The 118,815-nt window shown below is 48.0% G+C and overlaps 1 protein-coding gene across 1 annotated transcript; it reads right to left on the bottom strand.

Moving 5' to 3' along the window:
• Positions 1 to 13,237: 13,237 nt before the first annotated feature.
• Positions 13,238 to 118,212, bottom strand: LOC144146574 (phospholipid-transporting ATPase ABCA3-like). The gene is made up of 26 exons (XM_077678516.1): positions 117,906 to 118,212; positions 102,955 to 103,329; positions 98,777 to 98,862; positions 96,637 to 96,792; positions 91,677 to 91,926; positions 89,369 to 89,569; positions 87,355 to 87,533; positions 84,502 to 84,630; positions 83,565 to 83,682; positions 74,139 to 74,293; positions 69,952 to 70,107; positions 68,662 to 68,872; positions 65,905 to 66,160; positions 62,526 to 62,578; positions 60,456 to 60,721; positions 57,216 to 57,403; positions 54,690 to 54,844; positions 50,375 to 50,671; positions 39,876 to 40,001; positions 38,221 to 38,499; positions 33,260 to 33,557; positions 30,328 to 30,511; positions 26,441 to 26,631; positions 20,378 to 20,551; positions 16,684 to 16,897; positions 13,238 to 14,630 (listed from the first exon to the last, which is right to left on the bottom strand). Exons 1-26 carry the CDS (start codon positions 118,210 to 118,212, stop codon positions 14,427 to 14,429), a joined length of 5,208 nt encoding a protein of 1,735 aa, XP_077534642.1. The 3' UTR covers positions 13,238 to 14,426.
• Between the last annotated feature and the right edge of the window lie 603 nt (positions 118,213 to 118,815).

Below are 118,815 nucleotides of genomic sequence, written 5' to 3'. Positions count from 1 at the left end.
GAGACAACCTTTGAACGGTCCCGTGCCGCCGCAATTGGGCCAACGGGTTCAACGCGTTATTCTTTTCGTTTCCCACGAGACCTAGCAACGCGAAACAGACAATATCATTCAAACGTCTTCAGTAAATCGCGTTGCGGCGATAATTTTAGCGCGGTTTTGACACAATGACTTGCTTCGGCGGCGAGCGAGCAACCGAAAATGGCGGCGCCAGCGTATACGTGTCTCTACCCTGTACGGCGGATGCGTGAATGAAGGTATTCTAAGCTGCAGAGCGGTCGGTTCCTGTGATGTCATTTGGACCACGAAAACGCACGATTGAGCGGGAAAATCAAAATTTTAACCTAAATTGTTTACTTTCTCAGTGAATAAAGCACCGTTTGTATCCGGACAAGCGCTGGGGGCACTATAAAACACGAAATCTTTTGAATAAAACCAACTTGCATTTTCTCTTCATGGCTCCTTTAAGAACGTAAGACGAATATAATTACTCACATCACGCATACAGATTTCTAGTGGGATAACACAGGGATTACTATAACAAAATTAGGATGAGAATGCCAAACAGATAGTGACCGGATACCATGCTCAAATAAACCAGTGAAGAAAGCTCACACTAACACGTAAGAACTTGAAAGTAGCGAAGCTGTACTCAACCTTCACGACGATCAAGGAGGTAAAAAAAAATTTTTAACCTCCTTGACGACGATCCCGAAGGTTTAATTCCAAGATTGCAGCCGCTCTGGTTCCTCTTCTCTGCTGCAACGACTTTTACTCCATCATTGTTGCTATGAGTGTGCGCTTCTTTAATTTTTTCGAAAGTAATAATCATTGTACATAACCTTGGAGGGGCGTACGCTGCGGCGTGTCTTTTTGTGACGTGTCTTTCTCGCACCGCAACATACCATTGCCACGATTACGCCGAACGCTGGCGTTTTTTTTTTTTAATCTTGTCCAATCTCCCTAAGTGGGTATGCTTGGCTTGACGAACGCGCGCTAAGAATGATGGGCGGTCTTCGCGATACACGCACACACGAGCGCTAGGCTGTTTCTTGGTTTTGGTAACTGCCGGAAAGTCGCGCATTCTTGGCCAATCTCCCTAAGTGGATATGCTTGGGTATAGGTGGGTACAAGTGGGTACGACAAACGTGTGACGGGGAGCGTATTTCAAAGCGCCTCGAAGCACAGAGCACCCACGGGAAATGTCCATTGGCACGGTGCAGAACAGTAATTAAATGACCTCATTGGCTGCGCCCCAAATCTTAAGCGACATAAAACATGCCGAATCACTATTAACAAAAACAACAATTATATTTGTGTTTAGAAAAAAAAATAAATTTGGAAAAAAGGTAAGCAATGAAAAAACGAAAGCTAAGAGATAGACCTGCTGCAGTCACCGCCAGTACCCAGTACGCTACATCCCGGCCACAGAGCCCAAACAGTGTCTTCTTTTCAACAGGCGTTGAAAATAATAGCGCACGCAGTGACATCAAACATGTCACGTGGATGCTCTGTGCAGCGAAGCGCTTGGCAACACGCCGCCGGGGACGCTGGGTGGTCGCTGTCAAGCACGCACACTCGAGCACTCGGCATTTTCTTGATTTTTTAAACTGCCCGGTGGTCACCGCAAACTTGTTTAATCTCCCGAAGTGGGTATGCTTGGCTTGACGAGCGTGCGCAGGGGACGATGGGCCAACATCGCTAAACCCGCCTGCGTGAGTGCTAGGCATTTTCTTGGCTTTGTTACCGCCAAGTGGTCGGCGCAAGTTTAGCCAAAAGAAACATCCCCCTCGCGAGGGGCACGATCGAATGCAAAGCATTTCCGCGGGAGGCGCGCCTGCAAGTCGTATGGATTACGTATTGGTTGTTGTTGTAATTGTTGTCTTCCAGCGTAGACATTGTCGATGAAGTCGATGGTGAAACGTGCCCTGAACCCCCTGCCGCGGCTATGACGCAACGTGGAGCGGCTATGACGCAACGTGGTGCGGCTATGGCGCAACACAATCCAACACAATCCACTTTAATCCAATCCAATCCAAATCCAAAACAATCCAATCCAATCCAAGCCAAGCCAAGCCAATCCAAGCCAATCCAATCGAAACCAATCCAATGCCCCTCGCGAGAGAGTGTTATAGCGCCGAAATCGCACCACCACACGAACGCGTGATGTTGACGTCACGATCACGCCACAGATGTTAGCGACCGGAGCGCGCGCGAACGACATATGTGGTTTAAGCGCGAACCGACCGCGGCGAGAGAGCGCGATGCGAGAGCCCCCACCTGTTCTTGCGCGCGAACCGACTGTTGCTCAGCGCGAACCCAAAGCGGCGAGAGAAGGTGTTGCGCACGTCCCCACCTGTTGTGCGCCCGAACCGAACGCGGCGAGAGAGGGTGTTGCGAGCGGAGAGAAGGCGAGGAGGACGCGGGGGAGAGGGCGCACCTGTGGCCGACGGTTGAATGAGTCAAGGATATAAGGCGCGTTCGTAACCTACCGTTCAATGTCGGCATTGTGGCCCAGTGGGTGGAGCACCATGTACCTTGCCTTCCGCCCGCACAGTCATGGGATCTAAACCTGGCGCCGGTAAGTATTATTTTTTTATATAGTGTAGGGGGAGCGATGCGGACTACGGACGTCAACGCGGGTGACATCGTGAGTTACTGAAATGCTCTGCATTTATTATCCTTAAGTGGTTATGCCTGGCTCCAGAAACCTGCGCCAGGGACGCTGGGCAGTCTCTTCGAGGCTCGCATACACACGAGCGCTCGGCATTTGCTTGGGTTTTTTTAACTGCCCAGGGTACGCTTATCGGTCGTCGCGAGGCAGGCGCACACGAGCGCTCGGCATTTTCTTGGGCTTTTTTTAACCGCCGGGCAGCCGCAGCTACCTCGGCCAATCTCCCTAGGTGGGTACGCTTGACTTGACGAACGTGGGCAGGGGACGCTTGGCGGTCACCGCGAGGTTCACGCTCACATGCAAGCGCTCGGCAATTTCTTGGTGTTTTGACTGCGAACACGAGAATTTACGATTTTCTAAACAGCTTCGCTGTTAATATAGGTGCGTAAAAAATACTATGCAAAAGAATACACATAAACAACTAAGTCGGGACCCAAGTGTTTAAAAACAAGAAGCTGAGAAGAACGGGAGAACAAACGAGAAACACAGAAGAGTACGGAACTTTTCAGTGTATGTAAGGGAAAGAACACGTACACGTAAGTGGCATAACCCAGGATGCTAATGAGAATAGTGCGCGAAAATAAACTATAGATAAAAGAAAGCACTGTTTATCTCTGCACAAAACTGGGAGAGCGAAGTATTATCAACATCCAACTTGGCACAAAATATATTATACGCGTTTTGAATAAAAATAATAACATTCCATCAATCATTCAATCAATCAGTCAAAAAACTATTCAATCAATCAATTGTTCATTTATCTGCGTGCCCAGGAACAGCATGGGGCGTTTGTTCTGGAGCACGGAAAAAACACACACAAAACATGACGTATACCGATCTCGTAAACTAAAAATACATAGGTAATACTGAAGGTTGCTCATAAAGAAAACTGCAAATTGTGACATAAACACACACTAACACACACATTTACAAGCGCCCATTCATACAAGGAAGTAATGCCTAACTGTGAGGCATATATCACTGAAGTGAACAAGACAATTAAAGAACGAATAAAAAGAAAAGAACGAAAGGATAGCTTTTTATGAGGTCACAGAATGAAAGTCCGTCACGCTCATGAATACAAAGGTAATAGGCAAATAGAGAATATGTAAAGTTCGCAGTTACGCCAATACAAACTCACAGACATGTTTGCGAAACAGAGTAGGGCAATCACTAAATATATCAAGGTAATCCGAATACCGATTGTGTGTACATTGCAGTCGAAGCATAGGGCACAAGACACGCAGACATTTCGGATTGTAAAAGGTATCATGTTTCCTGGTCAGATTTTGTGGCACGTAAAGCGGAACATGTTGTAGCGGCTCACCACAAGACACTATGCAGAGGAAAAGAATATAAGTCCTATTCCGCCTTGAGGTTATGCATGATAGTGTCAATGAAGAGGGTGATCAAGGGCTATAATTACTACTGTCGCCGAAGCAGTGGTTGAACATAGATTACAACGTATTTTGGACACTTTCAATTTTGGACGTTGTATTCCTGACTACAGGTGCATACTCAAGCTGAGGACGACGAAGAGTTGTGTAGAGCTAAAAGTCGGCTCCTCTAAACTCCTTCGACACGCGACACGCAACGCGAAGCGATCGAAGAGCTCTATGAGTAATTGCCTGGATATGTGGAGAGAAGCTCAGTTTACTGCCGAAAATGACGCCTATGTCATTATTCTCTACCACCATCGTCATCGTCGCCACCAGCTTATCTATTCAAACTGCAGGGCAAAGGCCTCTTCCATTAATCTCCAATGACCCTCTACCACACGTTAACCTCTGCCACACCTCCAACCTGCAGCCTTAACCTCCAAATACCCTTTAACACACCTGGTAGTAATTCACCGTTGATATTATAGGAGAACAAAGTGTCAGTTTTTCTTGTGTACGTCATTACCTCAGTTTTGGGTATGTTGAGGAAGAGTTTGTTGCATGAGCACCAATGCGAAAAGGACGGGATTGCTCTCTGGAGAGCGAAAAAGCTGGCAGCGTTCGAAGCAGATTTAAGTATTTTTACATCATCGGCATATGTGTGAGAAGAGAATTTATTATAAAACCACATATAAAAGAAAATTACAACAATTCCATACTGGTGGCGGATAATTGATAAATATTGAAAAGAGAAGTAGCCCGAAAACTGAGCCTTGTGGGGCACCACTGGTGGCCTGATAGGAAAGAGAAAACTGCTCCTTTACACGCACGAAACATTACCTATCACATAAATAAATGCATAAAAGGAATATGAGGGATGGTTATATATCAAGCTGAGACAGTGTTTTGAATAAGAGGTCCTGGCAGACATCAAAAGCCTTGCTCACATTAAAGTAGACATCAGGTTGACCTCGCCGTTGCACAGCTGCCGAAGCATGCAGCATAAAGTTGACGAAATTGGCAGTGGTCGATTGCGCCGAGAAAAAGCTATGCTGTTCAGGTATTATAATATGGTGTTTATAGTTAACGTTAGTAGTTTATGCCGTATGAACTCAAACAGTTTAGAAGCTCCACATAGAATAGATATCCATCGGTAGTTCATGGGGTCTAATTTTGAGCCTGACTTCAATACAAAATCAACCCTTGCATTCTTCGAACGTGCGGGGAACATGCTAGTCTTCACAGAAGTTTCAAATATCCAAGTCAAAACTCGAACAAGGGTACCCCCAAACGATTTTTGTACTGCAGAATAATTGACGCCAGGGCCACACAAAAATGGCGAATTCTATTGTTTTAGAGCTTTCGATACCAGACTTTCGAAAACCAACACTTCTGAGCCTTCATAGTAACCTAGAGACAGTTGAAAGGGATAGGCTGAACTTTTTCGCCGTGTGCGGAACGGAATTCTTGAGCAAAGACATTGGCAACGTCCGATGTGCTCTCTCCTTGTTTATGTATGAGGTTAACATTTCCACGTAAATTTTTAGAGGCTTGTGAACGGACTGGGCCAGAGAAAGCTTTGGCATTGTGGGTTGTATCCATCGATCAGCGCCAATCCGCACACGGCGTGTGGGCGGGGCTTGACCTTTGCTCCAATATGGAAGAACGCTTTCATTCCGCCAGCCTCGAAGTGCTCGGATCAGCCAGCTCCGTCCGTAGCCGGTACCCGTAGGGAAATTTAGGCTTTTAACATTGCGGCAGAATATTGATCGCAGCTTCTGCTTCTCTCACGCATGACTATCTATTGCGTGAATTTTTAACCCAGTTTCATCCCCGTTCTCGTATGCGCAACTTGGTTTGCCCGATTGGTTCCCTTCGGGCAAGCGGCGACGAACTGTAGCTGCACCTGCCGGCGTCGCTCTACGCGCGGAGGCAGCGCCATGGTGCCGGCGCTGGCCGCATCGCGCGCCGGCCAGGCCGGTAGGCCAGTATGCGGGTGTGCGCACGGCCGCATCATGCGGCAGGCGTGTGCGCGGATTGTTTTTGATCGCAGAGAGAGCGCTTGATTGTTTACAGCCCTATATATTTCTCGCGAATGACGCGCTAAATCGAACACCTCAGCCAAGCTATCGTAGTAGCAGAGTCCTTCACTGCTTTGAAGGAATCTGGTAGTAGTCTTTAATGCTGGTCGGAAAAAAGTGCACCTAAGATAGGTGGGGAGCTACCTTACATAGCGCTTACTTTGCGGTCCGATAAGCCCACAAAAAGGCGCCCTTTGAGCGCAAGTTTGGTTCTTGAAACGCGTTAATGCGTCGAAACGTGTCCGGAGGGGAAAGTTCCAGTTAGGTAAGGTTTGTGAATAAGACAGTCAGAATCTCTCGTTCCACTTTTTGTAAAGGCACGTGTGTGAATTCAAGTGACGTCACTTGGGCAATTGTTGTGGGTGTCGTTTAAACCTTTGCTTTCCAACCACCTTCACAGCATGGATTGGAGCCAATTTTTTCGGCGGTCGTTCATAAATGGTCACGGTGAAAAGGGAAAAAAAGGAGCGGTGACGGCCGGGCGGGCTACGCGACCGCAGTTGCTCTGCTCCTACGGCACGTTTTGATTGTCGCAGTTATTTTTGTTTACGCGGCCTGGGAACGCGTGGCGCCTTCGTTGCGCTTGCTCCGTTCAAGTTGTTTTAAAGGAGAGGCGGTAGAGGCTGCGAACAAGGCATGCACCAGGCGTAGTTAAGTGTATTTGCCGGTCTTCAGCAGTTTTCCTTAACTAACGTCGCGCTGTGTAGTCGTTTCGTGAGCCGAACCGCTCATTAAACAGCCGCGATTAATTACCATTATTCACGTCAAACCGACAGCGTCGTTTTTGCCACCAAAATTTTCAGCACGATTCTGCTGTGCGCCTCGAAGGATAATTTGTGCTGATGTACGTGCTCCAATCTGGTTTTATCAGGCTCCGTAATAAAATATCTTGCTCAGATTCGCTAAGACTATTGTTTCGTGAGGTACAAGTGAACATATAGCGCCCCCGTTCAGGCGCGCCGGTGGGATTTTCCGCACCAATAAAAATAAAACATCCGAGTACACCTAAGGCTATTTGTGGGTGGTGAATTGGACAATATAAAGCCAGCTGAATGCGTACGTTTTTCCTCGCATTGCCGAAAAGCTCTGGAATCTTGTCGCTAGAGGAGCGTTTTGCTTTCGAATGACTTTGCTTTCGAATGGCAACCGGATTCGCCGCTTCTCGTTTATGCCACCATGTAATGAATAATCTGACGACGTCGGTTAATTTCCGTGATTGTTATTCCCCTACCTTCATCTGCTGTTTACTGGCGGGACGACCACCCCTCGCTAGCAACAACTGCACAGTTTAAGCTCGTACTGTGGGAGGCCTCGTTAAGGGGCCGTTTTTATATGAAGGCTAACGTCAGACGTTGGGTTTTTCGCTTAAGCTCGCGTCTTGGAACATCTCGTAAAATATGTGACTTGTACATAAATGACGCCACAGCACTCTTTGAATGATCGCTGTGAGCTTCTTCAGCGCTCCTAGAGATAAGAGCTGCAGATATCCCCTTTACAACCAACGCACCAAAACGACAACTACAGAGATGTTAGTGCAAGCTTATCACGGCTCCTAAAAACGCTTGTGTGAACTTAGTTTTCGAGTACACAAAAGACGTCAGAGCAGTTCGACACAGCTGTAACGGTTGCCAAGCTCCGGCAGCCACTAGGTGCACTACGGCTTTCGACTGCGAGCGATACCCGCTCCACGCCTCCCCCCCACACACTGTTGGGACTGGGCCATCTCAGCTCACTATCGACGCGGCGCAGAGCAGAGGGACGACATAGTCAAGCCCACGGTGATTTGAAGCTGCAATCATATACAATATTTAAAGGTATCAAGAACGTTACATGGCTCGAACAAAGGCAATAGCACTTTTCAACTCGGTGCTTCGGATGAGATGCCGGAGCCCCGCCGCTGCTTCCAAGCAGGTTTTATACCGCCGGCGTTCCGTTGCAGCCGCGAGCGTATACAATCACTCCAATCAAGACTATCACTGGCCACAGTTTTAATCACTCCAAGAGAGGCGAAGCGATTGCGCCAGCCTAGCCGCAACGACAGGGAAAATGAAGGAGAATCAGCGGCGCCATCTCCAGGTGGGACTTGCTGCGTGTCTGCCGCGCGCTTATGGCCTGAATGAGATTAAATGTCCACCGAGACGGAATATCCCCTTTTGGATCTTTCATCTGGTTGGATCTTTAGTCTCGTTGCACCTTTAGACGCTGGATCTCCACCGTGGGCCGTTTGTCCCATACATTAATCGGCCCAGCCCTTCCGAATGGAAAAGAACAGCAGACTCGGCGGCGCCGTTTGCTGCGAAGTTGCGGCACGTCCGCCGCGGGCGATTTGACTCAGGCGCGAATCGGCCCCGCCATCGGCGCGTTGCTAGGTGCAACGAATTTGTGTTGGTCGATCTGGCACACCACACACGCATACAAAAATGAGTGGTTAGGGTCAGACACGTGTGGGTTTTGCAAAAGGTTGCGTTTCTCTAGCAGCCAGGCGACTTTATTTGGTCTCTACATTTTCTTTTCCCGCTTTGCAAACAAATCCTTAACGTATATTTGCTGTACGCCTACTCAGTTCCGTTGAGTCCGGGTTACTGAGCAAGTGCTGTCGAAAACTTTAATCAAGCCGTGCGAACAAAGCGCGCAATGGCTGCGAAGCATCGTCAAAACAGGCCTAAAACAACTGTCGCTAAAGCAGGCGACGCGTTTTGCCGCTTTGTTGTCCCTGTCTCGCGGCAGGACCTTCCTATTTGACTTTTCGCGCGCTCGCCAGTTTTCGTCTTCGTGTTTTTCTCTTATTTTGGCGTCCGGCGGCGGTGGCGATGGGTGAGTGGAGGGGGGATGTTACACTGGTGTCTCAGCGGCGTGCCTACACCTTAGAATCCGCTACGAGCACCTGGTAATCGGACCACTACCCAATCCTGGTCACCCCTAGGCGTGGCCGCAGGCGGGCTTACACCAGGGTCTACGCCATCACCAACTGGAACAACTACCGCAAGGAGATGGCACAGTGTCTGGAGGATGCCGAGGCTGATTTCCTGGCAGCTGTCGTTGGAGCGCCAACAAAGCCACTGTACGGGGGGAGGTACCCCTCTGCGCGGCACTGCCGGACCTGAAGCTCCACAGACTTGGACCCAGGCGCAACCAGCTGCAACGACCGGCCATCCGGAGCAGGTGTCCGTAAGACTGGACGGTGTACCGGCAGGTGGATGCGCAGTGCAGGAGGAGAGCCAAGCAGCGGGGGACGCAGAGCTGGGAGGCGCTCTGCTCCTCCATGGACTCGAGTAGGGATCCAGCCGAAGCCCGTAGAGTCTTCCGCGCCTTGCTCTAGGCTGCCGTCACTAACCGGCACCCTCTGCTGGCCTCCGCCATTTTCTTGGGCATCACCGAGGAGGTTTTGGCAGAGCGGCTAGCCTACCAGTTCCCCCGGCTTCACCTGCCACTGCGGCCCATGCACCTGCTGCCGGCGTCCCCCCAGGACCCACAAGTTGGGGCCATTGGCGGTGGCGACATCACACTCCAGGAGCTGCGGGCCGCCCTGTATCGATGCCCCAAGTGGCGGAGCGCCTCTGGCATTGATGGGGTGACGTACCAGATGCTCTGGAAACTGGACGTCACCCCTCTGGAGCCTCTTCTGCAGCTCTTCAACCGGGTGTGGAAGGGGGCAGCCTTCCACCTTCTTGGCGGGTGGCACTTGTCAGGCCGATGTTGAAGGTCGGTAAGCCACCAACTGAGCCGGCATCGTACCGGCCGGTTTCCCTGACGTCCGCAGGGAGAGCACATAGAGAGCAGGTGGTGGAGAGCACGGTCCTCGCCCGCCTCCAGTGATTGATGATCCTCGGGGCGTCTTCCAGGAACAGCAAAGCGGCTTCAGGCGCCACCGCTGCGCAGCGAAATCCCTGGGGGATGTGGTGTGTATGTTGGAGCAGGCCCGCCATTACAAAGAGGTGGCCTTTTTGCTCCTGGCGGACGTGAAGTCGGCCTTCGCGTCCGTCCCACACATGGCCACACTGGATTCCCTGGACCTCATGGGCGTTGTGGGGCACCTCCGGAGTTACGTGAGGGCGTTCCTGCCAGTCGGGCCCTTCGAGTCAAGGTGGGCTGCGCAACCAGCAGCCCGTGATCCGTCAGCTCTGGGGTTTTCGGGGGTAGTGTGCTCAGCCCATTCCTCTTCAACCTCGCCTTGGCTCCACTGCCAGACTGCATCCCGGCTGGGCTTTCGTTTCCAGTGAGGGTGACAGTCTATGCCGATGACATCGCCATCTGGGCACACGGACCAACTCTCCAGGGTGAAGGCGTGCCTCCAGGGGATGATGTGGGCAGTCGCGGTGTTCATGACAAGCTGTGGCCTTCAGTTTTCCGAGTCGAAAATGCCTGCTTTGGTCTTCAACCCGAGGGGCTGCAGGCCACGCAAGGCGGCACCACCGCTCACCTTGAATGGCCAGTCCCTTCCGTGGTGCACCAGTTCCAAGCATCTGGTATCCTGGTCGACTGCCAGTTGTCCTGGCTACCTGCCGAGAAGGAGCTCCGGCAACGCACAACGAGGACCCACCAGGGCGTTTGTAGGTTGTTGGCGCGTGGTCAGGCCTGCACACGTATCGTGGCCCGGCGGGTGTTCCACGGGACGGCGCTGTCCGTCGTCTTATATGCTCTACCTCTGGTGCAACTTAAGCCGCGCCGGTGGGAGGAGCTAGAGGTGCATCAGCGCCGGCCTATCCGCGTTTGCCTGGCCTTACGAGCACATCTCAGGTGACGGCGACGTACACGGAGGCATGCTCCTGGACTATCCAGATGCGGGCCCTGTGGGTGGAGCTCCACCACATGTTCCGGCGTCAGGGCACACCAGATGGCACACACTCCTCCAGCGCTACCGCATCCGGCCCAAATCTTGAATGGGCATGCTGCTCAGTATCTACGAGAGCCATATCGCGTTGCTGCAGCGGCCCCGCATGGAGACACTACCACCAGGCACGGGGCAGGCTCTACACATCGCCACCGCATTGCCGGGGGTCCTTAGCAAGAGGTCCACTCCACCCCAGGCCATCTAACAAAAGGTGGCCGCCCTGCTGCAGGACGACGCTGCCGGATTTCTGCAGGTGTACACGGGTGGTTTCGTGCAACAGTCTACGAGCAGAGCCGGAGCAACCTGCACGGCCCTGGAACTTAGCACCAGCCAGGCGTGCAGCCTGCCCTTTCCGGCCTCAGCCACCTACGCAGAGCTGGCTCGAATTCACTTGGCTGCGGATCTTATTCTAGAGCAGGGGACCCAGGTCCAGGGGGCCATCATTCTGATAGTCTGCCCTCCTCTGTCTAAGAGCTGCAGACCAGCCAGCCAGTGGCACCGGCTACGTAGAGCGGTCGCTGGCGGCCTAGCTTCATGCGGTGGAGGCACAGGGGTGTCCACTGCGAGTTCACTGGCAGCCATCGCACATGGACATCATGGGCCACGAGGTTGCAGATGCCCTTCCAAGGGTACTGCTCACAAGGCAGCTGTACCAGGCTACATGGACGTGGTGTCATTCGACGCTGCAAAGAATATCCTGGCCCGAGTGTTAGAGGCCCTTCATCTAGATGCCCGAGTGGTCAGTGTTGAGGCTCCACGGGTCCTGTCCCGATGTATCAGCAGATACGCCCGGTCACTCCTGCTTCGCCTGTGGCTTAATTATTGCAACGTGGGAGCCCGCCTTCACCACCAGGGCCTCTAGGCGTCCCCCATCTGCACCGACTGCCCAGTGCCTGAGACGCTCGATCCGACTGTGCTCTTGCCGACAGCATGATACCGCGAGGAAGGAACTCCGGGCCGCATTCCAGCGACTCGGTGCACCAAGCCACAAGCTGGAAGACTTCTTCACGCGATCGGACGCCTGCCGGCGGGAGGTCTTCCAGCACCTTCTCAACTTTCTGGTTATAACTAGACTAGTGCATCATTTGCAGCCGTCGATCGCGACATAGACTGTACCCCGCTCACCGCCTTTTCTCTCTATTTCTCTCTTAATTATTCAATTTTATCTGGGTAACAGGCAACTCCTTCCATGGTAGCATTGGCTGTATGGTCATATCAATATGCATAAGCGGAAAACCTTCACCATAATACGAGTCACTGCGGGCACCGTGCGAAGCATTGAATCACGTAAAGGTCTCTGTGGCATGTATAAAACATTTACTCTCTATTCGACGCTAAGCGTACGTACATTTAAGTAGCAGCCCAGTAATTTCAACTGAGCTAAGTATACAGGCGCAAATAAAATACCACCATTCATCTTAATCCCCCCCCCCCCCGCTTTTTTTGCGAGTCGGACGTAATGGCATAACTCACGGACGTAGCAGAGATGGCAGGGACTTGCAACTTTAGACTTGAGGTGGTGCGATATGCACATTTCGAAAAGACGGTGTGGATCAGAGTAATATCGCTAAGAAAGTCTTCTGGGTGCTTGATGAAAATACTCAATAAAATATTTGCGGTACGTAGCAATACACGCCCGAACTCCAGGAATGTTGGTCTCTCTGTTCCGCATGCAAGCTGTATTACTCATGCAAATTTGCTGCTCCGCCCACTCCATCGGTGAAAAGCGGGTGTAGCAGTGACACGTAGGTGAAGTTTCTGCTGCCTAAACGACAGCATCTCACAGGAGAATAGCTTGCGTGCAGCATGGGGCGGTTAACTGGCTTCCACTACATATCAGTGTAATGTGATACCGGTAATAGTCATCCCCAAGCGCGTAGCATATGCGCACTTAAGGCAGCGGGAAACTCAATTTTAATGTTTTAATTTTTGTCCCACAGGCTTTTGTGGCCGATACAGTAAATTTAAGCACGTAATCAAAACATGCGAGATGAAGTTTTTGACAAAAGCTGACTTCAGCTTGGCTCGATATTTCACATTCTAATCAAACTAGATAATAATAAAGCATGGAAGAAACATTGCGGAATGATGCGCGTAGCTTGAAGGGGGGATTCTTTTTAAAGCGAAGATTTTGGCTGGGCCTTCATTATTGTTTCACATGTGTTAACTAAAGGTACCGAGGCGGCACGTTTACTTCAAACGCGAGGTATTCCATAACGGGAATAAAGTCACACGCCGTTTAAACCATGATTTGGATAGCACCGTCCCATTGAATACGCATATTGGGTGCATTGGTTAATATTAAATACAGCTTTTTATATCAGAAAAGGGCAAGTAAAAGTGTTCTTGATGGGATCGGTATATTTTCCTCAAGATAACTTTAGACGCTCAATAGAAGTCTAATTAATAGCCCAATTTATTCGTAGAAAAACACACAGGAGTTACAAGGCAATGCAACAACAAACAACAACAAATTCTTGCAGCTCGCGGGGGCGTTATCGGTAGCAATTAGATACCCGTGACATTTTCTGTACATTAGCTCGGTCAGAGCTCTTTGCATTTTTGAAATTACTTCATCCTACTGTGTACTCATTCTTACAACCCGTGTTTCTGAGACCTACCCTTAAAATACCACAGCATCCCTACCTGCCGAAACTATAAAACCACACAGAATCGTACAAAGAAGGACATACACCATAAAGTATCGGGAGTAAATACGGGCTTTTGGTGTAATTTAGTAATTCCAACCTGCCAAAATGTCCCTCCCAAAATAGTTAAATGGCATTACAAAATAGCGCCAGAAATATTGCTCAGAATCCACGGCAAAGGATCGTAGACGAGAAAATATTTCGCAAGGTGGGAGGGACATTGCGAGACACAAATGCCATTGCAGGCTGTGAGTTGTTGCGGTAGCAGTCACATGGTACTTTTACAAGTACATGTCAGGAGACATACAGAGAAACAAACATTCCTAATAATGTGGTCTGGGAGGATTGCCGCGGATAGCCACTATAGTGCCGTCTAACTCATGCAACGCTAAGATGTAAATTGCATTATCTACAATTTTTAATTGGTTGAGGATTTTAACTCAAATATCTTATAATAGCACATGGGTCGATTGCCTACAAGGCAGTGCGCTCTGACCCGCTAAACACATTGTTTGCGTTAAAGTACGCGTAAAACAATGAAATAAAACCAAATTCGACAACTTGGAACCAACTGTGGATGGCGTTTTTTTTAAGTAAACTGCTGTATTCTTGTGCTATTCTCTCAACATATGTCAGTGCATACGTCTACATTGCGTTGTAGTTAATATGGCGGTCTCTGTACATGCCCATTTACATATTATTTACAATATAAATACATACACGATGATATACACTTGCAGTTAAACCCTCGAAAGTCGCGGTTACTATCGCCGCTCCGCAGAAAAACTGCGCAGGCTACGCAGGGTCCTTGGGTGCCTAGGGGCCAGAGGCCGACACAGCAGCGGCTGCCTTGGCTGCATAGCGGTGCGCGGCGTCCTTAACGACGTCCATGAAGACGTCCTCGAGTCCCGCGTTGGAGACGTTCACGTACTCGAGGCTGAACTCCCGCTGGAGCTTGTTGACGCGTGTGAAGAGCACGCTCCAGGGCAGCATATTACTCATCGAGAACCGCAAAAGGCCCTGCAGATGGTTAGTCAGTATGTCATAACTTCAGATTATATGCTTATTTTTAAAACTGATCGACTTCAAATTGACCACAAGGGGATTGTCATATAATACGTAGTGCTCTTTGAACAATCATGCCGAGCTGCTTTTAATGAAGAATATTTTACCAGAGAGTTCTACCCTGCGGTCCAAAGCAACGCCTTCAGTATTGTCGCGTCACCTGGGGCAGAATGCCTAGCTGTGTCAGTCTGAAAAATGTCCATTCTGCTTCTTTTCAGTAGTGGCGTAACTACTTTACTAGGCCTCTGAACCATGGATGCGCTGGGTCATATCCAGTCGCTTTCTATAAGCGAAGCAGAACTCGCTCGAAACGGACACTTTCAAACGAACAGGAAATTGACCAAACTGAGACGTTCGCCAATTGTGTATACTTGAATTCTACATAGTACAGACCGCGAATGCAAGCGTGGGCCGAAGACGGAAGCACAAGCAACAGTACCTGGCAGCTATGAAGGATGACGAGCGTCGTGAGAAGCGCGGCAAGAAGCTACACAGGGATCACAACCCGTGGCGGTCTATAGAAGACTTGAAATGTGATCCCAAAACTTTGCATTAGGTCCATTTCCACTCCAGTGTGGGTCGCCCCGTTGCTGCTCGCTACGAATGGGTGGCAGGGGATTCCCGCTATTGGTATGCGTTTAACATATGCGCTAGAAATGGTTACCGTACTCTGGTACAGCCGTACCCCACGTAGCATAGCACTCGGCTTAAGCGACAGACTCGGGACATCAGTGCGTGCACGCGTTTTGAAAGGAGGTAGCGCTTAAGGAGCGACGCCATCTGCTTATCTCACCCAGTGTGTTTGTAAACACTGTAGTAGTTTATTAGCAGATTAGGTGGGAGAAATCACGGAAACGACTGATGCCACGTAAATATACTCAGAGTAAGGCGTCTTGCAGGCTGCGGCGATACTGAGCAGGGGCTCCTTACGATGAAGTGTTTAAGTTGTGTTGTGTATAGCGACATTGAGAAATACATGCTAGTTAAGCGAGTTTATCACGCTGGGTACCAAACTGCAAGGTCGCGATAAAATATTTTGCTGCAGTGTTTCGCCTCGATATAAATGGCCTCTCGTTTTCAATTTCTAAGGTCCTCACACTCATTCAGTGCGCTACAGCTTGTAAACTCCACTCAATATTATCTCACATGTTGAGGATAAGGTCTATTTGAGGTTTAGGTGGACATCGCGCGATCGCAATCTCCTGTGATTTCCACCCGTCTTGGCGACACTCTTCCCCTATGGTGGACGCGGGATGTCGCTTTGACTAGCCAATCCCGTTGGGTCCCCACTTTCATGATTCCAACATGTTTCCTGTCCTGACTTTGGTATGGCAACAGCACAAACATGAAGACGAAGGACAGGGTTGGGAGCAGTCGGGATAAACGTAAGCACTCTGTTTGGCCATCACGATAAATGAAATGAATTATTTGTGTTTTCTCTGACGTCGTCTTGTAGTGAATGTATTGTTCTATGTAACAAGATATTTAACCTGAAGCATTCATTCTGTCTGCTCCCCTCGTCCCTCGTCTTTCTTTTCGCGCAGGTGCCATTCCAGAGTTCGGGAAACACGAACTTGCCCAACTCTTTTCCTTGCGCCTAGCTTGGTGTTAAGAATTTTTCTGGTTATCGTACCTCGTTCTCACATTTTTGCGGCAATTTCCAGCTCGTTCACGAAAACGTCTAATAAGGGCACTTATAATCTTTGAAACGGTATTCACCCAAGCGGGGATTGCAAGAGGTCATGTTAGCCCACATTTGCTGCTAAGCCTAACGACAGGGCTTCCATTCCCTGCGCGGTGCCTGCTCTACCCGCCGAGTAGGCTCAGTGGGTAACACATGTATTCTGAGTCCCTCGTCCACACGAGCGTCCAGTGGAGGAGGTCCTTGAAAGCAATTTGCCCATGTATAAACATTGCGGAACACTCCCCTCAGCCAATTGTAGTAAGCAAATGTAGCAGAGGAGGGACTCGAAATACGGCCCACAGACTCTCGTACCCCCAAACGTACCGGGTGCACGTCGGTGAGGTCGATTCCCGGGAAGAGCGTCCGCACGGCCTCCTCCACGTCTTTGGATTTGGAGGCCTCCTTGGCGGTGCACTTGACCTGGAGCGTGAAGCCTTGCCCGAACTTGGCCAGCAGCTGCGGCACGCTGCCGAGGCACTCCAGCTTTCCCGCGCTCAGGATGCCCACGCGTTCACAGATGCCCTGGCACACGTCCGGGCTGGCAAGGGACGAACGAACACAAAAAGGGCGAAGCATGGAATGGAATCAACATGAGGCCTAAGTATGTGCCTTCGTGCTGCACCGTTGTTTAGAAGCAGTAATGCCTGTCAAGTGATCCTAAGAAGGCAGAGGGCCGTTTCACAGGAGGAATTCTAAATTCTCGTAACAGCGTGGTGGCGTGCCCTAACGATTTTTATTTCTAGTTTAGCCGTATTTTATTGGCGCAACAGCTCTGAATTCACGCATATAAGAATTACCCAAACCGTTCGCGCAGCAGACAAATTATTGCATGTACCCACGGCTATATTAGCGCACACTTTTTTATGATTAGACTATTATGAGAACACCTAAACCATGCTAACGGCACGTACGAGTGGTACAGTTTGTGGTACAAGAACGGGACTCTAAGGTAAGCTTAGTCGACGCTAGTAGTTCCTATCTATTACTGGAGTACTGGATTATTACCGGTTTCACCGCCCGATGAACTGAAGCCCTGCTTCATCGATGCCAAAGCAAACACCACGGCACACATGCATTACACATAAAGCAACACTACGACTGCTTTTCAAACAGAAAGCTAAATAGGCCGGTTTGACAGAGCACGCTAAAGATTCTCTCCCGGTAGAATTTAATCAGGAGGCCTTCACTATGCCACATCTCGTAGGGTAGGTGTAGCTGCGGCGTAAGGGGCACAAGATCAATCAGATACAACAACGAGCAGAAACCGCGAATAAGACGGCGCAGCGCGGCACCCGGAACGTTTCTGCCGGCCCCAAAAATTACGCTAATACCATTCGTTGTGTCGATGCCCATTCACTGAGCAGGGAACACACTCTGCATGCGCAGCTGTTACCAAGCAGCGTAGATGCGCTCCTCCCTTCTGGTTTGGAATCCTTTCGCACAGCCTGGCTCCCCACGCAGGGCCCCTTCTGTTATCGAATTTGGGTATAGAAGTGTGTTTAGAGAAGTTATAGAATTCCTTTTTGTGCATAAACCCTCCTCTACGCAGCTTTGAAAACGTTGAACGAATTTTGTGAACACATCACGCGTAACAAGGTTTATAAAACATATCCTAGTGTAGGAATTAGCTCTGGAAGTCCGTCCTACATTTTGAGCGTTAAAAGGTATAGGTCTTTGTTTGGTCAAGAAAAAATGTTTTCAGCGTTTTTGAATATAACGCTTCTGACGCGATTAAACATTTCCCTGGTTTGGTAGGGTTTCTTCAAATGTCAGATTACCTCATAGACCCGTACAATTATACGTAATTTTTCCCTGCAGTCTGACGCTGCTCCACTTTAGCGCTACAGCCATTGCCGTCTGAGTGTCTTCGTACTTACAACGCTCAGTTGGGATGTTCCCATACGTGGCACAACAGTGTAGTACCGATGTCTTAGCTCAGTAGAACGAAGGGCGGAAGTTCGGGCCAGGCCTCCACCCATTTTGATTCAGTTTTGTTCTCCTACTGTTACTTTGATGTCCCTTGTTTCATATGTTTCATTGGGCGAGGGTAAGATAAGCTGTCATCGATTGGATTAAAATAGGGAGACATGGTGGGGAAATGGGCGCCGTGCAAAGAAATGCACCCAGGCGGGCAGTCTAGACAGTGCGAAGTATATTACTTAGGTGTTATATGTCAGTATTAGTCGTCTAGGCATTGTTAGGAATCTAAAATTTGATGAGAATATAAAAGGCTACGCGGAATGATTTATTATAGTTCGTCATACTGCCACGTATCATGCCAACGGCAAAGATGGAGTTGATTATAGAGTTGATTTTCTTGAATTCGATCTTTGTTTAGCTGATGAAAACACACCGTGCCGTTACATCTGGTGAGCATTACTTTAAACAACTCATATGCAAGCTGGAACACACCGATTGGAGTGTAGGTCTTGAGGTTGATTGAGTGTAGGTGATGAGGTTCTATTACAAAGTAGCAGTGGTAAGCATTTTTGCTTCGCATTCACGACAAATTTTATTGCCCGATGCTTTCTGAAAACAATTGTCCCAGCCTTTCAGGCACATTTCCTACACTGCATTTATGCTTACAGTTTTTTTGTTCTTTCGTACAGGTTTTCAACAGGCCCATCAGTTCAAATTTCCCTTCGTAATTAGCCACTGCTAGACCTTCACCTATCAGGTGTCTTGCAGGGGAAGCTTATACGTAAATGCTTTTATAAAAACACTTCCATACAATTTTTTGTTGCTTTATGCATAAATTGATCAGCCAGTCACGTAACTTCTCTCAATACGTTGCTCCTCCTCCATTGCTACTAACTTTCTTCTTGACCTCAAACGTTTCCCCAATTGACGCGAGAGCACACGCGGGAATGCCACAAAGCTTCCTTACATTAATTTACTTCGTTGGCTACTCAGATTATTCTGCCCTGTTCTTCTGTGCACGTTAAATTACAGCTGTACTAATAAGAAGCTTAGGGTACTGAAAGAGTAGTTAGATGCCTAATATATGGTTATTTTTAAGTAGTATCTCTGTGGCCATGGCTGACATTTTTTATCCTTTAAATATTTTTTTTATCCTTTCAGTAGAGCGCTAATGCTTCTTCATTTTTCTGGAATCTTTCATGGTAACACAGCATGTAAATTTGGAATCCCTGCTAGTGCAGCCATAGCACACGCACGCTGCACGCAGTCACTGAAATACAAGAAAGCAGCCCTCAAACGATTCCATTTTGGAAGTTACAAGCTAATTAGGCAGCTTCCTTTACGATTCTTTATTATTAAATCGACGCTTTATTGTCAGCATTGATGCCGTTGTACGGTTATATGCCATGCATGATAGCCAACTTTCTCTGACGACGCTGATGAATGATCGTGGGTTAAGTAAAAAACAAACGCTTCCCGTGGTAGGATTCAAACCCTTAAGTTATGAAGGCGCCGTATATCGGATTGCTCCATTTCGATAAGGTCGAAGCAAAGGCCAAGCAGCAGGCACCGATTCTCGCCGTACACTCCAAACCCAAATGTTAGGCCTACGGAGTGCACGCACGAAAGTTGCTGTGGGTATTCTAGAAAAGTGGCGCGTGCCTTCACAGTAGCACATACTCCCGCTCCGGATTGGCCAATCAGAGAATCCATCACGAGAAAGCTTCGTGTTGAACCATCGTCGTCGTTAGACGGGGCATGTGCATAGTTTTGTCCATATTCTTTACATCGGGGAGATTCAGTCACTGATGTATAAATGCTTGTTTAGTTTTAGTACAATTGCATCGCAACAGTGAGCTCACTTTATGTGTCGTCTGCGTACATTCAAGGGCTAAGAGTAAGATCCTACACGAGTGCTCGAAGGGTTTTAAAATAAAACAGAGTATATGTCGAGATACTGCAGGGTACCAATTTATTGTCGAGGCCCTCAATCTTCAGCGTCAATTACAGTCGCTACCGGACACTTTAATGACTTTTCCAAACTCCGCGATAAAGTTGTTTTGCCAAAACTAATTCAAATATTGCACGCGCGTCTAACCTGTGGGACGACAGCAAGATGGTGGAGTATCCCTTGAAGGTGAGTTGTTGAAATAAACGGAAGATCTTTTGCTTGGACATCACGTCCACTCCGACGAGAGGCTCGTCCAGGAGCAAGATCCGCGGCAGGCCCAGAATCGCGACGCCCAGAGACAGCTTGCGCTTGTCGCCTTTGCTGCGATCGAGACATCAACGATGGTTGTTAAATAGAAACCACGCGCAAGTTGAAGCAAACTTCAAGGCACAGGCGCAAACATGACTGATTCTTCGCTGTCCGCTGTAAATTTTATCACATGTACAGTAAATGCTTATCGCGTCTGTGCAGTCTACAAAGTGCCGCTTTTTACATCACTTCTATTTGTGTATTCAACCTACTGTCTGTGCTATGGCTTGTCTCGCATACAATACTCCTTCAAGAACTATTCAATTCTGGACTATGTGAAAATTTGGTGATGATGATATATAGACCTCTGAAAGCATAACGGTGACCCGGCGCTACCGCCACTCGTTCAGCGCATAGCGTGCCCGTTATTGATTAAAAGTGATGCATTTGAAGATGCGCAGCTGTAGACGAAGGAACATCCACTTACTTCTGGGAAAAAGGATCTGCCGGAACAGCGTTTCTACAGATAAAACGCGAATATACGCCTGTCTACTCGCTAGATTTCCAACCAGCACCGGCACCTTACTGAAGATATCGCTGACGTGAGCGCTCTAGAAACGATGCCATATGAATCACCGGCAGTGATCCTAAGCGTACCCGTTGTGATCAACCAGGAACTCTAAGCCACTCAGAAATAGGTTTCGAAGTCACAGGAAGGGCTGAACTGAAACATTCTCAGGGTGTGCCATGGTATCATCACCACATATAAAGAAATAACTATGCCGGAGCAGTGGGAGACAGTACTGCTCAGCACGGACGCAAGGTGCTGAGGCCGGATAGCCGAGGGCACTGCCAAAGAGCAGAGGCTCCTGGAAGATGGCTGAAGAAGGAGGGAAGGGGCTTTTTGTCTACTCCACTTTTAACCCATTCTGGGCAAACAGTAAATATATTTACATCTTTCTCTCTCGGATCGACGACGTGTTGTATCCCCCTGAGACGCCCAATTCTCCTCGTCAATAGATATAAAATGTTTATTCGCAAAAAGACGTTGATGAGCGAGATCACGAAGAAAAAAGAGTTCGTAACACCCCTCGGCCTCAAGTCTTCCTGCACGGTTAGTTTTCCGCCCCTGCTATCTTTTAAAAGATGATGGGCAACGTACTTTCAGTCACAAAATAAATAGAACCAAGGGAGTGGTGTGCGATGACGATTGGCGCGACACCGTCCGGCCGAGCGCCTGCTGTCGAGATAGCTGAAGGCGCACGCGTGTTCCATTTCACTCAATTTATGTCAGTTTTCTCGATCTCGGCCGCAGCTGCGATCTCGGCTGTAGCTTTCCGGTACGATTTGTGGCAGCGACCGATAGCGTGTGGCATGCGCTTACTCGCGCAACGGCGCCGCTCATCTTTGCGATATGTTGTTGGGCGCCCCTTTTATTTCCATCTTAATAGCTGTACAGAAAACTCGCATTCAAGCAAGTCTGCGATAAAGATTTAACGCTCCCAAGTACTGCGACGTCATAACTACGACACTTTTGCTCTACGTCCTGGATGGCCCATTCGTGGACGGGTGCTTCCTTCTTCAACAAGGCCGAAGCCCTCTCCACACAGCAGAAGCAGTGAGCGCTCTCCTGGAGGACCACGCCTGGCTTCAGCTGCGGTGGCCTCCGTGCGGGGCAGACCTGAACCCCATTGAGAATGTCTAGGGAATATTGAAAATGCACCTCGTCAAAAGAAATCACTGTGGCAGCACGGCTGATGAGCAGTTGAATGCAATTGCTTAGGAATAGGAAAGCCTTCGCTCCCGTCCAGAAATTGTAAAGTATTTTTACGAATCGCTTCCCCCAAGCATTGCGAGCTAATAGAAAATGACGGCTGGTTTACCATCACCTAATCGTCGTGTAGTAACCCACTCGCTGTATCGCATATATATGGAGCGAATAATCCATCCCAGTTTTCAGTGCTTGATAGAAACTACAAGTTCGTCCCTTAACAACCAGCACTGGTTCTTTATCACAGACTTGCTTGAACGCCAATTTTTTTGTAGTCAGTGAGGTGACAATAAAAGGAGCGCCCGACAACATATATCAAAGATGAACAGCGCCGTTGCGCACGTAAACGCGTACTACACGCTATCGGCCACCGCCAAAAATCGTGCTGCTCACTCGGAGCACCGCGCACCGCGCCGCCGGGTGCCACATTCAGGAGAAACGAAGCTCTGCCACCGAGATCGAGAAAACTGACATGAATTGACTGGACTGGCACAGGCACGTGCCCTCAGCTATCTCGACAGCAGGCGCTCGGCCCGAAGGCGTCGAACCAATAGTTATCGCGCACCGCTCCCTTGGTCCGGTTTATTTTGTGACCGACAGTATTAGAAGAGCTGATGTTCCAGGCGTGTTTCGTTTACACAGACGACGTGGTCAGCTTTTCTAGCTTATTTGAAAACTTCTTTTGCGACTGAGATGCTTTCTGTTTTCTATTCGCTCTGCAGATTTATTATGAAGACTAAAATTTGCCACCTAGTGTTTGTGAAACAGGAGTTTCTTGGAGTCTGTGAAACAGGAGTTTTTTGGAGTCTGTGAAACAGGAGTCTGTGAAACCGGAGGAGGAGCTGAAGGCTTTAGGGCAGATATAGTGGCTGATGTGCACTTTTCCAGCGCCCGACGACAGGAATGCTATACGGCGCTTCTCGATACTTTGGCCGTATTACAGACGTCTCGTAGAAGTGAATGTTAAGTTAGGGAACCATTATCGCGCGTTACGAAAAATGATGTGCAGTCAGTCTGGAATGAGGAGCAGCAAGCGGAATCTTATAAGGTGTAAAGCACCCTGCAGACATAACTAATTCTGTCCCACTTAGACGACTCTAGCGACACAGACATCTGAATTAATACCAGTAATGTAGGAATTGATCCTATCTTGGTGCAGTGGCATCAGAACGCAAAAACCATTATTGCATACGCCAATCCCAAATATTAAAATGCCAAAACTGAATATTCTTCCTCCGACAAACAATGCCTAGCGCTAATTTGCGGCGTAACTACAACCTGCCTTTATCTGTACAACCACCATTTGGAGCGGGAAGCTATCATCACTTCTTGTGCTAACTAGCCAACATTTAAGACTTGTCTGCGACAATCAGTAGGTGGTGCCTACCCTCCAAAAATGCAATGTAGCGAGTGTGTGGAAGTCGGGAAGAAAGCATAGTTACATAGAATGCCGCGGGCGCCGATTACATGAGATTTACCTGAAGCGGAAAAGAATTTCACGTTCGTGTGAGCTGTTCACACGGTGGCCATAGTTCGCAACCACCACCAGGACGCGCAGCTACGGCCGTTCACCGAGCGAATTCGTAGCTGGAAAGCCACAGGACCCAATCCCTTCCTTTGAAATTTCACTCCGCCCTGCCTGCTCAACTGCGTACTTTATAAAAGGAGCTATGGCAGCAACGATACTTTTTTCCTGGTCATGCCAACTGTGCTACGCGCAGAAATCTTGCAAGCCTTTCATGATGAGCCTCTACTAGGTCAGATCTGTGTGAGCAGCACATTTGCGCGGATCCACCATACGTACGGTTGGCCCAACGTTCTTCAGTCGGTACGGCAGTACGTCAGGATCTGCCGCGATAGCAGCAAGACACCTCCCTCAAAACCAGCCTGAATGCTTCGTCAAGTTCACCCTCCGGCGTGTCGTGAAGGCAGGTTGTAATAGACCCCTTGGGGCATCCCCAACATTGCGTCTAGAAAGCGGAACATACACTCAAAACTCGATATACAAAAACCCGATATTGCGAATTTCCCGATCTAATGAACAAATTCATATTTCCTCCGAGGTGCCTATACGGTTCAATGTTTTTTTGAACTCGAACTAACGAAATAGGTTCAGCGCCATTCCCGATTTAAGGAAGTGTTTCGAAAAACCTATATATTTCAAAAGGAGCACTTTTGGAACATCTGAGCATGCAAAACTATCTCCGCGCCGACGCAGACACTGAAATGACGGGGGTTTTGAACGATTAAGAAATTGTGCAGTGAGTTTTGGGCTAGAGAGTGCTCACAACCAGAAACTTCTGGAGCTCGCGTGCCCGCTCTAGGCCAGCTGATGGACACTATTGACTTACCCAGGCGCTTTGCTGTGGCTTTTAATGAAGGAACAGAGGACTCGTTGAACACGCTTGCCTGCTACGAAGTCTGTCCCCAAAATGTTAAGAAATTGCGTAGAGGCGGAAACCAAGGCTTTTAAGTTCGTTTTCTCACGAACAAATTCGTTTGCTCACGAACGCCTAGCATGTTGTTATTTTCCCATCAAATTTTTAGCGCATTGCGAAATTTTTGGCAGGGGAGCGCTGCCACCGCCGCTATTACGAGACCATCGTCGCTGCGTGCATGCGCCTCCCTTGGCACCCCAAATTTAAGGAATTACCCGCTTGTAAAATTTCACTCTCGATTTTAGGAAGTTCTCAATTTTACGTAATAAATGAAGGTTCCCGATGATATATTTAGATCGGATTTGAACTGTAGTAGATACTGGCCACCCACCGCGATTTGTCGAAACGAAGCACCCCAAACACCACTGCTGAAATATCCAATTTGTTTTCTAGAAAAGATTATTCGGCGACATGACGTGCCCCTATTGTGATTACTAATCAAAGCACCACTTTCAATGCAAGCGTTCATGCAAAATGTCCCAATTATACTGCACATATCGCATGAGCACTGCCCATAACCCCCAAACTAACGGTCTTACAGAACGTCTCAACCGAGCCCTCGCCGACATGTCCACGCACGTAGATTTAGATCGCAGTAACTGGGAGAAAATTCGGCGTTCCCAACATTTTGTGTAATACGGCCACGCAAGAAACAACTCATTTACAATGTTTGAGCTCCTTGATGGATGCCCGGTGGGAACTAAACTGGACGATATGCTCCATGCATATCGATCATGCCGGCGATCATGCCGACTGTCGCCATACTGGACAGTCGCCATACTGTCGTCGGCATGATCGTCATACTGGACGATCATGCCGACGATAGCAACAATGACGTGGAGCGCTTTACGTAGCAGACTCAGGAAGCTCGGTACGTTCTCCGACTTTGCATTCCAAGGCAACAAATGAACCACGCCACAAAAAACAAGGAATGACGTAAAGTGTAATACCTAAATGGCTACCTTGTTTGGGTGTGTACATGCCTACGTCGCCGTGGGTAAGAACTCTTTCACCCATACCTTGGCCTACATCAAGTAATTCGCAGTGTCTCAGATGTAAACTACCAAGTAGAACGAAATAACAGAGCACAATCCTAACTGCAACGAAGGTCTGCATCTCACATTATACATGTACCGCGAATGAAGCCGTATGACCCTCGATCTGTCACGGCCAGCCTGCCTTCACATACATTCTTAACTTTAGTTGTACGCGGAGACGGTGCTTTTCACCTACTACGGTTCCTTCTCTATAACGGACCAACCAATTTTCCTGGCGGCATCGTGTTGATGCCGATCCCGAGGGGGTGGGTTGTGCCACGGTGTGAATATTAGTATTACCACCACCCGCAGTCTACACCAAGTATTGAGAGTGAACAAGTTGGAGTGAGCAGATGGGCGCAAGAAGAAGGCGACTAGGTGGTTTCGGGACGCAAGTGATTGTTGAATGAATTAACTTATTTGGATGAATAATCAAATTAAGCAAAAGTAGATAGTATTCTTCCAGTTGCTAGGAGCCTCAGCACTTATTTCCACCGTACTACAATATTGTCGTGCGTGCATGTGTGCGTGTGCGGGCGTGTGCTTGTGCATGTCTGCGTATGCGTGAGCAAGGCAAGGCAAGGCAAGGCAAGGCAAGGCAGGTAGGTAGGTAGGTAGGTAGAGAGAGAGAGAGAGAGAGAGAGAGAGAGAGAGAGAGAGAGAGAGAGAGAGAGAGAGAGAGAGAGAGAGAGAGAGAGAGAGAGACGCAGCCCACCTGTAATTTTCGGCCAGGCGATGTGCCTCCTCCGCGGAAATGCCCACTGCACGGAGCACGCTTATGGTTACGAGATCCACGGTGTCCTTGGGGAGGCCGCGAAGGCTCGCCATCAGCCGCAAGTTCTCGAGGCCCGTCAGTCGGTCCAGCACACCGTCTGACTGAGGGCAGTAGCCCAGGTTGGACTGCCACTGCGGGTTCCCACGAACAAGAAAACAGCGTTATTGATACGGGGCCGTCGACGCAGATGTCTCGTAAGAAATTCGTTCAACGAAACGTTACAAAAGTTGCTACAGATCCCTCGCAGATCTGTTTAGGTTCATCAAAGCGAACCACCAGTCAACAAACGCCAGGTCTCGGCTCATTGAACGAATATTCATAGTTATTTTAATGAACTTCAACTTCGCGGAATACTTGAACCAGGCGAATGAGTTCTCGCAGCCGAGCATAATACCGTACAACGGGAAAACCCTTAGCTACCAAAACGCCGAACTTTGTGAAGAAGGCACTTTTTGCTTCGCTTGGACCACCTAGCGCGGGCAAGGTCAGCAACGGGGTTATGCACGAAGCGGCAGCGTGCAGCTGTACCGTTACCTCACCTGTTATTTTGGTGAACTGTAGTTCCTAAATATTTGCAATGTCTGCCGTCGGGGTCAGTTTTGCATTACCCTGCTGTGTCGTCGCAGTGAGGAAACAGCGCAAAACAGAACACCAGTCGACTGCCGCGCACTCCCAACCCACCACGGTTGTCGCTAAGGCATTTTGACGCCGTTCTTCTAACATTTTTATTGTAAAGTTTTTTATTCGCTTAGTTTTTCTTGCCTGAAATATTTTTCTAGGCATTAAATGTGAAAATGTAGCGTCTTCTGCTTCCACGCCGATTTCAGCTGCAGTTATGACCACTCTGTGGTAAGCAGGCAAACAGAAAAGTGAACAAAACGTAACTGTTAGTAACTTGCTAAAAATTTATTTCGACATGTAAATGTATTTTAAGGAAATGTTAATGCAAGAAAAAGCCATACCAAACATTGAGTTTTCTTTTGTTTATTTATTTATTTAAGAACACACCGGAGGTCATGGAGGCCCAAGCAGGAGGGACATAAGGTGGTAACAATATCAACCGTATAATAATACCAACAGTAAACAGCAAAACGCATAAACACGAAAAGCAGGTAGAAAGCCGTGTACGCTAGGCACAACTTAACAGGCACAACAGAACATTTGCTTGTAATTAACGAAGAGAGTTTAGACAATTTTCGGTTGTATTGTTCCAATAAATAAGTGTGCAGGGGAAAGAAGAATATTTAAACAGATTGGTAGAAGCGAACATTGGGGTTCAGGATAGAGAACGGGAATGACGAGTACGGGGAGTAGCAACGGGCTTCAAGAAGGAACTCCAGTTCAAAGCAGGTTTGCGGTGATGACGTAAATACAACGATTTAAGCCGGAGAAACCGTCTTCTGGACTGCAAGGTTCGAATTCCGTTGTTACGAATCTCTGCGATGAAATTTTGTATGAAGAAACCGAATAGCTCTCCTTTGGATCTTCTCTAACAAATCAGTATTCGTTGTTGTGTGAGGGTCCCAAATAGCACAAGCATACTCCAGTTTATGTCTAAGTGACGTTCTGTATGCAAGTAATTTAACATTAGTTGGAGCGTCTCGAAGCGTATGCCGAAGTAAACATAATTTACAATATAAAGAGGATTAAACACTAGTAACACGTGAATTCCAGCTTAGATTATTTTTTAAAGGTATGCCCAAATTTGTATATTCCTGAACTTAGTTTAAGCGATTTCATGCTATAGAGTACGAAAATGGGTAAGGATTGCATTTATTGGTGATGCAAAGGGGAACTGTTTTTTTGGGGTTAAGTACCATGCCCTATTCAAAGCTGCAGGAGAGGATTGCAGTACGTGAGGAGTTTAGAGCTTCCTGGTCACTAATGAATTATTATTATTAAAATTAATGCAGTCGTAGGCGAAAAGTCGAATTTCGACGGGTTCTTTGACAATGGAGACAATATCATTAGAATAAAGTAGGAAAAGTAAGGGGCCAAGAACGCTACACTGAGGAACTCCGCAGGTGACTGGACTTGTACTAGAAATAGAACCGTCAATGTCTACACACTGGCTTCGATTCGCAAATAATCCGAAAGCCATGCTACAAGAAAGGAAGGAAGCCCGATGAGATGCAGTTGGTGAATTAGTTTATTATGCGGGACTAAATCAAACGCTTTGGTGAATTCTAAAAAATTACATCTACCTGCCCACCATCACCGAGTATCGAAGCAAGAGAATGAACAATTGAACAAAATTGAGTGGTGGTTGAAAACCCCTTCCTAAAACCATGTTGCAATGAAGATCGAATCTATTGTTCGTCAAGAAAATGTAAGATAAGAGTTCCTACTATATTTATTATTTATTCATTACAATACCCCTAAAGGCCCCAGTGAGGAGGTGTTAAAAAGGGGATTTACATTTGCACATATATTGCATAAGAGTAACAAAGAAATCAGAGAAAGAAACAAACAAAAAGGAAATATTCAAATTCAGAACGGAAATATATACACACATTGTCACAATGAAAATAATGACAATAAAAACTTCCGTACAGAACAAAAATGAAAGAAGACATTAATACATAAATGGTTCACATTCTAATCAAAAACAATGTACAACCGATCAGCACAACAAAAAGAAAAAGGAAAATGGAAAATACAGGGTGAAAAAGAAATTAGCACATGTCTCGAAAGAAGGAAAACAAATGCACAGAATTGTTGCAAAGCGTTAGATTTGCTCTTAGATTAGTTCCTGAAATTTTGCGCTGTCTTTGAGACAGGAGATATGTTCTAGAAGTTCCCATGAGGACAACACAATTGAAAGTGGACGGCACTTAGCAAAAGAAAAAGGGTCACCTTTTTAAAGATAGGAACACCAAAATCCTGAGGTATAACAACAGACGTTATAGATAGATTGTAGGGTTTAACGCGCCGACGCGATCTAGGCGATGAGGCGCGCTGTAGTGGAGGGCTACGGATTAATTTTGACCACCTGGCAATAATTATTTTCTGGTGAATATATCGAGCCATATGCGACTGTAAAGTGAACAAGAAGTCAGGCCCTGATTTCGGAGGTCTGTAAGCGGCATATAATACAAAAACATCGTCAAAAGGTTTATCCTCAGGCATCACTATCCTGAGCTTGATGAAGTGAAGTAGGCATAACTCAGGATTCAACAATAACTGCAGCTCTGCCACGACGGGTCAGCCAATCTCTGAGGAAAATATTGTAAGTCGGAGGCACTAACTCGTCATCGCGAATGCCGTCGTGAAGCCGGGTTTCCGTTAAAACTACAGTGGGCGGGTAACGAAATAACAGGAGGGATTCCAGCTGTTCAGTCTTACTTACAACGCTGCGCGTGTTGATAATAAGCACTCTGATACATTTGGAACGTTCGGTCAGTAGTTAAAAAAGTACAGTAAACTGGGAGGACTCTGAATTTCACGGGTGTTCTTCCTGGCCGAGGCTTTTATCACCGAACGGACCCTGCTGAAAGCCTCGGACGGCAGGCTAGCCAAATTTCCAAGGACTGTAGCTCAACTAAACGTCGAACGGGCGCAGTGAAGGCACCTGTGCGATTCAATTCGCAATGGCGTAATTACTTGCACCACTCGGACCAAAAGCACATGACAGTCTTTCCTATTTCTTTTGTTGTCACTGTACCTTTTTAAATGTTTTAACCAATCTTATTGCTATTTATTATAAAGGAATGGTGCTACTGACAGTTATGTTTCAACGTTTTCCCGCAGGTACACTATGCAAGCTCACTGCCGAGACGTCCGTATGGCGACGCAGGGCGTTAGCGCTGCCGAGAGCGCCGCCTCACCTTCCGGGGATTGCGAGACATGCACAAGCCGTAGGTGTAGGCGTCGCCGCATTTCGCAGCGAGCAGGGCGGCGAGCATCTCAAATGCGGTCGTCTTGCCAGCTCCGTTCGGGCCGAGCAGTCCCAAGCACTCGTTGGAGCGCAGTGCCAGGGATAGACCGTGCACCGCCTGCACACTGCCGAACCTGCGTGCGCGAGGACGTGGGGTGCGCATGCGGAAAGTGTTCCTACTCAACACGTCGTCTGCGGTCGGAGTTGTCCAAGTAAGCAGTTATGTTTAAAACTGAGACGGGCGTCATCGCCCTCGTTGGCATTAACCGAAAACATCCGCTATGATGATCACTAGAGATCGAATTTTAAGCAAATGCCTATTTTGTTCCTCGAGCTCCTATCGCCTCATTTTGATGTAGCAGCACACATAATGCATTAAATAGGTCTTTTGCGGTGTTTTTATATAGTGTCTATAAATGCTTATTTTGACGACTGTGCCTAAAAGCCTTTAAATGCCTATAAATGCGTCTTTTCCAAATCGACGTCTACATAAACTCTCTTTTAGCCTTAAGTTTCGCTTTCGAGGGCAGTGCTCATGGGATCGTGATTGATGTTACCGGGAAAAATTCACTGCTCTATACACTATGAGGTTAAATCTAAACAACCAACTTCAAAACAACAGCAGGTAGCAGCCATGAATTGAGGTTAAATCTAAACAACCAACTTCAAAACAACAGCAGGTAGCAGCCATGAAATGGGACGCTCATTCTCAGTGACAAGAGGCCCAAACCTAAAGTGTGGAGATGATGGTAGATTTCTACTTATTCCAGAATTTTCACAGTAATTCTGAAACTCCGCTCCGCATGCTTTCCGAACACATTTCTTGAAGTATGTTTACTCGCGTCGTCGTTTCTAAGCCATAGCCTAATTCACCTCTATTTTAACGAAACAGTAGAGCATCGACCTATCCCTCGTTAGCACATCAATCTTGTATTTAAGAGCCAACGGCGAAATATCCCTGCGCAGCTGCATATCCTACGCCTTAAAACTCACACAACCGACGGGTTCTAAAATATGCTTTTCCATCAGAAATCTACACACCTTCTACACATCTTATTGAAAAAATGCTCTTGAAATGTGTAAAAGTCCATTTCGATGTGTTGAACCGTCTTGCCTGGACAATTCGGATAGCATTAAATATGAGAACATCGCACATGAGTTTTACTTAACGGTCCTCATGTAAAATGTCAATTTTAATACGTCATCGTCCTTCAATCTTTTGGTATTTGTGTTTGTTTTTGTTGTGTCGTAGTTGCATTGTCACAGGCAGGCATAAAGTGATAATTTTTAATCAGTATTCTAAGCTTTGAAGTATTCTTTTTTGTGCCTGTTTCACTGTATATGGTGCTCGAGCGAGCTACAGTAGCCATTAAACATGAATTTGAGCAGCGCTTGTAGGGTAGAGAAATGGACGCCATCAGTCCAACAGTTTTAGTTGGACTATGTATAACAATTCGGCCTTTGTGCCACCATAAGCAATAACTTGTGTGGTTTTTCAATCGCAGATTCATATTTCGAGGTCTTCGTTTGACTTTATTTGCATGAAATAAAAATTCGTGGCGCCTTTATGTATGACTTTGGAATACTATACCTCGGGTTTCCTTGCATATTTTGGCTCCTAAAACGCGCTTCTTGAATGCCTAAAAGTGCGGCCTCTCATGATCACCATGCCGGATGGCCGAAAGTTGTGAGCAAGACTCGAGTAGAGATTACTCGCTAGACCGATGGTATCGCGCCAGCCGACGAACAACACATTTGATACGCACTTTCACAGTCACTTCGTCACTTGTGGTTTCAATTAGCTTAACTACTTGCCACGAAATAGCGGATTGTCTCTCTTAAGCATTACGACTATTTCGCATTCGCCAGTGCCCATGGTAAAATTCAGGGTTGCCTTTGCGTCAGAGTGACCCGTTTCTAGTTTATTTTAGTGGTGATGTTGCACTTGCGAGGCCTGTAACTACAAACATGCACACAAGCCGACACGCCGACTTGCTGGTGCTTTAGAAGGACGTATTTTGGAGACCCTTTAACTGTTTTATAGAACGAGAATAGCTTCTTTTTGCGCCTTTGTGAACCCGCGATATGAAGCATGGTATTGCTTTCGCTCATTCGCATGCTAAAAGGTCATGGCTTCGAAAAGCAAGGTTCTGATGTAGTAGCCTTGCATCGCTTTTTCGTATGGCCAACTGCGGCAGCGAGGAGCCAGGCGTTCTAAATTTGCGGCCGTCATTCGTGTGATCGTGCAGTAGTAAGCACGCCGGAAAAATCGGAAGGAATTTCTCGTGCTACTGTCTTTCAAAGAGCAATTCCAGTTGCGCCAAGTCACGCCAAGGCTTTCTTGGTGATCCCGCCAATTATTCCGTCTTACTCTTGTTTCAGTGTGGCGTGCTTTGCTATATCCTTTTTCAATGAAACAAGCCGAGGACGCTTAGTCGTGTGTATTAAACGAATTGCGCAATGCTTTGAGCCTTTCCACCTGTCTGTCCACTGCCCCGTCAAGGGTCATCCCGCCAACGTATATTTAGAAAATTAGACGTGCAGGTTCGTAACTTTCAAGCTGAAGCGCAGAAGAGCGAGGACAAAGAGCGAGTAGATACACACAGACCGTGCTGTGTATGCCTACATGTTACTTCTCTCTGGTCCTCGGCGCTACAGCATATTCACCAACACTGCGAAGCCGTCCCGTAGGCAGTTCGCGGAGAACAACCCGCCCTCCGAGAAGAACCGCAGAAGAGCCCTCCGAGGAGAACCCCAACTCGCAAAGTATGAAGGGCGCTGTTATTAACGTAGGATATGCCTCAGAATGTCCCCCGTGCGACAATCACCGTACAAAGACGAACCAAATTAAAGAGAAAGCTGGGCTCGTGCCACTTTCGTACGTCTTTCCCAGGCCTCTGACTGCCATGGCGAAGGAGATGAACTTTCCCTCGGCGCACACGTCGTCCACCAGCTGGCGTTCCTTGCGCACCTCGTCGTCCAGGGCGTCTTTCTCTGGTCCCTCTCCCGCCTTGGCTGGGGCAGCCGGTGCCGAGAAAAAGTAACCGGTGTCTGCCAAGTCCAGGAGGTAGAGGAAGATGAATCCCTCGGCGAGCATGGCCAGAAGCTCCACCAAGATGCCCGAGCTGTGCAGACCGAATGGGCTCAGCGGCTCCCAGTCGGTATCGTTCGACAACTCCGCTGCGAGTGGATGGGAACACGGGGGCCGATGAGAGAGGCCAGAGCAATGCATGAAGCCTATTAGTGAGCCAATACCATTTAAAGGCGAGCCAGTTCGATGCGCTTCACATCGGAAAATATTGTGCCCAGTTAAAAGGGGACAAAAGGAGCAGGCGATATGAAGAGAAGCTAAAATAAAAGTTGTTGAACAGTAGGTGATGAATGTTTGGTTGCCGTGGCTTTCTAGGGGGATCGTGGATGACCACGCCTCCGCTGTTGGTCGCGTTTTAAGCTGTTGTTCTTGAGGGTGTGTACGTGGTGTGGAGATAAAAACCAGCTTTGACTGCGGTAGTATTAGTGTCGCATGTTTGTTGTCCCTTTTTAAGTGTGTACAAAAGTTTCAGGTATGAAAAGTTAAGCGTTCAGCGATGATGAACTCTAGCAGGCGCACCGAGCTCAATGTAGCAGAAGGTTATAGTGCTTGACTTCTTGGTGTCTGAAATTTGCTTGTCAAGGAAATTAAAAAATGGAAAGTAGTATGATGCACACAAACAGACCATCGCCTCTCGAAGTCGTTATGTCACAGCTCAACTTTCAACTATTCCAGATGCCATGAAAAGGAAAATATTGTACAGAGGAACCCCGTTCATACGTTTTCACCGGACCCAGCAAACAAATAGTAACCACCAGGAAAACGCAGCAGTGAAGAAACTTTCACAAATAAACGAAAACAGTAGCTTCAACTTGCAACCATGTATTTCTGCAACTTACACCTTAAAAAATTCGAAAATGTAGAATTGCGACTTTTTGGGATCGCTCGAAAACACCCCGCGTGGCTGTGCCAAGGTCCGTAGCGAGGTCGGCGAACTTCCGCTCTGGCTGCTTGTGTACTGCGTTTAGTAGGTCAAGCTTTACGCGTCGCCATCAAGGCACAACGAAGTTCGCGGTTCCAAGTTCAACGGTGTTCTCAAAGCTTGAAGCGCATGATGGCGACGAGAGCGGGTGCTATTCTCGCGGTGGCGCTTTTATGGCAAACATGCACTTCCGGCGTTCCCAAGCGAAACTTCCGTTGTAAGCGCAGTGATAATGGTGATACCATAGTGAAACAAAGGGTTATCTAGTGGTTGCGAATAGCTCCCGAGTGCAGCCAGACGCAGTCAGGTGCGTAGCCAAGCCTGGCCAACGCTCGTCAAACGTCATAATGGCGGTCCACGCATGTTGCCCGGGCGGATTCGGCGTGTCCAATTGCGACTAATGATCGGGGAACGTACTCTCAGCCACGACGTAACAGTAAGGATTCTAATGCATAGGTCTTTACGTGAGCGGCGCCGGGACTAGACAAAAACGACGTAACAGCCGGGCAAACGCAACAGTGAGGGACGTAAGAGCGGCGTTCCTATACTGTAGTTAGCGCCACTGCGTCCTTAACGGCGCGTTTGCACCCTCTCTAATACCAGAGTGAATGCAGAGTTTTTGTTAGTCCTTTGCACTGTATTCGTGGTCATTATTTGCGTTTCTAAACACTGTTGATATTGCGTTAGGTTAACTTAAGCTAAAGTGTGTCCCACGCCCTATAACTACTATTGTAACAGAAGCGGCAAAGGCATGTCATTTTAGACAGATGCTTATTCTGTTCCTGGCCCTCCTATCACGCCATTTTGATATATTTGAATGAATGAGAGGTTACGAAGGGCTTTTATGGCGTTTTTATGGTGTCCATAAATGCCTGTTCTGGCGTTTGTGCCTACCTATAAACCCATACAAATGCCTATTTTCAGTGCCTATTTTCAATGTCGGTGCTACATGAACACAATGTCGCCTCACGTTTCGCTCACAGGTGCAGTTTTAGATCGTTATTCATGTTACGGGGCAGCATTGACAGTTCAGAACTCTATGGGGTTGAACCTAGTCCTCTAATTCAATCAATTCCCGAAAAACAACCGCTAGCACCGTAGAATGGAGGGCTCAGTCTCAGTGACAACTTACAAGAGGCAGAATGGTGAATAAAAAATTCTTGCAATGGTGGGGGTGTGCCAGTTTTTCACTATTTTCTCGGTTATTCTTAGACTACGCCCCGCGTGTTCGCCAAACATTTTAAATGCAGAGCATTTCAGTAACTCACGATGTCACCCACGTTGACGTCCGTCGTAGTCCGCACCGTCGTTGTCCGCACCCCTCCCCCTACACTATATAAAAAAAAATACTATCCGGCGCCTGGTTTCGATCCCTCGACCCTGCGGGCGGAACGCAATGTCCACAATGCTCTACCCACTGCGCCACAAAGCCGACACAGAATGGAAGGCTACGAACGCGCCTTATATCCTTGACTCATTAAAACTACGTCAACAAGCTGCTGATACAACGCATTCACTACCACCAACTCCCCAAACACTAAACGTTAACGCAATCCACCCACCCCCCTTGCGACGCATTTACTCGAGTCCCCCTCGCGGCGAGATGGGACCGCCAAAAACAACACGTTGTGGACTGCGCAGTAAGGTGCCAGCTCGTGCGAGAACCACTCGCGCTGTTCGGTCCAGGCCGGGGGCGCGCGAGCACTGCGAAGGCGGGAAATTTGAACTGCTTTGGACACACCTCCGTTCAATTTATCAAAAGAGAAGTGAGACAGGGAGGCGAAGAGCGTGATGGGTAGTAGCAATAAGCGGATAACGGTGCCACAGGCCGTTATGGCGAATCACTGCTCTGCATTTACGACAGCTTTCACGTTGAGTGGAACGGCTTTAATTTTTTTTCAAGGCACACTCTTACGACATTCTTGAGGGACACTTCGCTTTTTATTTAAACATGTGCAGTCGAATGAGCATTTCTAAAAGCATACTCAAATGCAACTCTATTTTCAACGCAATGGTTCAGCATTGAACCCGCAATTGTTAGCCGATCACTGCCCTACTGAAGTGCCAATGGCGCAGCATCAGTGCGCAGCCGCATTTTCTTACGCCTTAAAAGTGACACCACCGATTGGCTGTCAAAGGAGCTTATCTCTAAAATCTGTTTGGAAGCTAAACACCTTTTGAAAAAGACTCTTCAAGTGCGTGGAAGTATATTTGGCAGTGTTTAGACGTCCTCATTGTTATTATCGGATAACATTTTGTATTAGAAATTAGCTAGTGTTCTACATCAGAGTCCTCATAATAGGACGCACTAATTTCTTGATAAATCGAAGTCTTTCTTGCGTTTATTATTTGCACCTGTTCCTGCTGCGTCGTAATTTCATTGCCTCAGGCAATCATCAACTATACTCGAGTACAACGTAAGAACAGCAGTGGAAGTTGCCGCTCGGCCACAGTGTTCCTCACCGTACAAACGCCGCCGTATGAATCGAAAACCGTCATGATGTTGTGAAGTCGACAAATAATAGCATGGTGCTGAAAAACACCTTACTCACATGTGAAAGGGAAAATCTGCGCCACCTCCAGGGCAGACTTCTTCGTGGCGTTTGCTCCATTAGTGGGTTAAAGACTTCGGCAGTGCATAAACTGGCGACAAAAACTTAAGACGGAAAAGCTGTAATAGTAAACGCGTTACGCGTGCGTGCTGGCGCACCTCGGATAAATATTAAATGTGGTGAGCAACCGATTTTTGTAATTGTGATGAAAAAGAGAGCTGGGAAGTAAAGACGTTTGCTGAAATAGTTACCCTTCGCCACTCATACTCCCGGAAATTAGACTTATATGCAATGCAGCATTCTTGGCCGACGTTTTTTGTGTGGGTGTGTGTGTGAGCCATACGCCGAAGTGTTTGCAATATAAACTGGGCACTGCTCTTTGAAACTGAGCAGACCCGTTTAGTCATAACAATATTTCGTCCAGAACTAGATTTCCATTACAATACTACCAACAGGCATATAAAGTAGTTCCTATAAATTTTCTATCAAACTAGCTGAGAACAAGATCATCAATGGAACTGTGCTCAAACATCGGCCATCGAAAGGTAACATCTAAATCGTGATACTAAACACGCAGCAAGGTTTCATGTTGAATACAAACAGCGTGGTGGAAGTTCTGAGAAATATTCACAATTTCTGCAAAAAGTGATCGTGAGAGAATTTCTATGGTCATGAAATGGTAAACATGAACAAACAGTTCCAATCTGATATCGAAACTAGAGGGCGAGTAACCCAATGTACTGAAGTTGTGTTCGGTTACCGGTGCATATTACACGCCGTTTCAGCCACCGCCCCGTCTCCCCCCCCCCCCCCCCCCATGTTGACCATGACTGCGACAACTGAGAAAGGCTTATGCTATGAGCCCTGCTACCCGTAGTCATTGGCTGAGTTCAACGTACCTACAGAAACGTGTTTATTATAACACGACTTCGCTAGGGAAAAAACTCAGCTGAACCTACAAACTACACGCAAGAGCTTGAAAAAAAGCGAAGTGCCCCTCAAGAATGTCGTAAGAGTGTGCCTTGAAGAAGTGGCCAATGAGTATCGCTAGGGTAACTTGTACCGTGCGTTCATTCTCCTAATTGTTTGGTGGTGCAGCATCCCATTTCCCTAACAGTTGATCCAGTCTGAAGGATTATTTGGCGCCGCACTTAGCCCCTAAAAGCAAATACATCCCCCTTCCGCGGCATCTTCCGCAAAAGAAGACCGTAAAAAAGCTGCATATGCAGTGCGTGCTCTATGAGGACTAGACGTTTGCACAATGAGTTCACATCTCACCCCTGCAGCAATGGTATATTCCCGGTCCCAGGTAGCGGTAGTCCGGTTCCCGCTCGCACACGTGTGCCAGCAGATTCCTGCCTGCCAGCAGCACGCTGCGGCGCTCCGTGCAGTCCTGGTTCTCGCTCTCCAGCTGCAGTGCCTTCATCAGGCAGCGCGGGAATGCGAAGGCCGGAATCAGGGCCAGCACGTGCTCGTACAGCTCGGGAACCGTCAGGACATCGGCCCGCTCCCTCCGCGCGGACTCAAGGCTTAGCATGGTCCACAACAGGCCCGTGCCTGTCAGGACGTGGTCCACAGTGAGCACGAAGGATTCGGGATTAGGCCCGACAAAACTAAGTTCCATCAACCCCACCGCCTTCTCTGCACGGTAAAGTGCAAGCGGCGTCATCCGATTATGCCTTTCATGAATAGAAGACATCTATGCACAGACTGAATTCAGCAGTCTTGCAGTGTGCCCAACTAGCACTCCAATACCGCTGCCGATGCACAGACGACAGCCCGCTCAGCAAAGGAGCTGGCGTGCAAGCCAGTCCACTCAAAAGTTGGTACCAGGTGAACCATGGAGGAAAGAGATTTATTCTTTGGAGTGCCAGCGTGCTGGCACGCCGACAATGTGCAACGCCCCCCTCCCCGCCTTGTGTTCCGCCTCATGCTTTTTCACTACTGTGGATCCCTGCTTGTCCGTCAAGCACGGAGCTCATGCGTGAAAACATGTGGCCGAAATTTGCCGTGAGAAGGAGAGGGAACGCGGTTTAGTTTATCGAAAAGCTTAGTTCACAGATTAGGTTGCAAACCTCGCGTAGTTGTGGCCAAATGCGACACGCAAAATCGCCTACCTCCCACTAAATGTCCGACGACTCAAAGGGCAATAAATAGGTAAAAGAGTGCTACGATTTCCCCACGTATCCAAGGGGAGCTACTAGCAACGAAGTGAAGTGATTTAGCTGAGGCGAAATGCTACGAAGTTTTGGTAGAGGTTCAATTGAACCAGCTGGCTCCGGGACGCAAAACAAGTAAGCATTTCCAATAGCACTACAGCTTGCCAAATTTAGCTCCTTGTTTAAAGGTGGATCTTGTGAATGCGTTGTGGCCTTCGACTACGAAACGTATGCGTAATTGTCTACTGGACCCGAGTAATTTCAACACGTTACGTGTGAAGTGAACACGATTTGTAGAAGTTTGCATATAGCATTGCTTGCATTTTACTTTTGTCCAAACACAGTATATCACATCACCAGAAAAACAGCCATTCAAACCGAAAATTTAAAGCATGGCGGCTTAAGTAACGGCGTGAACTGGACATTTTGAAGAGCTAAAAGATGGTAAAATCAAAAGTTGTTCCGTCAGAATATTCAAGGAATGGCGCCCACATACGGAATCAAAACGGCAACAATCAGGGGCAGCCCTATTTTTCCAAAATGGCAACAGCAATGCTTTCTTCAGTACACCTCTGTTTGATCAGCGATTCTGTATTGGCCAGTGTTTAGCCATGCTAGTTGTTAAGGCCTGTCGGGTCACAAACTGTCATGCCAAGCGAATACAAGTAGTGAACCTACGTTGCGTTCAGACTGGCGGTGATCGTCATAAGTAAATTGTGCTGTGTGGCATATTGTTACGCGGAGTACGGAAAAGGAAAGAAACGTGTTGATTACCGATAAAGCTGAAGCTGAGTACCATCCCTGAAAACGCCCCAGCCTGCGTGCTCGCGAAGAGGGACACCACGTAGGCGCTGGGGATGGCCACCACCGAGTACACCAGAGTGGAGAGTATCAGCGCCACTGAAAAGAAGGCGGTAAAAGCGTAGGTGTGTAAGGTGCCCATTACAAGGAATGTCGTCCTATTAATGTAAGCCTTTCTCCATTCGCACAAGAAGAAATTTACCCACACTAACACAAACAGATTTAGAAGAAAAGGTGGAGAAGAATAGAGGGGGTTGCAATGCGCAGTCGGGGCTTGCGCCTATGCCACACCATTGTGGAAGCTTTTGCTGCGTGCCCACAGCACCATTAACTTTGCGGACATGAAAATAAAAACAGAAAATGAAGGAACGAGGTATGTTCGTTTTGCTTTTAAATGCTTCATGGGTCCTTTGGGTGCACGTGCGGGTTACAATTTTACAGCCGTTACTAGGCGTCTCTCGATAAAGCCTCGGCAGGCTTCGGCTTATACAGCATACCTGAAACCAACGTAAAGTTTCTCTTTTAAGTTGTTGATAGCTTGATAGGTGTTTCACGCGTTACATGCGTCAACCTGGAGTACTTCATAGCGAGAGTAGAAAACCTCTTTCTGAGAAATGATTCGCTGCTGATACGGGCTTGGTAACATTTATGTGTTCATGACGCATAACGAACTTTGGCCAACCGCAATGTCCACAAGTAGAGAATGTACTCTGCGTGACAATTGGACTTGTGGTAGGGTCCGATGGGTATTTCGGCTGTCGGTCACCTCGAAAATCATGAACTCTAGCGAAATCACAGTAACAGGAACACGTATACGTAAAAATATTGGTCCACGTAATCGTAAATAAAACGCAACAATACGCGGAAACACAAAATACAAAAGACCAAAACAAAATACACCACACAGCGCACACCCACTTGCATTGCTCATACGGTGCCTCCCTGTGTCTTTTATTACCCCGTGGTGTTTGTTTTACCCTCCCACCTATTGATATTACTTTCGCTTTATTTAGAGTGAATTTTCCCAGGATCACCCATATTTGTCTAGGAACTAGCGAGGCAGCCGTAGACCACCCGGACATCAAATTGTGAGTATTACGTAGCGCGATGTCATATGGCCATGCAGCCTATAAAACCTGTTCTACATAATCCAGCATCTAACTACAAAAAACCTTGCATCAATGCTTTATTTCACTCGCTGGGAGGGGCTCTGAACCCCGCATTACGCTCAAAAGACGCCTTTTAAATGTGAACGAAGGGAATAAGACGGCGACGGCGTGTACGTCAAAATTTGCGTGACAGCAGCGCTACCGTATTCTAGCCTATCAGTCACTTACTGCATATACCCAGTTTGTGATCGCGTGGTAGTGAGACGTCAGAGCTCCTACCTGTGCTTGAGTTTGCTAGGCAGATTTTACATCACCATCACCACCATAACCATCATCATCAGCAGCAGCAGCAGCAGCGGCAGCCTATCTACTACCACTGCAGGGCAACGGCCCCTCCTATAGGTCTCCAATTATCCCGCTTCTGTTCTACATGCCCCCAATTTATCCCCACAAACGTCTTGATGTCATCTGTGCACGGCATCTACGAGGACACGAGACCCAACCACAGCGGAAGAAGTGGCCATGGCACTAGCGCTGCTTCAACCCGGCGTCGAAGTCGTTGTCACTGACAGCAAGAAGGCCTACAGCAGCTACCGGAAGGGCACGATCTCCTCCTTGGCAGTACACATTATGAATAAGAGAGAGCCACCAGAAAGGGTAGTCGAGATCGTATGGACACCCGCTCACTCCTCATTAATCGGCAACACAATTGCCGACTACTACGCCCGAGAGATGGCACGCCGGGCACAAGAGGAGGCGAGTGGAGGAGAAGACGACCCGACTCCCGTCACTAGCTTCAAAGCGATAACAGAGATGTACAGGGAGGACAGGCGCACACTGCCGGCCCCCCATTGTACACTTACACGGAAAGAACAGACAATATTAAGAAGAATTCAAGCGGAGTCGCTGGCCCACCCAAAATTACTACACACCATGTTCCCACAACAATATGAAGACGCATGCCCCTTCTGTCGCCAAGAAAAAGGCACCTTGCGACACATCATCGCAGAGTGTACGTCACTCAAAGCCCCCATCCCACAAATCCCATTCCCAACCACCACCCCCCTACCCCCTTCCCCCAAAGAGCGATGGGAGATCCTACGGTCCAGCCCCACCGCAACGACCCACGCGGCCCTAGTGGCCCGGGGCCTGGAGGTGTTGGCCGTTTATGGGCCCTGTGAATAAGGGACCACCCCGTCGGAGGCCGCCTCAACGGTGACCTCAAGGGCTCGAATAAAGTTCTATCTATCTATCTGTCATCTAACGTTCTGGTGACCCCTGCCGCACCTGACTTTTACAGAGTCCACTATGTTGCCTTTATGACCAACGCTTATCTCGCCTTCGCATTACATGCACTGCCCACACCCATTTCTTCTTAATTTCTACTGACATGTCCATTACACGCGTTCGTTCCCTGGCCGACTCCGCTGTCTTTTTGTCCCTTTATGTTACACCTATCCTCTTCCGTTCCCATTGCTCGCTTAGTCGTCCTCAATATAAGTTGAACCAATTATCTGAGAATGCCCACCAAATGCACTCCACCCAACTCTAGTCTTTTTAATCATCTGTTCCTCATGGTTGCGATCCGGAGACACAACTTGGCCTAACTTGAGTTATTCGCTTACAAATTCCACTGCCTCGCCACCTATCTCAAGCCGCCGTGCTATACTGAACTAATTGAGCATTACATTAGTTTTCTGTATATTAATTTTCAGGCGCAGGGTTCTACTCTCCTTGTCCAGTGTGGTAAGCATGCTTTGCAAGTCGTCCCCTGAGTTACTTAGCAAGGCAACGTAATTTGCGCATGTTAGGCTTTTAGCACACTCTGAAAATGCAGCTCAATAATACGGTTGTGGTCACGGCAGAGGAAAACTGTTTCTAGAATTATCCCACATGGAGCTTTGAGGAAGCTCGTATCATGAATTTATTGCGACACGGCGACCTCAGCATTTAGTCCGTTTTTTTAAGTGAATCTTTGGTGTCCTCACTCATGCCATTGTGCGCCCATGCGCCCTGCAGGAAACCCATGTTTTTTGACGATGATGATGAATGATCGTGGGTGAAGTGAAACAAAGAAAAAAGCTTCCAGTGCCCGGATTCAAACCTGCGTTCCTCACGTTATGAAGCTGGCGTCTATGCCTCTGCTCCATTTCAGCATGGTCGAAGTGAATGCAAATGAGCAGGTACCGATTCATGCCATACACCCAAAACCCAAACATTAGGCCTACGGAGTGCATACCCGAGAGTTGCTTTGGGTATTTTGAAAAAGGGATGCGCGCCACCAGAGACACATAAACTCGCAGTGTGGGATTGGCCAACAATAAAATCCACCACGGGAAAGCTTCCCGTTGAACCATCGTGGTCGTTAGATGCAGGGGTGCATATTTTGTTGTCTGTCTTTCCTGTATTCTTCGTCACGAAAACAGTAATAATGGGAAGTTTTTAAAACGCATTTTTAGAACACACCACTCCTCTGCGCCGAGACCTTTACAGTGAGTAGTGTTCTTTTTTTGTTTTCTGTGGAAAGGCGGGCGCAGATATGAGCTCCATCTTGAGTTCGGATCCTATCTTAAGAAGGGACGGCACGAAGTAGTTCTTAAGGCTAAATATTGTCACGTGCCAGTCTGTGGGATGAGAGCATTAAGTAGGACAGACATGCTAATCCCCCGCGTGGGTACGTGCCGTGTGATGGGCACAGCAGAGGACGACGAAGGAGCGCGTAAGCTAGCGGCTCGTGTGCTCGGTTCTTGGTCGCCATTTTGCTAGCCACCAACCGTTGCTCTTTGTGTGTTTCCTCTGGCAAGTTAGGCACCTCGCCTAATAAATACTTTGCCCCTGCGTCTTCGCCAAGACAACTTCTCTGCGCCCCTGTTTGACAGGACGCAACACTGGTGGAGGGTGCTTCCGATGCCCCGTACGCCCCCGGACGTTAGCCCCGAGAGACCTTCGCCCGTCCACACTCCGGTTCATCGGTGTAGCCGCCGGAAACTCGGCCTTCCTCCAGAACAGGGCCCTCTCTTGGAGTCTACATCAAGAAGGCACGCTTCTCAGCCAGAGGTAATGGCGCAGGCAATGCCTACTACGGTGACTTTTCAGCAGCCGCGCGAACCCGCCCACTTCCACGGAGAGGATTACGAAGACGTTGAGGACTGGCTTGAACAGTTCGAGCGTGTGGCTGCATTCAACCAGTGGAGTGCCACCCAAAAGCTCCAACAAGCCTATTTTGCTCTTGAGGACGGTGCAAGGACGTGGTTGGAGAATTGGGAAGCGAGCCTGCGCACTTGGGAGGACTTTCGTCGCGAGGTTCAAGCGAAATTCGCCAATGCCGACCGCCGCGAACAAGCACAGCGTCTCCTGGAAGCACGGACTCAGAAACCTAACGAGAGTGTGGCTATGTTCGCGGAGGACATGGCCCGACTGTTCAAGCGAGCCGACCCAGACATGGCAGAATGTAAAAAATTACGCCATCTTATGCATGGCGTAAAAGAACAGCTTTTCGCCGGCCTCGTCCGAAATCCGCCACGAACGGTCTAAGAATTCATCCGCGAGGCTACTGCCATTGAGAGGGCACTACAACAGCGCTCCCGACAATACGACCGCATGGGCGCCAAAACATCGTCGAGCATCTCTGCTGTCATAGCCACGGATGACGACAACCGCCTTCGGGATCTCATCCGCGCGGTGTTGAGAGAAGAGCTCGCTAAGTGTGGCATCATCCCATCGGGACCCATACAGGCCTCTGTCACCGATATAGTGCGCGATGAAATTCGCAACGCGATTTCCCTACGAGCAGCGCAGCCAGCGTCACCATGCCCAGTTTCCTACGCCACGGCTCTCACTGTCCAGGCTCCCGCCGCAACCACTAGACCTGCCGCGCCGCTTCTCCCATACCACCCGCCGCACCCAGCCGAATGCTGGCCACAACAAGCAGTCCCCCTTACTGCCCAACAGCAGTTTCGTAATAACTCTTCGGTACGTCCGCAACAATACTATCGTCCCCAAGTACGCAAGACCGACCTCTTGCGAACTCCCGACAACCAGCCGCTCTGCTATCACTGTGGCGAACCAGGGCACATTTATCGCCGGTGCCCCTACCGTGAAATTGGACTGCCTGGATTCCCACCCAACGCTGTTCGGCCCCAATTCGGAGAAAGACCGGTCGCCATTTCTGACTACCTCGCCGAGCGTCGAGCTACCGCACCACTCCGCCGATCGCGTTCGCCGTCTCCCGCTCCCCAAGGTTCGCCCGGCCGCCGCACTCCTGGAGGGCCACCTACCCCGCGGTCTGCAACGCCACCGCGGGGCAACTAGATGACGCAACCTTGGGAGGCAAGGTTGCCAGTAGTCGAAGCTCCGAAGGCCTCCCTCTACCGCCGGCAGTTGGGGAACCGGCAGCCCAAAACTTCGACGTCGACGTGAACGCGCGGCCCGAACTTACAGTTTTTCTCGACGGACACGAAATGACCGCATCAGTGGACACCAGGGCGGACTACTCGATAATTAGTCGGGAACTCTCTGACAGGCTCAGAAAGGTCAAGACCCCATGGGATGGACCTCAGATTCGGACTGCCGGGGGTCACCTAATGACGCCGGTCGGAAAATGTACCGCGAGGGTACGCATTGGTGACTCTGACTTCGTCGGTACGTTCGTCGTCCTTCCGGAGTGCTGCAGAGAGCTTATTATAGGAATGGACTTCTTGCGCGATCATGATGCGGTAATCGACGTCGGCGAAGGCTTTGTGAGTTTTTCTATGAAAAATAACACACCAGAACGTACCGGCAACCGACCCATACACCTGCGAAATGTCGGTGACGAAGTTAGCCTACCACCAAGGTCCTGCACGCTTGTTTCCGTTAGGTGTGATAACCTATTAAGCGGCCCTGGTATTGCCGAGGTCTTGAGTCCCCTTCTTCTGGAAAGTGGGATCGCCATTGCTAGGGGCCTGTTGACGCTAGCGTGCGGTGAAGCGGAGGTACTGCTGACAAACTTCACCAATGAACGTCGACAAGTCACCAAGGGAACGGCGGTTGCCGTCTTCGAAGACATCGACAACGCAATGGACTGCTTCGTTCTACAGAGTAAAGCGTCATCCGTGGTGCCAAATAAGCTCGAAATCGACGTTAACCGCAACCTCCTGCCGACAGAGCAACGCCAGCTTTCTGAGCTCTTAAACAGTTTCCGGGACTGCTTTTCGTCGACGTCGGGCGTCCGCCAAACCCAGTTGGTTAAACACCGAATAATTACTGCCGCAAATGAAAGACCGGTTCGGCAGAACCCCTACCGAGTGTCCGCGAAAGAACGCGATGCGATAAGGTAGCAGGTTGACCAGATGCTAGACGACGACGTCATTCAGCCATCGACAAGCCCCTGGGCGTCACCCGTCGTCATGGTCAAAAAGAAGGATGGTAGCTTGAGATTCTGCGTCGATTATCGCAAACTGAACCAAGTCACCAAAAAAGACGTATATCCTCTGCCGAGAATAGACGATTCACTCGATCGATTACGACATGCCCGCTACTTTTCGTCAATGGACTTAAAGAGCGGATACTGGCAAATCGAAGTCGATGAGCGTGACCGTGAAAAGACCGCATTTGTTACTCCCGACGGGCTTTATGAGTTCAAAGTTCTTCTTTTGGTTTGTGCTCAGCGCCTGCAACATTTCAAAGAATGATGGACACGGTTCTGTCTGGATTGAAGTGGCAAACGTGTTTGGTATACCTAGACGGCGTCGTCGTGTTTTCCAGGACCTTTCAAGAGCACTTGGAGCGACTGACGTCCGTTCTTCAGGCTATCCAATCTGCCGCACTGACACTGAAACCAGAAAAATGCCACTTTGGGTATGAAGAACTACTATTTCTCGGTCACGTTGTCAGTCGAGCTGGCGTACGCCCGGATCCTGATAAACTTAATGCCGTGTCGAAGTTCTGCACGCCTACCGACAAAAAGAGCATTCGGCGTTTTCTGGGGCTGTGCTCTTATTACCGGAGATTCATGGCGAACTTCTCCCACATTGAGGCCCCACTCACTCGCCTCACACGTGACGACGTAGCTTTCATCTGGAGTGATGAACAGCAAGAGGCGTTTGACGAGCTCCGGCGGCGCTTACAGACACCACCTGTGCTGGCTCATTTCGATGAGGATGCCGCAACTATGGTTCACACGGATGCCAGCAATGTGGGGCTCGGCGCTGTTCTCGTCCAGTGGCAAGACGGCCCCGAAAAAGTCATCGCTTACGCCAGCCGTACACTATCACGGGCCGAAAGTAACTACTCGGCCACCGAGAAAGAGTGCCTTGCTGTTGTTTGGGCCCTCCTCAAATTCCGACCATACCTTTATGGGCGTCATTTTACCGTCGTCAGCGACCACCATTCCCTCTGCTGGCTCACGAATCTTAAGAATCCTACTGGCCGTCTTGCGCGATGGAGCTTAAGACTCCAGGAATTCGACATGACCATCATACATAAATCCGGCAAGCGGCATTCAGACGCAGACTGCCTTTCAAGAGCTCCTGTTGGCCTTGCCCCCGCCGATGACGACGACAGCGACGATGCCGCGCTAATCGGAGTTCTGGACGCACCCACCATTTCGGAACAGCAGCGCGCAGATCCGAAACTACGATCGCTGTTTGATTTTTTACAAGGCCACACTACCGTCGTGCCGAAGGCATTTGCCAGAGGACTGTCCTCATTCTGTCTGCGGAGCAACGTTCTCTATAAGAGAAATTTCGCGTCGAGTGGGAGTAACTACCTGCTTGTCGTACCCAACCTTCTCAGGAATGAAATCTTGCAGGCCTGTCACGACGAGCCTAGCGCCGGTCACTTCGGTTACACACGTACGCTGGCACGGATCAAGCAGAAGTACTACTGACCGAAGCTATCGGCCACCGTACGGCAGTATGTACGAACTTGCCGGGACTGCCAGCGACGGAAAGCACCACCCGGCCGGCCAGCCGGACTTCTGCAGCCCGTTCAGGTTCCTAGAACGCCTTTTGAACAAGTTGGCATGGACTTGCTCGGCCCCTTTCCAACTTCCACAACTGGGAACAAATGGATAGTAGTCGCCACGGATTACCTAACCAGGTATGCCGAAACGAAGGCGCTACCACGGGCTACAGCGCTTGAGGTTGCGCAGTTTTTTCTAACAAGAATTGTGCTGCGGCATGGCGCACCGGCAGTGCTGATTACAGACCGTGGAACGGCCTTCACGGCGCAACTGCTGCAAGAAGTGTTGAGATTGAGCGGCACGTCCCACCGAAAGGCCAGCGCGTACCACCCCGAAACCAACGGCTTAACAGAACGCCTGAACCGAACAATAGCCGACATGCTCAGTATGTACGCCGATGCGGAACACAAGACGTGGGATGCAGTTTTGCCTTACGTAACGTTCGCGTATAATACGGCCCAACAAGAGACGACGCAAATGACGCCATTTGCACTTGTCTACGGTAGGGAACCTTCCACAATGCTTGACGCCATGCTGCTACCCGATACCCACGACGGCCAAGCCGGCTCCCTTCACGAGTTCGTGCGTAGCGCCGAAGAAGCACGCGCGCTGGCACGCCAGCAAATACAACAGCACCAGCGTTGTGACGCCGCTCGCTACAATCTTCGCCACACGACATGCAACCTTCTCCCCTTGGGACCAGGTCTGGGTGTGGACTCCAGTTAGGCGCCGGGGACTCTCGGAAAAGCTTATGCGGCGTTACTTTGGCCCGTACACGGTGTTACGACAGCTCAGCGATGTCACCTACGAAGTCGCTCCAGCCAGCCCAAGCGCCGCAGGACGTTCCCGATCTCGCCCAGAAATTGTGCATGTGGTCCGCATGAAACAATACTTCTCGCGGTGATCACGCAACGCATCTAGCAGCGGACTGCATTTTCCGCGCATAACCGTAGCATCGAGTCGATGCTTCTGAGGAGAGGGGGTAATGTCACGTGCCAGTCTGTGGGATGAGAGCATTAATCAGGACAGACATGCTAATCCCCCGCTTGGGCACGTGCCGTGTGATGGGCACAGCAGAGGACGACGAAGGAGCGCGTTAGCTAGCGGCTCGTGTGCTCGGTTCTTGGTCGCCATTTTGCTAGCCACCAACCGGTGCTCTTTGTGTGTTTCCTCTGGCAAGTAAGGCACCTCGCCTAATAAATACTTTGCCCCTGCGTCTTCGCCAAGACAACTTCTCTGCGCCCCTGTTTGACAGGACGCAACAATATTGAGAGGGAGAGACACGTGCTCGTTACAAGTTGAGGAATATGAAATCTGGCTTGCGGGAAATCAACCAGCTATGCGCTAACAAGATGATACTGAATGGTCCAAAGTCCGTGGACTCTTCTTGGCTGGGAGAGGCAGCCCTATATTTGCGAAGTCACAAAACTTACGCTTAATTCTTGTGTATTTTCAAATCCTCCCAGCTTGCCCCAAGGAAGAATTTTAGTAATAATTCGGTCCGCTAATACACAGGAAATATGCATGCAGACATCTCTTGTCTGAATTAGGACGTCACTGCTGCAAGAACGTGATTTCCTATCGAGGGACATCGGCCACAGTGCCGTCTGAGTGCATGGTTAACTATTCGTTCCCAGGTTCTCCGAAGCTGCATATCCCCGTCAGTCATGACGACAGCGGAAATAATACCGTTTCAAAAAATGGAGGAGGCCATGCTTCCCTACTCTAGTGTATACATAAGTAGGTTCCTTTCAGGGCGATTGGTATTGCCCTGCAGCTCTTGCTACTGCCCATTCCTCGCTGGAAAAGCAGGGCGACGAGAGAGGTCGCTTGTGCAGCATCGTGAGCATCTGAACGAACCGCTCACGTGAATTCATTGCTGTGCTGCGCTGTGCTGTGTTCGCTCCGGTGAGTACAAATCTCGCCCTTGTTTTGTGGTCGGAAAATTACGATGTTTTCCCTGGGCCGTGACGTATGCATGAGCATACGCACAAACTGATGGTGTCATTTGAGGCCAAGCATGCATTATATTCTTTAAATAAAAGTTCGGATTGCACGTGGTCTGGCTTTATGCTGCTTTCTGTAAGAATTTACAATTTCACACCCTGCTTTTAGATGCGCAATGGCTTATCACAGGTCCTATATGCAGCCCGTTTACACCTTTTCCTCAATAAAAACCTCTGTATCTTGTTAATGTTGTTATTAAGAAGTGGTACCATTTCACCTGACAGCCTTCCTTAAACTTTTCTTACCACAAAAAAGAAATAACAGGCCAGCACCGTTTCGTGCTTATGGCCATAGAAAATTTGTTCCCATTGGGTAATTTATATGTAAGGAGTCAAACACAAATTCCGCATATTTTTGGCACGCTAGGCGATGGGCACACCAAAAATCAGTGGCATCCTGTGAGTCTCACTCACTGGTCGTCGTGAAGGAGTACGCCGTGTAGAAGGCGGCGAGGATTCCTAGTTCCGCACCGCATATGACGTACGTCTGGATGTCGAAGAACAAGTTAGCCAACCAGTAGACGCGGCCCGACATGCCAGTCATGAGCTGCAGGTCCTTTGATCTGCAGGCCCTCTCTTGTGTTGGGAAGAGAGCGTAGGCACCCGCCAGCACCCCCGCCAGGAGCGGAAGGAATAGGGAACGCAAGGCCGTCGCCGAAAGGGAAGCAAAAGACAGGGCAGTGACTGCCCGGTGCAGGCCAGACAGCGTCCCTGCGAGCATCATGCGACAATCGTTTCGGTGAGCGCTCAAGAGCATTACTTCCCTACTTCTCAGATATTTGCAGTTGTGTGGCGCGTTGTATCTGTGTGTTAACAAAAGGTCACGGTTCTCTGTTAGCTCTTTACTAGAATAAGGGATATCACCGTAGCCAACGACAAACATTTTGGGCATGCCACTTTTTTTCAAGCATGATCAATTCAAAAGCTTATTTGCGATGCCTTCGTATTTTTACTACTGTAGGCTCAGACGGACACAACGACCTGGATAGTTTTCTGGTGTTCGCAATCACTTCATTTCAAATGAATAGGGCGGGCATAAAAATTGCTCAGGTGCTTATTTCCTAAATTTTTGACATCAACTGTTTTACCGGCAGCAAGCATTACGGGAAACGAAAGTTTTAGTGTGAACGTGAAAGTGATGACCCTCGCACAGTCCCTCCACGTGATCATTTCCAGTTGTACGTCTGTTCGTTTCGTCATTTTTGGCCATTCAGTTGCAGTGCTCCCTGGACAACATGCTGTAGCTCTGTATCATGCACTGCGCCACGTGTGCGGTAATATTTTGAGCATAAATTGGCCAGAGGAGTACGGGAGGACATGATATACACGACCCACAAAGTAAAGACTACCACGCAAGTGCCTAGCGTCGATCCAAAGCTGCTTCACATATGGGAGGCTAGAAGAGGGCTAATCCATGGGTGGAAAAAGCAACGCCCCAAATGGAAAATGAAAAAGCGCATAACGGCACTCACAGGAGGCAACGAGATACACAGCGCTAGTCAGTCGAGAGAATTGGCTCTCGCTTTACGACAGACCAGACAGGGCTTTCGGTAGGTCAAGGACATGGAGGCGGTTAGGCACCTTATAGATCCGGCCAAAAGCAAAGAAAACTTCTGCTGCACAAGGGCGATGGTCCTCCACTCATTTTCCGGGATGCTATCATACCTATTACAGAAATTGCAAGCCGAATACTTGCCACCATCCTACATTTAGCCTATCTCACACTACTTAAAAAGGCCACATCTGGGCAGCGAATTTCCGCTATGCGAAATGGAAGCGGCGATGGCAAAGCTCAGACGTAACAGCACTTGGGAACGAGATAAGATAAGTAAAAAACCGCTAACGAGCCTCGTCTTCCTCCGTAACTGCTCTCCCTGCGTACATGAACACTCGCTCGAAGAGCGGAACCCTCCCACTGGATTTGAAGGCCCCTAAAGTGCTGTTTATTTGCAAGTCTTGCCAGGAACAAGACACTAAAAACCTCCCCTATCTCTTTGGCTTCATTGCGCGGAGAAGCTTATAAAACATTATTTTCTTACCATGGTGCAGAAATAACTAGAGAGCACGCAATGTGCTATCCGTCATGTTTCGCTTTAGGCGGCATCTTTAAACTCACGATAAACGGTTACAACTGAAAGAAGATATCATGATGCCCGCCAAGAACCACAGGCCATATGGCGTAGGGGCCGTCGACCTGAAAGGGTCGTTTTACGCTTCTTACTTAACCTCAACGTTCTAGCTGGTGGCACCCGAATGTACAACTATGTCCGGGTCATTCTGTCAGGACGGAAACCCATTCAATATCGGAGACACAGCTTCGGACCCCATCTACCTCTGGGAGCCGGGTACGCGATAAGGATCGCTCCTCTACCACTTATTCTTCTATACCACCTTCATACTACTCCGCTTAACTAGGGGTAATACCAGATCTGTACCATGGCTTGTAAGCCAAAGATATAACGGTGTGGACATGAAAGTGCTTGGTGGGAGAGATTCAGTACCGCCTCCGACTGGAAGCCAATGTAGTTAATGAATACGCCAAGAACTGTGGCCTTTCTTTCCCACCGCAAACATCACTGCTCCCCATGGTGCAGAAGGAAACGAGGCAAGTCCCAAGCATTGAGAGCGTCACGGCCGGTCATACAATCAGGCCGACCCCTCACATCAAGATCTTAGGAATGTTCTTCCAGGTGGGGTGCAGAAACACTCCTTATCAGCAGGCTCAAATGCACTACCGGACAAGTCAAACATATGCTACAAAGAATCATGACGTCTACGGGCATGACAGAGGCGGACACTCTGTCTTCTCGAGGCCTTTGTAATATCCCGACTGGCTTACACCATTCCATATGCCATACTCAATAAGACGAAATTTAATTGGACGCATTATTCATAAAGGCAAACGAGGATTACGTGGGGTGCCCCTAAGCACGTTGAAAGAACTTGTAAAACTGGGTACTCACAACACAGTGGTCAAGATAATTGGGGTTCATCGATCAAACGAGGGACAAAGATTTTGCCCACTCTGCGTGTAAGAACCCTCCCAGACAGAGTAGGAATGTCGTCCCTGTAGAGAGTCAGTACCGGTGTGTTCCAATCTAACTTCGAGAGAAGATTGCAGTAGCGCACAAACCGAGAAACATGCATCCAGTTCACCATGCAGGCAAAGAGAGGCAAGAGCGCTTGCATCAGAAAGGGCGACGCAGGATCGTACGGTCTATGGGGATGTGGCAGACTACGCCAGAAGGGTATCAATGACTTTTGTTGTGACAGACGGAACCTCGCACATTGCCAGCATCACCCTACCCTCCCCGACCACTGAGCCAGCAGAGGAGGCTGGGCTTGCCCTGAAGATCTCTTAGACGCACGCAGATACAATTATAACATATTCGCAACAGACCCTCCGCGGAAGGATGTCCAAACCTGCTTCAAACCTTCCCCTTCAGCGTCCGCTTCACCGTGCGGTCAAAATACACTGAACTCCACCCCATTCAATTCTCTAGGGCCATAACACCGCCATAATAATGCCCAAGAGCTAACCCACCGAGCCCCACGAGGGACAGAGGCTGCGAGCCCACTACTCACCTCCAAGGGGATCATTTATCATTACAGGCTCGAGTGCAGGGTTAACCTGCTCCCTTCCGCCATCGAATCCTTAACGAAAGCCCAAGAGAGATCAAAAGGGAACAAACAAATACGTTTCCCTGCTCCACGAAAGCGCACCTAATATATCCTACCCACACTCGATTGTGTCTGTTTTGCAGCGAACCTGGCACGCTCAACCATATATGGTGTGGGGTGTCAAAAATCCCAAGTTAGGCAGAAATCGTCATCTGTCTCATACGCAGTGGGAGAACGGGCTGTCAGGTTCTAGCCCGAACGACCAGCTTCGGTTGGTAGAAAGGGCTGTCCTAGTTGGCACCACGAATGGTGTCTTGAAATGAGGACACCGCTCCGCACATTTTGCTAATAAAGAAATTCTTCCTCTATCTCACAAGCGGACGCCTTTCGTGCGCAGCACTTCAGCGCCCTATCATTTGGATCCATGGCGCAGTCTTCCGTAGGTTCTAACCGAGCGAATGAAGGGGACACCGAAGGCAAAAGAGATAAAACCTCACAGAACGAGCAGGAATGCGGAGAAGGTTAGTATGGCGAAACTGTGAGGGGAGGGTGGTGTGCCTGAACTCCGGGAGACATTATCTACGCCGGCGAAACGCTACGAGATAACAGGGAAGAGGCCACCGAAGGTGGAGCGAGCGGAACATGAGTGAGGCGAAAGGCGGGAGACGAGATTCCCCGCGGTGACGGGACAAGGGACAATGCCGGAGTACGTCGCGTGCCTTTCTGCGTTCACTGATGCGGCGATCTCTTCTTGGGACGCAGCAGGTATGCGCCGCACCCACAGATTTGGCCTTAGGGATTATCGTAATCATCAGCTAAATGTTTTGCTTTGAAATCACCCATTGCGTTTGAGCACCTACTCCTTAGTTCATTTCTGATTGAACATCCCATAGAGTCTACTACTTCACCTTTGTAGGTGGACGTCTCAGCATAGACTTGTGTCGCAGTTAGCCTCTACTCCTTAGCTGTATGGCAATGCTGTTGCACCTTATTAGTGTTTTAAAACTAATCTAAACTCCATGGTGCATATTTCTGGATAAAACATTTTATGCATTCAGCTACAGGCCCACGTGAGCGGTTTGGTCCCTCCACCTCGCAGAAACCGCACCTTCAATGAGCGAGCCCGTTGTGGTAATCACAGCAACGGCCTGAATTGCCGCTTCTTCGCCGGCGTTGATCAGGTGGCGCAGCACAGCGTTGTGCAGGAGGCTCATGGAGATAGCCTTGCCTCCGCGCAGGTATTGGCTGTACCAGGCCTCCACGCTGCAACGGAGAATTATTATTGTACGCGACAAGCATTTACAAGCACGGCGGTGTCAGCAGGTGGGCACCAGCTCAATCGTTCTACATGTGGCTTAAGCGAGCTGCTCTGGCAAAAAATCCTCCAAACAGAGTGCAGTGACTGCTGCTGGGAGACATCATAACTATCAAAATGGCGTGAAGATGAACCGGGGCAAATAGGTATTTATCTTTACTCCGCGCAATTCTTCTTCCAATGGCAAAATAAGATTGAAGGCTTTAGTTTTTTGCGCAGACCGAAGCTTGTGTAGGTCGAACATGACACGTCCCTGTCTTTTCCCTGTGCTTACAGAGCGTCCCTAGGAGAGCAGTAAGAACGTACAGTATCTCTTAAATCAAACAGCCACCATAAGGTACACTCACTAATTTCTGGAACTAGGGATATATAATACTCTTGAAGAACGCATTGCGTGCCATCGCCAGGCCCAACTCGAACGCCTGCAGACTTCTGCCCAAGGTCGTGCCATTCTCAATACACTTAACTACCCCACTTCGCAACTACCCCCCATACCACCGGAACACCCTCCTTGGGCGACTTTCACTAATTTACGGGTTGAGCCTTTGCCCCGCAACATGAACCCTGATTGACACCCTGCTCGTCGTGCACTGCGCGTTCAGGCCCTCTCCAGACGAATTAATTTTCTACTCTCCCATGGTTCCATCGTTTACTTTACTGACGCCAGGGACATCCCCTCAAACTCAACGGGCACGGCTTCATTTCTCCAACTCTCTTCTTTAGACACTGCCACGCTTTCCTTTCTTTCCCCACCGGGTTCGACCTCTCTCGAAGAATACGCCATTGCCCTTGCAATAGAGCACGCTACTCTTACTGTTCCTACCAGCGCGCCAATATATATCTTCTCCGACTGTCAGTGAGCCCTTCGTAATTTCGCTCACCATGAGACTCACCCACACACTACTGAATTCGTCACTCCGATACTTGCATCGAATCCTCGGCCCCACTTCACACTGGTTTGGGTTCCTGGCCACGCTGGCATGTGCGGAAACGCCTTAGCAAACGCGCTCACCCGAGTACCTTTCCCGGGTCCGCCCATGTCCTGGCCAACCTTGTACCACCCGCCGACGGTTCGGACTCAACACCGCGCTTCCCGCCGTTACCAATTACACGCCCAACGCCTATCACGTACCCTGTACCCACCCCCCAGTTCCCGTCTAACTCGTGAGGCTGCGTGCCTCATTCGGGAGGCCCAAACCTGTTCACTCCCCTCCCATCACATTCTTCACCGCATCTATCGGCGCCCTGGTCATCCTTCCTGTCCCACCTGTTCTTCCTACCCATTCATCCCTCATTCTTATTGGGACTGCACCCCGCCATCACATCACTTGACCCATCCCTCGCCTCCATCACCTCCTGGGAGCTCTGGTTGTCTCCCCCGCCGACAGTAAACATCCAGGCTGCCCAGGAAGCTCTCTACAAACACGTGCACCGGATCCGCACGGACATTCTAGAGTACTACGTGGATCCGGTGAATTGAACTTTGAAATTAGGACCTCGACTTAGGTCCTGCGGAAAATAAAGTTTGTTCTCTCTCTCTCACTAATTACTCATAAGTATAGCCCTTACATTTCACCTCCCATCAGCTACCCGTCGTTCCCAGAACCTGGGCAACGCAACAGATTGCTCCAGTAGAGTAAAAAGAAAGAAATAAAGAAAGAAAGAAAGAAAGAAAGAAAGAAAGAAAGAAAGAAAGAGTAGAAGGCGAGAGAGCACGTGCGGCACCATTGGTGCTACTTTTTCTGCGGGTGATTCTCGGATGGATGCATGAATGGATGGATGGATGGATGATGCATCGTCTTTATCGTTTTAATACCTTACCCGCCAGCTATTAGGCAATCGGCACCAATAAAGAACACATGCAGGCCTTTGTATCGACGTTAGTAACACTTTTTGCGGTTTTCTTCAGTTTACGCCATTAAAAATAATGATGCCTGTATGAGGGAAGCAGTCATCTGAGGTGTGTAACGACATACCCCTTGTTAGGGCTGCGCAAGCGTAAGAGACTTAGAGCTAAGTAAAAACATCGCAACAACATTTTTTTTGCACATTGTTCACTTCCATCGGCAGCCTTTTCTAGAGTGGTTTTAACCACCATGCAGCATTATAACCACCATGCAGCGAGTCATATGGTATCCCCCTCAGCACTCACACCTTATCCTGCACCACAAGAGAACGAGCCCAGAAAATTTGTTGTGCACCACGATAGAAATGGCCGCCGGCCTAAATAACCGCCTTTTTGGCATCCTCGAGAGATGGAACCTGTAAGGAAACGAGACCAACGGCTCGAAAACACGTCCTGGTCCCATGGGTACGCACGTGTCATTCTCCGTGAAGATGGCGCCGACGAGCTGGAGCTGTGTGAAGGCCACGAAGTCCTCCTGCGCTAGTTTGAGGAGCTGCTCCTCGGCGTTCAAGAATCTGGTGACCACAGCCCCTTGTTGCTCGAGTACAGCACGGTAGACCACGGCCTGAAGATCATCTTGACGCTCCCACTGCACGAATGCCTGCGTGGCAAGGACCCCGTGGTAAGTCTGTTCATTCCCGCACCGTCCTTGTGAGTCCCGGTACTCCTGATTGCTGGCAGAAGTTATTAGAAAAGGGATGGGAAAAGGGTCGCTTGATGTTACCAATAACATCAGGCAACCCAATAACAGTGTTACCAATAAGTAGTGAAGCACGCCAATTGAGGAGTACACATGCGCACTTTGACGTAGCCTTGCATAAGGATTACAACGAACGATTTATGCGCACAGTCTTACTACTATTTTCCAACCTGGCAGCCAGCCAAGAAAGGCACACTTTTCTAGAATTCCGTTTTCCACTCGTTTTCATGTTGATGAGGGTTTGAATGAAATTTTTGTTCCGTTTTGGGGAAGAATACTTTTGCGCAGCTGAAGGGGTTATTAGAGAAAACTTGTAGTCACCAAACGCGGTCAGCTGAATATATCTTATTCAGAAATATCTAGCTAGCGGCACGAGACAATGCAGAGTCCTGGCCTTTTAATGAGGATACCAGTGGAATAACTTGCTTCATTCTATTATATTTTTAATCCCTAATATAGCCACACTAAACCACAACAAAAATTCACGATGGACGAACAGCTCGGGTTAACCCCCAGTGTATTGCACAAGCTTCTTGATCATTTTTTCCGTGTAAAGACGTAACTTGTCGCGTGAGGACCTCCCTCCAGATCTGAGTCGTTCCCTTCATTGTGTTGTCAATATTCGCCTCTTGATTTTATTGGACATTGAAAGTCTGAACTGGGGCTGTCTAAAAGCGACAAAAAGAAAAAAGGTTATTGTGCTAATTTACAGTTATAGCAGGCATAAAATAATAATACGAAGTACTGAAGCGCTTATTTAAGTAAGGCGAAATAACAGTGTAATTTTAGCACATATCACATATTCAGTGTTTACTCTAATGAATTATTAATGCAATTTTTGCATGTGCAGTATGTCATGGTCTACTACCGCTGTGTACGCAGCAAATATATTGGCTCCGGCCCGGCCCCGGCTCTCTGCTTACCAAACTATACCCGGCCCTGCCCAACAAAAATTTCAATGAGGCAGCCCGTCCCGGCCGCAGTACACAGCCACATGGCCCAGGCTCGGCCCCACCCGGCCCGCCGCGTACTCACAATCCCTATGCCGTTGGGCCCGTGTCTGTTTGGGGCACGTTTGGCAGCAGAAACCTAACTAAAGAAGATATAAAGCATTCTAAGTGAAATAATATAACTGGCACAACCAACCTAATATGGGTAGAACTATACCCCAAAAGGGCAACACAACAGAACAAAAGCTGAAAGAAAACCACCCAAAACTTCGTGAATAATTCACAAGCTGCCATAAATGTATATCAAGCTTCGTAAAAATAAAAGGGATTCGAAACGGCTCCCTGCAAGTGCTATCCATAAAAAAAACCTCTATATAACGAGACCACCCAATCCATGTTTGTTTAACGCGACAGCGCTGAGCAGCAAGCCTTCTGAAATGTAAAAAAACCTGGTCTGGGTTCAGAGCTCGTCGCCAACGTGCACGTTCTGGGCTATTATAGGAAACCGAAGGGTCGCTTCACTGTACCGGTCTGAGCCCGGGCCGTCAAGACGTCCCGCCTAAAGCGTAGCTTTAATAATTCGGCCTACGCCCGATTGAAAAATTAGTCGGGAGGCCCAAATCTGGCCCTTGGGCTGTGCCGGGGCCGGGCTTGCTAGTAGGCCGCTCCACATGCACACCTCAATCCTGGCCTACACTGGCTGGGTTTCAGGTGCCTATTCTTTGAGACTTTTTTCCAAGCCACTTTTTTGTTCATGAAAAGCGCATGTTTGCAAAAAAACCTCAAAGCAGTTACGCTTTGGAACAAGATGCCCATGGGTACCGTCTCTTACAGATATCGAAACCATAGCTTGTCAAGCCCATAAGAACCTCGTATCATTTCTCACGATATAATGAGTACATAATAGTTGTATCTTACTTGCGTCTTCCGTTATTGCTTTGTACCTTTTTAAGGAGAGAAACAACCATATCAACGTTGAGCAAAGTGCGCCAAGAATACGAGTCTGCATCGTAAAGAGCTTTCAATATATTTTAGCGCCACATTGTCTTCGAAATGTCTGCGGTACGGGCAGAACAGGGTTTAGAACATCCTGGACAGTCAGAACGGTGCTCAAATTGCAGCAGCTGCAGGCGATAACATAGAAGTATTGGCACGTACGGCTCTGAAACTGCGTTTTATATCTGCTTCTCCTGATTTCTGACACTCTACAATTCCGCGAGATAAAAAATATCTATAAACTTAGCATGCTGAAAGCTTTCGTTGGTAGTTTCAAAATTCTCTAATGGCGAAGGCTGGTGCTCATTGAACTGTTTCATAGAGCACAGCGCTGTATATAATTGTTAGCGTTCGTCGTCTCTTCAGTTATATATCGTTCCCGTCAACCAGGCTCATCCCATTTTACATCGCGCTAGTGCTACAAAGAGTGCCTATTCTTCATGTTCAGCAACTTCTTCAATATCCTTCTGTGTCCATTATGGCCACAGCTTACTGAAGAGATTACCCTTTAACGTACAATCGCCATTGCCAACTTAACTGACTTCAGAGCTGCCATGGTATCATTCTTTTATTTACCCACTTTTTGTCCACGCCAAACGTAAACCCCCGAACGTGCACTCTTTGGTTACTGTAAACAAATCGATACTTTATATTGAATGATACCAGCTGTATAAGGTTTTTCTGTGCACCAGGTATGACGATTTAGTTTCTCTTGGGCGGCAGTGTATAAGGGGCGCACCTCGTCGGTCTAACGTAACATAACTAAACATCTTTTAGATTATCTGCCTTACGGCATCCACGCATGAAGCCTCAAAGAACCACTTCTTACAAATTATTTTACAGACAACGCAGTGTTACACGTTCAATGATACGTAAAGGACGTATCCATTTTCAAAGAAAATTCACATGCTTAAGTTATTGGTTCCTGACCTGAGCAAATGTCCGACATTCTTTACGTGGTAGATTTCACACGCGTGATTTTGTGAGGATGGATGATGAGTTCTTACTTTGGGTGCTTGTTCATCTGTCCAGGCAGCATCGATCGTCATATTGAAGACCGACTTCCCGTCGAGGCCAGGGGTGCCCTCCCGGCGCAACCTCTGCTCGCAGAAAAGCAAGCACCCGAGGACAGCCACAGGAACGACCCAAAGCAGCACCAGGGTACTTAAGCTTCGCGTCAGGTACCGCGTCCGCTTGGAAAGCAGCGCAATCACCGTTCGCTTCACCGTGGGACAGTTGCGCACCAACGAGCTCGCTGCCGTCACATCGCCTCCTGCATGCCATTCAAAACGGTCGATTACGGCGACCATGCCTCTAGAAACAAAAACAATGCCTCAGGACACACAAGTCCGCTTACGTGCTTAGCAGCAAAATCCTGGATAAAGTTATTACAAGTTATGCACCCACATCATCATTCTTCACTTTCTTCTTATTGTTTTTGGGGACGAATAAATGCAGCCGGATTTTTTGCGTTGACAAGCAGACTAGTACATGTCACAACATCCCTAAAATCGGTATTTTACACGGATGCTTTGTAGACCTTTACTCGCCTGCCATTACGTTCAGGTGCCCCGCGGCACGCACTATTCTACATCTTTTACGTCTCCAATTCCCAGTAAGTGAATTTTGTCAAGCGGCCATACTACTCCTCAAATCACCTGATTCATGGCCAACCACTAGCTGTGTATGTGCAACGAATAAAGGAAAAACTTTTGTTTCCTGTTGGCAATGTGCGGGCATAGCACAAAAGTTATGGCAATGGACTGCTACTGTGCAGGCCCGTGTTCAAGTTCCTTCAAAACACGCATGTTTTTTTTTTTTGTTACTCTTTACTGTGCCGGCTATTTTCTTGACTTCATACCTACAGCAACAACAACGGCGCTTTTGCGCAGAATGGGCCATCTTAGGCCTTCACCCTAAAAATAAAGATGTTCAAATTTTTATCAACTTGGTTCCACATTTTTGGAGCAGTTGTGCGCAATACGTCGTCAAACCCCGACTATGTTGGGGTTTGTCAGTGAGCTAGATGTGCTAGATGTGCAGCCCTGTTACGATGTTTGACCCGTCTTCTTTTGTATATACCAACGCCTAGGCACTAAATCTTCTCTGGTAAAGATCCTACCCCGAACTTTTCACCACCAGTTTTTGTACCGTCGCCAAATTGAATAGACCGCCCTCTGGCGGCTTTATGGCTTGCGGGAACCACTGGTAATATTGTGACGTAATTATTAGGAGTGGCATCCCTTCAGTTCAAGAGCAACCTTCATGTTGGTTTTAAGTTCGGAATGAATATTTTAGTGAGGATGTACGTAAGCGCCTTCAGCGCCCTAAGAACGTTTTACCCAGTGAATTTACAGTGGCTTTGTGGTGTCCTTGCAAGTTCTTACATTGCGCTTATAAACTCATACTTGACTAAACTAAGCTCCAAAAGACGGGAAGAGCATGTTGACTTAACAGTTATATGTGGCATTCAATATCATTGAGAGACATCCCGGAGATGTAACGTCCAAGAAACATTAGTGCACGGTCACACATACAAATTTCTATAGTGTTTTCTTAGGCAGCAGTAGGACCTAAATATCGAAGGCTAATAAATAGGATAATCCACTGACTGAAACTACTTTTCATGAAAGGAAGCAAAAGTGTGGACGCTACAAATGTGGCAAAAGGTGTACTCTCTAGGTTTTGCGGAGATACAGGAGATTCTTCCAAGAGAGGGATCACAGCGTTGATAACGTTTTGCGAGTGATCTTAAAGTAAATAACATCTGTCATGTTGTCCCTTGCACAACTGAGAATGAAAGACTCAATACCGATCAAATTTAAGGTCCGCCAATTCTCAACCTTCACCCCACGAATGTCGTAGCGACTGTGTGCACATAAACGCCGATAAAGCTTGCTGAATGTTAATGCGGTTCCTTGTCCTTAACGTTATGACGAAGCTCCAATAGGTTTATATACTTTACCTCTCACGAAAACGTGTTCCCGATCCTTTTTGTGGTACTTGTAATCGATGTAGGGGTTTCTGCGGCATTTTGTAGCATGTCGTCTACAAGCGCTCTATTAACAGCTGCTTACCTTCGTCCGACCAGGCATCCCTCTCGTCGTAGGCCAGTTCGTCCTCGTTTACCCTAAAGGCAAAAATAAAATGGACACGTTTGGAGAGGTTTATGCGCCGTAGTGCACCTTGGAGAGAAGGCGCGCTGTAGTGGAACTCAGTGGATTCATTTGTACAACCTAGGGATCTTGAGGATGCTCCCGTGTCTATACACAAGCACATTTTCATTTTCGGCCTCTATCAGGAAAACTGCCCCCTAGTCGGTATTGATGCCGTGTCGTTAGGAGCACCAGCACGCCGCCATTGCAGATGATCCACTGAAGCCGGTTTCATACGGAAATAACTCTGCAGATTTCCTTTACCCTAAAATATGAGAGGCAATTTTATAGAAGTAAGGGTAAAACTTGCAGAGAATAAGTTTACAACAAAAGGAATTTTTATTTTGAAGTTTTTTTGTAAATGCATCTGGTATAACGAACAGATTTGTACATGCCTAGGCATATTTCGTGCGTATTTGGGGCAGGAATTGACAGCTAAGAGGGCAGAAACACTGTAGTAGCGATGCTTCCAATTTACTCCCTTCTCAAGCTCGCACTCTATCAGTGTTGAATTGAACAATATTACCAGTTTAGTTTCTGCTCTCTATTTTATCCTGAGGTGCACAGGTATGCTAAAACAAATTCAATGTCTTGGAGACCGTCGGGTTCAGTTGGACAAAAGCATCGCAGTTTTATGTTTTTTAAAAACAAAAAAACATTTGCAATACTTTTTAGAGCCAACAGGACTTTTAAAGCCATAAACACGCACAGAACTTTCTCTGATTCAAAATGACATCAAGGCGAAATAACAAATAGCCCACTTCTAACACAAGATTCACCTATTTAATGCGGATTGTAGCTCAAACGTTACACATGGGCTATATGCATGGAAAGCCCGCTGATGCTGTGGAAGCTCTTGACAACAGCGTTACACCAACTCCAGCTTGTTTGCTAGAAATGACTGAAACAAGCCGCCACTTCTAAGAGAGGCCTAGGTATTGCAGGTCGGAAAAAAATCGGTGTGGGAGCACTACAGAGAACGCTAGTTGACGTAATTTTCTGTTTCTGTACCTGCCAACAATTTCAGCGTAGAAGCAGACATCTATGCGGCGCTAAATTTGACTCATCAGACGAACGATATCTGTGACGCCGAACACAGTTCGTTACAGGCTATCCGGGATATCTGCTGGAGATAAAATTGACATGCTGCTGAATATCCATGTGCTAAGTGTGTCTGTTGATTACTATGGGCTAAGTGCGTTTGTTGGTTACTACCCAGCGTAGAATATATCCCCGAATGTGCATTCGTAATTTCCCCTGTGTTACCGCTATTGTTAGCAGTCAGCTTTTGACACTTTATATTGAATAATATGAAATATTTCTAAGATATTGCTACGCGTATAAACATTGCGAACGTGACCCTACCCTGGCATTTTAATGCAATCATGAAGACCACATGCCAGTTTGGTTCATGGGAAAGAATGCATCGGTAAAATACGAATGATACCTCTCCCGGCATCAACTTTGTTTAAATAAGCTATATAGAGAGGAAAAGAGACATTAGGGATACGACTGACCGGCTACTTTTCCGCAGTGAACTTATGACGTATTATGACCCGCATCTGTAATTGTCCTCTGCGGAAAAACTACAACCCAATTTAAATAGTCACCATAAGCTTGGAGAAGGAACATTTTTGGTTTTATTTATTGAATAATGTATTCCAGCAGAAAAATTCTGGGATAAACATTAGACCTTACGGACAAACACGCAAACATAGAAGAACCGCGTTCGGCACTACGCCGGCCAACTAAACAGCCGTCGGCCGTGAGGTTGTCTGACACGGCATTCGCCATTTGGGGTAAACTACACTATTTGTCAAGTCACACCGAATGTTTGACAACAAAAGTACTATCAACCGTTACGGAACTACGCCAGGTACAAGTTCCATAAGAAGCAAAGCGAGTGCGAACCATGGTCCTTGAGTTTATCGCTGCGCCATCTGGAAGGTGGATGGTAACCAAGCTAACCAAACGTGCGTTATCACATAGCAGCAGCCTCAGTTACCTTATTACTAACTTTTTAGCTCTCTGCTCATATTACGTGTTTTCTCAAGTAACAAATCATAATATACGACGAAAGAATTATTATTTTGGCTTCACTGCTCTATTTCTAAGTTATTTAAGCATCGCGTGCCGCTACTAAAAGCCATAAGGGTACAACCCAACGCCACATCTTTTATTAAACAAATCTGTATATTGTATTTTGGTCCCGCTGGCTTAGAAACTGATAATTGAACCGAAATTTGTTTCTCCGAAGCATGCTGTTTTCAAGTTGCGCAGCCAATACGGCTATGAAACAACATGACTGCGTTTCGATGTGCGCGTTTTATCTCCCCGTGTGGTGATACGCGCATCTTGCATAAACTTCTGAGGGGCGTATCTTCCAAAAACATCGATTTAAGGTGCTACACAGCCCGAATGAAACAGGCAGCGAAAATAGAGGCTGCCGGAAGCAGAATAGAGTATTAAGAAACAAAGCTTTTTTTAGACCAATGGGCATGAGTTCTCCATTGCTTCCCGGAAGGAAGCCAAAAGGGCAACATGAGGTGCCAGGTGCAAGCAACAAAGGGCCAAGGTGCAGGCGCTTACGGGCGAGCAGATCAAAGTAACAAACATTACAGCATAATTTATTGCACGTGACATTGTTGAGATCGCCTTAAAGCTACAATAAGCTACAAAGTTGTTTTTTATGCAACGTTTATTTATTCACAAAGTTTATTTATCCAAGAGATACAATATCAGCGCCTGTACAAAGAGTCACTAAGTTATGCGGTTATGCCCTCTGCACAGATAATTACCCAGCAAATCTGGAACGTTCGGCCCTTGTTTACCCTTGCCTTATTTTTTATGGTTCGTTAAATAATTTTATATTTTACGTCGATGGTTTATTTTATTCTCTTTGGTTCCCGTACCTCCTCACGGTGTCGCTGATCCTAAGCTCCCTGCTCCTCCGAAGCGCGTGTGACGCGCGGCCTTCCTATTACGGAGTAACGTGTGACCGGTGTCTGGCATTGCCACCTTCATGCTGTTTTGCCCACACTGTCTACCGCCCCTGCCCGCCGTTCTCGCTTATCTTTGCTTCGTGCGGAAACTAACCGCGCCCGCGCTGCTGCGAGAGAGATGAGCCCAGCCAATATCTCCCCACTAACTACTCAGACCTCTCCAACCTGTTTTATTTTGTCAAGCATGGTTAATGCGGTTAGGTGGATAAGTTTTCTCTGTGCAAAGGACCACTGGGGTTTTCTTTCGCCTGGCCGTACAAAGCTCCGCTTCAAAAATAGTCTCAGCGCATTGGTCGCACCTGAGAAAGACCTCCTCAATGGTGGTCGCGGAGACGGTGATATTGCCGATCCCCAGCGCCTCGGTGGATGCCTCAAGTTTGGCGAACATTGTTTCGAACCCAAGCGTGCCCACATAGTTTAGATCTATGAGCACGTCATCGGGGCCTTCCATGATGACTTCGGCGGCTGGCGCTGTGTCCTTGATTATCTTCATCGTCCTAGCGACGTCGAAGGACGATTTCTGGCTCTTGGTGATCGCCAGTTGGTAGCCCGGACCTGCCAACAAGATCCAGCAGAGGCATCATCAATTTCAACGACCCGCTGTCCCCCGATTATGAGCAGCGGGAAAGTCACGTGTCTATCTACTATTTGAGTGAGTGTGATTTCGAACCTCATTACGCAACTTTACATTTGCCCGGCGCGGGATGTTGAGCGGTTAGTAAAGAGGTGGTCACTATTTTATGTCAATATGCGTATGTCATGGCGTAGACTCGAATGGACACATTTACTCCTCAGTGTACACACGCTTACCCTTGAACATTCACGTCAAGTTTGTCATCGGGGGCGTCTCCCACCGAGACGTTGTAGAAACATTGTACTCGCCTAAATTATGTGCATAAAATCACCCCGATCTCTCATATAGCGTATAAAAAGTTTGGGATATTGTTTTGTGGGTAGAAAGCCCCAATTCTTTCCCTCATTTTTTCGTCTGCTGGAGCCATAAACTGCCCTGCAGCTGGATACATGAGCTCGTATCCCATACCTGCGCTCCGCAGTTTGACTACGAAAGCGAAATAATCCAAGGTGAGGAGGCGCTTTTAAGAGCCAGCAGCCGAATGAAGCGAAAGTAAGACGACAAAGCGCTCTTGCTGGGGTCACAGAAAAAAGAGCACGCGGAGAAGAAATTGGGGAAGGAAGAGGAAGCAAAAAAGTGAAAGCGGCGTTCGCCGAGTTCATGTTTTGCCAGAACGACCAGAAGAACTTTGGACCGAGCCACATCTTCCCTTTGGACTTAAAGTTTATCAACCACAATCCAAGAGCTTCAGCAACGCGACTAGCGAGCGCACCAGTGTCAACTCCCTTCAATCACTTCGCAACGGCCAGCGCGAACGGCAAGGTGACAGCTCCAGCGGCCAGCACCTCAAGCCAGCCATCGACTCCCACACGTGAGCGCGAAATACTTTGATTGAAGCACTTTTTTGTACGACATTTGCTCTTTTGACTAGATCAGGGTTATGTTCATTTATGTATATACTTTTTTCTCGAGCTTGGCACACGCCCCCTTCAGTGGTATCAAACCTCATTTTGTAGGCTTCCGCTTAACCGCATTCACACCCTCATCGTCTTGCGCTTCACCCCCAGCTACTCACTACTACGAGTAAAATGTATGAGCACCCTCGTGATTCTAATCTTGACAGGCACGGTGGCAGCCCCCCATATTCTACACGTGAGCTACAGATAGCAGTGGTACCCCCATTCGTCTGGAAAGACAGAGTGGTGAATGAACGTACAGTAATCCCTCGTTATAACGAAGTCAGCTGGACGGCCAGAAAATGTTATAAGCGGTATTTTGGTATAAGCGACCACTCGAGAAAAGCTAAAGCGTTTGAGCTTTAATTGCACTGCAACCGCGAGGAACCTAAGTGCAATGTAATCAGTGAAACAAAACTTTATTCAGGTGCAAAAAAAGCCGGGAGCTTTGGCTGTTTCAAGTTCTTGCCCGGCGAAAGCAACCCTTACTCCAATTTGGCCAAGCATTGCATAACGCTGTGGTCGCCGCACGTAAAAGTGGAAGTGGCAGTGGCCACTTTTATAGGGGGCGTGCGGGCGTAGTGGAAGTGGCAGTGGCCACTTTTATAGGGGGCGTGCGGGCGTCGACGGATTCCACGAGAGTTTCGCTCTGGAAAGCGCCGCATACGCCGTGGCTCGAGTCTGAGATCGTGTTTGTTGAGATAAAAAAACGATTTACCGCCCATTGTGGGTACACAGCGCAATCGTGAACACTGACCGGTTTTACACACGGGGCTTTATGACCACTGGGGAATTTTTTTTTCCTGAGTTGTGCAGCCGTGAAGTTTGTAACACAACAGTTTTTTGGCGCCCCGTTGTCGACGACACTTCTAATTCGTGTTCAGATTGTCGGTGTTCACGCACCCTGACGTCCACACCATTGACCAATGTCTAGGAACAAAATTTGAGCACCCCACCATGCATGTGCACTGTTTGTTTAATGTCGGAATGGTCAAATTGAGCATGACCGGCTCGAGAAAATCGCCAGGGGAGCTCCAGCTTGCGTTGGCCCGCCATGTTGACAGCCTGACTCGCCGCTGCGTCGCCGCCGCTCGGCGAGGCCTCCGCTCCACACTTCGCTCTAAGCGGGTCAACTCTTCATGCGCTTCGAGTAATGCAGCCTAAAATGCATGTGTTTGTGTTGGGACCAGAAGATATTTCGAATAAAGCGATATTTCCAGTAAAGCGATTTAGTTATAAGGAGGGATTACTGCACAACTAAGTATAGTGATATGACCTTGTCGCTTTTGCAGAGGTGTATGCTGACCACAGCTCAAAAGGAACAAGTATGTTCCGTCCTGTACAAAGTAAAGTGAATCCCGACCGTACTTCTCAAAACGTGGTGCGTGTGTATTGTCACATTAAGCCAGAAGCCGTTTCAGGATATGCGACTGTTAACAAGTTCGTGCATAGACCCGTCTTGACTGATTGTGTGGAGCGGGCAATTAACGAGGGTGCTTTCGTGCGTAAACAACCCCTCATCTCACCGAAATTTCTGCCAAGGAAGGTAGGCGACCCGGAGCAGAGCACACGTCCACGGGCCAGAACGACTAGACGGTCTGCCAGCACGTCGGCCTCCTGCATGTCGTTCGTCGTAACGACGACAGCGCACGTGCGACGGAGGTCCAAGAGCAGGTCCCAAATCTCGGCCTTATTTTCGGCGTCGATTCCCGCTGTAGGTTCATCCAGAAGGATCATCTGCGAGTTGTTCGTTCGCCGGCGAGTATCGAATTACCGTGAAAGTAACAAGTGGGCATGTCCCACGATAAAATTGCAGAGACGATGTATGCCTACATAAATGCGGAGCTCAGAAGCTTTGGAAAACTCCTAAACTGACTCGTATGATTGTCATGTGTTCCCATCCTATGGTGGAAAGACCACGACATGGTTGAAGGCGTGCTGACCTCCAAATCAATTCACCTACTAATGATGGAAGGATAGAGAACAGTGGCACAATGCGACGTAGCACAACGCGAGCAAAATTCTTTATGGCGGGATCGCTTACGACGGCTATAAACCTTTAGAAAATGACTAGCCGATAGCTGCCTATTTCATACTCCTAATCTCTTATAGCACAAAATATTGCCATTTAGCTTTCCACTTTATTAGCTATACTTTTCCACAGAACAAATTTGCTACACTCAAAACTTAAGACGGAAAATAATTTTGTCCACCCTTTCGAAAACATTTGTACGTGAAAGATGTACAGAAATATTTAGGACAGCTTTTGGACTTACAAGGAAAGCAAATGTTTAAGGATTAAAGCCGTCCCTCTTAGCCCTCGAATTGCAAGATAAAAACGTTCATGTTTACATGCAACTGTTATTTTGCGTTGTTAAATTTAGTGCAGCTAATTAGGAGTGTATTGTGAAGTCTTCCTTTCTTATCACGTTTAAATCCCAAAACGTTTGCCCCTAAACTACGTTACTAAACATACAATCTACCCAGCTTGATGTATACGATGGCCCGTCACACTTTGTGGACATTTTAGGCATCGGTACTGCAAAAAAGACTGCGCCTTTCTAGGGTAAAATTCACCGACTCGCTCATACCATCATCGTAAGCTCGACATAGAGGTGCCACCCTAGTAAAGAACTGCAAGATGTACCCGAATGACCGTAACTCAGGACCCTAGAAGGGGATCCGTGCTTAACCATGAGTTCAGTGGATGGCACTGTTGGAAAGCTTTGGCAAATGATCCATTCCTCTTTGTTTTGTAGGGCACTTCATGTATGAAATATGAGCCCCGAGAAAGGAATAAGGCTAGGTTGGCTCACATTGGGTTTGGAGACGACTGCGATGGCGACGCTGAGCCTTTTTATCGTGTTTACTCGAAGGTAACCTGGCAGGATACCAGCGACCGACACCAGGTTCAAGTCATCCAACACTTCTGCCACGCGGGCCCGGATGATCCCGAAAGGTACTCCCTTGAGCTGCGGTTGGTGGAAAAACAAAAGCTTGTGTGGTTTAGCCATGTTTAAGGCAAGTTGAACACGACACAGAACTTATTAGGTGATGCCTGAAAACATAGAAGTGTAAGGAACGGATGGGCATACACACGTACAAGCATTCATCCATGCGTACATGCTTGGATGAAACCATTCACGCATCAGTACATACATACGTATGTACGTGCGTACATACCTAAATGCATGCATACATGCATGGTGTATACATACATACATACATGCATACATACATACATACATACATACATACATACATACATACATACATACATACATACATACATACATACATACATACATACATACATACATACATACATACATACATACATACATACATACATACATACATACATACATACATACATACATACAAACATACATACATACATACATACATACATACATACGTACGTACGTACGTACATACATACATACATACATACATACATACATACATACATACATACCACTCTTCGAATCTTCCTGTATTTTTATAAAGCCATGGATCCGCGACTGACTCTCCAGTCATTCCGACGTTACAAAGCAGTGCGATGACACCAACGAGGACGCGCGCATTCGCGTAATGGCCACGTTGATGAAATGAGCGGTGATAGCGAATACAAAAGTCTATCGTAACGCTGGCATTGTAGTGTCTCTTGCACGACTGTGCACTACGGAATGCCCATTTCTTTTTTCTGGTTTTGCGTTTTAAACATCGGGAGGAGTTAAAGCTAACACTATAAGTTAAAGATCAATCTAACCATACATGCTACAATCTATAGCTAAGGACCGGTTAGATGCTTCGATCTGCATAGTGAGTGATACCAGGATTTATGGCCTCACTTAAACTCGTGGCGAGGTTGGTGGCAAATGAGGATGAAGTGAGGTCTATGATCATCGTGGCTTCCTTTCCGTATGGACACATTTCAACATAGGGCAGTTTCTACTGCACCGGACAAAAGATGACATTTTACAAATACTCCCTAAATCTTTCTTAGGACCTGAGCACTTTAGGTACAAATATTTCATTAAAAAAAGTGTTGGAATCTTCCAGGCAAATTATGCTTCATCTAAACTCCCGGAAACCTGAAAGCCTGTCATTGCTCCCCATCACGTGGAACGGAGTAAAAAACGAGTGTGGCGAAGTTGCAGAACTGAATTCCTCGCAGCCAATTTGTGCGGCATACTCGCGGCCTGTCATGGGAACCCTTAAGACACATCGAGATGCACGGACAGGTAACCTAATGTTTCTCCATGAAGGGTGCACGGGAGAACTCCGATGTGGCTTTTTAAGGCGTTAAAATAGGTACACACCGACAGCATGTTTCTGAAGGGCTAAAAGGTTTTGAAAAGCGCCTCGAATGAACTGAATATTACAAAGAGAAAGTGATTTGTGTTTAAAGTGCTGCCAGTGGGGTGTGTTGCTATACGTTCGTGATTGGAAAAGCGTTAATAAACAACCAAGACGAAGCAGCTGTTGCCACTGAGTTAGATCGTGTTGCCGCTCGTATAGGCCCCTTTAGGGCAGCTTCATATCCAGACGTGTGTGTTCATTTGGCGTGTGATACGAATATGCGTCCTCGGGATTAAGAAGCTAAGACGGATCCTCTACACTGCAACGACCGACGCTTTGGCAGGTGCTAGCCCAGTCTTAACTATTCCAATGTCGTCGGACACTGTGATAACAAAAACAGGAAGCAAGACGCAGGATTCGGAACATAGGGGGCCGTCAAGGTGGCTGACATACCGAACTTGCATATCACTTCACACCGATTATAGGAAGTAGCATCACGATGTTGTGTGTGTGGTGATGTTAGCCCAAAACAAGCAGCAAAAATTTGCTCAGCAGTGCAAAAGAATATAGAAAACAACGGCGCAAGAAGAGGGATGTGGCATTAAACATAGCACAATGATCTAGGGTTGCGTTCACATGCGGAGCCGAGTGTTTTGGCCAAACTGGTCGATGCCTTAATTTTTGCCTTCGCCAACATTGCATTTCTTCGAAGCAGGCAACATACTTAATGCCCTGCAAAATGTGCACGTATACTCGTCTGGGTATCAGTCCAAACTAGCTGACAAGGCCATGACTGATAGCAACGCACAACGATCCACAAGAGCCAACATGGGAGCTTTTCGCGATAGAAAGGAAACGACTAGTGTCAACCAGACATCTTTACAGTTGTCGAGTTATCTAATATCGAGTGTCCGTTTTTGGAACGGCTTTTATTGCGCTTCCCTCGGTTCTTTCTTAGTTTTCACTACGTGTGCCTTGTGATTATTTGCTGCTGCCTGTTATCCGTATTTCATTCGTTCGAATGTAGCGATGTTTCTATTGCATCAATGCAATCAATGTTTTTGGTAATGACACTTGTTACTTTCTCATATTGTAGCGATGAACTTCAGTAAGGAGAATAAAAGTGTGATGAACTCCAGTAAAGAGAACAAAAGTGCTTACTTACAGGGCAAACTTGTGCCGTATATCACTGGCGATGCCACAGCTAGAACAAGTGTGCTTGGGCTTCTTTTTCGTGTGTTCACCAGTCAGCACATCATCCATAACAAGAAACAGCCCCGTCAGCCAGTCGGGAAATTTTGCCATCAATAATAGTGCGCAGCATTATATGCTCGTTTTTAAAGTAACTTCCAGTGGCTAGTAGTGCTTCGTATTATGATTATTTATTCTTGGTTTTTGATTAGCGCTTTTCCAATAATGATTTGCGCTGTTGCTTGACGTGGAGGTGGGCGTTGAGTTCACTTTGCACGAACCATAACCTCTTTGAGATTGGCACTGATGCGATTTTTTTCAAAAAATTCATGCGATTTTGATATGAGCTTAAGGCATGAATTCATACTGGCCGATGTCGCGTTTCTACCTTGCTAAATTTGTCATGAAAATATTTTAATGAGAATTATTTTTTGTGCAGTCCAATTCCCCCAATAATGTTTTATCAGAGCACAGAGGTCATTCTCCAGGAGCTGAAAATGATTCTGCTTCTAGTATAACGTCACGTAATACCACTCGAAAACGTCAGCTTTTCAGCCTCCTGTCACTCCTCACTTCGGCTTCTTTGAAACCGGGCGTGTCAATGTGGTGGGGACAAAACTGCACACGAGCGAGATCCAATCGCATAATCTTTTCGAAATATGGAACTGCTTATTAATATTTGAGCAATGACCCGGGTATAGCTGTCATACTTCGATCGAAGGTAATTTCGACTTGATTTGCAATTTAAACAGTTTTAGCTTTTATACGCCTACTTTCCTCCATCTTTATGAGCCTAGCAAACTTGACCAAACGGCTTCGTTCTATATTCGTTGATAGCGACTTAAGAACGAAGGCTAACGAGTGTCTCGTGCAATTTGTGTGTGCACCCTAGTGTACCTCTTCCCGTCAAAGTACCAAGAATCGCAGAAACAGCGGGTGCTAAAATGACCGCTATGCCACATCAGACGTCGCAGAATCAGTTATGTGATGAATGCGGTAAAGTTTCGATGATAACATCTCTACATACAAATGGCGACCAGTAGAGGACAGAGCAGGAGAAGGGGATGACTGGATTTCAGCGGCGCACGGCACATTGCCGATTTTCCAGGCAATGAGCCCATTTAGTACACACAACCCATTCCTTCGCGTCCTTTTTGAAGCAAAAAACTACGCGGAAGCAGAGATATAAAGTTTTTTATGAAAGTTAGTTAGCAAGAAATAATAATCAAAAGCAAAATTATACATATCGCAAGTAAAAATTCCCAAGCTGTCTCCATTAATAGGACCGAGGTAGAAATGTTTAGCTGGCACATATCAAGCACAAAGCTAAAGCCTTCACTGCATGAGCTGGCGGTAATTTTAGAGGTAATTATTGGCAAATTGTGTCAAAGCGCATTGGATATGTCCTACACTAGGCGACTAGATTAGATGCTCGTTTAGGTGATGTGCGAGTTTCCAACAGGCTGAAGCAGACATCGTGTGACGCAACTGCACAACAACTGCATACCAGGCCGAAATACGCGACGTGCTCCCAGACGGTGAGGTCGGCGAAGAACACGTCGTCTTGTTGGCAGAAGCTTAGATGGCGACGCGCATGCCAAGAATGGCGCGCCATGTCGTAACCGCAGACATGTATGGTGCCCTTGGTAGGAGGGAGAACACCTGCGCGACACCGGCGTCGGTATACTATTTAACGCAAGAGCGACGGAAACACGGCTCGGCTGATGTAAAATAATCTATTGTGCTGACTAATATTTATTGAACTTCCGAGGATATCGATACAGTGAGACATGGGTCGCGCTAAAAGTTATGCCGTCTGGCTTGTAGGGCAGTAGGGAGACCTCGATGTCGGCAATATAAGGATATTTTTTTAATGTGCCATTACCTTGAAAAAAAACCCTAGCTCGAAAGCTTGACGCCCTGTAGCCATAGCTTCTCCGCTTTTGTTGGCCTCAAAGTGACGCCCCTGCCCGAGAACACATGCATTTGCATGTCGCTACCCCGTCACTTTGAAGCGGCGCCCCTTTTTAGCAAAAGTCGGCCCCGGCTAACACATTAAGCCTAATATTTCGCCTTGAGGAGCTGCCACGTCAACTAATAGCGACAGCTTGACGTCGCGATGAGTTGTATTTCACCGAGTTCCAGCCGGCGTTATACCTCAAACATTTAACTTTGGCCTAATATCCTATCCTTCGGTTTCAGGTTACGAAACCTTCACGTTCAGACCAGCGACGCGCCCAGAGACGCCGTATCGATTCTGCATCGTCGTGCGAGCAACGGTTTACATTTAGCTTAAAGCGTAACGTTAGCAGTACCGTGGGGCATGCCTTCTCCCCTGTCTGCTGCACGTAAAAGCAAGCGAGTTATAAAAATACAGACTGCGGGATGATTCACGAATGAGGCTTCACAAAAGGCTGCACAGAAGAAGCTTCACAAATTGTGACAGCGCAACCGCGAGACCTAGGCTTTAGTAATAAACACTAGCGATGCAATGCGCTCGCTAACCATTTGAATTCGGTAGTCAAGCTGGCTGTAAAAAACGCGGCTTATGGAGCGGCGTAAGGCTACACGGAGCCTTTGGACGAATTGAATGGAGGACCATATATGGCCTTTGCGGTTCGAGATACGACCACTCACATAACCTATAAAAATGTTATCACAAAATTGCATTAGTATAGTCAAGCCAATGAATTCATCACGTAGGTGTTTGTCTTGCAGTGATTTATACTTATAGTAAAATATTGCAAAACAGAAAGAGAAAGAATAACGAGTGTATGTTAACCAAGAAAGCGCCGAGGTCAGTCTGATCTAGCTCTTCGCACGGACAAACGACAAGGAAACACCAAAAACACTGATGTGGGACAGGTGTCCCCATCGGTTAAATTAAGAGCCAGACATGCCTTCCCATGTTGTGCGTACTGTCTATCGTCGTTCCCTCTGTAATCCTTAGCCGCCGAATCCCAGCATAACCCACCACATTATCACGCGTGGTCCAACAGTCGCAGCACTACCGCGTACCCTCTTGGGTGAGCATCTGATGGCTTATAAAGGCTTATTGCAGCAAGTGCTTGAACTGTGCATTACCCACCCACCATCTAAACAGAACGCGGTTTCAGTGAATATGGTGCCCTAGACATTAAACTCTTTCACGCCTCTTTTGCTCGCAAGGGGTGTAAATAAAAAAAAATATGGTTGATCCTTCTTTCATAGGATCGGTAAAATACAAAAGTGAGATGTGCCTTCAGAGGAGCATTTTAATGTTTATTGTGCAGCGATATTAACTTGTGCATTGCTATTTATATTTTGTCGGTATGGCATCGTTAAACGCATCAAGATTAGACACTGAATTACACGTGCCGGAGCATTGCGTAAATCCGACTGAAACCCAGGGCGCTACCCAACCCTGCGGACTAAACCGAACTGGTTGTCAGCGAATCGTTTGGTGAAGTCACGGTCTGCTACAGTGAAAGGAGCATGATTTGCGGGTCGGAAGCTGTCTTGTAGGTATGCTTGGCGCGCGATGTCTTGCCGGCAAAGGTGCGAACACATTGGTCCTGCTCCGCGGCGTGTACGCCAGACGCTTGTGGAACGCGGCGGTAGCGTTCGACAAGCTGAACTGCGTTTAACATTAGTGGCGGAAGGATAAAAACAGCAGCTTCAGCTGCTATACGCTGCCCTAATCAGGCGCCAACTGTCGGCGCACATCAGCGCCATGACGCCCTACTTCGCTTCCTGTCTCCTAGACGGCAGCATCATCTGAATGGAAATGTACAAGGGAAAAACATAAGGAACGTTCGTACAGCTATCCGGGCATGACTTTATGGCTCAGTTTGCAGAGAGAGCATTTCACACCTCCCGTTGCGGCCAGACTGATCATCGGCTCAAAACCCAGCGCCGCCCGGTCCATGGAACTTTTCTGGTAATGTCATTTCCGTGGCGGATATGACGTCGGGGAGGTCCGGGTCCCCATAAATAAAACACTTTCTCGTTCAAATCTTGTCCCTTGGCACACACGCTTGAACGGTGTTTCAGCTACAAAACGGGTGTAAGTATGAAAGCAGGGTGTGCTTGTGAACACCCTAAAATAAGGGTGTAAGGTTTCTCAACAGCCCAAAATAAAGGTGAGAGCAGCGCAGCTACGGGTCACAATGTGGATCAGCCGAGCGCGGAGCATTACATACAGACGAATTCAACACGCACCCCTGAAGCTTGGACCACTAATGAATTGAGCAAGAAAACCAACGGGATGCATTTGGAGATCGAGTGCATACTTAGTTACGTTAGAAGTATATCTGCCGTTGCTTTTAGAACTAGCAGAGGAATGTCCTCTGATGCAGTTGCTGGGCTTGCCGCAAAAATGAGATATTTTAGTGCTAACATCGGCATTACGCACTTTAACTTCAGAATATACAAGTCAACACGGGTATTTGCGAAAAATGTTTAATCGAGAGGTGGTTATGTTGAACAAGTCATGAAATTTTATTAAACGCCGATCCCTTACTCCACACTTTTTCAACACCCACCAAGAATGGTGTTCAATAATTCAACGCCCTTTTTGCCACATGGGGGTCAAGCTACAAAGTAAGGTGTTAGAATCTAAACACAGAATTTAGAAGAACACCAAGAACTCATAAAAAGGGTGTAAAAGACCACCAACTAAGAAAAAGGGTGAGAAGTACCTCCATATTTAGAGGTAATATCTGCCTGGTGGTATTTTGGAGGCATTTTCTACATTTTCTATTAGCGGGCGGTATTTTGTATTTCACGGTGTTTTAAAAATATGAATTTGCATAATTTATTACCAGCCGAGCGGTTTCAGCTTGATATTGGTTCAGTGGCGTTAGCAAAAAAATATCAAGAAAATTGACCGTGCCCCCTGTAAAGGGTGAACCACCACAGGTAGGATAATATAACACTGAAGCTGGTTTTCGCGCCGGCTTTAGTGTGCCCAGAAGGAGCGCATACGTATGCGCACCTCTTACTATTCCCTTTTAAAGACTGTAGTCTTGTTGAGCTACCAAAGCAAAAAGAAATTGGCCCAGCTTGCACTAGTTGTGCAAGGCTGTAGAAAAATCAGAACGTGGGTCAACCAAGCTGGTTTCCCCTTGGATCCGCTGTCAGTGTGGGGGACACACTGAACCATTCTTGTAAAATCCGGCTAAACATGGCCTCTACCATCCTCATTAGGCCTACCCTAGCAAGGACATTAGAAAACCTAACGAAACCTAGCAAAGTCCAGCAAAACCAATCAAAACATAGAAACACCGGAAGAAGCTAGGTCGACCACCAGCTCTGGTGTTTTCTTTTTTGCAGCTGAACATTTATTTCGCACCCTTTCAACACCTTACAGAAGAAGGAGGGGGTAACAGCTGGTCAATACCCTTTGTGCCACACAAATAGACTGTAAAGCTACAAATTATTGTGTTGGAACCTAAGAAAAAGGGTGTAATGGCCTCCCAATAACCTTTTCTCACTTACAGTACACTTTTTGTAGGTGATAAGAGCGGAAAAACGTTTAGTGTGTTAACAAAAGTAGAGACTTGCAACCGTGCGGCTTCTACTAGGTTTACAAAAGTCAGGTAGTCTACGACAGTTTCCACCCCCCTTTATCCTTTACATCCACTTTGACGGTGCTACATCTTTAGCAACATTAAACTTGCCAAACTCTATTTTAGCCCTCCTATATACCGAATACGCAGGTCACTACCCCCTGCGGCTCATTTTAGTACATGCTCACGCACTTTGGGCTGCGCAATGCAGCCCAAGCTTTTAAAACACTCATTCCCGAGCACACGCCCAGACTCCCGCTTACATGCGAACAAGTTAACTACATCTTCATCGCGAGTCCTACCCCGCAAGGTGATGAGCGTCACCTCCGAGCAATCTTGAAACACTTTCGACAGTTTTGCATGGTTGTCAACGCCCATAAATTTGTCTTCGGGTCCTTCGACCTCGGGCACCCGAGCCCCCACATTTCTGTGCAAGGAATGCGCACTTTACCCTAGCACGTTCAGGCTGTGAATGGGTTTTGAGCGCCCACTACCCTACACCAGCCGCATAAGTTCCTTCACTCTTAACGTAAGGGCTGGTAAAAAGGTAGTAATGGGGTGCACAAACGTAGGATTAAGGATGAACGGAGAATATTTGAGTGATCTGAGGCTTGCGGGTGGTGTAGTATTACTGAGTGAGACTGCAGAACACCTGCAAACAATGTGTCAGGAACTGCGATCATAAAGTAGAGCCGTGGGGCTAAAAATAACTATGAATAAATCTAAGGTAATGCGGAATAAGCATGCCAAAACGTATTCTTCAGATTAGGAAACGAAACGCTGGAAGTGAAAGCATACAGCTACCACAGATAGGTTGTTAGGGTTGACCACAACCATGAGAGAAAAATCAGGCGCACAATAGGTATGGGTGGGGCAGAACTCGGCAAGCACTTCAAAATAATAAAAAGTAAGCTACCTCTGTCACTTAAAAGAAAAATCTACAACCAGTACATACTGTCTGTGATGACATACGGAGCTGGAACTTGAGGCCTTACTAAGCAAGTAGGAAATAGACAGGTCAGCTCAACGGCCCATGGAACGAATATTGTTAGGTATAGCAGTCAGGGACAAGAAACGTTCTACCTGGATCAGAGAACTAACAACAATTGCCGATATCATAGTTCAAATAAAAAAAAAGAATTGGACTTGGGCTGACCATGTGGTTAGACGAACAGACAACCAGTGGACTATTTAGGTAACAGGTGAGGATACCAAGCACAGTGTCGAACCGGAACCGAACCGCACAGAAAACTTACCAAACCGGTATTATTGCCGGACCTGAACCAGAACCCGAACTGTTATTTTTTCAGCAGGCTGAACACGAATCGGAACTGAACCGAAAAAAAAATGAAACGGTGATCGGTTCGCGACAAAACGGTTCGACCATCCATTGCTGATATTGCGGCGTCAATGCCTTTCAGGCGTTTTTTTTACGTGCCATTAACTTCGTACCCTCTCATGCACTTTTCCCTCCAGGCCAAGCAAAATACCATAAACGCTCTCTTTGTAGTCGCAATTGCGACAAGGAATGAGCACCAAGGTAGCACTGGTAAGTTGTTGCTTGTAGCGCGAGCAGTGTGCAAGGCTGACCAAAGAAAATATCATTACCTGAAGCTTTCACGCGACATGAAACAACTTCGCCCTTCCCTCGCCGAGGCGTTTCAGGAGCAATCAGGCTGCAAACACTAGTCCGTGCTTTACTGCGCAACGGCCAAGGCCCACACCTGACGTGTGCGACCGTTTTTCATTTAATATTTTTGTTGGAACGTTTGCGCACCTGGAAAGTGTAAATGCGACTCCAAGGAGTTGTTCAGTGGCAAAGCCGTTTGCTGCTGACCAGAAGTATGCGGCTTCGATCACCATTCCCCCGACCGTATTTCTTGTGTTGACGTTAAACGAGCACGTCCGTGTGTAGAGATTTCTATGCGCCTTAGATATCCCCAAGTGGTTTAAATTACTCTACCGCCCTGCAATTTCACATAAGCTGCGCCTGAGAGCACAGGTGCAGCAACGTGCAGTCGAATAAGAAACCAGAAGGTGGATTACCTGAAGCTGTAGACCTTTCACAACCAAACGTGTCATCAACGCAAAGGAAGCGATTGCCATGGTACTGGGTGTAATCGTCAGTTTTTCAATACGGTAGAGTGCACAAGCTCGCGTTTTTGACAAATACAAATAATGATAGTTATAGCAGGCAAAAGTATTTAGGTACAGAAAGCAAAACGATCACATATATATTGTGATGCACACATCAACGATAGCTATCGAAAAATGTATTCCAGTGATCAGAGCAATAATGCCATAACACAGCGTTAACCACAACTTAATTTTAACAATATGCCCTCGAGACGGTGACAGCCAACAAATTATTCTAGGTGACCAAATTATCAAATTCCTTCGTAGCATTTACATGGTTGTTATGCCACAGCTGGTATGAAGCGCACACAGCCGGTATTAATCGCCGATATTTAAGCACGCCAGAGCGCCGGGAAAAACTCTAGGCTATGACAGTTACCGTGATGGGCAATATCACAGCGAGAGTTTCGATATTAAAACAAAAAGGGTAGAAAATATATCCCACGATTATATCTCTTAGCGGTGGATTCAACCTGAAGTCTGTGCGGGAGAGTAGCTGGTAAGTGGTTACAACTTCGACTTCATAAGCTTTCCCAATATCTCGCCCAATTGTTTAAAGGTGCCACGAAGACAAAAGACAAGTTTGGTTCATTCAAAAGATTGCCTCGTTAGAGTCATACTGACTTAAACTTCGCTCAAATAAGCTATACAATTAGAGAAAAAAGGGAATGGCCATGCGACCCACCAGCTCATTTCCCGCAACAGAACGTATGATGTTATTCCAGCCTGTTCTGCGATAGGCGAGGCCGGCAAAAGCAAACGCGAATTAGGCGGAGCTTATAAGCTTGCCGAACGAGCTATTTGGTGCCTAAATGCAATGCATTTCTATTTAACAGCAGTAAGAATAGTGCGATAAACAGCAAAAGTTACGAAAATACACGTAAACATAGAAGTAACGATGCGCACTGCTGTTGGTACTGGGCGCACTGTGCTTATTTTAGCTGCACAGCAGTCCGACGCTGTGGAGTTGTCTTATACGACACTGGCCAATTGGCGCAAGCGACATCGCCTTACGTGACTCAGTTTGTCCTTGCAAGCATACCTCATGTTTCACGAAGCGATTACTTTCTACCGTAACAAAAACAAGCCAGGTGTAAATAGGGCCAAAAACAAAGCAACGGCGGAGGGCAGAGTATGCTTGCGCCATCTGGGAAATTTGACGCCAAGCAAGGCTGCGAAGCCGAATTGGGCAGTGGAAGTTTTTTTGTATACGCGCCGTTATGATTTTATTGTAGACGTCACCAAAACACATGATCTGGCGGGAGAATCCAAATTTCACTATAAATAGATTAATTTCTCAGTGAATACGGCATCATTTGCTGCCGCGCAAGCGCTGGGTATACTATAAAACGCGAAATCTTTCGAATAAAACAAACATGTATTTTGTCCTCGTGGCTCCTTTAACATTTGCTTTGAAAGTGCACTATCATTGGGAAACAGCAGCATTTTGAATTGTTGCGTGTATGTAAAGCAATTAATCTTTTGCCTCACTTGGCTGAAAATTACACTCATCGAACAGGTTCGAGAACCGGAGCGGTACGTGATTTAGTCGAACCGGAACAAAACCGGAACGAAATTAATTTGATTGAATCCGAACCGTAACCAGACCGGCATTTGTTTCGCTTCGATACACTATTACCAAGAGATGGGTATAGGAGGGAAACGCTTATAACACGATGGAGAGATCAAATACGGAATTTCTGAGGTAAATGTGGGCTCGTGCAGCGCAGGGCAGGAGCCGTTGGAGGTCAATGGGAGAGGCCTTCGTCGTGAAGTGGACCCGACTATGCAGATGATGATGATAAGAATGAGCTGTATTTACTAGCTTCTTACGACCTTCACTATCAGGCAGAACGGTACGTAGGTGCTGCCACTAAGTTTCGACCCTAAGTGCTACCAGTACTAGACAAAACCATGCACTTAGTGACTGCTGCTTGTTTGATACTAACATTCATTATAACTCATTGAACATAACTACTGCACTTTTCCCACTCCACCCTACGACTAAAACGTTGTTACAAATCCGCTTGCTCATTGTATTGCTGACATTGAAATGCATCATTCCAAAATTATCACTGAAATATATATTTTTTCGGGAAGCCCACAGACTATCAGGGGACTTCGGCTGCAAGCTGTAAAAGCAAGAAGACCAGGTGCATTTCTATGGTAACCCGCCCCAAGTTTTACTCGCTCTCCCTGGGCATCCGTTGTTTTCTTAATTTATTTGTGGTCCAAGTGTGATATGTGCGTGTTGGATTTGCCTCTACGTAGTGGTGCGTGCTCAGCCGGTCCAAAATGTCACGCATAGCTGAGCAGCTCACACGCTTTACTGTGTTCACGAGCACACCCTTTTTTACATCCCTCCAACCATTTTTTATTTGAGACATATTGTAAAGGTCTGTGCCAAGGAACAAGATTTTTCCGCCTGTTTTGGCAAAAAAGATTGTAAAAAACTTTAGCGCGTACACACTCGATTAAGGACCCGCTTTTCTTCTGGTATGCATGGCCAGTTAGTAAAAGCATGTAGCTAGGGGGGGGGAGGAGGGGTTATTCACTGGGACTAATTGGGACGTTCGTAATGTAGGTTGTTGTGCGCACTACCAGCAACCGTTGATAAACTTGCTAGTGATATATTTACGACCTCCCCTTTCTAAGTAACGAGTGGATGCTGTGACAAGTAACTGGTGAGTGTTTATTGACAAAACAACGTTCAATAGCGCTCTCTCTTGGCGCCAAGTCTCAAGCCGGCACTGACAGCCACCTGGCTGAGCTTTTGACACCAGACAGTACACGCAGCAACTGTCAGTAACTGCCAGAACCTGCTACCTCCTTTTCTTCAAGAGTGTTGGCGTAGTAATTTTCTCGCGATGCTTTATTCCTCGCTAGGCCGAGCTCCAGGGACGACTGACGGAGCTTCTTTGCCAAACGAAGATCCCTTCATACCCGATTTTCTGGTGCCGGCGCTCTTCGCCAGCGCCTTAGTGCCGGCTTCAAAATACGAGAATAAAGACACGAGCAACGCATCCTTACTGTGCCGTCGTACCGGCAGTTCGGTCCAAAACCCTTCCACGCTGGCCTCCTCACTGCCGCGCAGCTCTTCACACCACGCTCCCTGACATCTTCCACATCCGAAGCATTTCCTTGATACTTCTAAAGACGCCTAACCTGACATCTACTCGGAGCTACGCACCCACGGACTTGTAGTCAGTCATGAGGTAGCCGCACAGAAAACATTCATGTCCACTTACCGGCGAACGCGTTGAGCAACGTGGTCTTGCCAGATGCGTTGTGGCCGAGCACGACGGTTACCTGCTTGTTGTAGATATACAGGTCGACAGAGTCCAACGCCGTCACGTCGCCGAATTTCTAGCAAGCAAACATCGAGAATGCAATAAACAAGAGATCACAAATAAGCACAAGGAGCTACTTTACTTTGCGGAAGCTGATGTGTTTAACCAATTCTTATCCTGTGGACTACGAACATTTTGCTCCCGTTGGGGAGACAAAAAAGTAGACTTTGCAGATGCGTCGCTTTTTTAAAGCTAAAGCTTTCTTAATTGTACCGAAGGCGTCCTGTTAAAAAGTCAGAAAGACTGGATGTTCGACTGAAAAGCTCTGATAAGATCTCTGGACCCACGGCGCATGCAGGAAACCTGTCTTCCATTATGCCAAAACTGTAACTTGAAAGCACCGAAAGGAAACAGTTCTAGAATACACCAATTGATCATGAAAAGGACTGCAACAGTATACGTTTATCTCATGAACCGCGTACCGTTATACATTTAAATCGGTCTTGGATACGTGTTCTTCGCATGGGTTCCTTCGTTTACGATTTGGGTCTTTGAAGGATTGACGATGCATTCGACGCACTTTTATCTTTGGCGTTTCCCTCAACTTTCTTTAGAAAGGAATATAAATTTTTTCTGTCTATCCAACATCTCCCATCCTTTCTTTTTACTATGAAAAAAAACTTTCCGTACGCCCTTCTTCACGATATCGAGTTCCGGCAATATACACACATTTACAATACTGCACTCGGGATTTCAAAGGCTCCGTACTCATCAATGGGTTCCGACTTACGACGCTAACTCGTGCATTAAAAGAAGCTTTTTCAAACTTGGAAAGACAAATGCGACAAGCGCACCGTTTTTAAGCAAGTGCTAACATTTAACGTGCGTTATTTACCTTGGTAACCGCATGGGCCCTGGCGATAACGGTGGCATCCCGTGGCATCTCCTCGTGATGTGAGATCAGGCGCTTGTATTTGGACTTTGGACGCTTCTCGTCTCGTGCGAAAGCGCACCAATAGCTCACCTACACAAGCAATCAACGGTTAAATGGTACCCGCTTTAATCTTCAGCTTTTTCTAAACCCTTAATGCTTTCAGAGCGTACTCAGAAAACACAACCAGTACTTGCAATAAGGGGTCACAGAGTATCCCAGCCAGACGTTTTGCTCTATGCCCGTGAGATAAGTCGGATATTTGCTAAAACGATTTCTTTTTTCTCTTTCCCGGTATCCGCGTTCTTCTAGAGCTCGAATAACCTCATTACATTGGGGTAGCGACTATCGGACTGCTATTCAGTAGCCACTTTAGAAAAACCAACAACAGCAAACCACAGTCGGACGCGGACCTGTGCGGAGAGCAAATCACGCAGTGCCTCTCCGTGCTGGCGTAACTATAGCCGGTATCCAATGGCGTGGAATGCCTGCAGGCAACCAAGTGTGCGCCGCCATATCTGTGGCCAAGCATCTGTTGCTGGGTGACGTTGTGCGGACGGCCGGCAGATCAGGCACCCCTCTTCTCCTCCATGCAACCGTGCGACTGCGCCGTCACTCCTTACGTCGGCTTCGCGAGATGGCGGTACTTGTCCATGCTAAGCACGACTGTGAAACACATGACTGTTTCACGTTCCCAACTCTACCTCACCGGACGCAAAGTGTTGCCCCGAGTTGAATGTGAGTGCGATTAATAACATCTCTGTTGACGCCACCGTTTAGAATCGGATTGGAATGAAGCAGATGACGCACGCGGTGTTTTTTTTTCTTCGGCGTGTGAGCGCAGTGGCCCAAGCCGCACCGTGTCTGTGGCGCATCCTCCATGTCTGTGGCCGTTTCCAGCGTTGCCAAGCGAAGAAATTGATCACTAAACGTTTCAACGAATACCGCCTATAGCTTTCACAATGCTTTCAGGCGTGAAGGACAGAGTGAAAGTTTTTCTCGGAAGGGTTGTAGAGTCCAGTTGAGAACATCACTAGCGCTGCTTGAATTTTGAGCCTCGGCGGGTGGCTGGGACAACTGGTTTATATTTTGCTCCTTCAACGTGTAACTCTATCAGGCCATAAAAATGTCGGGGTTTTTTTCTTTTAGCTTATCAAGTGGTGAGGCTAATAAACCTTATTGCAGAAATGCACGCCGTTGTAGAGATGTGTCAGGTATAGTCCAAAGTGTATCAATGAAAGCTTCGAGGAAATAACGAACATTACGAAAGCGTTTTAAAAATCTTGTTTAGCTCACCTAAACAATGAGTGTGCGTTCGGCCATGCGACTGTGTGGTCTCCCGAAATGCAATTTCAATACTACCATCTATAAGACTGTGACCAGGAGATTAGATTTTTTGCAATATATGTTTCCATGAAACACGCAAACGGTGCTTTTTCGGCTTGTAAGCAATGTTATGCTGTCGGGGATGAGTTGAATTTCTGTAATGCAGTCTTTACAGCCTCTGCGACATAACTTTTCTCTCTGATGCCTAGTTTACTTCATTTAAAAAAACGGGCATTTTTTTCACTATCCGCTTTGATTTTTGTACTATGGAATGCGCAAGAAACTTGAAAGTAGTCTAAATGACAGAAAAAAATGAGAATCTGTGAAACTGTTAACCTCTACACGCAATCGGTAATTACCTATCTATTAAACATAGTCTTAATTACCTTCTGTTGTTTCTTAGCTGGAGGTTCGATCTGTAAATTCATTGCAAAAAGGGGAATCTCCTTTTGTTGTTTCGGTGTTTATGTGATCCGAAGCTATGTGTGAGTTTTCTTGATATTTTTTCAAAGCCCGTCATAACTGGTATTGTTGATCGGAGTAGTAATTATCTAGGGTAATTTTCAGTATTTCAGCTGCAATGTCAATTTTATTGAGTTCACTTTCCTTCAGGTTACAAGCGGTTCCACTTCATTTATAGTTCAGCCATGCTGGGTTTTCCCCTCGAATATATCTCAAGCTTCATTGTAATCTTTCGCTCATAGTTTTGTTACAAGATATATCTGACAATGGCCTACTGCACCATGGGGGACCAACAAAAGAAGGCGGAGTTCTGAATGTGGGCTTACCCCGGGGTTCACTCGCGCCATCATGGTCGCTCAGTACATTTTTTCTTCATCTACAATGGTTCGCGCCTTCGGTCTTGCCGCCGCACAAGAGATATAGATATCGTATCAATGCTATTAGCTCGGCAGCACTCCTGAGTTATACGACCAGTAATATTGCTTCAATACTTTGCTGCGCTTTCTGGTGACGAGCTCCTTGACTGGGGCACACGCTGCATACCAAAAACTATTCAGTTAAGACTAACCCCAAAAATACCTAGTAATATACCGCAGCGAAACGCGTACAGAAGTGGTAAGTGTAGGACGGACTGCCGGAGCAAGGTGATTCCCTCGGCCTGTGAAGTGCCGGCGAGATTCCTTTTGCTGCCGCTGCGTCGTGCTATCCCGATAGAAAATAATGAGGCTAAGTCTGGCGGCCGCAGTTTGCTTCCAAAATTTCTACTCTGTGAAGCTCCGATTTGACAAGCGTCCGCACTCGTTAGTGTACCCGACAGGCAACCGACGTGTCAAAACGTGCGCAGTTGGCAACACATGCTGCGGACAAACACGCTGCGCATGGTTTGCTAACCGCTGGCGCTGACGTACCGCGACAGATATTTCGGTCTTTTTTCGACAGTCACGACAGTAAACGGCGTCGAGAGCAGCGATAAAAAACAAGGCATGAATCAAAGCGTTGAAATGCGCACGAAAGGTTTGTGATGCCTACCTGCAGAATGAAGTAAAATGGCAACGGCGCCCTGCTGTTCCAGGGAAGGACAAGGTACAGGTACCAGACCAGAAACACGTTGTACAAAAACCCCTCAGCCATCGTGGTGACCACAAAGGCGATGGTAATGGTGTCCAAGTGGAGGGCTTGCACCGAGAAGAGGTCCCAGTTGGCAACTCCTACACAGGACAAGCGTACAAATGCCTTTTAATTACACTTAATTTCACAAATAACAAAATATCGTGCTTCACTGCTATCAAATACCTCGTACACGTCCCAAATGGCTCGTACCGTACTGCGAAGTAGGCAAAGGATGAGGGCGCCTGAATTGTTCTTGTGGCGCCATGAAATAGTTGCCCGTTTCAAAACGCCGTCAGGGCTGGTCGGAAACGGCCGCCGAAGATAATGCAAAATTCTGTTCCCGTGGGCTCTCCTGATACCTTATTGCTACTCACTGGCACTGATAAATGAAAATTGTGCTGTAAAAAAAAACAAATACCGTTCATGCCTTTAGTACTCCTTGCATTCCGGTAGGTGTCGCATGAGTGATTATGTGTCTTACGGTTTTATTGGGCAGCAGCGCCACAGTTTGGCGGAGGCTGCGTAATTAAACTCCAAAGTTCACACATCTGGCAGTGAACTATAACTAAGCAGAATCGCAAAAGGTGAAATAGGTTCGGTAATACAGGGCGTGTACAAGGTATACGTTCAGTCAAAGTGCCCGCGGGGCTGACAGGCTCCTAGAATGTGCAGTTGTAAGCACTTAAAATCAACAGCGCGGATTTTTTTTCCTTCATATTTCCCACACCGACAAAATCTTGCGCGCAGCGGATATCAAGGACAATTTGCAGTGTAACTGCAAGACACGAACAAATTTTAGTTGCTCTCTCACCTGCCAGGCAGGCGCGTGATCATGCACTTTTCCTACATTAATTAAATAAAGCGGTCGAACAAGCCTTTGCGGAGCAACAATCCTAAGGACGAGAAAATACAGACGGCAGGTATATATTTCACCTATTTGTTTCACTTTTCAGCCCACTGCAGTCACCCTGCCCGCCGGTTATAAAATGCATTGCGTGAAGTTTTGATAATGACGGCTGATATATATTTACATTAGGTGCTCATACAAAAAGAGCGAAAAGGACGACCTAATGTGCGCTTAGAGAGTCGGCAAGCCAGCATAACTCGCGGCAATGCATGTGTGTGTAAAACGCAAGGACAAAAACCGCTCTAGACCTAGTGTTTATACTTGGGATGTCTACTAGACTGATTGATGTCCTAGAAGTGTGACGTGGCTACCCTGCCACAGAAAAAAGATAGACATTTTAGGAGACGACGATACAGGCGTCACACTTTTAGTCAGGGCGCAAGAAACAGTTTTAAGAACCACAAAGCTGGTACGAGTAAAATTCGCCGTGCCATTTTTCCCGCAGGTCACGCATGCGGAATTTAAACGGCCACTGCACTCAGTACGCCAGCCTCGTGATCCGTGCAGGTGGAATCTGATGTGCAAAGCAAAGTGCCTAACAGCTCAAAATTATTTAGAAGGAATGCGTCGGGGATTTATAGGAAATAGGTTTTTGCAGTATGCAACCTAACCTTTGAATATATTGGGGCTGGCTGCACTGTGTTTAAATAACCGCTTCTACAAGGCAGAATTTGGTGCTTCGAGAGTTAGCACTGCATTAGTTTTATTATCACTGTTATTACGATTGTGATTACGTTCGGAGCTGCTATCACAAGACATTGTGTTTTCCCGTTTCATTTCTAAAAATTCCACGCAAACGTTGCGACCGCAATCATGTGTACGTCTTTGTTAAAAGGAAAATATTGTCGGCATAATCATAACGGACAGCAACAAACGCCATTTTCATGTAAATCTTCCGACAACGGCATTCAAAGAGCCCCGAGGAAATACAGTGAGTTGAGTATTTAGCGGGATTCTACATTCCCCATCCACGTGATTGACTTGTCTGACGTCTCATATCCTGCCGCTTTCAATCTGCATTCTCACCGTCGAAATCCACAGCAATGCCGATCATCTTCAGGATCCAGTAGGTTCCCAGGCAAGGCGTGTAAGACGAGAAGTACTTCGAGGACTTCGATGTGAAGATGTAGTGCGCCAACGACGGCTCGATTCCATCGATGATGGCCAGCGGCACTGCCAGCATCAGGATGAGCCAGTAGAAAACGCCGAAGGCCACCGCCATGCTCGCTGCAGATGTGCTTGGGTGAAGAACGCTTCGCGATCGGCGGCAAAATTGTTTACGAAAAGACGCAATAGACACGGAAAGACTTATTAGACTGAGGAAGCAGAAACGCGTATCTCAAGACGTTTAAAAGATTAAGTATGAACAACACTCAACTGGTGTACACCTTCGTTTATTCGGTGTAACTCGACACTGTGACTCTAAATGAGATCACAAAGAAACCTTATTCATCGCGGTTAAATTACTTCCCTTCACCTCAGGACACGACTACGGAATTCGTATATTCAAGTCAGAGAAGTTGTCTGAGGTTGGCTAGGCGGAAGTAAACTGTTGTGTAATAAAGTGGCTGTTAACAGAAGTACACGCGCATTACTGGTACCGAATTGGCGAGACGGGTTGAGTTTCTGTACAACATCATTATCAGGAAGCTCTTGTTCTGCATATTTCCAGCTCGTTGTTTATCGTACTTTCCCATTTGTTTCAGATTATTTTCATATTTCCCATTAAACGCGCTCTTAAGACGTCTTCTTGGGCAGTGAAGACAGCTCTCATACTGTATACGTTGACTGTACTCACATTGCAAGACTACATCGGCACTACTTCACAAGCACATTACTTTGATTAGTGGTTCTTCAATGTAAGCGACTCGACAATGTCGTTTGCGGTACATTCAGTCCCCCATGCTTGTTTTGTCCCTAATCCACTCTTGAACATTAGAGTCCAATGATAGATGTAGAGAGATCGCAAAAATTTGTGGCTGGTTCATTCCAGAACGCGCCATGGACGTTCAAACTCTAGTGGTTTCAACCTGCAATTCACTTGCCGAATGACTAATCCCCTTAACAAAGAAGTGGCCGCAAAGTGATTGATTATTTGGTAAGACTCAATTAGTTTTCTTTTTCAGAAATGGATAAGGGAAACAACCTCCCAAAGAGCATCAGTTCAGACAGTATTAGGAAGGTAACAGTTTGAGTTGCTGTTGTTTATATTGGAATATTGGTCCCTTTCCTAGGTTTGCTTATGTCCTTGTTGTTGTTGATACACTTTGCAAAAAGTGCGAGCGCAAACTGTAAACATCTGCCACAATTCTTTGATTTAGCTGACTGGCATTTTGAAGGGCGTCTCAAACTCCTTCCGACGCAATGTACTGGCGTATTAGAAGCCCTACCGCACCAAAGCAGTGCTTACAAGCCTGCCCCAAAATAGAGAACACTTGCAAACGTAAGAGGGCGCGATTCAGTGCATCAAACTGTGCGCATTCCCGACTGCTGTAGATGTAGGTTAAACAAGTCATGTGGGTTTATGTGCCTTCGTTCGCTCTCACGTATGCATACGAAACTGTCCGGGGTGAAGTTTCATGCTCTAGCATCCTGGTCATTTAGGTGAAATTTTAAACCTCTCCGTTAGCCAATTGGTGTAATGCTTAAGAAACGTAGTTACTTGGGCTTCGACTTTAAACCAGGAGACTGTTTTTCTTCCATGCTACAGACAGTGTAATTAGTCTCGTAATTATTCTTGGCACACTATCATAATTTAGCCATTGTTACCGTGCTTATAGCCTACTCATGAGACACTCTGTTGGTCTCCAAAAGTTTTGTCAGGAAAGTACCACCCGAATAAAATGTAAACTTGGTACTTTCGAGCACAAAGGCAAAAGTAACTGGGCATGCGGGGAAGCACTGCGGGTTACAGTACAAAAAAAAATTTTCCTTGCATGTGGCGTTTTCTTTCTGGTTTGGATGAGAAAGCTGCCCACGCAACCACAGCAAAAAAAAATGTGGTAGCCCACCCAGTTTTCTTTCTCAAAAGAATAACAATCCCTACACTCAGTTTCTGTCTTCTGATTATCGCTTTGATCCCTGCAATATTAAATAGTTCTTGTAAAGGCGCCCATAACCCCTGAAAAGCGGTTCTCTAAACCCAGGAATAAAGTGGCCGTTGAACGGAAGTAAAATGTTTAAAAACATTGATAGGTTGATTAATAAATCAATCAATAGATTGAGCAATTCGGTCGAGCGCGCATATTGGGTGCAGTTGGTTAGAGAGACCAACACTCGCCCGCACTCATCTCTGTTCTTCAATGCCGCGAGCAGAGTACCCCTCCAAACTCACGGTTCCAGAAGACGCATGAGACGAACAGCGCGTGAATGGAGAGCATCAGCGAGAACATGAGGAAGACGAAAAGCAGCAGCGTCACGCTGGCCCCCTGGAGGTAGGCGTTCGTGGTGGTGCCCCCGCCGCTGCGCAGTAACAGCATGCAGGCCAACGGGATGGTGCATTGCACGAAGGTCAGGGCCGTTGCCGTTAGGAGGTGTCCCAGCAGGTACTGCGCGGTCGACAGACCCATGATCTTCTGCAGCTCCTGCGAGTACACACGGCGGCATCAGGGAACGGGAACAAACTAAAGGCCCGACACGGTTAGGGCGATGGAAGTGGAAAAGTCGCGGGGGCGGTTCCCGGCCGGGAAACGTGTTTTTCTCCACTTTCCATCATTCAAAAAAGACAAACCCAAAAATCCTGGCAAACCGTATACACATGGATACTAATTTCAGAATTTTTTCCTCGCAGTTTTCATTATGGCGAAACAAAACCTCTATAACATGGCATTTATTATATCTACGTGGTCCCGCAATTATCGCGCCTCTTTTTGGCCTAGCAGTTGCATTGGCTCAAATTCGGGGTTTTTTTATTAATAGCGCAGCTGCTGTTCATGGCCCTAGTTGGTGCGGCGTCATCAAAAAATCTCGGGTCATGGTTACTCCCGCCGTTTACCGTTCACGTGATTACGCACCTACCAAGGCGCGCCCAATGTCGTCCAGGCTTGCGTGTGGCACTGGCTAAAAATACCAAGAAAACAGTTCATGTTCATCCGCGCCTCCGTGAGGAGCACAACAAAGCTCGCGCTGCAGGCGCCCATTTCGCAAAGCCGGTTGCCGCCGCTCGTGGCGCGTGCTGACGCTTTCCACTTTCAGAAGTGTGAAAGCCTACCGACGAAACGGTCCTGCTCCGCCAGTGACGCACGAGGAAGACAACAATATAGACGGATATGACGATGACTGCTACTACCACAGTGAAAAGCGACGACCGAAGATGAACAACAATTTCACCCCTAATGCAATGCGTGGTCGTCTGTACGTCACTGCTTATATAGGAAGAAATATTTTTGCTCCACTGTGGTTGAATCCTTGCCGACTTACTGCAAGCTCCGCCATTTTTTCGTACTCACAGCAACCAACCCAAAATGTAATGTAAAACACAAGCGTTCTTCCCTGGTTCTACTGCATGTTCATTGCCTCAATGTTTGCAACGCTTCCCCTCATATAACTAGTGCGGACTTATATAAATGCAACGGCGAGTAGCAACACATGGTGTGGTGACTGGGCCATAAATACAAAATACAACTTTGTTCAATTTGAACCTCCAGCCTCTGGTAACATACCCATTGCCACTGCAGCCACCAAAAACATTTCTTAACAAAAAAAAACGCAACGGATATTAAGGAACGTTGAAATTTTATGCTACACGCACGGAATATCGGCAGGAGTAGTATAGCAGAGGCCCGTAGTAAAAACCTAAGTTATCACGGCATCGGCTGTAGGAGGATGCATTCAAGTGAAGCTATCAAACTAGAGGCGCCGCTACAATCGCCCAGTCGTGCTTCGTAGCGACGACTTTGGCCGCCTGCCTCCGATCGCACAAAACCAGGTGTGGCGACAGGGCGAAGTCGCTGTCTAATGGCTGATGAGTCGACACTACTATATCTTCTTTCCTGAACATTTCCTTTACCGCATTGAAGCTTGCGATAATTGGTATCATTGTTATAGGGACAAACCAGTCTTTTTAATTCGAGGAGCCACGATAACAAAAAAAATTGTTCTGCTTGAAAAAACGTTCCTATGTTAACTCACCTTTATTTCGGCCACGAATGACGTTTTCGGCCGCAGTGACGTGATCAGGGCCAGCACTAAAGACAGTATGTTTACTGCATGTTAGCATTCAAGTAATATTGTTACGTGGCGGCAGGACTAATGACATGAACAGTGGCGAAGAATGAGGAAGAATATAATTACATTATTTACAAGCCATGATGGCAGAGTTCGCTCTGTCTGCACACCCGGGGGGGAAATCTTACTGCCGGCCTGCTCGTGGCCCCCCCTGCCGGCGGACTGGGCTGTGTCGGTCGGTTTCGGCTGTCCTGCTTTGGTCCGTCGCAATGGCAGGAGTCAGTGGTGTGCCAGGCCCACTGTATTGGGTATTCAACGCCCATGGGAGCTTAAGCAACTCCCAGGCACTCTGAGGGCAAGTGCCTTCCAAGAACACCGATGCGTGATGCGGACGCAGGCCCGGACAGCCTGGGTGGCTACCGAGGTTGGTGCTTGGAATGGTAATTCGAACAAAATTTGCGGTCGCAAATTTCTGTGGATCAACTATGATTCTCTTTGGCCGGGGTTGGTAACGCGCCCCTGTAATCCAGTGTGGTGGAGGCCGGGGGGTCAATGTTGCGAAGTGCAACTGCACCAAGCGGTACAGTTTGTGTTACAGTGGCGCACGGTTGCTGAAGCAATGTGAGCGCTGCTATGAGGCCGGGGGAGTGGCGAGCCCCTGTAACCGCAGCTAGGAAGGGGCCTATAAACACGAACCGATCTGCTCGCCCAGGGAGGTGACGAGCCCTTGTAACCCAAGTCATAGGGGTACATGCGGTACAGTTCGTTTTATCGTGCCATGCTGAAGCATGGGTACACACAATGAGGCCGGGGGTGTAGCGAACCTCTGTAACCGGAGCATGGAAAGGGCCTTTAATGCGAACTGGTCTGCTGACCGAGGGAACTTGATGAGCCCTTGTAACCTTCAGTTTTGGGGGCGAGTGTGCAGTGCCACAGGGAGTTCCTCAGAGGATCCCTTGTATCCCGAAAGATGGTATTTGTCGAGCAACTATGACTCTCTTGGCTAGGGGAAGTAGCGAGCCCCTGTAATCCAGTGTGGGAGGAAGCCAGCGGGTCAATGTTGCAACGTAACCACTGCGCTCAAGCGGTACAGTTCGCACGTAGTGTTGGCGTACCATTGCTGAAGCAATGGGTAGACCACTACCGAGCCGGGGGCGTGCACACCCCTGTAACCATAGCTTGGGGCTCGTTCTGTTGAACTTGCGAACTGGTCTGCAGGCTGGGGGTTGTGACAAACCCTTGTAACCTAATGTCATAGGGGCCAGAGCGTGGAAGTACGGTAATTCCACGAGACCTCCTCGAGGAATCGGGGAGGCCGCACAATCCCTGCCCTGGGAGCGTGCAAAACGGCCGCCACTGCGGAGGTTCCTGGTACAACTTGAATCAGGTCCTACGCGGAGGTCGGGCGGTCGGGTCTCAACCCGGCACTTGGTGATGCGATTGAAGCAGGAAAGCGGATCGAGATCGATCAACTATGACTTTCTTTGGCTGGGGGAAAATGGCGAACCCCTGTAATCCAGCGTGGGAGGAGGCCGGGGAGTCAAGTTGCGAAAGTAGCAAGTGCCGCAAGCGTACAGTCGTTGCATTGGGAATACCGAGTAAATTCGGGAAACTGTTGCAGGCCGGGGGACTGGCGACCCTTGTAACCGCAAGCTTTGGCGGGGCCAGCGACCTGATCGCTATAAGTCGGGGGGAGTGACATACCCCTGTAACCAAATGTCATGGGGCCAGATGTTGTCCCGTCCGTATGAGGCCGGGGGGGGGGGGTCGCGCCCCCCTGTCACCTTGCTGTGAGGGGCCTATGATCTTCTCTGGCTGCCACGGGACGTGCTACCACGAGCTACTGGGTGTTCCGCACGGGGAAAACGAGGAAAGGTGCGGTTAGTACACCGACCGGGGAAACTCTCCTGGCTTAGTAACGGCTAGTAGGCCCGGACCGATCTCCTCTGCAGAACCGCTACACCACGGCAATGCCAAAAGACTCTTGTTTCATTGAGCGAAAGAGTAGGCACAGAGGAGGACATAAGAAAAGGGCTCGCAGACCCAGTGGGACCCTTGCGAACGTGTGTTGGCTTGCCAACATGGGTTTCAGTTCACGTTCGCATACAAACTTTTGGTGTCCGGAGACCGTGAAAAGCAGGTGTTGCAAGTACCCGTGTATAGTGGAAAGCTTCACTGGTGATTCATGAGTACCTTGTGCGGGACAGTTGATCGACGACGTTAGTACGCATCGGCCGCAGAGCTGGGGGTCGGGGGGGGACCTGGCCGTCGCCACTAAATAGGGTACTTCCTGTCTCCGACAGTTGGGGCCCAGTTATCGGACCCTATGGGTGAGCGATAACCCGTGGCAGGGACCGCACATTTGGCAATTGGCACTGTCTGATGCCCTCGCTGAGCAATCAGTCTTGGAAGAGAGTCAGACAAAAGGATTGGAGCAAAATTGCTTCCCTCATTCCCACCCTTTTTCCCATAACCCATCCCGATGTCCAAGTTCCCGTTCCCAGCAACCCACCCTATCCGGCTTTTTCCTAGGGGGGACAGGAGGGGTCCCCCCGGGCTCGTCCCCCTGGAGGTGGGTCGCAAGAAAGTCTTTCCCGCTAATTTCTCTCCACCTTCGTGTGGACAAAATTATCTTTGCCGGTTGGCCCTATTTTTGTACTGCTGCAATTGGGTATAACCGGTTATACTTCGTGTGGTACCGGGGAGCTATTGAAAGCTGCATTTACTCATGTCTGCACACCCGCCTTTTCGTCGTCGCCTTCGACGCCGGGCTATTGTGCCATGGCGCATTGCCCAGCTGTCCTGTGAGTCATTGGCTCTGCCGCCACGTTACAATATGATGAAACATAAATATGTATAGAGGCGGCCGCTAATCCTTGAAATGAGACTCTGTAACGTCATAGCACTGTCTCGGCTAGTGACTAGGGAATTTCCAACTACTCCACCTGTTCTCCGTTGCTTGATGTTTGCGATAAAATTTGTACCACCATTATCGCTCCATTTTACAAACCCAAACCTGTCATTTCTCCTAATTAACCCTTTAAAAGGAAACTCCTCATTCGTGTAGAGCTTTTCGCATTCCAACTGCACGGAGCAGTGAAATCAAGAGGCCGACGGCTTCAACTCACACTGGTGCCGGTCTCCTTCTCGTGGACGATGTTCCATAGGCGCATGCAGAAGGGCAGGAGGAAGCCGATGCCCAGGATGTAGGCCACGCTGGCGCGGTAGTTCGCCGCGTCATCCGGCAGGTCCGGGTGGGGGAAAGGCCGGAGGTACACGACGGGCTTGCGAGGGGAATACGAACCGCTTAGGGGGATGCTGCCGTACCATACGCGGAAAAAATTTCTTGGGGCACTCGAGTGTTGCGTGCTTTGAAGGGAAAACCCTGGAAACTATTGTGAAGGGTACTTTTAATATAAACGTCCTTCTGTGGCCACAGCAGAGAAGCTTTGTTACCATCCCTAATTCATCCTAACTAACCTTAACCAACCGTAATGCCAGCTAACTAGTTGTTATATCAATCACTAACAAATCAATATTCCATTTTAATTTTTTCATCTCCCGTTTTTACCTAATCATCCTAATCTACATTAATTCATCTTAATGAAACTTTACGAATTATTACTTTTAATCAATCTTTTCGTAAACGCCTTCATCCTTTGTTCCCATTCTGCCCTGTCTTCGTTCACTTGGATAGCGCAACCTTCGTGTCGACACCGGCGTCTATAAAGGTCAAACTTTTAAAGAGACACATAAGGCTTTACCCTGAATAAATAAAGAGCACGACAATCAACAGAATGGGCTTCAAAACATTCATTGCAGTGGAGAATTATTACCACCCGACTTTCTGACGTTACTCTCCAAACAAAGATTCCTCCAGACATCGTATATACTTGACAAAGAGGGACATCAGGAAATGTGAGAATGAGGGAACAAAGCAGAGAAGAAAGCTACATTGAATTGTGTTGGTTTAGATGGAGTTCGTCACTCACGTAATCCAACACGATTGTTATCTATTTCGAAAATAATAAACTACTGCCACATTCGTTTTTGAATAATGTGTACAAGAAGAACATTCAGTCAAAAAGTGACGCCAACATAAAACCATAAGCTAAGCAGCTGCTTCCTGTTAGCATTAAACGGATTTAACACAATTGATCAGCAAACATTTTGACATTAATTTTGTACGTCCGTATCAGCTCAGCTACCTACAACGCTACTTTTATTTTTATAGTCCCTTTACTTCCTCTATTCTTCCGGTACGGTGACTTGTGACCAAGCAATAATGTCGAAAATGGGGTTGCAAGGCGACAATCGATGTAAAAGAGACAATGCAAAGAGACAATCGACCTTGGCCTATCAAGACAGCTAAGCCACGGTTCCGCTTCAACCAGTCGACTTCGCATTTCAAAAGTCGATGCGTATAGGGTCATCGTGAACACGGGTTATTTTAAGCGTGTCGTCCAGGCCTTGTGGTGAGGGAGGGTGTTGGGTTCAATAATCAGCTCATCCTGACAGGACGAAGTTGAGGTCTGGCAGGCCGAAGGCGGAGGATGAGAGCTTTACGCACGAAGTATTGCTTGGTTCTGTTCACACGAGTCGATTGGCAATAATTAGAGGACACGGACTTAAAGCCGCCACGACGAAAAAATACACGTTTTGTTCACCAAAGGACTCCTTTGTTTCGATGAAAACAAGACGAATGGTATCGCAAATTTCAGAAAAATAATCTAGACATAAAAAAAAATAAATCAACCCCTGGCGAGTCCCTAGCCACTTTCCTGCCATTTTTCTAAAACGTCACAGAATATTATTTGTGCAATTCGCGGACGCAGACCTGATCCACCGCCCCGAAGCATGACCGGGCGATTCTTTAGTTACCTTTGATTGTACAACTAGAATGACCACGGGCAGTTAACAACTTCATAACGGCGTTTTTAGGGCTGGCCCACAATACGTCGCCCCTGCCCATATTACGTTCTTGTAGCTCACATTTTTGAAGGGTTCCCATATCTGTGGCGATTTTTTTGTTGTTGTTGTTAAAAAAGAATGGTTTCCGTGCTGAAATGAAGCTCAGTAAGTAACGAAAGGCCAGTTTTTTTTTTTTTTTTTTAAACTGGAAAACGCTGTGCTTCTTCTGCATGGCCCCTTTAAGCATATTTCAAAAAAAGCAACGGTAGGAAGATTTAAAAGCCCGTAAGCAACGGTAGGAAGTTGTCTTTCCTTGCGATAGTTTTATACAGTGAGAGGGAAAAGTCGCTTAAATACCTTTTTCCTGTCGTAGTCAAATTTCTTTCGCCTCTGCAGTTCCACGTGCTGGTTTTCGATAACTGCCATGATTTTTTGTAGCTCATCTGAAAATCGAATTAGGAGAAGGCAGTTCGTCAACACTAGGACAGGGTTATTTTGACAGCACTGCAACTGCAAGTCTACATATGCTTGTTGAGAACACTATAATGAGTCAAACAATGAATTAACTCATTTGCGTATACACCTTGCTTTTCTGTTTTAGACGTCCTTACTGAGGACAATGCTACAGAGGGTGTTGCATCGATAATAGGAACACTTCAAAAACAATCTCCGAGCAAGCTTTTGCACTTTTCGAGTTCAACCTTAAAGGGACCCTGCCACACTTTTTGTGCAGTGCAAGTAAACCTGCGCTACGTTTAGATTACACTGCCAGTGATACCTGAGCCTAATATTACACGTGCACGTGAAGCGGAAAGCGCGCAAATGGCCGTGAAAGACGCGGAAAAACCAACCGCGCTCCCTTCAGTTCTAATTATGCAACCCACCGCGGTGGCTCAGTCGCTAAGGCTTTGTGCTGCTGAGAACGAGGTCGCGGGTGCGATGCCAGGCCGCGGCGGCCGCTTTTCTGGCGGAGGCGAAAAGCAAAGACGCCCGTGTTAGACGCACGTTAGAGATACCCAGGTGGTCCAAAATTAATCCGGAGCTCTCCACTGCGGCGCACCTCATCGCCTGCGTTCCGTCGGCGCGTTAAACCACACAATCAATCAATCCTCATTATGCCGCCCTGGCATAGCCTAAAAGGCGTCATTTTGGCCATGACTGACCTATTGGCTGTCGCTGGAAAACTTCGCGGCTTATTTCTCGCGTTTATTCTGACGATCCGCCGTCGTCGGCACTGTGTACCAACCTCTTCTATGTCTGAGCGTGTACGCATACTTTTGATTTCCTGTTGTTTTGAGTGCGCGCGGAGTTTGAGTGAAGGACTCAATACTTTCCTTTCAAGGAGACCACTCGACAACAGACGTTTATTGCTTCACAAACGCCCTTCCAGCCTGAGCGATTGCTTACGAGCAGGCAGTAATGCCTGCTTTTTCGTGGCACCAGACCAGAAATAGACCCATCCACGTTGCGGAGAAAAGGAGAAACTCCCCGGCCTGTGATATATCGAAGGCCGCCGAACGGAACGCCGCAGAGCCGCCCCTCTCTCCCGGAGAGAGCACGCAGCTTCCGTCGCGTTGTCCGCGGTCGAGTTGAGAGGGAACAATTTTGCGCGCTTTCTGATTGCTGTGACAATAAACTGCCCCAAAATTCATTCCGAGTCGTCGATTGTAAGTGTTGCAGGGTCTCTTTAACACGAGGGTCGCATTTTGTGATCTACATTGTTTGACACCGGAAACAACGGCGGTACTTACCTGTTTTTTTTTTTTCGGAAAATAAATAAAAACGACTTCCGCCTATGGGGAAAAGGTGGCAAATTTGGACGTGCAAGCTGGTCTTGGGACGGTGGCGCCACTTGGGATGTGTAAAATGAAACACCTCATGGTGATTCACGGTAGGGAGGAGCCAAATGAGTTAACAGACGATCAGAAAACCTCTTTTACCGATAGCTTACGCTGGCCACAAATCGTTACCCTAAAGTTCCGAAAGAACCCCCTCCCAAATTTCAGATAGAAAAATACCGGATGGATGATCTTTCTGATCCGGCGTGAAAAATTAGAAAAAGTGGCCGCTACCGCAACCAGAATTGCGGAGACATGAAGAAAAACTACAAGATGGGCGAACTTTCGGCTAAAGCACGAAAAGGACAAAGGGAGCGCATCGACAGATAAATAGATGATGCGCATTTATTTTGTTGACTCACCGGCGCATAAGCCTTCGATTTTAAGGGGTTGGCGATCTTTGGGGTATTTTAGTAAAACGATTGGTTCTTTCCTAAAAGGGGTGGGCGTTAAATCCGAACTTTACGGTACGTAAGAGCTCATACTAATCATACTAATTCATTCCCGCGGTTCATCATGGTCAATACCAGTCATCTGGTTTCAGATCGTCTGTCGTCTGCTGTTCTAGGGTGTAGCCCGCTTTCCGAAATCGGGCTCAGTATTATTTTTTCACGTATGTTGCTTTGTTCTCGTTTTACTTTTATTCTTTGCGTCCATGTCTGTGGTAGTGACATGACGTCTTCAAATCATTCACGTCAGGTGAACAGGTTGCCTTTTCGTCTGCAGTAAGGGATCTCATGGCGGGATGTCACAAGCACAGACACGCATGCAGAGAATATTAAAAGTAAAACAAGAACAAAGCAACAAACGTGAACAAACATTTTCGAGCCTATTTGATGGAGGTCGAAATAGAAAACGCCCGTGTGTACGAGGTTCTACCCCCTTTTTTCCTTCTACATTCTACGCAGCTTTGTGTAAGCACAGGATGCATTTCTCCAGCCTTGTGCCAGGCTCTAAGGCGCCGACGTGCTGGCGTGTAGTTCGAATTATGCGTGACGCAATCCCTTCGGTTTGAGTTAACTGGATTCTTAATATATACACTGCTATGGAGACTTGGCCGGACCAAATCTTACAGTTCAAATTGTCTCTAAATTTGAAGGACTAAAGTTTCAATTATTGAAGTTTAAAAGTGTACACAACTGGAAAATGTTGTACCATGCTCTTTCGGTGGCTAAACTAAGGCGTTGGTTGAGTAGGCGCCACTAATATCTCTGTGACCGCACCCAATGCTTTTCGTCTTATTCTCGATCCTCTAGTACCGTCGCAGGATGCATTCGTGTGACCTGCGCATCAAAGCTCCCCTCGCAATTATTAAGACGGCGGCGACGACCGCTTTTTGGCTTTTTTTATTATTCCGATGAACCTTCACGATGCTGATTATGCCTCTTCAGTGCACACATCCACGCCCACCAATTCTATCTCTTAGCCATCGTCACCGTCAGGCTAATTCGACGTTGTTGCTCTTGCTGACCAAGACCACAGGTCGCGGTGCTTTACGGGTGTGTGCGGTGAACTGTATAGCGGACTTTGTCTTAAGGCTTGTAGATGGGCGAGTTGGTAGATTACTGAGCACTAAACAGCGCGAAAAATACGACGACACGGAGAACGATGTGCCCGTGTTCCCTTCTGTCATCCTGTTCTTCGCGTTTTTCCGTGCTACATTATGTGCCATAGACGTGACTCAGAGAGCGCAAGCACGAAGTCCATTACCTATCGCCACCGTCATCATCCTGGCCATCATAAAATATAATGATGCAGTGACTTTATTCAGCTGCGTTTGCAGGTAAACGTAAACGAAAGTTCCGTTCCTGTCCCTTAGGTAGCGCGCTGATACACATTCTCGTCATCTTCAACGAAGCAGGGCCGCTAGCACGGCTCAGATTCTAAAGCGGAGTTCCAGATCCGGTCTGTACGTAGAAACTCTGGTTGTGTGTGCATGTACGTGCATGCATAGATACGCACTGTCGTCGTTATCATGACACGCTAATCACTGAGGAATAATTGGTGGCGACTGAGAATCCGGCTCCATTTAATAGACACTGAGGGTTTATGCCGCTATTCTCGCAATTGAGGATCTAAGCACAAACCTCCGCTCATGAGGTACGTACTGGGGGGTGAGTAGACCTTTTTCAAAAGCAGGTGCTGCAGCTTTTCACGGGGAGGATCAGTGATGCCGCATCCGGCGGATCGCTGCTTCCATGGAGAGCAACGATCACGTGTCAGTGACTAGCAGTGACTAGCTTGGGAGGTGAGTGACTAGCAAATGAAGGAATGAATTGTGGGCCTGTACCTGTCCCATTCCTCTCGAAAGAAAGCATCGGCACCTTTCTTTGCGTTTAATAAAAGCTATAAAAGGTACGTCTTGTCCAATAAAAAGCTGAATCCAGGCGCCTGCAAAACTGCTGGTACCCGGGAAATGAAGTCCTGCTATAGCCCCTCCCTCCCCACTCGAGCCGTCCTCGCCCACATCCCCCCATGCCTCTTTCGCACCCCTGCTTGCCCACACTGCCTCAACCTCTGGCTGTCTGTCCTCGCGCGCTCCGACGCTCAGCCCCAGCGCACCCTGGTCGACAGGGGTCGAGCCGGCAGAACTGCCCTTCCGCTGCGCGACCGTCCCTGGTAAGCGTGGTGGCCAGGAATAAAATGTTACTATATCTCTCCGTGACTACTCGGGCTCCAACAGCGGTAAGTACTCACCGTACACGAGCACGTCATCCTCTGGTTCGCGGAAGGACGAGGGAAACTGCACTCCGGGCGAGTAGTCGCCCTTGAAGGCGGTCGTCACGTGCACGGTGTACTCGAGGAGAGGCGAGCCTAGACTCGGCCGCGAAAACTGGACGCATACCACCGAGGCGTCGCTGCCGTTCGCCTGCAGCTTCCGGCGGATGTCGGCGCACTCCAGAGGCACCTCTTGCGGGTCGGTGACGACGAAGGTGCGCATCTTGCGTCTCTCTGGCTCCGGCTGCCACAGAGTTGTGGTGTCGTCCCAATTGGGCTCGTCTACCGGCCACGACCGGAAGGGAGGCTCGTTGGCCCAGGCATAATAGACTTCCGTGGTTGTCTTGGGAGTGTCTACAATGAGAAGAATGAAGCAAATAGTCTCAGTGGAGTTGGCCAAGATGGAACCAACTAGTTTAGAAAAACAATGCGATGGCAAGCCTGTTAAATGCAGAGCTAACACTAAGGCTAGTTGCTGTGCGTCATGACGAATTGCGTTGCTCATTAGGAGACAACAAGCAGCAACACGCACACAGGAAGATGCGCAAAATACCTGATGTATTTCTTCAAAAACACATTCTACTACCCGTTCTATAACATAAAAACTCACCCCCACACCCTAATGCGTCTCTCAGCTCCTCTGCTCGTGTGTCCGCATTCCCAGCTCACTATCTGTGGTCCTCACCGACGACATGCCTTGTTGTGCACTCTTCAAAGTAGCGTGATTTCCCTCATTATTGCTCCAACCAACCTTTCAATACTGCTCCATGCAGGTGCTTTCGCACGCTACACTGATGGACCTGTTCGTCTCGGTTCGAAGATGTACAACGACACTGTAAGCAATGAGTACATATCACACACCCACCTTCCATTCACCGTGATTTGCAAAGGTTTTGCCCAGTTCTGTGTTTCTGCAGTGCCATCGCTGAATTCCGGGCTGGTACTTCAATACCCAAGCAGGTCGGAAAGATGCACGAGGTTAAGCGTGTGCGCTGGGCTTGTCGCAGGTTCTAGCTTGCCAGAACGTCAGTCTCCACTTCGCAGAAATTAGGAAACGGATGAGCGGTTGTATTAAAAAGCTACCTTTAATTGCCCATGCACTGGTAAACGTTGACCCTACAAGGAGTTCGTAAGAAGGCTATGCGATTATAAGCGACGGAACCAGAATGAGAAAACAGAAAAACCATAAACAGTGTGAGCGGTGGTCTCCCAAGGGGATGGGTGCTCGAGGCGGAAATGCTGACTTTTGCATACGAAACCGAAACTGGGTAACTAATCATGAACTATTTATTGGCCGCGAAGTACCCAGGAATAACTTCACCGCCATTCCAACATGTTAAAGTGAATGACAAGAGGAGGTATTTGTGGTTTATTGATTGGCCAGAAACTCCCTCTCAAACCCCGCCTTTGCCCCCAGATATCGTTGAGTGGGTTGCAGCCACGCCGAAGTCTTGCGTTTCCGCTGAGTGGTATGGGCGCTCCCTACGAGCATTGAGCTTACGACTGGCGCCCGCACCCTGAGGCTCGATCGTCATAGGTGGTCTTACTCTGCCGCGTTCGCGACCACTTCAGCCTGTTTTAAAGACAATGGTCTTTCTTGGGCTAATTAAACGCAGAAATTTTCGTATGTCTGTCTGTAACTCGTTTCAGCCACCAGGCCAAAGTGACACGGAAGCTGAGGAATAGTCTTATATACTCACAGCCAAATATAAATGTCTACGTCCGGTGTTAGTGTTCATACTTGTCAACATTGTTGAACAAGAACAAGACATTACGAAAATATAAGGCAGCAAATCAATACATAAGTCACATTTGCAGAGTTACTCTATTAAAAAATTTATGAACTCTCGGTCTTTGCGATAGCAAATGACATACTACATCAGCGGCCGAAAACAGTCGCCTGCTGTTGCCAGCGCTACCTCCTGGCGGCACTTAAGAAATAAAACAGAAATAGCAACGAAAGGTCACACTGGATGGGATCCACTTTCCGCTTGGAACGCTCGAGGAGTAGGGAAACTTGGTTCTATAAGCGCTGTAGTAGGGTGCCTCAATTCACACGCGTCTCCCCCGTACGGCAGCGCTGCCATCGAGACACCGGAGTCGGAGCAGTGGAACGCGGTAAATTTAAATTGACTCGAACAAACCTCTACCGCGTTTACCTTCGGATCAGCGCGAAGGAAGAGGAACGTAATGAGAGATGAGCGGGAAAGCGAAGGGAGGCGTTTACTTATCAGGGGCGCCAGCCGACTATCGTCTTTCGGCGACATTGGCAACGAAAGGAGTAGATACGAAGCCATTTTTTTATCTTCCTGAGTACGCTTCACTGCGCAACACCACGTGAGAAGGGCAGCTTACAAATACTACGCTTACGCCGAACTCCTTGAACTCGGCTTCACTTCCAAACACAAATGCATTGCTGGAAACATTTTTCAGCGGCAACAAACGGCCTGTAAAAGTGCCAGTGGTGGACAATTCTGCGAAGGGAAATTATACGCAGAATGGTATGGGTTTTTCTCGTATACACACGCAGAAAAGAATGGTGGAAGTCAGCCTTGAACAGCTCGAGCACTGTAAAGCAGTACATTTTTTCCACTGATATTTCCAGAGCGGTTGCATTGCTGAGAAACTTAGCAGCTGAACCATCGGATTGTGTCACGTTATCGATGCAATCGAGTTCGTATTCTCCCTACCCTGCACGCTGCAGCGTTAGGACACTTTGGCATGCATTGTTGACGCTAACAAGCTGGTACTTATGCCGAAGCCTTGGCAGTTGTTCCAGTCGACATCGAACCACATGATCAATGGGATCAAAGGGCTACTGCAGCCTGTTTTAAATGCGAATGCATTTCTTAGTCGGGGGTTGTCGTGCTCCGTCGGCGTGCGCCTGCATTCCTCCAGCGCGAGCGCACGTCAGTGCGCGCCTCGTAGTTCTGCCTTCGTCGTCGTCGTCGTCGTCTTTCCTCCAGCGCGAGCGCACGTGAGCGCGCGCCTCGTAGTTCTGCCTTCGTCGTCGTCGTCGTCGTAAATGCGAATGCGTTTCTTAGTCGGGGGTTGTCGTGCTCCGTCGGCGTGCGCCCGCAGGTGTTATCTCTCCGCGCTCCTCTTCGCCCCTACCAACAGCTGTGGCGCGCCTAGCAACCGGAGCAGATGGTAGCTCGGGCGGGAGTAGCGGAGGGCAAGGGGAGAGGAGGAGCGCGCTCGGGCGTGTGAGGGCGCTCGCATCGCGGAGCTCGGGCGGAGTAGCGGAGAGTGAGTGGAGAGGAGGAGCGCGCTCGGGCGTGTGAGGGCGCTCGCATCGCGGAGCTCGGCGGGAGAGAGAGCTCGCGCGCGGGGCGGGCGTGTTGCGCGGGTCTCTCTCTCCTCCCCGTGTTCTCTCGCCGCTCGCTGCGCTCGGAAAATGTATATAAATGCAGTGGAGCGCACGCCTCTCTCCGTTACTGCTTGCCGCACCGCACTCATCGGTGCACCCAATGCATTCGCATTTCCGGGGGGAGTTTTTTTTTTCCTGCCCTATACATTGTGGGCTTTGGACAATTTATGTTTTATACATTTATAAAATATCAGTAAAAATAAATGTATAGGCTGAGAACTTTCTAAAAAGTTAAAGGCGAAAATCTAGTAGGAGTTTGTGAACATTTGCTGGTGAACTGCGCGGCCGCGAACACCGGCACTCAGCACCCCCCCAAAGAACGTTCAGCCAGCTCACTGTGCAGAGGAGTCACGTGGTCGGCCCCTTCGGTATTTTGACGTATCAAGGCGTCTCGTATTGTACGTGCATGAGCCAGCGGCCTACGCTCCTTGGAGCAGCTGTTCTGCGGAGCGAAGCTTTGAGCTTCTCCCTCATGCCATCTGTAATCACCCATACACGCACTGTAGGAGAGCCGAATTGCAATTATTACGGTGATGATGACCATGAGCTGAGAGAAGAAACATTAGAGCACTTCCCATGGTCTAAACGGAAACAGGGTCCCTCGCATTATGTTGACGATGTCTATCAGTTTGCGCCGTTCTGACACGGTTGAAGCTGTTTGGATTTGGAGAGGGGCGCATGGATGCCCAAAGTTACACGGGAAATGCATCCCTGCGTCTAATGACGACGATAGTTGAACGCTAGGAAAAGCCCCGGAACTCTCGCATCAGTAAAGCCCTGTAGAGCCCAATCGCGCTGAAGTATGTATAAACAAAAGGGTTCGCTCGCTCGTGGGTTAGCTGGTTTGGTATTGGTTGTTGATTTTTTTTCTTTCTTGCCTCCTAAATCCGACTCGTGCTCCGGTTCTCTGTGCTAGCCTTCCCACCTGCCTATGTTCTGCACCTCACGCGTGTGAGGTGCACATGTGCAGTCGTGTCACGCCTGGCTTTCCCATCAAAATCGTTAAAAAATCGATACTGACTGGTAATTGCCGTAAATAGACAGTTTGTCGTCCGGGCCATTTCTCCATTAGGAAAGAGGTGTCATTTCAGCAAAGAAAACGCACAAAAAGCGTCTCACGGGTCGACTGCAGAACCCTCATTTCTCTGGCCAAGTTTCCCATTCAAACATTTTAAAGAAATAAAAGCTACATGTAGCGGAAGACCGACGCAGGGAAGACCTGGGCCATGGCTGCCCTTAGCGGGGACGATCAATTTACTCACACGGCCTACACGATGATAATGATGAGTATAACTGGCGCATAGCCAGCGGGAGATTTAACATCCTCCCGCGCGCGCAACGTTCGTGTCCGCCGCTGTACAAACGCTGTACCGCACATGAAACTTGCTGGCTAGTCCCTGGCTTCTACCGGCGGCCCCATTACTGCGTCTCAGCCAAATTCCATCCTGGTTCTTTCTGACGTTTCTTTTGGAACGATGCGCGAACTGAGTCCCGCCGTCCATTTAAAAGCTTGAGTGGATCCTCGGGCTCCATGCAGAGACTCGAGAGGTTGCTCCCCTCCTGACAATTTTCCGACTTCTCCACGCTGAGTCACCTATCTAGACTTGCCAGTGTTCGCTGAGTCTCCTTTAATATTTCACTTTTCGCTTCTCAACTCCTAACAGACTCTAAAGAAAGTCCCGACGGTCGGAGTACGACGGAAAGGGAACTGTTCCATTCTCGTTGCCTCGAACCTGCAGGGAACCCGTGCTTGTTTTGGGTGCGCCGGCTGATACGATCATGACGGTGCCCAAACGTCACCCAATTTTTCATCTGCTCAAAACGCCTAATTATATCGCCCCCTCCGCCCGCGAGACAATTGCTGCGAAAATGTACAAGAAGTCCACAATCCTAAATGGTGGGAATTCGTTTCGCGACTTCAATCCGTCTAAAGGTGTCATTAAGTGCTGTCCCCTCTTGCGTTTCCAGCGGTGCATCCGCCGTCATACAACTTTCAGCAGAGGCTGGCGTCGCCAAGCCGAAGCGGACGGCGCCAAAACTATGTGTCCAGCTCGCTGAAACGTTTCGAATCCAGTAGGTCGTCTGTAGAAAGTGTAGTGTAGTGGGAGGGGTGTCGGGAAATTATCAAATTTTCGCGGTTGTGGTAGCCTCTGAGCGGCGAGTATAGCGGTGTTCCCAAATAGCTCTTGCACCTGCCTAAGGTTCGCTTAGTTTGTGATTCCGCCGAATTTATTTTCGTGCTTGGTGTCAGGTCATTATACGGCTTTTCGATTTCTTCACACGGAGCCTAAGTGATGAGCAAGGCTGATTCCTCTTCTACACCTTCCGGCGGATGGAACGGCTGAGACTCCTGGATGGGTGCGGCCTTGCCCGCTGCTGCAACGTTTGTTGATAGTCGAGTTACTAGACGTACCGGTAATAATCTGCCGTTCATGAAGTTGGGAACGAAGAGGAACTCAAACACAAACGTAGGAGGCTCTATCTTTTCTTTCCCGCACTTAACCTCATGTTTTTTTGTTTTCCGTTTGCACGGTAGCCGAGACGTCCTTGTCTGTGGATGGCGTAGCCTCGCGTTCTTCACAAATACCTCTTGTTGGGACGTGGACGCTATCTCGGTTCTGGTTCTCACATTCATGTTCTTGGGTTTAGCCAGAGTCCGGTTTAGCCCAATCTTCAGGCTTTTTGGTGTGAAGAATACTGCGCTGAAACGACGGCTTGGTCCTGCACAAAGCCTTGCGGGACGTTACCAGACAAATTGTTCTTGATCGTCTTATCTTGTTCTCTCCGAGGTAGGCAGCCCTTCTCTGCGTCGCGCGTAGCGTTGGACGAAACGGGTTCTAGCACCGCCGTCATTGAGCAATAGTTCTTGAGAGGAGCTTCTGGCCTCACGCTAGCCTGAGTCGAGGTTGTGGATGTCATGGTGGGCGCAAAGTGGTGCCATCTGCCTTTGTTTCGTTTGCTCTCCGTCAGGGACGTGAACGTCATCACATCTGTCCGCTACGCCGGCAAGTAGAACTCCAAACGGTTCGCAGTGCTCACGTTGACGACATCGGGACGGTTCGGGGGACTGTCGGCCGGCGTCTCTGCATGGTCCCCAATCCACGTGGACCCACGTGGCTCATCTTTAGAAGCAGAAACTTGTAGCTTCGGCAAGACAACCGCCGAGGTCGATGTGCGTGAGCCGCGTTGCGGAGGGTCATATGGATGGGCGAAAGTGACGTCAGCGTTGTCTAAGGCCGACAACCTTCGGAGACTTCAAGGCAGAGTGCCCGTAGTTTATGGCATGACATATCATTCCTTGGTACGTCAAGGCTTCGAAGTAGTCTAATTCAACTTCATCACTCTCACGAAGATCGATTATTTTCTGATCTACCTCATGAAGTGCGGTGTACTTGCTCTCTAGCTGGTCAATGGCCTCTTGCAGGTCGTGCGGAGACGCTGAAGTAGCATCCAGACGATTCGTCGCTGCCTTCAGAAGTCTCGCAGTAGCGCCGAGAAGGATGCGTTGCTGCCGGCGCAGCTTATCCATCTTACGCATTCGGTCGGTCGTCGGTAGGTGGTCAGGGCCAGCCATGGTAACCTCCGGACGAGGGCGGGGCTGAGCAGCGTAAAAAACAGTCAAAAGAGCGGGGATCTGCGAACCTCAAGCCGGAGGGGACGTCGGTGGTCTCCTTCGTCGCGTGCGGTCATCTTCCCGGGTTTAACGGCACCAAACAATATAGCGGAAGAACGACGCAAGAAAGACCTGGGCCATGACTGCCCTTCGGGGATGATCACTTTACTCGCACTGTCTACACGATGATAATAATGATGATAACTGGCGCATAGCCAGCGGGAGATGGAACATCACCCATTAGGTATCTGTAAATTTATGATATGTTTCGGTAATTTTCTTCGCCGAATCATTTTCCTGCGTAGCATTCTTTGCTGCGTACCAGCCTAGCCAAGACCATGCAACGCCCTGCATTACCACAATAATGCAGATTTTGTGAAGGCTTCACCTGTAATCATTATAATAGCGTAAATTAACATAATTGGTCGATCTAAATTTTGGAAAACTAAAAAAATAAAAATGTAAAATAATTACGTGATAGGGCGAACCGTCTAATGCCCTTAATTTCCACGATAATGCAGGCTTCGCGAAAATTTCATATGTAATCGTTATAACAGCGCAAGTATAGATAAATGGTTAAAGGAAATTTAAAAAAAAACGAAATTAGAAACGTAAAATAATTACGGAAACTGGCGAACTGTGCAATGCCCTGCATATCCACAATATTGCAGATTTAGCAAAAGTTCCAAATATAACAGTTATAAAATGTAAATCGAGATAATTGGTAGGACGAAATATTGAAAAAATAAAAATAAGAAAAAACATTAAAAATTACGGGAAATGGCAAAATCTATAACGTATGGCATTCCCACAATAATGCAGATTTCAACCTGAAATCATTATAAGTTCAACCTGAAATCATTATAATAGCATAAACGGAAGTAATTGGTCGAACGAAATGTTGAAAAACCAGGAAAATAAAAATATAAAATAAATACGCAAAATGGCGAACCCTGTAACGCCCGGCATTTCAAGAATTATGCAGACTTCGGGAAAGTTCTAAATGTCATCGTTACAACAACTGCAAATGGGTATGATTGCTCGGACGAAATTTTGAAAAAATAATAACTAAGAAAAATATTATGCAACTAGAGAAAATGGCAAAACGTATAACGCACGTCATTTCCACAGTACTACAGATTTTGCGAAAGTTTCACCTGTAATCGTTATGTTAGCATTAATAGAGATAATTGGTAGAACGAAATACCGGAAAAGAAATAAGAAAAATATTAACCAATTACGGAAAATTGCAAACCGGATAACGCCCTGCATTTCCACAATGATGCAGATTTTGCGAATGTTCAACTTCGAATTGCTGTAATAGCGTAAAGGGAGATAATTGGTCGGACACGATTTAGGAAAACCAGAATATTTGATTAAAACTAACAGTCAAGGCCAACGTCATAAGAATGCTAGAGATTAGTAGATAGTTCTCTGAATTTCTTCAGAATATTTTCTAGAATAAAAATGTGAAAAAGTGGCGTTATCTGCTCGCAAACCGCTGTTCACCTAGAGTAGGAAACTGCGCCTTGGGATCCATGTCGGCGGGGTGGTGGTGGGGGGGGGGGGGGGGGGCGGAGGGTTATGGGAAGATCAGCGCTGATGGCTTAGCATATCTATCAAATTTTTCTGCGTCTTCATGGGTTTGCGTCCTTTCCTACGCATTACTATGTCTACCACGTAGCCAAAATGGTCGACACTTACTTTGCTTATCAAGCATTTTTTTGGAAACTCGGATTCCCTCCAATTGTTCAAAATAAGACAGCTGTGCTTCATTGCAGGCAACTGGAAGGAATCGTGCCGGCGCGCGACAGTCGGTACATATTTACATAAGTACAAATCCACAATGTACAAACGCTGTTTTGTGCTAAAAGATGGCGCTTCCCGGTTCTTTTTTGCAGTAGCAATGCATATGTTTACAGTACCTAGACATCTTGATTAAGCGAAAAATAGTCGCCGCAGAAGTTGTGGCTGACGTTCTGTGCGCCGGTTCACCGCGAAGACGATGCTTGTATAAGTACGCGCATAAGACCTTGCTGAGCTTTTCGACCTATTATTTGAACTGTCGGCAAAATAAGACTCTTTAATGACTATTCTCCCAGACTTTTACAGTATTGTTAGCTACCAGCTTAATGTGTAGCATGGTAGGCGCAACTGTTCCTTGAGACTCAGTAAAAAAATGCGCGTTACTTTCATTTACTTTACACTTATATAATTGTACACTCTTCTTCGCGTTTTTGTGGCAGTGTATATAAATTTACAGCTCGTAAAACGTTTCAATTAAAGCTAATGATGAAACTAGAACGAGCCTGCGGCTCGATGGCGGCCCATGACGACAGAGACGGGCTTGATGTGAGCCGCATAGACGCTAGCGCTAGATTTTTCTCTAGTGTATATTGTAGAAACCTCTATGGCTGTTCGCTCTGCCCGTCTGCACGCTGACGTCAGCAGCTGGTCATGAGCGTGCAGAACACATTCTACACGTTTCACACACCAAAACGATTTCAAATATGAGGGAAAAATCACCAAAGCAACAAATTCGGTCTCTGAAAAATGGTTTCATTACAAATGCTTTCACTCCGATTCGCGAGCGCTGCAGTTGAGGGGTGTCCTGGACGCCCAATGAGTTTCATTCCGAAGAGCGCCCTGTGAACGGCTTAGGTGGTAAGGCTAGCCAAATTTTAGGAACTATAGCTCTGCCCCCTTCTGAGCCACTCGGAAACTATTCGAACACGCTCCACGTACACATATGGGGAATTTCTAACAGCCGCTCTATGTAACGCCGCTTAAAGTGTTTTGGATTAGTTCGCTTGAATGCTTCGCGGCGAGCCCTGGGCTTTAATTCAATTTGGGTGTTCCTGAAAGTGGTGCGGAACCACACTGAAAAAATAGGTGGGCTCAAGACGTATTGTGCAAAAAAATTATCCCAGAAGCGCGTGAAAGATGCAACCCTCCGCCTGCACTATGCATGAGATAGGTACTGCGGGACACTATTTTTATTGTCCACGACCTGCACGCTTTAACAGGCTTCATTTTTTAATGTGACCCGGGTGGGAGATTACGGTTGAATAAAGTATTGTGCTTTACTGAGAGAGTCGTGTCATGAAGCAGGTCGTGGCTAAGGATGCAAAGCCCCTAATCGCACAGCGCCCCTCACGCGAGGCTTTTCTGAACCCGCGGTCACGAAGCCACTGTTGCGTTTGAGAAGGCGTGGCCACCCTGAGCTCCTCGCTTCCGTCAAGTAATGGTAGCGCGGTAGACGAGCGGCGAGCAAATGAGCTGCCTTGGTGTAGACGACAAAAAGCCGAGAGCAAAACTTAAATGGTTTTATCGCATGGCGAGAGATTAACAGCGAAGATACAGGAACAAGAGGGAGCAGACGGGCATAGCGGTGGTCCTAGGTCAGCCCAGAATGCCGACAGACCGAGCCACCCAGAGGGTGAAATTTATGCACTGAAACAGTACTATTCCGCTGCTTCTCGGGGATTGGCACATGGCCCGAAGAAAGTACCAACGCAGAAGAGAACTCTTTCTCCTGTTCATGAGAGTCTGTGTACGTTGAGTCTGAGAAAGGGGCAAAAATTTCTTTTGCAGTGCGCAGCCAGAAGTGGCGAAGACCGGAGATGCCGAGCGGTTCCGCTCCCCGCTAGCAGACGACGCTCGCTTTCCTAGCGCAACTCGCAACCGCAGCGCCGCGGTGGCGAGAGTCGCGGCCGGACGCCTTCTCTCCACGGCCGCGGCGGGGAGATACGGAACTGAAACTAAAGCGTGGCAAACTTCGCATGGCGACGCAGTGAAACATCCCCCTCGCGAGGGGCACGATCAAATGCAGAGCATTTCCGGGGGCGCACGACGTTAAGTAGTTTGCGTTACGTTAATATTGTTGCACTTGTGGCAACTGCTGACGAGAGAGCGCGCGTCAGCAGTAAAATTGGCAGCCTCGGCGCACGTTGAGTGCGAGAGAGGAGAGAGAGTGTCCTTGAAACGTGCCTGGGCACGCTATCGAATGTTGATCGCGCCGATAGCGAAACGTCTGAACCGGGCATGTCGAGGCGAGCGATGCGGAATACTACGGATGCCTAGAACGGGTGACATCGTGAGTTAAAGAAATGCTCTGCATTTAAAAGAAATCCCGGCGAGCGTACTCCGTTCGTAGAGTCAAGCCTCTACGCGTCCCTGCTAGAACTAGTATGTTCCGGATTTTTCAACTGCCACAGCGTGGTTCACCGCAGCAAACGCCCGCGTGGCGGACACGTTCCCGCGTACCGCAGCTCGTTTCGTCACGGTGGGCTTTTCCGCCGAACACACGAAGCTTCCCTGCACTTCACCAGACTTGTAGCAGCGCCAACAAGGTAGCGGTGCGCTGAATCGTAACACCACACACAGCTTCCGTCGTGCGGCGCCTCCGCTCCGTTTCACCGGGTGTGTCTGCCGCTGCGCACTCGGCGATTATGACTCGCAACACAGAAGTCATATCGGAGACTTTAGAGGCTACACGAAGGAATGATGCCGTCAAGATGATGCGGCAAGAACGCGTCGTGCGGTCGAAACGCGAGCGCAACGCGACGCACACATGGTAGTTTCTCGAAGCTTCTCACCCGCTCACAAGAATACCACCTTCCAACAATCGACCCACCAGCCGGTTAGTACCTTACGGGATTAAATTTTGAGGTTGACGAGAAGTAGATATCCGAAAGCAGCGTCCGTTGATAGTGTACCCAATCAATCGCCCCTACCTCTCTTCCGGGTTGGCACATGACCAGTCCAGGATATTTTTATTTAAATTTAATCACCCATTCTTCGGGGCAAGAATTCCATTGTATAAAAATTGAATCGGTATGGCTTTGTGGCAGAGTTTCTTAATGACAGCGTTTTGGAAAGTTACTTATGTCTAAACCAACTATCAACATGTCATGTTTATGCCAACGAAATGCCGCCCTGAGTTAACGGCGCGAAAAGTCCCGAGGGTTGTAAGGAGAGCAGTTTTATCACTGTTAAAACCGTCACTTTTGTTGGACCACTCCATATATAACAGGCGTATTGGGCTGACTACCCGGGATTTGTTGAAACAAGAGCCGACCGACCGTGGCACAGGCCGGTTTTCCCTGCATGCCTGCCCACGTTCGCTATTGTTTCCGTATGTTTGTAATAAGACATCTGCGAGCTGCGGTTTTTTTTTTTATTTTCACGTTCAGGGACGATACCTGATTAAAAATAACTCCTGTAGAGTTGCGATGAATGCGTAACTGCAATTACGGTTCTCCCCCCCCCCCTTCCTTTCAGGCGCATGACTTGTGCACATTCGATGATTATATCCTCATGCAGTGTGATGACCTTTTGTAGTCGATGATTCGATAAAGGAAAAAAATTAAAGCCCTTCCACTGAATGCGGAAGCTGTCGGAAGTGCAGAGCTGTGATTCGCCATAATTGGCTGTGCCGCCGTTATCCGCTTACTGCTTCCACCCCATGGAATTCAAATATCCCGCCCTCGCAACGCTCGCGCGCCCCCTGCCTGAAACTGTGCCAGCGGGAGTTCTGTTCTCTTTGTCCTTTCTCCCCGCACGTGCCGGCGTAGCACTGCCACATTTTGCATTTACTATCGTAAAAACCAACCCAACGGGCGTCCTTAAAGGGACACTGAAGTGAATTTGTCAAGCTCCCGTTTTTGCTTGCACTGTGTAGACTGGCTCAAATTAGCACACTTTTCATCGTTTATCCGGTTGACAAATCGGTAATTATTTTACAAAGCGCGAAAGAAGAAAAACTACCATGCGCGGTTTGCGGCGGCCGCACAAACTAAGCTGTGACGTTGGGAGGAGGGGGCGCCGTGATTGGACGATGCCCAAGGTTAGCAATCAAACAAGTTTCGGTTTCGGTTTCAGTCTGTAAAACAACATGTTTGACATTCGATGGCGTCATTGGATGGGCATTCTCAATATCCCAGTTATCGTAGTACCGCGCTTCTGCCATGTTGTCGGCTGTAAAATGCATAAGATAAGCCTCCCAGGACGGCTTGGAATCGTAGCATTCACTATCTGAGGCCTACGCAGTGCATGAACGCCCTCCGCGTCCCCGCAGACGCTCAAATGCATGCGCTTTTCCCTCATATTTGGAGCTTGCCTCGCTCATGCCTGTATCGTAAAAAGCGTGTTCGCACCAGGCCAAGGGTCTGTTGATTCTGGCGTGTGCCCACTGCCCGCAAGCAGTCGGTGCTTATGGCAACAGCACGCCAACGAGAACTCGCTAGCGCGGCAGTGCCAGCCTGCGCGAGTTCTGTGGACTAGTTCGTGGAGCAATGAACGTTGCGGCCCAAAAAAAGGTAAACTCAGTATAGAAAACATCGGCGAAAAACAAATAAGTTAACTCATAAAAAAAAGCACGTACCCGCGGCGATTCGAACTTGTGACTGGCAAAACACTTGTGATGAGATACCTAGCACCCCAGTCGACTGGGCCACAGGCGGCCGCTGGCGGAAATGGAAAAGATAAGGTATATAATGTATAACCAGTTTACACTTTTATTTAGTTTTAGTATTTCAAGCAGCTTAGGCGAAAAACAAATAAGTTAACTCATAAAAAAAAAAAGCATGTACCCGCGGCGATTCGAACTTGTGACTGGCAAAACACTTGTGATGAGATACCTAGCACCCCAGTCGACTGGGCCACAGGCGGCCGCTGGCGGAAATGGAAAAGATAAGGTATATAATGTATAACCAGTTTACACTTTTATTTAGTTTTAGTATTTCAAGCAGCTTAGGTGACTATTTGTTGTATTGCGCTCGTGCAGTAAGCGTCCCCCGAGTTTCCACAATAGCTCACGTCTAGCAATTGCATTTCTTAGACGGGAAAGCGTTCGCAGATGCGTAGTCGTGCTGCTGACTGCTCTGCTTGTTCGCCCAGCGCAAAAAAGTGCTTCCCGCACCCTAGTTTTACGCTGTACGGTAAAAATATCAGTTGATTTTATTTCCTTAGTACCTATATTGACTTCGCTCACTCTTCTCCCCCTTCAAGAGGCCTTATATTTTCCTACTGGCGTTCCCAGTCACCGAAGCGTCGCATGTGCGCTTGTGCAGCGCTTGTGTGAAGCGACCTTGACTTGGAGCTAGATACAGTGTACAAACTAACGAAGTAAATAAAGGCGCATTCTTCCATTCCCAAACATGTTGTGGCTTAGTTTCAACTGATCGAGCGAATTGCGACGACCCGTTGGCGGCCGGCGGACTAAACGGTGGGCCGACTGACTCGGTCGCGGAAGGTCGGCGAGCCGTGCAGTAGCGCAGCCAATTGTCAGCTCCTCTCCTGCTGACGTCACACGAAAACGCCACAGAAAATGGGCGAGCGTAAAGAGAGGAGGGCAGCATTTTCGAATTGATTTTTCTACTAAATAAATTCGCGTAAACGCGCACAGAGTGGTCGAAACAGGGCCCAGGGACTTCGGACGACAGTTTGCGCTCGTAATCCCGCATTGTTTACAAATCACTTCAGTGTCCCTTTAACTGAAGGAACGCGGGCGCTGCCTGTTTCTTACGTATATTTTCACCTCAAATGTACCTGTAGTTTTCTTTGCGCTTAACAACTGGAATATGTATGACAAGCGCCAGAGTTTCACGAGTTTCGAACGCTTAGGACTAAATAAACCGCTGTGTTTTCGAAACCTCTGGGGTACGCCGCAGACAACAGCATTATCCCGGGACGCCGCCTTGGTGCTTATATATTTGGGTCGAGCGAGCGAGCTAAGACGACAAGGCGAGCGCCTAAAGTGCTCTGCACCTAATATTCTGAGTTGGCATTCGTATCGGCCGCTTCTATGCGAAACACCCACCGGCGCTTTCTGATACTGTTCCAGCGACTGAACGCGTAGCTGTACGACCTCTGCCTGTTACATGTCTTCACGATCACGTACCAGACCAGACCACGAAAAATCCATGGCTCCGGAGGGACACTCACCGGTAGTCGAACCTTCGGGGGGCATGAAAGCGCTCACAATGTCGGCCGCGTAGCTGTGCGCGGGCCCGTACACGAGCACGAGCTCCCGTTCCCAGAAGGACTCGTTGAGCGCGGGTTCGGCCCCGTGTGCCAGCGCCGCGGTGCGGCGGCGGAGCGAGCCCGGAGGGGGCCGGACGCGGTCCCAGATGACCCCGAAGCAGAGCAGCACCACGCACAGCTCGGTGATGGTGCGCACGTAGTGGCGCCGGAAGGGCTCCACCCACAGCTTCTTCCACAGCATCAGGCCGAGGGACCTCAGCGACTCCATGGCTGCGCGGCCGGATCACTGCTTCGAACGGGGACGCAGGACGCTGCGCGGAAGTCTGCGACGCAGGCGGCCGTATTCTGAGTCTGCCGCTCCCCTGCATCTATTTCCTAGACTCGGCTGAGTGGCATGCGAAAATCGATTTCAAATATCTTCTAGACTGGAAGCTCGAGTGGAGGAGGGATCCAGAATACGAACTTTGGATGACAGACATGGCGAGTTTGCTGTCATTGAGTTGCCTCATATTTTCTTTATTAAGGTTCTCTTGCAATACCTGGCATCCAAAATTTTAAAACTTTGCTTGTGACTTCGGTACTATCTATCGAGAAATTTAACTGCAGCTGTTTTGCTGTTAATGCATTGAAACACACGTCAAGGCGAAGAATTTCCGACAAACGTATAAGTGTCGGCGACGACGGTAAGCCTCTGCGTATAACCAGCGCATAGCGAATGCCTCGGCGACGGGCACCTCTAGATTCTGGCGTCCGTGTCGCTGAGCCTCTGGTCGGGCATCTAGTTTAGCAAAAGCGAGAGATGAAGCACTTGCTTCTTCTCAGTGAGGGACCACGGCGCGAACTGTTCTGGAGTTATCTCGTAGCGGGTCGC

Source organism: Haemaphysalis longicornis, unplaced genomic scaffold (assembly GCF_048455015.1).
Source record: "Haemaphysalis longicornis isolate Haplotype H1 unplaced genomic scaffold, Haemaphysalis longicornis Haplotype H1 scaffold_7, whole genome shotgun sequence".
NCBI classification, from domain to species: domain Eukaryota; kingdom Metazoa; phylum Arthropoda; class Arachnida; order Ixodida; family Ixodidae; genus Haemaphysalis; species Haemaphysalis longicornis.
The sequence above is the reverse complement of the archived record's forward strand: the minus strand, read 5'-3'. Positions and strand labels throughout refer to the sequence as shown.

Excerpts from the sequence above, each read along its gene's own strand:
- LOC144146574 (XM_077678516.1), bottom strand. The coding sequence starts at position 118,212 with ATGGAGTCGCTGAGGTCCCTCGGCCTGATGCTGTGGAAGAAGCTGTGG. Across the intron at positions 83,683-84,501 it reads GGGCCCATGCGGTTACCAAG|AAATTCGGCGACGTGACGGC; the intron begins GTAAATAACGCA and ends TTTGCTTGCTAG. Across the intron at positions 40,002-50,374 it reads GTACTCCTTCACGACGACCA|TGGCGCTGATACTCTCCACT; the intron begins GTGAGTGAGACT and ends CCTTCTTTTCAG.